Source organism: Stenella coeruleoalba, assembly GCF_951394435.1.
Source record: "Stenella coeruleoalba genome assembly, chromosome: 4".
Taxonomy (NCBI): Eukaryota; Metazoa; Chordata; class Mammalia; order Artiodactyla; family Delphinidae; genus Stenella; species Stenella coeruleoalba.
The window spans coordinates 3,043,917-3,183,139 of record NC_137149.1 but is presented as its reverse complement, the minus strand read 5'-3'; the positions used below and the strand labels follow the sequence as shown (position 1 = coordinate 3,183,139).

The window sequence follows — 139,223 nt, the reverse complement described above, 5'->3', positions numbered from 1 at the left end:
AGGAAGGCTGTGGAAGCGGCAGGCCAGGACATGGCCGGCCACTGGAGATGCTGAGTGTGGCCAGCTGGTGCGTGGGCCTGGGCTTGGGCAGAGGGTGAGCTGGAAGCAGGGCGCTGAGAGTAGAGCCTCAGACTTGACCAGGGCCAGGCATCCGAGAGGGATCTAGGGTCCGAGATCAAGGGGATCCATTCGGTTCCTGGCGGGAGCGGCTTCCCAGCTGGCGAGGCTGCTGCTCTCTGCACACACACGGGGCGGGGGCTGCCCACAGGGCCGGCAATCCCACCACGGAGTCCTCACCCTCACCGAGCCCTGCTCAGCCCCAAGGCCCCAACTCTACCTCCCATCACGCTGCGGGTAGGGCTTCAGCGTATGAATCTGGGGGACGCAATCCAGCCCTTAGCACAGCAGCGGGGGTGGGGAAGGGAGAGAAGCCGACGGAGGCCTGCGGTGTTGAGCTGGTGGGCTCGGGCGACGGGGCGGACCCGGCCGAGACCCTCCGAAGAGCTGTGCAAAATGGAAAGCGGGGTGGTCGTCCACAGACCCCACCCTCCCTCGTTCCAGGGGGCTATGCCCAAGGGGAGCCCCCAGGCCAAAGGCGGAGGGACGCAGGCCCTGGAGGTAACGCTGACAGCGAGCCCAGAACTGCCCCTCGCAGCTGCAGGTGACCTCAGAGGTGGGGCAACGTGGGGGAAACCGACAGCCCCTCCTGCCTGAGACTTTGAGAGACAGACGTCGGGCGTGCCCAGCACTTGCCCAGTAGATCCAGTCGGATAACACGCTTGCAGTGCCCCAGACGGGTCGCCGGCCCCCTCTGGGCATTTCATGGAGCCGTCTTCCCCTGAGGTGTGGAGCTGGGGTGGACTGGGCTCCCCGGGCGTGGCGTCTGCAGGCAGCAACGGTGACCAATTCATCAGCAACCCTCCTTCTCCACCGCCACCCAGAGACCCTCGGGTTCGGAGGGGAGGGAGGAAGGGGGCAGACGTGGGACGCAGCCCCGCTGCCCAGAGAGGGCGGGGTGAGACCCATCTGTCCCTAGAGCGGCTTTGCTGCAGGAAGCGCTGGATTAATTGTCACGTAGGGCAGACTCGGCGCGTTCCCTTAGGTGGCCTGGTTCAGTCCCTGACCCGGGAACTGAGATCCTGCAAGCGGCGTGGCACCGCCGAAAACAACTGTCACACGGGAGGCTCCTGACGCACGGTCTGGCCCCAAAGTGCCCAAAATGTCACTTCACATCCGCTTGCTCCCCGCCACCGGCTCCCTGGGTGACAGGGCTCCCCTCCCTCCGTGACCTCAGCTTGTCCACGTGTGAAACGGGAGGCAGGAGGTGGGGCTCGCAGCGCAGGCGTCAGCTGGGCCTGGGCCGTGGGCTCGGCTCAGCCCCTCCCTGGCTGACCTCTGTCAGGGCCCTTGACTCCACGCTCCTGCATGCAGGGAGGCCTGTGGATGCCACCTCCAGGAGGAGGGACACGTCGCCTGACGCTGGGCACTGCCTGCTCGCCCACCCCAGCTGGCCCTGCGGCGGTGGGCTCTGCGGCAGTCAAGGCCTCTGCCTTCCGCCAGCCGCTCAGCCCTGACCGCCCCCGCTGGGCACAGCTGGCCTCTCCGCGGCTGCTCCAGCTGCCCCTGGAGAAGTACAGCTTTCTCAGAGCCCGCCAGCTGCCGCCCAAGCCGTGTGCAAGCCCCAGGCTCCTGACGCAACCCCTGGTGGCTGAGCTCACAGCCCACCCCCTGCTCTGCGTCCCAGGAGCTGTAAACAAGATGCTGAGAAGGTCAGAGCCCCGTGGGAAGGGCGACCCCCACTTCCAGCCTCGGGGCCCCTCCCTAAACACCTGGAGTTCTAGAAGGATGGGACCGGAAGGGGCATCACAGCTTACCAAACAACCCATCGCACAGAGGCTGAAACTCAGGCCCAGAGAGGCAAAGGACCTGGGGTCACACGTGAGCTGGGGGCTGGCCTGCAGGGGACAGGGCTGGGCCGGAGCAGACAGCTGTGGCCACAGCTGCAGCAGGACAGACATCCATGTGCCCGAGCACGTGGGACCGGGCCAGGAGCTCCCAGAGCCAGCGTTCCGGGGTAGGAGCTCTGTGAGCAACAGACCTGCAGGTCATGACATCTTCCTCCCAGAGTTCCTCCGTGGGCCCCTCCGGGATTAGTGGGTCCAGAACACAGTGCCAAGGACGGAAATTCTGGAAGGGGTCACAGGTGCGAGGGAAACAGCAGAGGACCGGGCACTGATACCCCCGCCTTGAGCCGTGCCTGGGGGCGACCCGGCTGGGGCCCACCTGCCAACACTGCCCAGCTCTGTGTCTCCGTAGGGTGGGTCCCGCCTCCAGTCACCCCCTGCCCTCCACCACAGGTGTGGACCCCGCCTCCCCGCCTCCCCGCAGCCCCCATGGCTGCCCCGCTGTTCCTGCATGTTTATCAGGCCTTTCGGGATCTGGCTCTGCTCTCATCTCCCTCCGTTCACTTTCCCCCGTCCTGCCTCTGTGCGAGCCGCTCGCTCTCCCTGGACGCTCTCCCAGGCTGCCCTGTGCCTGCTTCTTTCTACTGACCATCCCCTCCATGGTAGGCTGAAAAATGGTCCCACAGGTGTCCACGTCATACCCCCCGGGACCCGTCATGTCACCTCGCGTGGCCAGAGGGACCCTGCAGCTGTGATCAGGTGCAGATCCTGAGATGGGAGGTCACCCTGGATTCTCCGGCGGGGATTCACATGACCACAGCGTCCTTATAGAGTGAGGCAGGAGGGGCAGACAATGGATGCGAGGTTGGGGTGACATGAAGGAGCTGAAGACTGTGGGAGCCTCTGGACGCTGGAAAAGATGGGGAAATGGGTTCTCCCCGGAGCCCCCAGAGGAACTAGCCCTGCCCACAACTGGAATTCAGCAGTGACACTGACCCGGAGAACTGTGACAGTAAGTTCCATGGTTTGAAGTCGCTGCATTTATGGTGATTCGTGACAGCAGGAACCTGAACCCTCTCTAAAGCCCATTCATCCTCTCTCTCCAGGAAGCCTGGCCACACCAGGCTCCCAGGGAAGTCCCTGCTTCCCGCATCCAGTCTGTCCCACTGTTCAGTTGTGTACTGACCGCTTCCTTTCCCAGAAGGCCGGCTCCAGGAGTTTGTGAATTTCTCTGAAGTCCCAGCCACGTCCCCAGAGCCAGCCCGGGGTCCGCAGCAGAGCAGGTGCTCAGGGAAAACACTCCACTCAGGTGGGGCTCGTGAAACCGAGGTCCTTTGAGCTCTAAGAGTCGGGGGCCCGTGCCTGCCACGTCGTTGCAAGCCAGGTCCCCAGGTTCCATATCAGGGAAGGCCAGGTACCCAGGGGCGTGGGGACTTGGGGAGGGGAGGGGAAGGGCGATGGGGGGGCAGAGAATGGCCCCAATTTCCTCATGGCCACGGATTTCTCTGAGCCCCGGAAACAAGCCTCCCCACACCCGCAGGTGTCCACTCTGATGGAGCCGACCACGTGCTGTCCCTTTACACACCCGGAGTCACCAATCTCCACCCGGGACCCGCTCCAGGCTCTGGGGACACCTCCGGCCAGGAGAGCCTCCCGGGGAAATGGACCGTCCTCCTCAATTTGGCCTCCATCCTGTTCCCTCGCCTCACTTCAAAGGAGACCCCCGCACTCTGGGGCCACCCCTCCAGGGCTCCTCAGAGGTGGTGAGCCGCTCACCTCACCCCTCACCCCTCACCCACTGAGAGGGGCCCTCCTCCCTCCGGCTGCCCAAGTCCTCTCTGACGTCCGTCATCTCTACACACGGTGGTCACAAGCCACATGCTGTCCCACAAACGGCTGCCCTCTGTCTTCTCAGGTCCAGAGGCGAGGGCAGAGTCTGGCCCTGATCCACCTCTGCAGACACTCCCAGACTCACAGCCCCGGCCCCTCCAAACCCAGGTAAACAGAACAAGATGTGACAGCACACGCGCGCACACTGCACACGTGACTATGCACACGGCCACATGTAAATATACACACGCAGGCACGTGTGCACACACACAGCACACATGAGTGTGCACAGGGCACACACGTGAATATACACACAGACATGTGCGTGCACACACGCACGCGATCGCCCCGCTCCCATCGCACCTCTGTCCGTGTGCCGTGTCCTTGTGCACATCTCTTTTCATTCCACATGTCAGGATACCCACTTTTCTTGAATTCCATGTCGTCTTCTTCTATCAATGTCTTTTTCGTTTTGGTTGAAATGTTTCCTCAAGTAAATGTTTTCTAAAAACGGCGCAGTGGGTAAATGGAGAGAGGACGTGCTTGAAACATTTTTATTTTTTCAGAGTCATTTTTCCTGTGAAGTGTGACACATAGAGAAAAGGGCCCTCGCCTACAGTGGAGTGTATCGTCTGAAAACAAACACACACCACCACCACCGCCTGTCAAGAGCAGCAGCCTGACAGCCCCCACAGCACCTGCAGTCCCTCCCACGACGCCGCCTCCTTTCCTCACTTTAGGGTCATCATTTTCTCCCTTTACTTTAAAGTTTTATCACCTACGCCTGCATTGCTAAACACAAGTTGAGTTTCACGTGCATCTTTCACTATTACAAATGGGATCCGGGGCTTCCCTGGTGGCGCAGTGGTTGAGAATCTGCCTGCTAATGCAGGGGACACAGGTTCGAGCCCCAGTCCGGGAGGATCCCACATGCCGCGGAGCAACTAGGCCCGTGAGCCATGGCCGCTGAGCCTGCGCATCTGGAGCCTGTGCTCCGCAACGGAAGAGGCCGCGATAGTGAGAAGCCCGCGCACCGCGATGAAGAGTGGCCCCCGCTCGCCGAAGCTAGAGAAAGCCCTCGCACAGAAACGAAGACCCAACACAGCAAAAATAAATAAACTCCTACCCTCAACATCTTCTTAAAAAAAAAAAAAGGGATCCCACGATGTGTCCTCATTCGTGTGTTTTACCAAATATGCTGCTTGTCTCATCCACAGTGATGTGTGGCTTTAGTCACTGATGCTCATCGTCACTGGAGAGCATCCGGTCCACGAGTACCTGTCTCCTGGTGACAGACACCTGGGCTGTTTCCAGCTCGGGGCTGTGCCCCATCTCCAAGCAGCCGTGAGCATGCGTGTATGTCTCCAGCGACCGGGCAAGCATTTCTGCTGGGTGCCTTTCTAGGAGCGAGATGGCTGGGTCATTGGGTGCATGTATATCCCATTTGTATATGTATATCCCATATCCCATTTGGGTAGAAATATAAGCTTTTCAAAGTGTTTTACTGGGCTTCCCTGGTGGCGCAGTGGTTGAGAGTCCGCCTGCCGATGCAGGGGACGCGGGTTCGTGCCCCGGTCCGGGAGGATCCCACATGCCGCGGAGCGGCTGGGCCCGTGAGCCATGGCCGCTGAGCCTGCGCGTCCGGAGCCTGTGCTCCGCAACGGGAGAGGCCACAACGGTGAGAGGGCCGCGTACCGCAAAAACAAAAACAAAAACGAAAAAAAGTGGTTTTACTAACGTGCACCCCCCCGCCCCCCGCGTGGACGAGACTTCTCAGTGCTCCGTACCCTCGCCAGTGCCGGACGCAGCCACAGCCTCGAATGTGAGCCATTCTGTGGCCACGGAGCAGTCACTCTGGATTTCAGTTTGCAAATCTGTGAGCCCTGGGAGCCTGGGCAGCTTTGCAAACACTTGCCGGTCATTTAGATGTGCTCTCTGGTGCAGGACGTTTCACGTCTTGCCCGTTACTCTCTAGAACAGCCTGTTTCTTATCGCTTGGTGGTTCTTTTATACACTGTAGAAATGAGCTCTTTTCAGGATTTGTGTGCTGAAAATACCTCCTCTGTCTCTGTAGCTTGCCTTGCCGCTCTCCAAACGGTATCCTTTGATGAGGTTTGTTTCAATAGCCCAATTTACCCATCTTTTCCTTCCTAGCCAATGTTTTTTTATATCTGGCTTAGAAAGTATCTTCCTACCTCAGGATCCCTACCTTCCTGATAGCTTCCTGAAGCTTTCTTATTTTACATTTTACACTTAGATCCATAATCCAGCTGGAACTGACTTTTATGTGTGGTGCAAAGGAGAGGTCAAGTCCCATCCTTTTCCATCTGGACATGTGGAGATATCATTGTCCCATAAAATGCAATTATTTCTCCCTTTGTCAGAGCCCAAGCCCCCATATATGCCTGGTCTGTTTTTGGACTCTTCTGTCCTATGGCTCTTCCCCTCTATCCTTGTCCCAACACCCTCCAGTCAAAATCACTTTAGTTTTAGGATATATTTTATTAGCGAGTACAGTACAAGCATCCACATTGTTCTTTTCCTTCAAGGGTGCTTAGCTGACCTTGACTCTTTGCTTTTCTGCACATATTCTAGAATAAGTTTGTCAAGTTCCACCTCTTGTGAATTTCATCAGTATGGCACTGGATCTACGGATCAGCTTTGAGAGAGGTGACGTTTATAACATCCAGGCTTCTTCTACATGAACATGGCTATTCCTCCATTTATTTCAATTTCCATTAATTTCTCCAAAAATGTCATATAGTTTTCTGTGTAGATAGCTTACATTTGATGTTGTAAATAGTATCCTTCAAAAATTTTCTGACTATTGCTGATATATAGCCTTGTTTTTATGGTTTTTTTCTTATTTTTCAATAATTTTGTATACTGCTCTTATATCCAGCAACCTTGTCAATTCTAACAATATATATAGAGAGAGCATTTTTCTACATACTCAATAACATCATCTATAAATAATGAGTTTTGTTTCTTCCTTTTCAATCTTAATACATTTTACTTGTTTTTCTTGCCTTGTTGCACTGGCTAAAACCGCTAGTTCAATGTTATGTAGAAAAACTGATAATGGACATCTTAATCTTGTTTCTGATCTCAAAAGAAGAGATTTCCACACTTCACCATTAAAAATAATGTTTCCTATAAGTTTTTTATACTAATCTTTATCAGCTTAAGAAAGTTTCCTTTTATTGCTAGTTTGCAATAATAATAAAAACTATGAATATTGAATTTTAACAAAAGCCTTTTCTGCTTCTACTAAAATGATTAAATGATTTCCTCCTTTGCTCTGTTACTGTACTGAAATACCTTGATTTTAAAATGCTATACCAACCTTGCACTACTGGACAAAATCTTATTATGGTGTAATATCCTTTTTTAATATTTTGCTGGATTTTGTTTGAGTTTTCTGTGTTCATTTGTAGTTGGTCTATAATTTTCCTTTTTCCGGGTGTTCACTTTGGAGTTTTCTATCACGATTATTCTGACCTCATAAAATGACTTGGGCAGTGTTTAATCTTTTTCTGTTCTCTACAAAAATTTGTATAAGATTGACATTATTTCTCTCTTAAATGGTGATAGAATTTTCTGGTCATGACATCTATTCTTGGAGTTTTCTCCAAGAACCTTCTTGGGAAAGTCTGAACTATGGATTCAACCTCTTTAGTGTATTAGGGACAATTCGAGTTTTCCATTTCTTCTTATGTCAGTTTAGGCAAGTTGTGTTTCTCTGGGAATGTGTTTATTTCATCTAAATTTTGCAAGTATTGACCAAATTGTTCATAATTTCCTCTTTTTATTTCTTTAATGGCCTCTGTTTCTCCCATTATGTCCCATTTTCATTCTTGACATCACCATTTGTGCTTTCCCTCTTTTTATCCTGATTAGTCTTATCGGGGGGTAATACATTTTATTACTCTTTAAAGAAGATTTGACTTTGTCGACCCTTTCCATTGTATAATTGTCTTCTATTTCATTGATGCACAGACGTGTCTCAGTGTTCAGCCCAGAGTGGACACCCAGACCTGCTGTGCCCCAAATCCTTGTTCAGAAGATGAACCACTTCCAAACAGACCCAGCTCTGTTCTCAACTCCCCTTGGCTCACAGCTTTCCCAGGGCTCCTGCCCCAAAGCTGGCATGCCTTTGGGCTGGGATGGATATGTCTGAGTCTCTGGGGGTCAAGCTTAGGCGCAGCTGTTTCCCCGCCACCTGCAACCTGCTCACACACGTGGACAGCGTGTTATCCCGCCCTCCTGTCTGCCACCCAGGCCCCCCTCTCCATCAGCCAGGGCTGAGCTTTGAGCAAATCTCCTGACAAAAGACTGTGCCTGTGAAGAGCTCAGGGACCCAGGGCCGCACCAGCCAGGGGCCAACAAGGCCCTCTGTATAAGCTTACGTTCACTGAAATAAAACTATGAAGGCCACCAATCTGTTAGATGATCTGTCATGACCCAGATCACAGTGTACTGAGAGGCAGGGAGTCTGCAAAGCAGTGTACTGAGAGGCAGGGAGTCCTGGGCGCCTGCTTTCCCTCCAGTCCAGACCTGCTCTGCTGGTCCCACAGAGAGCAAGAAGCATCCCTCTCTGTGTTCACTCCTCCCGACCTCCTGACCCAGCATCCTCACTCCTGTCTTCAGGCCCACCTGCATTCCTGAGACACTGAGCAACTCCACTGCCTGACATGCTGAGGGTTAATCCTTCCCACGGTCACCCAGGGGTGCGGCATCCCCGCTGGGCTGTGCTGCTTCCTGCATCCGTTCCTCCTCCTGCACCTGGTTCCCTTCCATGGTTCCAAGTCCAGGCTCACCTGCGTGTTCTCAGCCTCTTTGAGGCCCCAGGACTTCTTTGCAAACCCTCTACTCTTCCCAGCCATCGTCTCTACCTTTATCTTCTATCCCCACCTGCTTCTTCTAAATAGTAATGGCAGACTTGTCAGATAACAGAAGTCATTGTCGCTGAGGGACAGGTGTGCAGGAAAAAACACCATATCCAGGAATTCTCTGAAAAGGAGAGTTGGCAGGAGGTGAGGGTTGGAGGCACACCAAGGTCGAAGCATTTACACGCGAGGTGTCTGAGGCCAGGTCCCCCAGATGTTGACCCTGAGCCACGGATTCAGGCGTAGGTGACCCCCGGAAGCACTGCAGGGAGTGGGGAGTTGGGACAGGGAGGGAAAGGAAGCCAAGAAGCTGGTGACTTCAGAGGCACCTGGGGCGTGATCCTGCTGGGGGAGAAGGGGGAGGGCTCAGAGGCTCCTGTCTGAGCCTCCATTTTCTCATTTATGAAATGGGATAGCAATGTATCCAACTTGTGGGGTCGTTATGTGGCTTGAGAGAGAATTCAGGTGAAGTATTAGCACAGCACCAGCCCGTAGTGAGAATGCAATGAAAAATTAGGGGCTATTACGATTTCTGCGTTCCTGAGATTGTCCAAAACTCCCAGGTCCCACATCCGGTGGCTTTCTACCTCAGGGAGGCCATGATAATGATAAACTACATCGAGCACACTCCTTTAGCAAGTAGGACCCACTGTCTCCCCGAGGTCTGCCTGTTCCCACATGCCTGACACGGAGGTCTGCCCCAGGAAGAATGCCTTTTTATGAGGTTAACTGCCACATGCTTCTGCAAAGCATTTTTATACTGTATTTGGGCAGGAAGCATCGATGTGTCCGGGTCATCCAAGGGCGGGGCTGTCTGGATCTGTCCGCTGAAGGCGAAGCCTTGGCCAGCAGGCCATGACATCCACAGATAGAGCCGTTTTCTATTTTGGTGTCGCAGAGTGGGCTGCTTGTGGACAGGATCCAAGTTGGCCACTATCTTGACAATGTGTTTGCGTTTAGAGCTGAAATGGGTCTAAGAGTAGGTCTGGGAGAGATGGCTGCTGAGGCTGGCATTCTGAGTGCCCAGTGGCAGGTTTGGGGGCTCAGGATGGAGCCCCGGCTGAGAATGTGAGCAGAGCAAATACAAGACCCTGCCTGCTGGCCTCCCCAAGCCACCATCTGAGCATGCCTCCCCTTCTCTCCAGGGCCAAAGGCCACCTCCTCCAGGAAGCCTTCCCGACCCCTTCTTGTTCCTCCCCTGTGGTCAGTTTACCTGCCTGTCTCCTCCATGAGACTGTGAGCTCCTTGAGGCAGGGCTGCTTCTTCTTTGCCTTTCTATCACTTGGCCTAGATGCTTAGTGAAAGCTCTGAGTCAAGCCCACATGAATTTTCATCTTGCCTCTGAGTCCCCAGCTCTGTGACCTTAGGCACAGGCTCTCCCTCTCTGGGCCTCGGTTTCTGCACCTAGGAGGCAGAACAGCAATCCCTCCTCACAGGGGTGGTTGTGAGGCTCAGAATATCCAGGCACCCCCTTCCTTGGTGCCCTTGGACTCTTACGCCTGCAGGAGCAGCTCTTTCACCTGGAGCAATGGGAACATGCAACTCATGCTGGGCACGATAATGGTGTACACTTAGAGACAGTTCATTAGGAATAAACGGGGTAAATCAGGTAAAATAAAATTAAAACTGTGCCTGAGGGCTTTCCTCGTGGTGCAGTGGTTGGGAGTCCGCCTGCCAATGCAGGGGACATGGGTTCGTGCCCTGGTCCGGGAGGATCCCACATGTCGCGGAGCAACTGAGCCCGTGAGCCATGGCCGCTGAGCCTGTGCTCTGGACCTGTGAGCCTCACAACTACTGAGTAGCCTCACAACTACTGAGCCCATGTGCCACAACTAAAAAAAAAAAAAAACTGTGCCTGAGGCTTGGTAGGTGTCCCCAAGTATTAGGAGCCATCATCACAATCACCATCATCACCATCATCACCATCATCATCATCACCATCATAATCATCATCATCACCATCACCATCATCACCATCATCACCATCATCACCATCATCACCATCATCACCATCATCATCACCATCATCACCATCATCATCATCACCATCATCACCATCATCACCATCATCACCATCACCATCATCATCACCATCATCACCATCATCATCCCATCACCATCATCACCATCATCACCATCACCATCATCACCATCATCACCATCACCATCATCACCATCATCACCATCATCATCCCATCACCATCATCACCATCATCACCATCATCATCACCATCATCACCATCATCACCATCATCACCATCATCATCCCATCACCATCATCACCATCATCACCATCATCATCACCATCATCACCATCATCACCATCACCATCATCACCATCATCACCATCATCACCATCACCATCATCACCATCATCACCATCACCATCATCACCATCATCATCACCATCACCATCAGCAGCAGCAGCAGCAGCACTATTGTGATCACCATCTTCTTCAGTATTTCTCAAGAAGAATCCTCTTGCAAACTATATGAGAGAAATATTGACTACTGAAGATTTCATGGGGAACAAGGGAGGGAAGGTACATCACAGCCTAACAGCAAACAACTTAAAAATGCCTGCAAACTACTATAGGGTTGCTTCCCCTGGAACCCCAGTCCTCACTGAAGGACCGCCTTCCACTCTGACCCCGCTCCACCTGCTCTCTGCACGCTCCCCCTTCCCCTCCCGGGTCTCCCCAAGGAGCAGCAAGTCCCCTGCCCTGGTTTGCAGAGTAGCCTCCCAGCAGGCAGGCTCGCCACGAGGCATTCCCTGACTCAAGCACATGCATGGTGGCTTCCACACACTCGTTCCATGGTGTTAGTGAACATGCACCCAGCCCCGTGCTAAGTATTCAGGGCACAGCATCTCATCCCGTCTTTCCGGAAGAAACTACAGCTCAGAGATGCCAGAGGACGCACACTCAGGGCACAGCTGTAGGTGGCGGTTCCCACAGGAGCACTGCCCAGCAGGGTCAGCTGTTATGTCATCTGTGCCATTAGTTCAGTGGAACTAATGTGGGGCCCGGAACTGGCTGAGTGGGCCTCAGTTTCCTCACCTGTAAAATGGGGATAATAATACCTGTCCTTGTGGTTTTGGAAGGACGGACACAGGCAGGTGGAGAAGGCAACCACGAGGCTCCTCTGAGGAAAGCGGGCCCAGCAAGTTTTTCTGTGAAACTCCAAGGGTGGTCACGGCTGGTCTCGGTCACACAGTGCAGTGGGCAGGCCCAGAAGTGTCCGAGACAAACTCTGCCCATTGGGGGAGCTGCCCACATACAGAGAGGGATGCCTGATGCAGGCAGAGCCCCTCGTTTGGGGGGACAAATGCTCTGGCCCCAGAGGAGCCCACCTGTGGATTAAGATGCCGCCTGCCCAGCTGCTTCTCTGATCCCCCTTGAAGCAGAAACAGCTGGGCCCGGGAGGCTGCGGCAGGGAAAGCCTTCCTGGGTTGTCCCCACCAGACTGGACTGTGTGCCCCTCCCACCTCCAGTGCTCACCAGCATCATGTTGGTGGCTCAAAATCAGCCACTGTGGGAGAACTTACACGTGACGAGTGGCAGAGCCCACAAAGCAGGGCTATGTCTTTGTTTTACCCACAGAGCCAATGGTTAAACAGGTACCAGCACCTGGCCCTCCCTCTGCACCTACCTCCTGCATTTACACGGGATCCAAGTGTGCCTCTTCCCAGCCACCCTGGGGAGTCAGCCGGATGACCCCAGCCCCCCCCAAAGCCTCAGTTTCCCCATCTGTGAAATGAGGCATCTGGGCTCAGACTTTTGGAGTCTAGAAAATGAAGTCTTTCTAAACCTGGGACAGTTTTTCTGCCTCAGTTCTCCTAGTGCTGTTCTTAAATAATTACCGTAGACTCCAGGCGCCTGAGTTACCTTCCACCCTCCTGCCTGCGGGCTTCTGACCCTCTGGGAAGCCAACCACCCAGGTACTGGGCTGGTCTGTCTCATCCTCAGCATCGGTCCCGCAGGCTGAGGCCCTGGCTCCCTGCTCCTGGGGACAAGGTCTCCGCCACCAGAGCCCCTGTGAGTGCCAGCACAGCCCCAGAGAGGGGACGTGTCCCCTGCCTGCTTGCACAAGGACAGGGCCAGGCACATCACACAGAGGACAAAAGAATGTCAGCAAGCACAGGGGAAGGGGCCAGTGTCACCAAGAATGGGGGACGGAAAGTGACAGCCACCACGAGATGCCATCCTACCATCACCAGCGGAGCTTGGAGGCGCTTAGGTCCATCCGGGGCCAGGTGCGGAGACAGGCCACACACCCACTGCGGGCAGGAGACCTTCCTGCAAGGCAGTTTGGCCCATGTGTCTATTAGAGGGTTAAATGCTCATCGCTCCAACCCAGAAATCCATACCAGAAAAATACACGTCTGTGCAAAAGTATGTGCACTCCTGGCTGGGCCACTTATTCCACGGCTAACGAGAGCCTCGCAGGGCTGCCCTCGGGAAAACTGTGGTCACTTCCCTGGCTCCTGCTTCCCACAGGCCACCCCATCCCGCTGCTCTCCCTGGGGCCACTTGCCCTGACAGGAGGACTCCCGGGCAGGCCACTCTGGAACGTGGCTTCAACCCCTCCGCTCTGCAAGGGCTGCTGCTCCCGCCGTCTCCCTGCTCGCCTGGTACCCTCGGATTTTCCACGGCCGCGCCCAGCTCTGTGCGGCTCGGAGAGACATCTTTCTGCCGGCAAGTGGTTCTCTCCAAGCCCTGCACCCGGCTTGGGGCCTGCAAGTGCCTCTCCTCTCACCTGGGGATGGAGACGCACGGCTCCTGGGCAGCTCGCCCCAAACATCCTCCCTCAGGTCCCTCCCAATCACGATCACCAGAAGCGAGTGACGGCTCAGGTCGGTACGCCCAGCACCCCTTAGTCACCCCCTAGTCACCTTTTCAGAGAGGTTCTGCCTCCTTCTTTAGAAAGGGTGGGCATTAGCCCGCTTTGCTCTCAGAAACAAATTCTGGGTGGGGAGAGCCCCATCTCACGGCCCGTTACCATTGTGACGCTGTGCAGCCACTCACCAGGTGGAAGGCTGTGCTCTGAGCACTTGATGTCTGGGTGGCATGGAATCCTCTGATGACCCTGTAACTGAGTTTGTTTCCCACTTTTGCAGATGAGAGACGTGATCAGAGAGGTTAAGGGTGTGCCCAGGCCACACAGCACAAAGCGGGTGGAGCTGGAATGGGATTCCCAAGTCAAGCCGCGAGCTCCGCGCACACTGCCTGCAGGGCCAGCACCCCTCCCGGGCCCGAGCCTGTTTCACAGGCACCAAGGGTCCTGCTTTGACTCAGAGTCTTGGAGCTGCTACCAGCCCCTGTGACAGCCTCAGGTTCAGGCCCTGGCAGATCTGGGGCTGCTGATAAATATTTGTTGGATGAATGAAAGCTGGTCGCCTCCCCGGGCTGGGTCAGAGCTGGCACGGACTCTCCCAGCTGTGCTTTCTTCTTCAAGCCTCCGGATACCTGCTCTGGGCCCAAGGAGAGAGGGGCTCGGGGAAGTGGCAGGTGGCCTACCTGGGGCCTCAGCCTGCCTTGCATCAAATGTCGCTCTGGGCTAGCATGGGGGGCACAGCCTCTGGGGTCCCGTGGTCGCCCCAGGACACGGGAGGAGGCGCGGTGATGCCCCATCCCCACCCCTAGGCCAGCCCACCTGCTGACGGTCCCGTCACTCCAGCCAAAGGCTGCCTCTGTCTGCCATTTCAGGCCAAAGGACCAGCCTGCGAATGTGCCAGCAGGTGCCCAGGCAGGACGGACATCCTGGGAGGCTATGCCCAGGAGTGGCCCGCAGCCAGTGAGGGATGGCCGCCTGCAGGTGATGCCAGCTTCCTCATGCCTGGGTGGGACCACTCGAGGTGTGCTCCACAGTCTCCCAGGGGGCCGCACTGGGATTGAGCCCCAGGAGCCTGCAGCCATGATTCATGATGCACCCTCCGTCCCCCACTCACTTCCTCACTCCCCTGTCAGGGGTCACTGGGGTCAGCCTCATCCCCTTCCCTAGTTTCCTCCACAAGGAGAAAAAGCTCAGTGACCCAAGACAGGGCAGGTCAAGCACACTAGGATACCAGGCAAAGGGGTGAGCACTGTGGGCCCAGGAAACCAGAGGGGGCTTCCTGGAGGAGGTGGCACCGGAGAAAGGCCTTAAAGCCACAGCAGAGTCCAAGGAGCAATGCCCTCACAGTCCTTGGGCCTCCTTGGGGCCTTTCCGCTGCAGGCTCTGTGAACAGGGGACTTGACCGTGAGGAATTGCAGTTGGGCTTTTCGACAGTATCTGTTCCATCATCTATTTCAAAAGCCTTTTAAGAGAAAGGACCCCAGCTGGAGAAATAATCCCCTCTCGGCCCATCCAGACCATAGAAAATGGATGCTTCCCAGGTGTTCCATCTCCGCAGATGTAAAATGCAGAGAGGCCCAGACCCCAGGCCAGTCTGAGTTGAATTTCACTGTGGGACTATCTCTCCAGCAAAGCCCTTGGATGGGGCAGGCTGGGGGCGGGGTGCCCAGACACCGGGAAGGAGACGTATGACAGCTGGCCCCAGTGACACTCCTGGGTCCCGTCCAGCCAACTCCAAAAGGCTCTGCTGCTAAACTCCTCTGCCCGGCCCCTCTCTGCTTACTTTCTTTCTTTCTGCATTTATTTCTTTTAAAAAATATATAACTTCATTGCTCTTTTCTAATGTTAAAAGCAGCATATGCTCATGGCAGAAAAATCAGAAAAGCACAAGTAAAAAAATTAAATCACTCGTAATGTCAGGGTGCAGCGGCAGTATCTGCCGACTTTGGTGTGTCCTTCTAAGTCTTTTATCGACGTCCACGAAAGAACAGGCTGAGATTTTAACTGGCTCGCTATGAATCTATAGATCAAGTCGGGAAACTGACATCTTGACAATATAGAGGCTTCTTGTCCACGAACGTGAAATATCTCTCCGTTTATTCTCTGATGTTCGTCTTTTTCCTATGTCCGCATCTTGTTGCATTGAGATCACCCTGTAGGTAAATTTCAGTCCTGCTTTCCCACTTCATATTATGTAACGTTAAGCCTTTCTTCAAGCACAGATGCTAATTCCTGCCTAATTTTCCGATATGTGGAGACACCAGAATGCACCAATCATCCCCCATTGTTGTACCTCTAGGTTGTTTCCAGACTTGTTTTGAACTATAATAACAATAACGAAGAAATGCTTGTCTTCTGTTCACTGAAAACAGCTCACGCACGCTCAGTCAGCTGTCCTTCTCACCATGCAACCTGCACCCACCCTGTGTGATCACTGAGACCTGCTGTGAGCAGGGGCACTGAGCACAGAAAAGTCCTGAAAGCATGGGGTCAGGACAGGAGACCCCTTCACGATGCTCGACCAGCCTGAGGGCACGGGACTCAACCCCCCCTGGGCATAGATCTTTCTGTTTCCAAAGCACCTCAGATTGATTCCCTTGGGGGCTCTTTGAGACCCTACACACCGTGGGCATCCTCAGAGCTCGCTGTTGACGAAGACCCTGAAACGTTACGACACGTCCTTCATCCTACTTTCCTGTGATTCCTTTGTTAATGAACCTTTTCCCGGCTATAACGTACATACAGAGAAGCTCTAATCATAAGGGGACAGCTGGTGACTTTTCACGAGGTGACCATGCCATGCACCCAGCCCCGGATCTGAAACAGAACAGTACCAGGAATGCCTAGGGGTAACCTCTAGTCCAGGGGCTCTCGGCTGGAGCAGTGTGGACCCCGGGGCACGTCTGGCAAGGAATGCAGACGCTTTTTTTTTTTTTTGCGGTACGCGGGCCTCTCACTGCTGTGGCCTCTCCCGTCGCGGAGCACAGGCTCCGGACGCGCAGGCTCAGCAGTTGTGGCTCACGGGCCCAGCCGCTCCGTGGCATGTGGGATCCTCCCGGACCGGGGCACGAACCTGTGTCCCCTGCACTGGCAGGCGGACTCTCAACCACTGCGCCACCAGGGAAGCCCCATGCAGACGCTTTTGATTGTCACAACTGAGAAGGCGCTGCTGGCATCGAGTGGGCAGGGGCCAGGGACGCTGCTCAAAACTCTGTCCTGCACAGGTTGGTCCCCAAATGGAGGACTTTTCAGCCCCAGGTGTCCACAACCCTGAGTTTGGGAAACGCTGCTCTCGTCTATGCTGACTTCTAACTGCATAGACTAGCTCTGTCTGTCACTTAATTCAACAACCAAACCTGGTTCAATGTGGTCTTTCCAGAATCAGTTCACAGTTATCCATTCCTTCCCATCCTCCCCGACCTCTGAGTCCAGACTCTCCTGCCTGAGTGAGGGTCAAGTCTCCCCAGCCCAGACTCAGAGTGGTGCCTGACTTAGAGGTCAGGAGCGCGCGAATGGAGGAACGATGCCGGTCCCATCAAGCGAACAATCCCCAGGGCTGGGACAGGTCACCAGGGTCCCACCTCTGAGCAGGACCCCAGCGCCAGGCAGGTCCCCAAGTCGGGTTCTAGAGAAACCCCAGGCCCCTGGGAGGAACAGCGATACCCCAAGGGAGGAGGGGTGGTCAGGGACTCTCCCACGCTGGGCACCCAGAGATGGACCCAGGAGGCCCGTGCCCCCCAGGAGCCCCTGCGCCGAGCCCGACCAGGAAGCAGTCAGGAGACCTGCAAGATAGTGACTCTGGCCAGTGGCTGGGGAGCAGCAGAGGCAGATGGAGAAGCGGGAGGAGTGTCAACCTGGGAGGAGGCCAGAACTGGGGAGACCAGGAGAGATGGGGTGCCGTGAGGTCTCGGGAAAGCAGGAGGCTAGATGACGGTCCTGGGGGAGGGGACAAGCCAGGCCCAGGATCTGGACGCTGGGAACAGGGGGCGGGCAGGCACACGGGGTGTGGGGGACAAGGGAGCCTGGAGGCTGCCAGAGCCCAGGTGCAGCTGAGCAGCCGGACCCCCCCCTCATCAGGCTGCACCTATGATGCCCATATCACCCCTCTGCACTTGCACATCCCCGAGAGCGGGCATCCTGTTAACCTGGGCCCTGGGCACCCACCCTAGTCCAGCCCTGCGTGAGCCACTGGGAACAAGGGTAGGGCCTCCCCCTTCACCTCCTGAGCGCCAGACCCAGGAGGACGGCACCCTGCACGGAGCCGGCACGTGAGGGAGCCGTGTGGTGGAGACACCCAGGACCTTCCGGGGTGTCAGCGTCTCCCCAGAAGCCGGCAGGGAGCGGAACGTGGGGGTGAGGGTTTGGAGGAGGGCAGGTTTCAGGCCCCTGTCCCCGTCAGCCGGGCTGCTGTGCAGACCGCAGGCTGCTTCTCAGGGCACTGGAGGTGGCACGTTTGATGAGACTATGTTATTCTTCAAACCAGAAAGAAACAAACTGTATCTAAACAAAAGTTAAAGTCTGAGAGTGATTTAGCACCACAGCCCTCTGGGGAGAATTGCTCCTGGAACCAGAGATCAGACTCCCCAGCGCGAGACTAGACCAACTCCAGAACATCAAAGCCTGGAGTCCTGGGCGCCTCGGCTGGCCCTCGCATTCTTTTTATTTTTTGGCCACGCCGCGCGGCACGTGGGATCTTAGTTCCCCGACCAGGGATCGAACCCGCGCCCCCTGCACTGGAAGCGCGGAGTCTTAACCACCGGACCACCAGGGGAGTCCCCTGCCCTCGCATTCTAAACAGGTCCTTGCTGCCCAAACCATGCCTCCCAGCCCCCAGCCCACCCCCTACCTGGGGGGGACCAGCAAGGAAAGCGAGGAGCCCAGAGCAGCCCTGGAGGAGGTGCCGCTCGCAGGCCGACACCCAAGAGAGAGAGAGCCCGGCCTCCTTAAATGTTGCCTCTGGTGCCTCTCTCCCCTCGCCTGCCCCACCCTGGGCTCAGGCCTCAACCTTGACTTCGGGACCACAGAAGACAGCGACCTGTCACCTCCTCACCAAGTGAAAGGCTCCAGCAGGCTCCACACTCAGCCTGAGGCCCGTTGGTGGCATTTCAGGAGGTCACTAGGCCTGCCGTCATCAGAAGGCAGGGAAGCGCATCCCGGCCCCTCCACCCACGGCTCTGAGACCCTGAATTGGTCAGTTTACTTCTCAGACCTCAGTTTTCTCGTCTGTTAAATGGGTACGGGCTCTGCCCCACAGGGTCACTATGAAGAGTCTCCGAGAGCACCCATGGGCGAGCCCCCCCCATCCTCGTGACGTGAGCAGCAGGGTGAGTCTGAGGCATGAACCACACACACACCCACCCCACCCAGATCCCACACCCAGCTCGAAGCAGACTCAGGAACTTCTGTCCCCTCTCTTAGGCTGGCCGTGGTCAGCGTGGCAGTGGTCCTGCGGCTGGCAGCCCTGGGCGGGTGAGGTAGCGTCTGTGCCGGGCCCGGCTCTGGTGCCCGCACGATGAGGGTGCAGGAGTGGGGGGCTGGCGGTGCAGAGCGCAGGCCTTTGGGGAGACTCGGGGCACAGCAAGCTGGCTCCCCCAGGCAGGGGCCCAGGTGGAGGGCACTGGGCCACCCCCCAGCCCCTTCCCCTCGTGGGACCACCCCCCTCCCCTCGTGGGACCACCCCCCACCTGTGCGGCAGGGGAGAGAACTGAGCTGGCCTCCTGCCCGGGGGACTGAGGGAGGTGGGCAGAAAGATGAGGTCACAGGGACAGAGGGCGTCACTTGTTTACAGTCAAACACCCATAGCCAGAGACACCACGCGGACACACACGCAGTCCTGTGGACAGACAGCCCTGCACGGAGAGGGTTGGGCAGGTGGGGCCTCCGTCGTCAGCCGGCTGGCATGTCTGGACAGCAAGGAAGTGACACGTGCAAGCAGCGGGCTGTCAGGGCTTCAGCCACGTGGCCCAGTAGGCGCCGTGCACAAGGCTCCCTGCTGGGCTCCGCCCGGGGCCCAGGCACGGCCAGGAGACTTGCACAGGGAAGGGGCCCAAGGGCGAACCTGGGTGGCCTCGGACCCACACACAGAGAGACCCCGAAGGCCTCAGAGGGACCACAGGCCTCGGTCTCCCTAGGGCACCTAGGGGACCAGATCACAGCGGTATCAACCACTCCTGGTTTTTTTTGTTTTGTTGTTTTGTTTTTTGTTGTTGTTGTTTTTGGTTTTGGGTTTGTTTTGGCCACACCACGCAGCTCGTAGGATCTTAGCTCCCCGGCCAGGGACTGAACCTGTGCCCCAGCAGTGGAAGCGCAGAGTCCTAAGCGCTGGACGCCAGGGAACTCCCAACCCCTCCTGCTTTAAAGCAGGAGCCACTAAGGCGCGTTAAACGGGAGTGAGGGGCGACCAGGAGTGTGCCAGGTGGCCTGGCCTCCCCTGCAGCCCTGGGAGAGGGGGAGGCGGGCAGGTCTGGGGGCTGCAGCGGTGGGCAGCCAGGAGGTCACCAGCCAGCAAGTACACACACCCCTACTGAACTCACATTCACACTAGGCGGACTCACAGGTTCCCACCCACTGAACTCACGCTCACACACACGCACACCCCGTGCAGTCCAAGCCCCAGGAAGACATGGGCGGCCCTCCTCTCAGCTCACCAGCAGGCACCGTATCCCCCACGCAACATCTGAGCCTCCGCCGCCCAGAGGAAGGGAGTGAGGACACCACGTCCACTTCAGCCTGGCGTCGGGACCTGTCCTCACCGCTCAGGACACGCACAGCCACCTCCCACCCAGAAGCTGCCGGAACCAAGGAGGTTGCCCTCAGACGACCCCTTGCCTGTGGTTGGCAGGAGGAGGTAGAAGGAAGGGAGCAGGTTGGCCCGCCCACAGGTCAGATCAACGCATTGCAGCCCCTGAAGCACTGCTTGAGCGCCATTTATGCACCAGGCCCAGCGCCTGTCCCACGAGACAGAACTATGACTCACTGCTAACCAGGGGCTCCCAGGGCTGGTCTCCACCACTGGGGCAGCCGAGCTGGCACTGTGGGACTGCTGAGAGAAAAGAGAGCCCGTCTGAGAGGCACCGCGAGGCCTGGGCCCTGACAACACTGTCTGAGTCCTGGATCCAGCAGTGCCTGAATCCTGACCTGCACCTAGACGTATCAGTCACTGAGTCAATCAGTCACCCTGTGGCTGAAGCTGGTTTGAGCTGTGTTTCTGCACCTTGTGACCAAGAGGGTCCAGATGAACCCAGTAAATGTCTTCTGAAGCGGAAAGTCATCATTTGAAGACCTGTGTCCTGAGGAAGCACAGGGGTGCACCCCACGTGCACCCCACTTAGCCCACGTGCCTAGGGCTGTATGACGACCTCAGTACTTTTGCTTTCGTGGCTTCCTTCCTTCATTAAAAAAATTAACATTATGTTTTACAACTGTGTTGGTACAAGTATGAATGTGACCCAGGCCAGATTCATTATTATGTATTTATTATTATTTTCACTTCTTATTCTATTTTTAAAAAAATTAAAATTGACCATTTCCAGGGGCCCCTAGGAGCCTGTCAGGCCCTCAGGTATGTGGGCGCTATGTCCGCTGGAGAAGTCGGCCCTGACCTAGCCCAGCAGAGACTGGGGGCTTTGCCCACCCAGCCGCGCACCCCAAATGGGGGGCGAAGCTGACGCAGAGGAAAACCGCCCTCCTGGCAAACTGTGTTCACGGAGGGGGCAGGAGGCGGCAGAAACGCTGCTCAAAACTCCTGCAAAGGCACCAGTACACGAGGACCCCGCTGGCTTGGACCCGTGGAGAACCAGGGAGGGGAAAATCCCGAGGACGGAGACCCGAGAGGCGTGACCCAGGAGACCCAGGCAGGCCTTGGGGACACAGAGCACCTGGCCAGGTACCCAGTGACCTCCTGGATCCCTCCCCCCATCAGCCCCACCTGCCCCATCCCAGTCACAGAAATCATTCTGGACACCACCCGTTCCCTCAACCCCACGTCCAGGAAATGCATACTGTCCGGCGGCCCCTGGGGTCCCCAGGGTAAGGGCCCGCTCCTTATTCCAGGGTTCCAGCCTCTGCCCATCTCTGCTTCGGGCCCATCCTCTGTAGCCACGCTGACCTGCCTGCAAGAGAGGCTTCCGACGTGATCCTCACCCACGTCTGGAAGGCCCACGGGCCCCCCGGTTCAGCGCCCGTGGCTCAGCCCAGGCCGGCTCACAGACCCCGAGTCCACGCCAGGCCCTCCTCCATCTCCTTTCTGGGAGGTGCAGGTCCCCCGGCTTGACCCTGGTGAGCTGATGGAACTTGGGCTGGGACGGTCCCAAGGGGACTGTAAGCCGTGACGCTGCCCAACAGGGAGGGTAAGGGAGGTGACAAGTCCTAGTGAAACTCAGAGGGAGCGGGTGGCCCAGCCGTTCCCGGCGGGAGTCCCCCGCCTCCCAGAATGCCGCAGCTCCGGGTCGGGGACAAGGGGGCCGCGGTCTGCATCAGGCTCCAGCTCCCTGGGGACAAGCCCGGCCCCTCTCTAGGTGGAGCCTCAAGGGCGTGTATCCCACGTGTTAGGCCCACCAGGGACCCCTGGCTCCTTGGCAGGCAGTCCGACGGTGAGCGCGAGGACCCCCTTGTGCCACCAAGTGCTCATCAAAGCATGCCTCGTCATCGCTTTAATTTTCAGAAGAGCTCTCCTCTCCCCATTTCATAGGCGTGCAAACTGAGGCCCAAGGCATCAAGCCCCTAACCTTGGTGTGCATGGCTGTGAGGGTGGCCCTGTGATTTTCACCTTCTAACCCGTGCTCTAACCCAGCCCAGCATGATCCCACTCAGACCCAAGGCAGACGGGAGGAGGGGACAGAGTCTGCCTCCCTCCGAGTGTCGCCTGCAGCATCGGGGGCCTCATGTGCTCCCCACTCCACCCTGAGATGCACACAGTCAGCTACCTGAAGGGCCGTGGGGACCCGGGAGGGGGCCGATGCAGAGGCGGCTGGGCCAGGTGGGCGCTCCTGCGGGTGGATGGGGGGAGGACGCAGGTGCCCTGCTGCAGGGGACGATGGCGCTGGACGCTCCCCCTGCCAAGGGCCACTGCGTGCCGGGCACTCCACGCAGCATCCGCGGCCAGATCTACAGCACACAGCCCCACAGGAGTAAGATTCGTGACAATTAGGTTCACCCCCCTCACATCACAGTACCCACTGGCTCCACACTAGATAGCACCTAAAGCCAAGGTTTACTCCTGCCAGCTCCCCCGGACACACCTGAAACCAAGACTTGCTTTTGCCTGTTTGAAAGATGCAGGCGTGAGGGCCCAATGAGAGCATTCACAATTATTTTTTTTAATCACTTTAATTTTTGAATAATAGAAGAGCAAAAGGTCCCACATGAAGTATTAGGGATACGGATGGCTTTGAACTTGACAGCGGTTATACCATAGCAACTAGAAGATGATGGAGAAGTTCCTGCAAAATTGGCCTCTGCCCACCCTTTGCTGTAGGAAAATGATTTTCAAATTAGAATTTTATACCCAGTGCGATAGACTGAATATTTGTGTCCTTCACCCCCAAATTCACAGGTTGAAATCCTAAGCCCCAATGCGATGGTGTCGGGAGGTGGGGTCTCTGTGAGGTGATTGGGCCACGAGGGTGGAGCCCTCATGAGTGGGATTAGTGGTCTTATAAAAGAGACCCCAGAGAGCTCACACACCCCTTCCTCCACATGAGGACACAGCAAAAAGATGGCATCTACGAACTGGGAAGCTGGTCTCGCTGGACACCGAGCCTGTTGTTTCTAAGCTGCCCAGTCAATGGCATTCTGCTGTAGCAGCACGGATGCCCTGGGACAGCCAGCCCAACTGTCGATCGAGTGTAGGATGGCACGGACCTTTCCAGACAGTTGAACTCTCCCCTGCACTCTTGTTGGAAAGCCAGCAGACTACAGGCTCCCAAGACAAGGGACTAAATCCAGACCAAGGAAGGTGCAGGACACCCAATGTGTCTGCGGTCTAGAGATGTAGACAAGAGGCAGAGGGTCTGAAGCTGGATTAAAATAAGCACATAAAGAAAAAAAAAAACACAGATAAAACGACATAGCGATTGATAACTATGGGGAAAAAGGTAAGGCAGGAAAAGGAATGATAGTATATTACCTGGCTCTGCCGTAGGCTCCGTTTACGTGATCGTGTGAAGGTAACTGAAACCACATTCTCTGCATTGCAGGGCTGGTGCTGGGAAGGAGGTGGTAGGGGTAGGGGCAGCGGATGAGGGAAAATTTATGCCTCTTCTCCATAGGGGAAGTCAGTAGATCCTGATTCAGCTGACAAAACAAGAAGGAGCCATACAAGAATGTTATTTAGGAATACAGGCAGAAATACCAAAAGAATTACTTTTTTAGAAAAGAGGAAGTGGCCGTCTCTGGGGAAGAATAACTGGGGTGGGTGGGGTGGGAGGTAGGGGTTGTTGTTGTTTTATAAGAAGCCCTGGGAATTATTTAACTCCTTAGATTATACGCACGTACAACTGTGATTTTAAAAGACTTAAGAAAAGGTTTTCCTGTGAGCCGTGGATAAGCGAGAGCTCAGACTGCAGCTGGAGGGAAGTTGGCCCGGGGAGGCGGATGGAGACCCTGCCTTGCCTGAGAGGCACGGGGGAGGGAAGACGAGTGAGAGGCAAGGGCCCTGGGTTCCCTGGTGGAGATGGGGATCTCAGAGACCACCAGGCAGTGTGGCGGGTACCCGCTCCATGGGGCACGTCCACCTCCCGTTGCAGGTCCGGAGGAAGAGCCTTGGCAGCAGGGCCCCGAGACGCTCGGGCAAGTCACAGCGGCCAGGCCGTGCGGGGTGGGACCCAGGGCTTCCCCACCTGGTCTTGCCTCCCCTTAGATCCTATCTGGAGACCCTTAGGGGAGGGGACACAGGCCTGGGCGACACGGGTGCCCCGAACTGAGCTGACTTGGCCGCCCTCAGGCCATCCCGGGGACTCTGTCCTCCCGTTTCCAGATGCAAAACGAACACTGGATTTTTGCCATTTGGAGGACGCGGGAGCGAGGGCCGAGATTGCTTTGTGCTCTGAGAAAAATACAACATCTGGCCCCTCTGCCCCCAGCGTGGGAACAAGCAGCGCTCAGAGCGTGTGGGCGTGCGTGCGTGCGTGCGTGCGTGTGTGCAGAGTCATGCTTCTAGGTCCATCTGTCCTTTGGGCTTTAGGATCGTTTCCTCCATGTTGCTGGCAAATTCTGCAGTTCTGACAACAGCTGTGAATACTCCGCTTAGCCTCTGTGAGCCCCGTGGCCACACAAAGGGTTCAGTCTGCCAGTCCCTAAACCTGCCCCCAGCAGTGACATGGGGGGTGAGGGGCCAGCTCAGGGGCCTCGATGTGCTGGGCCCGTGTCCTTGCTGCTCAGAGTGTGACCGCAGTTGGGCAGCTGGGTGTCACTTGAGAGCTTGTTGGACAGGGGGCTCGCCAGCGGCACCCCCAGATCTACCCACTCAGGACCCGCGCTCAAGCAGATACCTGGGAAGTTAAAGTTCACGGCTACCTGGTTTATAGGACTTAATGCACACCCCAATCACGTAAGGTTGGGGTGTCACCTGCGGGTGAGAAGAGTGAGGTTCAGTGAAGCTGGGTGACTGACCCCCCTCACCCAGCCATGAGTAAACGCACTGGCCTCGACCCCAGGGCCGGGCCAGCTGGGTTCAGAAGGGCTGCCGGCTGGTCTGGACGTGGCCTCTGGTGACATGCAAGGGACACCAGCTGTCTGGGGCTGTTTCCTCAGCTGGAAGGTGGGGAGGGTCGGATCTAAGGGCACCCGCATCTCTCACACGGTCATGAACCCGCGCTCCGCTGTGGGCCAGGCAGGCCTGGCCAGAGCCTCCGAGGGGTCAGACACACTCACAGGGGAGACAGGCGGTGGGCGGGCCTATCTGCCTCCTGACTCTGCTCCCGGCCGGCTGTGTGACACTAGGCAAGCGACCTGCCCTCTCTGTGCTTCAGGTTTCCTCCTCTGTGAATGGAGAGTAACTGGAGGTGAAATACTTTACTACCTGTAGGGTGCTTCCAACGGAGCCTGGCCAGACGAGCACTCTAGACTTGTTTCTTAAACAGATATTAAAGAGAAAGCACTAGGCCAAGTTCAGCTCAGGGGCAAGGGGAGGGGCGTGAGGGGGTGGTACCTGACAGCCAGAAGGGAGGTGGGATCAGGGGAGGCTTCTGGGAGGAGGAGACCCCCAGGCTGAGATCACCTGGGACAGAAGGAGCAGGGGTGAGGGTCTGGTGGAGAGAAAGACCAGGGGCCCCTCGGGGACGGGATGCACCCGGGAGCTGGCTGGTCCCAGCGGGGTGGGAACAGGCTCCAGGGCAGGTGGGGAGAGATGAGGGAAGGTAGGCCTGCCGGACCCAGTGCCCACCTGGGGGATGAGATACCAGGTCCTCAAAGTCAGAAACGATGCCCGACCCCTACGTGAGGTGTTTCCAAAGAGCTTCCTTTGTCTTGTAGAAAGAGCTGAATGAAGGACGTTGCTGGAGTGAACGCTGGGCTCGGGTCTGGACTGCTGACGGCTGCAGCCCAGGGCACAGCTCACGGGAAGGATCCCAGGCCACTGTGTACACAGAACCACACTCCATTACGGGCACCCCCTCTTTGGGCGCCCCTCCCAGCGTCTCTTCCTTCCCAGGTGGGGCAGGTATGGACCGGGAGATGCCCAGGTGAAGGGCGCCGAGGCCCAGGGACACGAGCTCCGGACTGGGCAGCGGCAGGGAGTTCTGCAGGAGCGAGCTGGGCCACGCTGGTGGAGCTGGGGGACCAGAGTGACCCCTGGGAGCCCCAGGAAGCGGTGCCCGGGGATGCGGCAGACGACCAGGCTTCAGGGGAACGGCACCAAGCACGGACCTGCAGGTGGAAGGCTTCCCGCGCAGGGGATGCGCCCAGACCTGTCCAGCGGCATGTGTGTCTCCTGAACTGTCAGGAAGCGGACTCAGGACTCGTCACCTGTCCCAGGTCACAAGGTGACAAACGGCTGGGCTCAGGCCCATCCGAGTCTGCCTCCTGGCCCCCCTCAAAGTCAATCTATCCCTTCAGGGGCTACCTCCTGGAGACTGTCACTGACCGGCTGTCACCCCTCTGTCTACCACCATCTGAAGCATCTGAACACCCGCAGACCTCGAACTTTCCCACCACCTCGCTCGGAGCCACCATCAGCTGGTGGGTCCCTGTGGGACCCTCTGCCTGTCTCCCTGCTTCCGCCCTTGCTGCCCGAGGCCTAGCCCTGCCCCGCCTTTACTTTCCCCAGAGCACACGGCACGCTCTGTTTACTGTTTACACTCTAATCTAATTCTCCCCATGGGGATGTCAGCGCCGTAGGAGCAGTGCTCTCTGATTTCTCCCTTAGTGCCCCCATCCTACAACAGCATCAGAGAGGGGGCAGGCACAGGCAGGGAGGCCAGCCGGGGGGCTGGGGCTCTGATGGAGAGAGTAGGGGTGCTGACCCAGGGGCCCAGGAGGGCTCCCTGGAGGAGGTGTGGCTCAGTCGAGTGGGCTTGCCTGTGCACCCTCAGTGACTTACATCAGCAGAGCCTCAGGAAGGATGCCTCGCCTCCCTGGTAATCAGGACGCCGCTTCAAAGGAGCATCTGCAGAGGCCGGGCCCTGGCCACTCAGCTTTGCGCCTCAGGAGTTATCAGGTACCCAATGCGGTAGCGCTCCGTCCTGCAAGTGTTAAACGGACACTGTCATTCACACGCGAGCCTAGAGGAACCTGGAGGGGAACCACAAAGCCGACTTCCGCGAGAGAGCGCGTCTTCTACAAGAGCGCGTTTCCGCGAGAGAGCCGTCTGTGGAACGCAGGCGGGCCACCTGGGCCACGGATATGGGGAGGCAGAGCGAGGGTCGGTCTGGGAAGAGGAGCTGCTGGGAGGACGACGAAGGGAATGGTGTGGGAGGCAGAGGGAACAGTCTGTGCAAAGGCTCTGAGCAGGAGACCCCAGCTGCCCCTCTGTCCTCCCAGGGACCTGGCGGGATTGTGGGAGGACAGCCCTGGGCCCGCCACACAGCAGTTGCAGCTGGAGGGGTGGGTGCAGGGCCCTGTCAGGTGGACTTTCTCCAACGCAGCTGTTGGCTCTGCTCACGTGTCCGCCAGCGGCCTGGCAAACGTGCCGCTGAAACCCCACTCGGTTGTTCTGGTTTGGGTTTGGGTTTTTCTTTTTAAGGAAAAACAGCTGCAAGGCCAGGAGAGAATGGCCGTTTTGGAGAAACTTCCGATGCCACGGGCCCGGCTTATACACTCAGGGCCAGGCCCCAGAGCCACCCCCTCCCGCAGGCCTGGGGGAGGCCGTGCTGCCCCGCCCAGCAGGATGCCCACCCTGCCCTCTCAGGCCTCGGGCTCAGGCCGGCATGACATCGAGCTCCCTTCAGCCTTCTCAGACGAGGGCCTCCCGCCGGGCCCAGACCAGCCACTCAGTGTGCTCTGTGGAGCCCAGCTCGCCAGGCCGGGCTGAGCCCAGGGCCCGTGCACAGCTGCCCCAGCTGGGGCTCCACCCTGAGCATCTGCCAGGCCTGGGGCCACCCCCCATGCCCCCAGAGCCCCAGACGGCACCGTCCCCCCCGCTGTGACCCTGCACAGCAGCAGCTGGTCACCACCTGCTAGACGTCTCACAGGAGCCCGGCCCACTATCTCCTCAAACCCTCCCAGGAGCCCTGCCATGTAGGCGGGGCCGCCCCATTTTACAGGTGTGGAAACTGAGGCACCAGCGGTTCGTGTCGCTTGCCTGATCCCGGGAGTGGGGGTCGGGACCCCTGATGTCAACACACTCTCCCCTCCGGGTATCTGGGTCCAGCCTTTCTAGAAAAGGGGCGAGAAGCAGCGGGATTGGGGAAGAGGTACGGGCCCGGAAATACGGGCCTGGGATTGCAGGCTGGGCTCTGACATCACTGCCGCCCGGAGAGGCTGGGGATGGAGTCCCCGCCTCCCTCACCCTCCACCTCTGCTGTCCCATGACCAGTGCCGGAAAGAGGGTCCCCACATGCCTCTGAGATGAAGCGGAGAGGGAGGGGCTCTGGTGGGTGCCCTGGGGGGCGGAGGCAGGGGAAGGTCTCAGAGAGGGTCCAAGCCGAGGCTGGCCAAGGGCTTGGTGAGCGGCCAGAGGTGACTGGGCTGCAGGGGCAAGAAGGGGAGAAGGGAGGCGGGCCGTGGAGGCTGCCATGAAGGACCCTGAATGCAGTCCAAGGAGCTCCCCCGTGGCCCCCAGGGGCGGGGAGCGCGGGGAGTCCTCTCCATCAGGCCCAGGTGATGGGCGCTGGCTCAGAGAGGTGCATGGGTGGGCATGGAGAGGAGGGGCTTCTGAGGGAGGGGGCACCCCGGGGCCTCGTCAGGACCAGGTCACTAGGGGCCAGCGGTGACCCCAGGGTGTCTGGCTGGGGCTCCCACAGCTGTGCCCTTCCCTGGGGCGGGACCTGGGGAGCGGAGGGGTAAGCTGACCATAGCCACCGGGGTGGGTGAGATGGGACACAGGGGCTCCCGGCCCGCCCAGCGCTCTCCACGTCCACCCTGCCTCCCTCTAGTCCTGGCCCACCTATTAAATTTAAATGTCCTGCAGCAGCAGTGCCTGCACTGGGAGGGTAAGCTGACAGCCGCACCCCCAAGCCTCACTGCTGACTTGACAAATCGGGGTTTAACAAGTGTGAAAAGCAAACGTGTATGAGCCGGTAAACATCAAAAACGTGCATGGACCTCGACCCAGGAGTCCCACTCCGGGAGGGCACCGTATAATCCCAAATACACAGGGGAGGACACGCACATGACCTTGTCCACCCCTCGCTGGGCCATTTGTCATGGGGGGAATCAGAAAACAGCCTTCACATCCGACCACGGGGAACTGGCTACAGCAACCGTGGCCCTGCGTGCTGGATGGAATATCACGCAGCCACTTGGAAAGATGGGTGTGAGCGCTGCACGGTGCCGTGGAGAACACTTAGAATCGAATCTTAACAGAGGAAACAAGAAAAACCACGTGAGCCCCGGAGTGTAACGACGTCCAGAAAACCCACCGCAGGTGCAGGTGCGGGATAGAACGCCCCACGATGAAGGATTTGCCGTTTGGAGACGTGTGGCTCAGGCCGTGGGGGGTTCTCTTGCTTGAGCTGAGAATTTTATAGGATGTGTTTATATTGTTTTTCTGATTTTAAAAAGAACCCTTAACAGAGAGAGATGATGTCAGCTGGAAGGCTCAGGGTAGAGCTTTGAGTTCACACTCGCTCCTTTGGTAGACGGGGAAGCTGGGGTGCAGAGGGGAGGTGAGGTCCGCTCAGCCCCGTGGTGCCGCTCCAGCACGGGGGGCCTCCCTCTCGCCCTCGCCCTCCGCCCTCCGCTGGGCCGGGAGCTGTGGCGGCCCCCAGGGGGCCTGACCTGGAGGCAGGGATGTGGTGGGGGAGGGATTAGGAGACGCCCCAGGGAGGGGGAGAGTTCAGCACTCCCGGGAACCCGCTCTCCTCAACCCGGAACCACCTGCTTCCCCGACGCTGACAGGCAGGCAGGTGGGCTAGGCAGAGGGGCTTCCCAGAGCCTATCCCTCTCTTAGAACCTCCCCCAGAAACCCCACCCCCAAACTTCTGATTACACCTCACCGCCAGACCCACCAGGCACGGTGTGCTGGTAACCCAGAACCAGACTGAAGTTTATTTCCTCACAGTCCTGGAGGCTGGAAGTCCGAGATCAAGGTGTGGGCAGGGTTGTTCCTTCTGAGGCCTCTCTCCCTGGCTTGAAGACGGCCACCTTCTCCCTGTGTCCCCACAGGCTCACCCCTCTGTCCCTGTCTGTGTCCTAATCTCTTCTTACAAGGACACCAGTCATACTGGACTAAAGGCCTACCCTCTGGACCTCATTTTCCCTTAATTACCTCTTTAAAGGCCCTAACTCCAAATGCAGTCACTCTGAGGTATTGGGGCTGGGGCTTCAACATGTGGATTTGGGGACAGAATTCAGCCCGAAACACACAGCCGTCTCCAGCTGCAAGGGAGGCTGGGAAGGCAGGCCTGTCAGGCCCGGCCGCAGAGAGGAGATGACAGCTGTAAATCGCGCACACGTGGGTCCGCGAACCAGCCCCGAGTCTGGTGAGAGGCACGCGAGAATCAGGAAGGCGGCCGCGGCCCCGCGTGTCTGTGTGACCCTTCACGCCCAAGGCTCACTATTGATCCATTTAGGCTAAGATTTCTGTTACAACGCCGTGGTTTCAGCTGGACTGTGTTCATGGGCTCTGCCGCGGTGGGAAGTTTGCACAAAGGTAGCAAGTCGTGAAATTCCATCAGCTTCCTTCACAGCCAGAGCTTCTGAAACTCCGCTGCTGTTGACAGAGCCCCTAGCTTGTGGCCGGCACGGCAGAGCGCTGGGAGCACAGAGGAGGGTCCCCGAGAGTGGCTTTCGCGAGGGTCCAGGGTAAGCCTGTGCAAACAGTCTGCGGAGGGGCTGGAAGGGGCGTTGGCCTGAGGGCAGGGGGAGCCCGGGGGAGGCAGGAGTCGGGCTAGGTGGGGGTGCAGAGTGGAGGCGTGAGGCTGGGACAGAGGGACACTGGGCAAGAGCCATGAGCGGCTGCCGTGAGAAGGGAGGCGGGGCGGGTTCGCCCGGACGTCTGGTGCGAGTCGATGCATGGTCATCGTGGCTTAGTGAAATTTTTAAAAATTGCTTTAAGAGGCCCCATGGTGCCAGCGCTGCAGGGCAATGGCGCTCCCTGCAGGTCCCCGTCCTGCTGCGTGGGGCCCTCTGTCTGCCTCTGCAGGCTCTCGGGGTGGAGGCACGCCTGCCCACTCACCACAGTCCTCCATCCTCCCGGCGCTGGCAGGGAGGGAGACCCAGGCTGCCCGGCCCCGCCCACCCCGTCCTGATGCTGGCTCTGGGGACCCGAGGCAACAGGCCTTGTCACGTGCCCCGGGGTGAGCCTCGTGGCCTCGCTGAGCACACCTGCTGAAATCTGGGGCAGTGGGGGATTCAAGCGGTCGCTTAGCTCAGGGGCCTGGCGCAGCCTCGGCGCACCAGGTGGCAGACCGTCTGCTGCAGCTCAGCTCTGGACCGGAGCTCGCTGGCCCCTGAGTGGTTAATGTACTGCCTGGCAGGACGCTGGGAATTCGCCAAAGGAGTTGTCAGAGTTTACCAGGGGGCCTCTCTTCCCTCGTTCGCCCTGGGGGCCTGGGCCGTCTTAGAAGCCCCCCCACTGCAGGCACCCCTGCCCGCCTCCCAGGGTTGGACCTGACCCACAGTCGGGCCAATTAACTGGACAGCTGTGACCTCACAGGGCGGCTCCCACAGTGCCCAGGGCTCGGTGCTAAGGGTCGGACAGGGTCCCGCATCTGGGATGGATCAGCCGCCCTGGACAGGCCGCGGGCCCCGGGTCAGGCCGTGCAGAGACCGCCTGGGCTGGAGAGCGGATGCCGCAGTGCAGGAGCGCGGCACAGCCGAGGGGAGCCGTGCGCGGAGGAGTAGCCCCCCCTGGCCGCCCTGGGTCAAGGGCTGTGTGCGGCTCTGCTAGATTTGCAAGTGCCAGGCGACCGTGCCGGTGGCAGATGTGCTGCGTCTCCTCCACGCCCACTGCCTGGGTGCACACTGTGTCCCGGACGTTGCCCCCACAGCACCCAAGAGCCCGTCAGCGGAGACGTGGAGCCGCAGCAAAGGGCACCACAGCGGCCAGCCCCCTGCTGGGCAGTTCCGAGCACGGCGACCGCGGAGCACCTCCACTTACTCACCTGCTCAGAGACCAGCGCACAGCAAAAGCTTAGCGGTGTTTGTTCAATAAATGGTGAATGTTGGGGAGGGGCTGGATGGAGGTGGGGGCGGGGCTAAGGGAGGTGGGGGAGGGCCTGGGTGGAGGTTGGGGAGGGGTGGAGCTGGCTGGCGGGGAGGGTGCCCGTGGCTGTTGGCTGCCCCAGTCCCGCTCATGGCTCTCCGAGCCCATCACCCTGGAGTTTTCAAGGTTGCTTCAGGGAAGCGTGGGACCTGGTCCAAGGCTGAGATCTGTTGAGACCACTGTGGTCCTGGAGCAGAGCAAGGAAACCTCTCCCTGGTGACCGGACCGCGGGGGTGCTTCTCCAGCCTGGCTGTAGGAGGACGTCGTGCAAACACAGACCAGACACCGTCTGAGGCCTACAGCTGGGCAGGATGCCCGCACTTTCTTCCCTCCCGTCCCCACAAAGGGCTCTTGTGTCCCCCTGGCTGGGCCGGTGTCACCGCTTTCTGAGCAGTGCTGTCTCTGCTGCCTCTGGCCCCTGTGGGCCAGCCAGGCAGGGGTGGGGGGAAGGGGGTAGGGGTGGGGCGGGTACCATCGGCAGAGCTGTCACCGTCATTGTGGCTGCAGACGGAGAGGTGAGGGTCCTGCAGAGGTGCCACCAGGCCCCCAGGCCTCCCGCCTCCCCGAGGGCATCCCTGGGAGCAGGGCGTCTTCCTGGAAATGCCCACCCTCTCTGGGAGGATGTCTGCCTGGCCCCAGACCTGCGCTCCTCACGTGCAGCTCTCCCGACCTCAGGCTGTGAGCACGCCCTGGGGACCGGCCAGATGCCCGTGGTTCCTCACCATCCTGGGGAGGATCAATCATCCCAGATCACTCTGCTTTCCACTCCTAACACGGTCACTAGTGTGACTCTGAACACCCGCCCACCCAGCGTGCCAGAGAGAACCAGCACACTGGTCCTGAGGCCCCTGCTATGGACGAAGGAACCTTCTGGAAGGACGATTTCACCACAGACCACCTGGACAGAACGCAAGGCAGCCGGTCTCCTCTTCCACCCTCTTAGCGCACGACGGTTCTGCTGCCACCTTTGGACTCACAAAGTTAGCCCTGGAGGGGCTGCAGCCCCCAGCCCGGGAGCCCCTCCCCGAGGGACGGTGGAAGCACTTGGGACTGCAGGCTGGCCACCTGAGCTCTCGAGCAGCAGTGTCCTCGCCTGGAAAATGGGGACGATCCCTACCTCTGGAATCAGATGTACACGGCCTGCAGTTTCTCCCCAGTGGCAGGCCAGTGCGCTCTGGAGCCGGGGAACCTGAGTCTGCTTCCCAGCCCCTGACTGTGGGCTGCCTGACCCGAGAGCCCACTTCCTCACTGTGGCCACCATCCCCGGGGCTGGTGGAAGAGAAAGGCAGGCAGGGGAACGCCGGCTGTGAGTCAGGTGCCACCTGGACACCGGTCCCCAGGCCAGCCCTGCACACGTCTCCTCCTGGCTTCCCTTTCAATGTCCCACGCCAGCCAGCGCCCACATGCCCACGATTTCCCCGGAAACACACACACAGTCCCTGTCCCCTTGGCCTTTTCCCTCTGCGCAGCGGAAACACAGGCTGCAATCTGCACACTCTGGGCGCAGAGTGCCCGCTGCCAGAGGAACCCTGGACCAGCCACCAAGCCACCGGCTGAAACAGGTGGAATCATTTGGCCCGTCTGGGCTCACAGAGATCATACGGGAATGGGTCCTGTGCGCTTCCTTGCTTGGGCTTCCAAACCACAGAAAGTGATTTCCTCACAGCCCTGCAGGCTGGAAGTCCGAGATCAAGGCGTGGGCAGGGTTGATTTCTTCTGAGGCCTCTCTCATTGGCTTGCGGACGGCCGTCTTCTCCCTGGGTCCTCACGTGGTTACCCCTCTGTGCGTGTCTGCGTGCTGACCCCTGCTTCTCACAAGGACACCAGTCTTACTGGATCAGGACCCACGTGTATGACCTCATTTTACCTTAATCACCTCTTTAAAGGCCCATCTTCAAGTACAGTCACATTCTGAGGTGCTGGGGGGAGGACTTTGGCATATGGATTTGGGGGGACACAATTCGGCCATAACATCTTGTGTGGCCATAACTTTGGGGAAGAGGGACATCAAATCCAAGGTGCAGTAGCAGTGTGGTCACAAGGGAAACCCCCGGACTCCAAGTCCTCCCTGCTGAGCTCCGCCCATTCAGAAGGTGCCGAGGACGCCCCTTCCCGGGGCTGCTCTTCCCACCCGGCCCTCCCTTCTGCATTTACCTTCCTGTACGTTCTCGTGGACGGTCAGCATCTCCTTGCTGAATGACCGAGGCTGAGCGTGACCACTGCTGCTTCCCTGGCCAAGTCGCGTTTGTGTTCACAAAGCCTTTATCCAGCGTTCTGTCATCTGATACATGATTTTCTACATAGGAGTAGAAACACACTCCTTAAAAAAACACTTGGTTACTGAGACGGGCAAGTGAGTAGCTCTGGAAATAGCATTTGCTCATTTAATAGGGCTGGAGGGGAGCAGTGGCTTTGGCTTTTTTTTTTTCCTTGGGATGATTTTTAAAGAATTTCAACTGCAGTGATACTGCAAGATGAAAAATGGATTTTTCAGTGGCTGGTGGGCTCCGTCTGGTCACGCTGTACTCCAGCATTATTTCCACAGCGGTCCACACATCCTGTCTGCTGTAGATGGGATGTCATTGGTCTTCAGTGTGAAGGACGTGCCCACCCCTCTGCTCACCTCTCCCTCCACGGAGCACCTCACTGGTGGCGCCCTGTGAGGGGCAGAGCTAGGAGACCATCCCTGGTCCCAGAGATCCAGAGGGGAGGCAGCCCCACCCAGGGTAGAGAGCCCTGGCTACTGCCTTGGAATGGGGCTGACCAGGAGCTGCAGCCGGTACCGGAGCTGGAAAGGTGGGCGGGGGTCAGCATGGGCTCAAAGCAGCAGCACAAGCCAGGGTGGAGACAGGAAGGCCCGAACCTCACACGAGAAGGCGAGCAGCCCCACTCGGTGGAGTGACTGGGACCACAGCCGCACCTGCCATCGCTGGGCACTGGGGCCAAGATGGTCCTCCCGCCTTCAGCAGCCTCTAAATCCACCCCGATCATTCTTTTACTCGTTCATTCATTCGCTTCTTCACTCATTCATTCATCCATCCACCCACTGATCCCCCCATCCCCCCATCCCCCCATCCACGCCCCCCTCCAGCACTTGCCAAGCACTTCCCGTGTGTGGCCTCGGGCTGGGAATTGGAAACAGGCGATTCAGACCTGGTCCCTGACCTCAAAGAGCTTCCAGACCAATGGGAAGACCGACTACAAGCCAGTCAGTGCTGTGCTGTCCAGGGAACTGGGCTATGCACGTGGCAAAGGCAGCATGTCACATAATTCCTTCCGGCAGACGACTGACAGTTCAGCAGGGCAAGGGACAGGCCCCCCGGCTCAGATACCAGGTGGGAAGGGAGTCCGCTGCCAACCCCACATCCGTGTCCACACAGAGGCCGTTGGTCGGTCAGGGAAGAGGGACACGCCAAGGAAGGGCGGAGGGAGCCGGGGCTGGGATGCCACGTAGGCAGCCCTGGGACAGAGCAGATCGTCCGTGCGGCCCCTGGCCCTCGACGGCCAGGTGTTGAGGGCGCTCACAGACAAAGACCACGTGACGAGGGCTCCCCCGGGGGACAGGCTTCTGTGCAGCCCAGTATTTGCAGAGAAGGGTCGGCCTGGAGCCACGTGAAGCTCCTTCTGAGGCCCCGCTGGCCTCTGGTCCTCAGACAAGACCCTCCGCCCAGGCAAGAGGACTGGAGGCCGAAGGCAGAGCCAGTCCCGGGCACACACAGGAGGTGAGGGGGCCGCACCTGGTCAGCCTCCATCCTCCATCTCAGCCTCTTCGTGAGGCCACAGGACGGCCCCTCCCCTGCCCCCGAGGCCAGGGGCAACGGAGACGGGGTGTCGAGTGAGAACCCACCCACCAGCCATCGTCCTGACCTGGGACACTCGAGTGACAGGTGGAGACACCCATCGACCCCCTCCATCTGTCTCCCCCAGCCACCCCATCAGGGCGCCCAGGACCCGGAGCACACGCCCCCCCACCCCCACCCGCGGAGCCAGGCAGCAGTGGGTGTTCCAGTGCCTGTAGGAACAAACCACTTCACGTAACAAAGTGACAAAGTACACAGCTGGGAGGTCGGAACTTAAGGACGACCAGACGTTCAAACCATTATGCATTTTTTTTTTCCTTTGGAAACATTTCTTTGATGGAAGCTTCCAGTTCTACACAACAAAGTAATCAAACTGATTTTCTTTTCCTGCAAAATCTTCAACTATGTCATTCGGGTGGTCCCTGGTGCAAATGAATAAGGTTAGAATTTAATTACATGAGAAAGTCAAACCAGAGTGAACGAAGAATCAGACTGGCATCGTACAGGGCGTAGTGAAGAACAGCCTTGTAAGAAATCTCAGATGAAGGTAGAATATTGCCCGACCCGAATCACCAACGACCAGTTTCACAATCAGCATATGAAAATAGAACGTACAAAGCTCTAATTATCAAAAAGCGCTCAGTCCGTCAGGAAGAAATGATCTTACAGGTTTTCTTTTCACCCAGCGAATCAGCCCTGCCCTTCAGGCGTTACCCGTCCTGCTGGGACTCGGGGTGGGGGGCAGGCCAGGATGAGCCAGTCCCGCCTTGGGCTCCACGGGACGAGCAGCCGGGCAAGGGCAGAGCTGTGGGTTCGGAGAGCGGCAGCCGTCTCTGGGGCCTCCTGAACTTGAACTCGAGGTCCACGTCTTCACGGCTTCATCATGGTTAGCCAGTGCGACTACAGCTTGGATTTCAAGCTTCCTATGACGGGCTTGTTGGCAGAGAATTCCGACCACCACGACGCCCTCTCTAGCACCTTGCTTTGCTGAAGCACAGCGCTCCAGAGGTTCTTATAGAGCTGCAGAAGATACAGAACACACGTGTATGTAACGAGAAAGACTTTGAGTGTGCCAGTGCAACTGTGAACACCCAGGAAGTTCTCTCCTGTCACTCATGGAAACATTTTAAGATGATTTAAATTTAATTTATGTAAATCAGTCTTTGCCAGTAGAGAACACTTGTGAAAATGCAACTATGAAGGCCAATAATGTACACTTAATGATGAAGACATCCCGCTCGCCCTTTGCTTTGGAAATTCTCCTGGAAGGTAGATTCTGCAAGTCGACGTTTCTCTCGCACCCACGCGGCTGCTGGCTGGTAGGCGGCGGGGCAGCCCAGCAGCAGCGTGACGGCTTGTCCCCTGGGCCACAGGGCCTGGGCACGCACTGTCCCCTCTCTGCCTGCCCCGTCACACTGTGCAGACCGGGCCAGCTAGCCGTCGCCTCAGGGCCCCCCAGGCGGAACTGCTCTCGGTTGTTATGTTCGAGGAAGGTCCTGAGCGTGGCAGGCAGCCGCCTGACGCCTCCCTGCTCCCAGCACGGCCAGCGTCCAGGCTGAGGTCCGTGGAGACAGGGAAGGGGCCGGTTTCGTATCTGGCTGATGCTGGCAAATGTTGCTCTTAAGAAGCCACCCTCCCCTGCACCTGCTAAGCACACTCAGCAGTTCTGCCCACGCTCTGCTATTCCTGGCTCCCAGGGAGACACAAGGACAGGCTCTGTCTCCACAGGTCATCAACCCGAGGCGACACTGCACAGCCTGGAGCGTTACGCTTCACTTACTGATGATCTCAATCTCCTACAGCTGTGCTTGCTCATCTAAAATGAATTTCTGGGACTTGCCTGGTGGCGCAGCAGTTAGGAATCGGCCTGCCAATGCAGCGGACATGGGTTCGAGCCCTGGTCCGGGACGATCCCACACGCCGCGGAGCAACTAGGCCCGTGAGCCACAACGACTAAGCCTGCGCTCTAGAGTCCGTGTGCCGCAACTACTGAGCCTGTGCGCCACAACTACTGAAGCCTGCGTGTCAAAACTACTGAGCCCGCGCTCTAGAGCCTGCAAGCCACAACTACTGAACCCGCGCACCACAACTACTGAAGCCCGTGTGCTACAACTGAGCCTGCGCTCTACAGCCTGTGAGCCACAACTACTGAGCCCACGTGCCACAACTACTGAGCCTGCGCTCTACAGCCCGTGCGCCACAACTTCTGAAGCCCGCGCACCACAACTACTGAAGCCCGTGCACCTAGGGCCCGTGGTCCACAACAAGAGGAGCCACCGCAGTGAGAGGCCCGCGTGCCGCAACGAAGAGTGGCCCCCGCTCGCCGCAACTAGAGAAAGCCCGCGCACAGCAATGGAGACCCAACGCAGCCAAAAATAAGTAAATAAATAAATTTATAAAAAGTAATGCCTGACATTAAAAATAAAATAAAATGAATTTCTCACCTAGGAGCACCTAGTTCAAACCTCAGCCCTTAACACTAGGAGGAATGCACACTGCGTCAGGCACTCTGTTGGGTGAAGCCTCGGGCTGGCTCTGGTGTCAGCGTGGAACCCGGGGCCCCTGTATCGGGACAGGACGGGATGGGGCGGCCCTCCCCTACTCCGCCGCCGCCCGCCCGCGAGCCAGGGCCGTGTTCTGCAGAGCTGCTCGGCGCCGCCTGTCGGGGCTAACGCTCCCGTGCACCTGTGTCGCAGAGGCCAGCCCCCCTCCCGCGGGCTTGTCAGAACGTCGTCCTCATGCTCCCGCGGGGGCCCTAGCCAAGAGCAGCGTTCACTCTCTCCTGCCTTCCCTCCAGACGGTCCATCTCGGCCCCAATCCTGGCTCCGCTACAACCCGCCCGGCCCCTCCGGAGGCTGGGTTTCTCCCTGGCGAAGTGGACGTGGTAACACACACCGTGAGCGGGGACGCCCCGCCCAGCTGTGCAGCCAGAGGACGGCAGGCCCTCCACAGATGTACGGTCCCCACCATCCTGATTCGATGGGGGACTTGTCCGAACTGCCCACCCCAGTGCCTGGTACTCCTGTCCCAGCCCCAGGTGTGGCTTGGGCTGGTCAGAGGTCCAGGCGCCTGCCCCCCCAGACTGATTGCAGTGTCCCTTGGGGACAGACGGAGGGTTCCTAGCACTCTACGTTCAGTCTCCTGGGTCAGCAGAAGTCTCAGCAGAAAGAACACGACAGCCCTGGAACCTCAGCACGTGACTTCAACACTGTGAAATGCCACGTCTCCATGGAAACACAGGGACAACCACCCACAGGTAGTGGGAGGCACTGAGCAGACCCGTGGGCGTCGTCCAGCACGGGCGTCTCCACGTGGTGGAGGAGGTCAGGTAGGGACACCCGTGGGCACCGTGAGGGTCCCACAGCAGGACAAAGTGGGGCCACTCTTGGGGGTGCCCCTTCAGCTGGAGGCCGGAGAAGACCTCTCTGAAGAGGTGCTTAGAATGAACACAAGTGCTCCGGCAACAGGAACACAGGTGCAAAGGCCCTGGGGTGGGAAAGCGCCCAGTACGACGGAGAAACAGGAGGACAGTGAGACTTTAGTCCAGAGGGTGGGAGGGTTGCGGTGTGAAATGACCTTGGAGAACGGGGCAGAGGTCAGGCCGCGTGGGCTGGGGACGCAGGAAGGGATTTGGGTGCCATTTCAGGTGCAGGGCTCCATCAGAGCAGCTGTCTGACAAGGTCTGCTTTTAAGCCACCGTTGTGGAGCGTGGGGAGGAGGGGCGAGAGAGGAGCTCGGGAAGCCACGTGCGGGCTGCCGGCGAAGCACAGGCAGAGGGTGAGGGGTTACGAGCTAGTGCCGTGAGACGGTCAGAAGACCCGGGGGTGGAGAGGCTCCCAGGAGAGCGTGAAAAGAGCCAGACAGCTGCAGGGCCCCGAGCGTGGCACAGGCTCGGGCTGACCTCGGCATCACGGCCCAAGCGGGCGGCAATGCCGTCCCCTTTCTCGGAGGAGGGCAGGCTGGGGGACGGCTAACCCGCCCGTGACCACCCCCACGTCTCCCAGCCACTCCCTCCCCGCTGCCCACGTGTGACCAGAGACTCCCGGGCCACGGCATCATCTCAGGCTCTGCAACGACTACCATCAGGCCCCAGAGAGCCCCCGGCTCACGGTCCTGAGTGCAGCGGCCCCAGCCGCCACGGGAGGAGGCTCTGCTCTTTACCTCGCCGTCAGCTCTGCCGATCGGTGAGTTCAGGATGGAGTCAGGAGGGGCGATCACATCAACCAGGGCAACAGCATCGTCTTTCAGCTGTTGGAAAACAAAGTCCATACACTTGGCAACTCCCGGCATCTCCATGGCGACCACCGAGCAACAGAGCCTACAGCCCACTAGCAACGGTAACTCCGGCGGGCAGGCGCATGTGGCTCAGTTACTAAAGTGCTATCTTTTCACTGGCCTGGATCTTAGGTTCCCTGAGTGTGTGTCTGAATATTTTCACCATGTTGCTATCCACTCAAGACTTCCAACATTTTATTTTTTTTCAACAAGGTACGGACCGCTCGTAAAACTGACGATTCCGTGGCTCATTAATTGGCAACTGTCTTCAGAGGTTTGTCTCTGAACCCTGACTTATCTGGGCAATTACTGTTCCAACAGAGGAAAATATGTCCGGAAAAAAATGTAAGAGAAGAAGCATTTATGAGCACCTGGAAAAGCCATCATTCCAACGCGCTTCGGTTCCCAGTAGTTTTATTACTCTCCCGTCCCATTATACAAATTATTCTTCAATATGACAAGTGGAATTTATATGAGAAGACTCCCAAGCATTTTCTTGAAATGCAAAAAACAATTTTCTTAAAATGACTGTGAAATGCCGTGGCTGAACTCAAGAGAACGCTGGAACGGGGGCGACTTGAACAACGTATGAAAGCAACCGTTGAGCAAAGAGTCACAAGAACAGGGAAGTGCAGCCCGCTCTGTGGTTCAGAGGCTGCTCCACGGCTCCGCACACCCCCGGCACCGCGGTGGGTGAGGGGAGACGAGCCTGGACCGGGGTCGGCCAACGTTTAACGTAGGGGGCCCACAGGAAAGAGCCCGGCTTTGTGGGCCGCAGGGTCTCTGTCTCACGTTCCCCTCTGCTGTGACGGTGAGGACAGCCCCACAGACGATGCCCAAGGGAATGGCTGGACCAGGGAAGGAGCTGGCGCCCTCCACCCGGCCGACCCTGGCCTCCCCGAGTCAGGACGAGCCTGGATCTGCCAGGTGGCTCGGGCTGCATTATGGCCCAGGACCACCAGCCACCAGCTCCGTGGTGTAAGTGTCACGTTTGAGAGCAAGGAAAACAATGGTTGTATTTTTTTTTTTTTTTTTTTTGCGGTACGCGGGCCTCTCACTGTTGTGGCCTCCCCCATTGCGGAGCACAGGCTCCGGACGCGCAGGCTCAGCGGCCATGGCTCACGGGCCCAGCCGCTCCGCGGCATGTGGGATCTTCCCGGACCAGGACATGAACCCGTGTCCCCTGCATCGGCAGGCAGGCTCTCAACCACTGCGCCACCAGGGAAGCCCCAATGGTTGTATTTTTAATAATGGCAACTCACCACCTGTGGAACACACGAAGGAAGACCCCCTCCTGTTTAAGTAAATGTGGTCTGTGTACACAGCACGATCACAGAGACACCCTTACCCAGAGCCCACGTGGGGAGAGATGGGCGCTTAGGAAACAAACCCGGGGAGAGCCTTAATGTCAACCACAGAGGCATCACCTAGAACTACATCAACTTGAAAGCCCTGAAAGGGGAGAAACGGAGCGGCCTGTCGCCCATCGTGTGAGACGCTGGGCAAAATGCTGGGGACTGTGGTTCACGTCTTACCATCAAAAGTGGAGAAATGCCTCTAACTGCACCCCCCGATACGGCAGCCACAACACACGTGACTGTTTCATTAAAATTAAAGAAAACTGGACTTTCCTGGTGGTGCAGTGGTTAAGAATCTGCCTGCCAATGCAGGGATCATGGGTTCGGTCCCTGGTCCGGGAAGATCCCACATGCTGCAGAGCAACTAAGCCCGTGCACCGCAACTACCGAGCCTGTGCTCTAGAGCCCACGAGCCTCAACCGCTGAGCCCATGTGCCGCAGCTACTGAAGCCCGCATGCCTAGAGCCCGTGCTCCGCAATGAGAGAAGCCACTGCAATGAGAAGCCCCCACACCGCAACGAAGGGTAGCCCCCGCTCTCCGTAACTAGAGAAAGCCCGTGCGCAGCAACAAAGACCCAAGGCAGCCAAAAATAAATAAATAAAATATAAATAAATTGGTTTAAAAAAAATTAAAGAAAACTAAAAATCCTTGGTCACACTGGCCGCCATTCTAACAGCCCCGGGTGGCCAGTGGTGATGGTATGGGACAGTGCCGTCCCAGAACACGTCCACCCCCACACAAAGCTCCAGTGGACAGAGTGCCCTCAGAACGTGACGTGGCGCTGGGGCCATCTGACTTTTCTGGGCGACAAAGGTAGAAGGATGCAATAAAAAAGGAAAATACCGTGAAACGAACTAAAATTGGAGGCTAACATGAAATGCTGGAGAGAATTATCGATATCGCTGTAAAAAATTATTAGAGCGAGCTGAATGTGTACAGATTCTACGACAGTCTCTGAAAGTGACGCTTCCTGAAATTTCTGACATAAGCACATTCTGTAAGTTTCCCGGCTGTGCTAACAGTTGCCCGCACACAAACGAGTGGGAAGCTAAGGTCAGTGAGCGTTAATATACGGGTGATCGCGTGTAATGTGGAAATCGTATAAGGATATAAGGGGATTTCAACTCACCTGGGCACACAGGGCCAGGATGGCGTTCTCTACCGTTTTACCTGCCTGTTCACCAGAAAAGTAGCCACCTGTAAGCAGAGCGCTGGTTACTCTGGGTTCTGCTACCCTAACTCCCAAATTACCCACAAATTGCAAACATGCTGAAACCGCTTTCCAAAAGAGCCCATTCTGTGTGAAAATGCCTCGCTACTGCTGCCCGAGCCCCGCTGCGACCCGTTCACAGAAAGGCACCGGCCAGGGCTGGGCTCCTGTGTCCCCCTTCCCGCCAGCTCACTGAGCTTGTGCTGGGGGTCAGAGCCGGGAGCTGGGGAGGCTGAAGCCCAGGAAGGTGGCCTCGGGGGGCTGGGGGGAGACCCGTGGGGCAGGGCCGGCGGCAGGCAGAGCACGGCGCGGGCGGTGGCAGGAGGCTGTGCTGGGGGCCGACAGGGGCTGCGGGCACACAGCTGCACCTGCGGGCATGTGGGCGTCTGTAGCCACCAGGGGCTGGGCACGAGACCCAGCCCCTCAGCCTCACCTCCTACAATGCGGCGGGCTGTGCCGTGCCGTCCAACAGGCCTAAAGAGGAGGCCCCGACTTTGCTGCGGGACTGATTTTGTCTGACTTTTGCCGCAGAGAACGGCGCCCGCTCACTCGGAGTGGGTGGGCGCCTCGCCCCACACCCCGCTGCTCCCTCTACCCGGGAGCCCTCGGGCACCACCTCCCAGGGGCAACACCAGCCCCAAGAGGGAAAACATGGGTTCCTGGCAAGGGGGAGGGGAAAAGTGTACTCCTCACACAGCCCAGATGTACGCACAGAACGTGAACAGATACACAGAATAGCTGTAGTGTTAACACGTCATGGGGGTGGTTAGGAAAAGACGTCTAAAAGGGCTCCTTGGGGGATAATAATGAAAATGAAGTTTGAGAAACTCAGGTTTACCCCCTTCCCACCAATCTTCCAGGAATCAGGCCATTCATCACCGCCTCCAGGAAGCCCTCCCGGATCCCCAGTCTGGGCATTCCTGGGGGTGCTGCCCCAGCAACCCGGGCTCGGTCCTGTGGGCGTCACCCTTCTGCTGTGCTTTTCTTCTTGTGGCCTCTGGGCTCCTCACTCAACGTGTGATGAGTGCTCAGAAAATGGCACGGAAGGAGCACCACATGGGGAAAGCAGAGTCTCCTGGGTAAAGCGGAGGGCGCCCAGCTCCTGGGCAGGGGGCTCACCTCGGTAGAGCAGGGCCGTGTGCTGGTTCAGGGACCACAGGGCGTAGAGAGCGCTGAGCCGCCCAAGCACAGCCCGCAGCGGGGGTGGCACGTCGGGCTGGTGCACGTGCTCGTGGAACCTCCGCACGACCGTGAGCTCCAGGAATGCCAGGGCCAAGGGGCGGCAGCAGTACACCTGCAACAGAACACAGCACACGGCGTTCGGGAACACACAGCAAGGTCTGCGTGCCAGCAGCATTAGTGCAGCAGGGGACGGACGGGGCCGGGCAGTGCCTCTGGGGGGAAGCACCACGGAAAGGCCTGCAGGAACACAAGCCCAGCTGCAGCGGCTCTGGACCTCAGGCCCGGCGACCTCTCTCAGCTCAGTCCCATCTGGGACGCGGGGTGACCCCACAGCCAACACACAGGCACGGCGGGCTTGTCCAGCGCGGCCAGTGGCGTCTCCAGGAGGTGGGCTCCCTGAGAGCACAAGGTCAATTCTCTTGTACCCGGGGCCACGGACAAGGCTACTCCGGGGACTCACCTGAGAGTGACGTCAGCTCCTCCAAGGGCGTGGCCACGCCCCTGCCTCCCAAGTTTCTAAAGATCAGCCTTTCTCGCCCACTCTCCTATCACGTGCAGGAATAAGGCAACCACTGAACAGGGGCCAAGACGTGCAGCCGTTCCCGGCCGAGTTTGACTTGCGTGTGAGTTCCGATGCTGGCTTTGTGTGTGGAAGCAGGAAGTCACCACGGATCTTTCGGTCCCAGCTTTTGCTTCTCTAACCAATATCCAAAACATCTGCTGCTAATCATCAGCCTTGCTCGCCAGCTTTTCTCTCCCCGTCTCTAATTGATCGGTTTACTGCTTTTTTATTAGGACAATTATAGATGCGTTCCTGATTTATTATAATGAGCATGTGTTGCTTGTGTAATTAAAAAAATAGTCCAGCAAGGAGGTGGCCGGGGACGGGGCAGGGTGAAGACCTTTATTCAGTGTCTGCCTACTTTGCCCCCGACCGTCAACCAGAATCAACAGACTGTGGTCCAGAGTGCGGTCCGGGGCGGGGGAAGGGGGGAAGGGGGTGCAGGCACCAAGGGGCAGGGGCTATGATTTCAAGGCCGGCTCTCGACTTTCAGAGCAAACACTGGGTCGCCCCTTGGTCACTTCCGAGGCCGAGGCTCTCCCAGGGCCTGCCCGAGACTAGGCGCCCTCAGCAGAAAATTCAAGGGGAGGACGCTTCCCCGGCCTCGTGCCAGTCTGCCTCGTCCGACCCCAACACCCCGCTGGGCTTCTGAAGCCACAAGGGCACACATCCTGCGTCCCGTGTCCGGCCTGGAGGGCCAGCCCGGGGCCTTCAGAGCGGCTCTGTCCCCTTCCCTCTCGCACACGCTGTGGTGTGTGCGCCCTTGGCTTTGGAGGGTGAGCGCTGGGGGAGGCTGGGGGAGGAGACCTCACAGGAGGGAAGCTGACGACGGAGGTGCGCAGGGAGTACCCCACCCTCACCCCAGGCCAGGCACTAAGCCCACAAGAGCCAGCAGTTTATCACCTTGATCCTCCCCGGACCCCACGGATGAAACAAGGTCACGCAACGGGCAAGAGGTGGAGACATAGCTGAACCCAGGCAGGCTGGCCCCAGTGTCCACCCCTTCACTACGTCGCTCGAGCGTGTCATTACAGTAACCACCCGCACCCCTAAACGTGCTCACGCGCTGTGGGCTCCGCTCTGCGTGAGGGTCCTTGCGAATCCCAGAGGCCGGGCTCAGAACTGAATCCAAACTCTCCGTGCTCTCCACTTCACTCTCTCCTTTTCAACCACGTGGATTTTCTAGTATGAAATCACACTGCGTTCATCTCATTTCCCCGTGCAAGCGGCGTACGTCCATTTCAGCTATGGCATCGGCTGGTGCAGGCCTGGAAAGGCAGCGCCACCTCTGACCTCGCCACCCGGAAAACGCATCCTGAGCCCCGCTGAGCTCTGAGTCACTGACGCAGAAGTGATTCAGGGTCGAGGGGACCAGCTTCCAAATCCACTCGGCTTTTCCAGATGTGCACGTGTGGACAGGCGGTTTCCGCCCCAAGCCCAAGCTTCTTGGTCTGAGAAGAGGGGACGTCAGGGTGCAGCCTCCAGCGCTGCCAGGAGGGGCATCAGACAGCATCTCACGTGTCCGGCACCTGCTCGGGGTCCTAGAAGCTGCTGTGATGGTGGCTGCTCTTCTACTCTGTCTCGATCCCAGGACTCGGACACGCATGAAGCTGCTACGTGTGCTTCTGGAAATGTTCAGATGAGGCCATCGGCCGCCTGGGGGACCTGGGCTTTGGGGGTCCGCCCCACCGCGACCTCCGTGCCCAGGACGCCCGACGCAGCAGCGGGCTCAGGAGCCCACGTCTACTTCCCCACCCCGCTGACTGGGCGCCAGGGGCTGGCTGGCTGGCTCTCCTGGCCGCTCGTCAGGCCACCTGCCCTGCTGCCTGAGAACCTGCATTAATAGCCGTGGAGAGCACAGTGCACGGGCAGCATATGTGCTGGGCCTGGGCGGTCCCGTGGATGCAGGGTGACGGCCACGCCAGGCCGTGGGCAGGCAGGAGGCGTCTGAAGGGAGACACGGCAGAGGCGAGATTCCACGAGCCACAGAGAACGGATCTGCTTCCGCTTCCCATCAGCTCCCCGCTCCAGACGGGAGGTTCCACTGACTCAGGGGTCCTTGACTGGGGCCGGTTTGCGCCCCGGGGCATCTGGCACCGTCAGGAGACAGTTTGGTTGTCATGACTCGGGGGTGTTGTTGGCATCTTAGTGGGTACAGGCCTGGCGTACTGCTGGACACCCCACAATGCACGGACAGGTCCCCCAAAATCACACAGCCCGAACATGCGTAGGGGTGAGGGCCTCACTCCAGCTCCCATGCCCTCCACTTCCCGCCCAAATCCTTACACGCAGTACCCGTCCTTGGCTTCTCCCGGACAGCCTGTCCTTGCCGTCAGCAGATCTGACCACGCTATTAACAGACATGGGCCAGTGCCCACAAAGGGTCCTTATGGTGTCCACTCTGGGGCCGTGGCGGGGACAGAAACACTCAGGGGTGGTCCTACCCGCCATGGCACAAGCTGGTCCACACTCAATGTTTCTGCCGCTCTGTAACCACGAAAAGCTCCAGAGAGAGGCCAGCAGTCCGACGTGTGAGGCCAGGAAGGTCCGTTCCCCTCTCCCTGCACTGGTCCCAGTGCCACGGTCCTCCCTCCCATGCATCCCCACCCCCACTAAACCTACAGCCCCAGGGAAAAAATTCGGATCCAGGTATCAGTTTCTGGTGTGCTCTGATTTCTGAGTATATTTGCATTTTACCAAGTAATAAATATTTTAGGCAAAAAACAAACTCTGAACTATTCAAGCGTGGACATCAGCCGTGCAGTGTGGGGGAAAGAGCTGGGCTCAGGGGTCACAGCTGGCTTGGGTTCAATGCTTGGGAGTTCTTACTAGCAGGAGCAGATAAAGAAAAGTTTATCAACTTCCCCCCCTACCCCCCGGTGAGTCAAAGAGTGAACACACTTTATATTTTCACAAAAGCAGCCAGTGACCTCCCCCAAAGGGCACAGTAGTTCACAGCCTCGACTGACAGCGCAGGGAGTGGCCCTCGTCCATCAGACACTGTCCTCGGACCCGCGCATCCCTGGCCCTGGTTCATGGTCAGCGACTGCTGTGGCTGCCACCTGGGGCCAGCGGCTGGTTTCCAGGCCAGGCTGACCCTCAACCTGTAGGAACTCTTTGCTACCGTCCGTTACGTACGTCTCATGCTTCCCCAGCCTGGAATCTGTCTTCTGACTTTGCTTGCAGTATCCTTTGCTATTTAGAAAGGGGGGACGTATGTGTAGTCAGAGCTGCCAGCTTTCTCTTCTTTCACAGCCTCTGAGTTTCCTGTCATACTTGAGCAGCTCGTCCCGCCGAGGGCACGTAAACATTCGCTGAAGTTTCCCTCTCGTGCTCTACTGCTGCTCCCATCACCATGCGGGCGGGGACCACATCTCCACAGGACCCTGAACGTCTGTCCCAGGGCTGTGAGGCGCTCTCAGCTGTCAGGATGACCCAGCGCTCACGCTTAATGCTCCGTGATCCAGACCAGGTCTGGAGAACGCAGCCCCCCTCTCGGGTCACCCTCCCCTCCAAGCCCCGCGGCCGCCTTCCAGTACACACCACGGCCACTCCGTCTGGCCACACCTCAGCTCCGAGGCTCTCCCCAGGGACACCCGTCTTGGCTGGACCCAGGCTGGGTACGCTGCCCCTCCTGTCCTCTGCCACGAGGCTCACTGAGGTGCTGTTGCCAAGTTCTCAGTCGAAGGTCTATGTGAATTCCTTCTCAAACGACCACGCCACACACTCGGGTTCTGCTGTCTGAGTGTGCAGGTGCCGGGCACAGGCCGGCGGGCATGACGGTGTCGCAGATCGGCTCGGACGAGACCTGTGGTGACCTTCTGGGCAGCTCTGCGGGATTCCGATGTGCTGGGAAGGGGCGACCTCTGTGTCCTCCATCTCTTCGGGGTCTTGGGCTACAATGCAGAGAAAGGAGGAACTCCGCAGCCGTCAGTGTCCGAGTGACCGAGGGTGCCGTGGCCCCAGCCCACGTGGAAGGATCGTGTTCACACCTCCTCTCTCGGGTTCCTGGACTGAACTAGGGTTTCACCCACCTTGACGTCTGCTGAATTCATTGAAGACACAGGTTTGATCCTGGTTTATTCGCCCTCGGTCGGAGCCTTTCCAGCGAAGCCCCATCCTGGTGTGCTCCTCCCCCTTCCTGGGGCAGACACGCCCGGCAGGTCCCCGGATGCCTGCTCTGCTCTGACTGCACCTGCTCAAGGGGGTGAAGCTGTCCCTCGCAGCACAGGGGGCGGGGCCCTCGGAGGTGATGGGCAGACGTGGCCCCAGGCTATTGGGGGAGGCTCCATCGCCCAGTGTCCAAGGTGAAGGGACGACACCAGTTTTGGAAGCTTCCTGAGCTACGTTTTTCCCGAATGACACCCGTCACTGTGGATGCACGGGGCCCACGGACCACAGCAGGACCAGATCCCGCGTAAACAGGTGTTTAGAGCGGCTGTTTTCGTGCTGCGGATTCCACACACGAGAGGCAGCCCTGTCCCAGAGTGAGAACCAGAGCTGCCCGTGGGCCAATCTCACCGAGCCTCCTTGGAGAGAAGCACAATGACTACGGAAGCAAATGCAGACAGAGCGCGGGTGGGACCTCACAGGAGTCACCGAGCCGTCACTCTGCTGGTCGGGAGGGACCCTGGTGGCTGACGGGCTCCCACAGCCCCGGGTCCCCCCTCCAACCAGCACAGCTCTGGCCGACGGGCCACACACTTGTCAGGGGCCTTCGATATGACGCCCACAACCTCTTCCACACGGGGCAGGGGCGGCGCCACCGTCCCAACAGCAAACCAAGGTGCGGAGAGGTCAGGCCAAGCGCCCGAGGTCACAGGGGCTGAGCAACGGGGCCTGCCATCACCAGGACATGCAGCTCACCAAGGACACGACGGGGCGGGAATTAGGAGCGAATCATTAGAAAAGCAACTTTTAAAACAAACACGTACCTGACAGTTGTTTCTTGCTTCAAAGTCGTTGCTTCCCGATTGTTTCTCTTGATTTAATTTCTGATAACTCTCGCGGAGCAGGTAACAGACCAACCACTCGTATGCCGCCAGCGGGACTTCAAAACGAGAAACGGAGAAAACTGTAACCGATGTCACCGTAGGGCGTCTCACCCTTGTCGAGAACTCAGCTCTCCAGTTTACAGGTGCGGAAACTGAGGGACTGCCCACGGCACAGCCCGGGTGGTGGCCGGGCTGGGACAGGCGCAGGTGAGGGTGTTTCCTGGCTCTGCTGTGAGGCCAGCCCGCGTTCTCCATGGTTCCGGAGCCACGGAGCCCACAGGGTCACGGAGGCACTTTGGGGGAAGCACCTCATTTACGATGAGGATACACAGTCTGGAAGAAACTCGGATCCGCACGGACGTCAGGACGACTTTCCAGCAGGCGGTAGGAGGAGGGGCGCCCTGTCCGCCTGGCCAGCCCGGCCCTGGGGCCCTGGACCTCACACCGGCTCCCCTGACGCCTCGCCCCCCTCACCCGAGAGCCCTGAAGTGCAGAGAGGAAGCACACGGCAGGGGTGTAGACAGACAGGGACGGGCTGGAAGGGGCTGGAGGAAGACCTCCATCCTCCTCCCCAGGCCCCAGCGCCGCGCCCGCATCTGTGGGTCCTTCTCGCCACATCTCCGCTAGTTCCGAGGACTCGGCGGCCTCAGAACAGCCTGCCCGGCAGGACGGCTACCGCCTCTTCCGTTAAGGACACAGGGCATGAGGACGAGCCCAGGCACACGGCGAGTGAGCGGGGTAGGGGTGTGGAGTGTGACCTGGCCACGTGGCCCTGCATCCACGCTTTCCCGCCCGACCCAGGCAGAGGGCCCAGAGCCAGGGCGCCCAGGCCCGCGGGGCCTGCAGCTGCTCCCGGCTCCAGACTCCCAGGTGGGATCTGGCCGAACTGGGTCTGGGCACAAAGGCGGGACACGGGGCACCTGGGATTTCCTTCGATGTCACACAGCCCGTTCCCTGGGAAGATGACGCATGGTACCCACCGCTACGGGTCCTGCTACGGACCCCCGACCGTTTCACGCTGTCGCATCCGTCACCTCACAGCACAGCTGAGAACTTGATTAAAGAGCAGACGATCCATGTCACTGGGCTGAGGAATCGGCTCAAAGGCCGCAAGCTGCCCGAGCTCACACAGCTGTTCTCAGGGAGCCCAGGAGGCGGGGGTGGGGACCCGGGACCCGCACCCCTCCCAGAGGCCTGCCGGGTGGGGTGGCCGGAACGGGGCATGTCCTAACCCCCTGAAACCTGTGAACGTGCCCTTACTTGGGCACAGGGTCTTTGCAGATGGAATGACGGGACAACACGGGGTCATCCTAGATCAGGGTGGCCCTGAATCCAACGAGAAAAAGGAGAAGCGCACACACAGAAGAGAGGCCGTGCGAAGGCAGAGGCAGAGATGGGGGACGCGGCCACAAGCCCAGGGATGCCTGCAGCCCCCACGAACTGCGGAGATGAGGAGGGAGCCTCCCCGGAGCCTCCGGAGGGAGTGCGGCCCCGCCCACACCGGGGCAGTGAGCTTCGGTCCAGGACACATTCCTGCTGTTTTCACACCCAGTCCTGTGCCACGGGACACCCGCAAACCAGCGGCCCAGGGCGCTGCCCTTCAGGACATCCCTGAAAAGCCAGGTGGACACTGGAAACCAGCTCTGATGCCGACGGGGCCCGCTCTGACGCATGTGTGTCCCAGGGTCTTTGTGGCTAAACTCTTCCTGCCGGATGGACCGTCACCAAGACGGTAACAGGTGGGCGCCACGGGGACTCAGATTTTCCATGATCTATTTACATGGCAACAAAACCCAGGAAGTCGCCAAGGCCAGCAGCCGCTCAGGCTAATTCCTGACCCCAGCCAGGGGCCCCACCATCCCACGACGCAGCAATCGCGGCTCCTCTGGACTCTTCCCTGACGCTGCCCGGGCAGGCGACCCCCTGCAGAAGCGACCCGGCTCCCCGAAGGTCCCGCACCACGTGGAGCCCCCGTGCTGACGTCAGCAACCAGTTCACGGTTTGCTCTGTGCTCCGAGTGAGAAGCAAGCTCGATACGTGAGCTGCTGGAACGTTTTTCCTAGAAATTCCACTTTCAGCCTTTAGTGTTTCAGAGAGAAGCGGGTCACACTGCTCCGTGTTCACACGGAAGGGCGGAGCCCCCAGCGAGCACACAAAAGGTAACATCGCAGCCCGCGGCGTGCGGGCCGCTCGCAGAGTTCGTCTGGGCGTGAGGAGTCATCGGGAGCAAACTGGGGGAAACCGGCACAGGTGGGCGGCAACGCTCTTGCTTGGGGGCTGCTGACGGCCCAAGACAAATGCTGCTTCAACTTCAGTCCCCAAGTCCCTCCCAGGTTCCTGGGTCACAAATGGCCTCCTCGGGGCTCCCCTGGCCGCTCCCCTGCACCCCTCGAAGGCCCTGAGCACTGCCTGTCTCCCCACACCAGCTCCCCCCACCCAGGTGTGCTCCCAGGGCGGCCGCTGTCACTACGGTCAATCACTCCAAGGTCTGCCCACCTGCCTGGCCTCTCAGTGTCGGGGCTCCCCGACACGCCCACCGGGCACTCAACATGGGACCCCTGAACTCCCAGTTTCACCAGCACCCACCCCCCGGGGGGTCTCTCACCTGGCCCTCCATCGAACGTACCACCTGACCATCCCCCCAACCGTCCCCCGTGCCCTCACCCAGCTCCTGTCACTCTCTCCTGTGCTGCCCCTGCCCAGGTTCTGGTCTTCTGGCTGCTCTCCCGAGTCCAGCCTTGCTCTGCGTCGGCACCAGAGCACGCCTTCCAAAGTGGGGTCTGGCCCAGGTGCGCCCCAGAAAGCAAGGCTTGGCCACCTGCCCCAGATCCTCGGCTGGCACACAGCCCCAGGTGTGGGAGTCACCTGCTCTCCCACCATGCCCACCCCACGGCTCCTGTGTGGCTGACTGCTCCCCAAACACACCGCTCTGAACCTCCAAGACCCACCTTGCAAGCCGCCTTCCTGGGAAACAGCTAACTCACGCTACAGGGGTCACTCTGCACCCACCATTCCCAAGGGAGGGCCCCAGCTCATGGCGGTGAGCCGCCCACGAGGGCGGGGGGTACCGCATTCCCTCTTGATACCTTACAGGGGAAACTGAGGCTCAGAGAGGTTAAGCATCTAGCTCGAGGTTACACAGCTGACTCCAGACCCTGAGCTTCCAACCTCTGGGCGGTGTGCTGACCGCACCATGTACCCCTCTGAACACGTGATGCTACACAACCCTACTGTCCTGCGTGTATACACAATGGTCAGAGCAGCCAACACGCTGAACTCCAATTATTTAATATTTTTGCAAATAAGCCAACTAAAGGAAAAAACTGGGCCTCAGTTATTAAGCGACGTGCAGCTCCTCAACACTCAGGACCATTTGTTAAACCCATCCTCAGCACACACGCATCCTCAGCACATAAATCAGAGGAAGCAGACAGAGAGCTGCCCCACCCGGCCCCTCCCTCTCCAAAGAAACCTTTTAATCCCTGGAGGAAAAATCTCCTGACCTTGCAGACAGCCCTCGCTCAATACTGGAAAGGTCTTGAGTGTCCAGCCCTACAGAGCCCCAGGGTCATATGTCATTTATGGACTTTTTACCCAAGATGCAGCTGAGACAAAGGCCGGCCCCGAGGTGTGGGATTTCATGATCGAATGCCCTGGAGACGAACGGCTGGCTGTGGGCTCCCAACCGTCAGTGTTGGATGCCAAGCCCCTTTTGTCAAATGAATTTTGTTTGCGTTCTTTGCTCCAGAAAATGTTTTCACTTTGTTGGAACGAGCAGAAATTAGAGCACCCACAGGAAAAACAGATGACGCCGCCCTGGCGTGCTTCCTGATGGCCGGCGCGCAACACAGCTCCTGCGTCCACAGCTCCAGCGAGCGGGGAAGGGGCACAGCGGGCACAGCGGACACCTCCTGAAGCTGGCAGACCACGTGCTTACGTTCTGATTCTACAGTGGGGGACAGTATTAGGGGAAAACATTCCGGTGGGGTTGATGTTATTAGAATGATTAGGTCATTTCCGGGGGCTTCCTGGAGCAACATTTGGGGAGCTCTGTAAGCATCAGAAAGAGATCTTCAAGTGTGTCCCTGTGTCCTCTTAGCACTTTAAAAAGGGAGATAAAGGACGTGCGTTATTGTCAGAAAAGCTGTAACGAAGTGTGGTGAGGGAGACGAAGCAGTTACTAGCAGCAGTGTTTCTGGATGATGATGGTGATGAAGAAGGTGGAGGAGAGACAGCCGGCAAGTCAGCCCAGCCCGGGTCTGACGCCTGCTCCGGCCGCTGACATGCACTGGGGTGCACTGGGGTGGACTGGGCAGCCGTGGTCTCCTCTCCTGGAGACGTGAGCCGCGGTGCAGCCCGGCGGGGTCCCCCAGAGATGGCACGCCCAGTGCCCGCAGCTGCTGATGCTGCAATGTGTCACATGCTCTCCATCCTCCGAGTAAGGGAGGGGGCGGCTCCTTCACCCGGAGGACCCAGCGACCTGCCCCCGGGGGGACACAAACACTCTGTAAAGCCAGGTGCCCTCCTGCCATGCCAAAGGCTCTCCGCTAACAGCGTTCCGTGGAACACACAGCATCTTGACAGCGGTTTTTGCGATTAAAATCACAACTGTTAACACGGTGGGGGGCCAGGAGCAGAGCCAGCACCCCTTGCTCTCTGGCAGATGGGCTGCCATTCCAGCTTCTGCCAGGCACAGTGCACCCTGGAGACACGGAGGGAGTGTACTTACCTGAGGAGTCCAAGCAGTCCTCAGGGCTGGAAGCCTCGAACCCGTGGCCAAGGAGGTTGGGATAGGCTTCCAGAAAGTCCACGGTCTTCAGCGGGCTCTCAATGCGGGCACCGTCTAGGAGCACAGCCAGTGACTCGGGAGAGCCAGGCACCCCAACCCCCACCCCAGGGGATGTCTGGCGATAGGACCCCACCTGCCCCAGCCCATCACTTCAGAAGCTGGTCCATCCCCATTTGATCACACATTTCCTTCCTGCAAACCCAGAGTCCATCCTGACAGAAGAGCTAATTCAAGGGGGCCTGGGAACCTCACCCTCCCGCCCCCAACTGGGCTGCAGGGGCGCCGGCCTCCTCACCTTGGTCCCGGCGCACCAGCAGCCCAAGCAGGTAGTTGCTGGTCTGCTGCAGCAAGACGTTGTTGTCGCCTTCGTATGTGCAGTTCGGGTCGTTGTCATCTCTGAGGTCTCCCAGACGGTTCACTGCAAGGAGGCCCCAGCATTCTCGTCACTGGGGGTGCACATGTGGGAAGTGCCCCCCAAACCCCAGCTGCCACCTGGGACTCTGAGGTCCCAGGCCCGGCTTGACCGGATGAAGCACTTCCCGCCCTGCTCCCAGTGCCAGCTCCACCCCCGACCCGCGGTGTGCCGTCTCCTTCCGGCTGCTCCCTCTTTAAGGACATATTGGTGACACCTGCGAGGTCCCCGGGAAGAGAGGCGGGTGGCTCCCCGGGAAGCCCCAGGGCCGCGCTCAAGAAGCATCTGCTGGCATCAGCATCCCTGTCCCTACCACGAGCCTCTCAGGTCACCTGGCAAAGCGCCCTCCAGTGGGGTCACTGACGGAGCTGACTACCTGAGCGGCGGGAGGGTGCCCTTCTTCCTCTTCCAACTGAAGGAACCCTTCTTTGGACACGAGACATTTCAAATATCTGAAGACAACTCTCATTTTTCTCTTGTCTTTCCTACCAGCGAAATAACCCAATTCCTTTGCAGATTTGATAAAGTATGCTTCCCAGATCTTCACCACCTAGGTTTCCATCCTCTGACGGAGAATGTTCTCCAAACGTGAGGCTGAGATGGGAGAAAGGGTAGGACCCTAACTTCTCACACTCACGTATTGCTATGAACAGCCCAAGAGGGTGTAAGATGTTCAGCAGCAGACACGAGGCTTGTGGTCACCTATGACACCCTGATCATCTTCCTCTGAATTGCTGCCCATGCCACAGTTAGACCACTGAACCTGAAGGGCTAAGAGTGCCCTTAGAGAAATGACTTGCAATTGATATTTAAATCTAGATAAACGGCTTTACGTTTATCCCTGCTGAGTTGGGCCTCACTGGCTTCAGCCCTGTTTGTATTATGTGATGACACTTCCTTTAGTCATTTTTGTTGTCTGAAGGGCTGCGTGATTCAAGTTCCTCCTTCTAAACTATTTATAGCGTCTCTATACGAGCTATAACAACAAACAAATACTACAAAGAGCACTGCACAGAGGACAAAACACATAGATGAGTAACGTCTGCAGCCCCATGATTACCCACACGTCAGTAAACGTGGAGTGTGGGGAGGGGAGGGGCCCCCCTGCCTGCCGCCCCCGCACGAGGAGTAACTGGGACACGTCCCGGTTACTGAAAGCTCCTAAAAGGCTTCCGGAGGAATAAACTGTCAAGGAAGTCTCTGCCAGCTCTGTTGTTGCCTTGAGTAACCAGACTTTAACCAATCAGTTATTGAAGAGACTAGCACACGGGGAGTTAGGCAGGTAAGCTGCAGTAATGATGACGACCACGATAATAACAATAATAATAACAGACCAAAATGACGGGGCACACGCCCTATGCCGACACTGTGCTCGACCCTTCATGTGGGGTAGTTCACTTACCCGTTGCAAAGCCCCCCGTTGTGCTATCCTATCGTTAGTCCCATTCTACGGAGAAGAAAGCTGAGGGGCAGTGAGGGTGGGCAGCTTGCCTGCGGCTACGAAGCCCGTGACCGGCAGAGCCGGGATCTGGCCCCGGGCTGTTGGTCTCCCCCTCCCTCCACCATCCACCAGCTGACCGACTGCCAGTGTCAATAAAAGCAAACTCTCTTTTTCTAAGTTTCAGAATTTTTCTTCGGAACAAAACTTGCTGCCAGTTTACTGCCAAAGCCATTAACTAAAAAGTTCCAATTCAGATGAACAGATAAGCTCCTTCCTCTTCTGGTTTTCGGTCTCCACGCATCGTGACACCCGGATTTCGACCGAGGAGCATCAGGTGGCGGCGAGCCGAGGGACTGGACTAGGGCAGGGGTTGGCAAACCCGCTCTGGAAAGTTCCAGCCAGTCAATGTTTTAGGCTTTGCTGAGACGGCTCTGCTGGGCGGGTGGAGTGGGAACACAGCCACAGGAAGTGTGTAAACAAATGGGTGTGACCTGGGGGCCAACAAATCTTTATTCACAAAAACCTTTACCCACAGAGACGGCCTTTGGCCCGCAAACGACGGCTGTCGTTTGCCGACCCCTGGCCGTGAGCCACATGGTGCGGGAGAGGACAGGAGACCAGCCCACGTGTCCCCAAAACCTACTGGCCAGATAGCCGTGTCCTCCGCACGCCTCCCGGCACTCCTGGATTCCGCGCTGGGCCGTCCACGAGGCCAGGGGCTTGCCGGCCGACGCCAAGGCGTGGATCTCGCGTCCCAGCTCTGCCTTGGGAGAGAGAAGCCAACGAGAACAGGTGAAAAGAGGCTCCGACCCCAGAGGTCAGGGGTCAGTTCAAGCACAGCCTCAGAGGCTCATGTCCCCTCCAGTCTAATCCGAGGTACCCGACAACTACAAAGGAAAGAAACCCAGTTTTAGTTTAAAAAACAGGATTCAGGTAAACAGGGATACCCTGCAGTACAGTCACACAACTCCACGACAGTGAAAATAAACGACCACGGCTCTGCCCAGCCGGTGAACACGGGGTGGGAGCGCGGGGGAGCGGGAAGGCTGATGGCAGAAGAGCATAACGTTATGACTCCGTTTACTCGAAGTCTGCAGCGGAGACTAAGAAGAAACCCAAGGGGTGGGAGGCGGTGCCGAGACGCTGCCCCCAGGGGAGAGGGTGGCAGGCGGCCCCAGAGGACTGCACAGACATGGCCACTCGGTCCACACTGCGCGGAGGCCCAGCCAGCATCCCCAGCCTTAACACGTCTAGTAAATACTCTTTCGCCTCGACTCGATATTCAACGCAGTTACAAGAGAGACACACACACACACCCGCTAAATAACGTGATGTGTTTGACCAGCGTTTTCAACTTCGAAGAAGGGCTACTTTATAACCTGTGCCTGGGTTGAAGCACTGAGTTTCAGAAAGAACAGAGCTCGACGACACGTCAAAACATTTTTAACAGGACAACTCCATTGTCCGCTGGCAAAAGGTTCAATGACTCACGCTGGGGAGAAAAAACACGCGTAACCCTGCACTCCTGATGAAACGGTCTTCAGGGTCACGGTTGTCACGGTCGGCCTGACTGCTCAGCCGTGCACACTGCCGGCAAGCCCCCGCCCCCCCCGCGTCCCCCTCCCCACCTCTGGACCCCTGGATGTTTACGCTGAATATTCCAAAACGTGCTAATTTGATACAGGCTTTTCAGGGCGTGGTACGTAACCCCGATCTGCAGCATTCCTAATCAGTTTTCAGACGCCCTTGGTGTGATTCCCATTTCACCGCTGCCCAGGAGGCAGCGTAAGGGGGGAAAAGAAACAACACATGAACCGTCCACACAGAAATTAGCGGAGGACCCCTTTCTACGAAGGGGCCGACCTCAGTGGGTTTGCACGCTCATTTCTGGAGCAAAGCCCCGCCTGTCAAGTCAAATCCGGTCAGCTGGATTCAGACCTTTGTCAGGTTGTTTACAAAGGGATCAGAACCGTGAAATCGACTGAGGGGCCGGTAATGCGGATTTTGCAAAACCATCATGTTCTCAAGAGGAGAACAGCAGCTGAACTCACAGACGGGAACCGGGAGACGTGTCAGCACATCCTTGAGAATCGGGAATGTGGACACGTGCCTGACACGTTCCCATCGCAGCGAGGGCTCCGAGAGGACACAGCCCACGGGTCAGGTCGGACGGAGCCTCCGTCCCCGCGAATCCACGCACCGAGGCTGTTCTGAAAGAAAGGCTGAATCTGTGCTGCCCAACCCGTGAGATTTAAAGGATGACAAACGCTGTGGAGAAAAGCGGAGACCCTCACCTGCCTGGCGCTCCGGTCTTTCCCCAGAAGGCCTTGCTGAAGCTCCACCAGATCCAGGAAGAGAGATTTGGAAAAGTGGTCCAAGGCATAGGCCGCGGCCAGGTACGGGAGTAAACGCCATTGCTGAAACAGACAAGTCCCTGCCTGGAGGCCTCCAAGTGCCCCCAGGGCCCGCCTGCCTTCCGGGGCTGGAGCGCCAGGAACCCGCTGCCCACCGTCCCCACTCGTTGCAGAAGGTCCCGCACGTCTCCCGGACCCACCCCCGTGACGCCTGCCCCCCGACGCTCTTCCGGTGCGGCCGGGTCTCCCGCACCACCCTGACGACCCCACTCAAGGAGAAACTGTGCCGCGTGCACCACCCTGCACGGCCCCCTCACCGCTCTCCCATCCACGTGGCCCCTGAGCCCGAGCAAACGCTGATCTACAAGAGAACTAAGAAAGCCAGGCGGCCGTGCCTGCGCGCGGGGCCCACCTGGCGATGCCTGGGCTTTGGGAGCCTACGGGGAATGAAGCGACCCCCCCAGAGCCAGACGGGGAAACAGGCTCACGGAGAGCCGAGGGAGGGTGTCTCTTTCACCAGCGCACATCCGCTGTTGCGTGGATGGAGGGGGCGGAGCCTGAAAGGACCTGGGAGACAGGTGCCGCCGTCGGCAGCACCGTGGTGACCTGCCGTTTCCTGGGTGTGGTCACGGTGCCAACTGCTTCTCATGCACTAACGTATTTAATCCTTACAGCCACTCGCAGAGAGGTATTGTCAGCAGTCCCAACTTACAAAGGAGAAAACTAGAGCACAGAGAGGTTCAGTGGCTTGCCCAAGGACACACAGCAGGGAGGGGGCGGACCGGGGGTCAGGAGTCCAAGCATGTGGCTCAGGTGGGCTCTCGTGACCGCTGAGCCAGGCCTGATGCCCAGACAGTCGGACGTGCCGTGACCTCACCAAGGCCACGGGGTTGGTGGTGTGGTGGACACTGTGTGCCAGCCCGGCATGAGCCAGGCACTGGGCTTTTCCTTACTTGTTTATTTGGTATTAAAACAGGTTCACGGCCATAGTAAAAGAAGTCTTAAAAGAAACAACTTCGATTCAGTTACAATTTCCTGAAACTTGCGCTCAGATACACCTTTGCTCAGGCCTAACTGGCCAAGACCTGGGTCCGATTTAGCTGCTGACTCTGGCAGGAGCCACTGACTCGAGCCTCGGGGACCCACCTGGATCCCCAGCCCACCTGGTGTGCAGGGCAGCTGCCCGGTGTGCACAGAAGGGCTGGGGCCGCAGGGGCACCGGGGGGGGGGCTCGCTGTGATAAAATGCGTCCCCCGCCCCGCCCCGGCGTCCAGGTGATGCCCAGCCTGAGTTGCACCTTTGCCATCGAGGGCTGCCGCATCTCGGAGGACCCGGAAGGCGAGCGTCCCCCCTGCTAGAGGACGTCACCACGAACAGTGCTGCCCCCTCAGCCGCTGTGTCCCGGGGTCACTTCCCAGGGATGGGACGAGCGCGTTGGAGTGTGGCCTGGACGTCAGGGTCCCGCAGGTGGGATGAGCGTGCGCACCTGCTCCCTCGGCCTCACCAGAGCGCGTCCTGCTGGTCGCACACACTCCTGTTCAACTAAAGACCATTTATCGAGACCGCGTGTGGCCCCAGACGCCGCACTCCTTCCCTGTGTCTGTCACTCCCTCTGTTAACTCCTGAAGAGGCCTGACCAGCAACCAGCAACCCAGGTGCAGCGACCTAAGAGAGGAGGTATGTCTGCACGCGGAGCAGAACGAAGTGAACTCACGCCTGCGGAAGCTGTACCTGCATCGGATACTCCAGCACCGGTACTTCCTCCTCGTCTGTTGGTCCAAACTGACGCCTGGTGGCTGAGAAACGCAGAGCTATGGACACGGCCAGCTTTAGGTTCACGACGGACATGCCCGCGATGGCGACCCGGCCGGAGGACAGGCTGCCCAGGGACTCGCTGAAGTGCTGCCTGGCGTCCTGCAGGAGGAAGGCAGGTGAGGGTGGACCTGGGACCCGCAGGCTGTCTTGGGGACGGGCACAGACGTGGAGGGGCGCTCCTTTATTCACTCAACACTTCCAGGCCCTGCCCCCAGGGCGCCCCAGGCACAGGCCCCTGGGCCCAGGAGGCCAAGCTGCATGGGGGCCGGCGTCCCCATCACGGGATGCTGTGGGGAGGCACAGAGGATGCCTAGTGACAGGAGGACGGGGCCCCGGGCAGATGTACCATCTGCAGAGACCTGCAAACGGCCACCGGGAAGTACGAAGCCCCGCTCCCAATCCCACCGAGGACCGGACAGTTGTGCCGAGAGCGACGCAGGAGCCGAAGCAGAGGGCATGGCTGGCACCGACATTTCGTTTATAAACCAGGCTCCTTCCCCCACCCCCTCACCCCCCACCTGGGATTCCTCCCGGTCCGTCAAACCACCATTCTAAGCGGTGTGATGGTCAGCTGCTGTCCTTTGTGATCTCTGAAACCGGGTAATTGCCCGTGTGCGTCTATTTTTGACGTGTTGTAAATCGCAACGCGCTTATCGCTGTTTCCAACAGCGGCTCGTGCTTTAAGGGCCGTCGGCGGCGTTTGGGTACCTCTGCCCGTGAGGCTCACCCAGTTATCCGATCACGCGCACCTCCCTTACCCCCTGCTGCTCCTCCTGGGTTCACTTATTTTACTATTCGGACTTTTCTTCCAAAATCATGTCCACGCTGGTATTTGTGTGGCAACACGTCAAGCCTCTGGCCGACAATATTGATTCTGTTCTCACGCACGAATGACAGTCCAGCTGGATTTAGAAGAAGTGTGTTTACAGTTGTTTGCCCTCAATGGTTTGAAGCGTCATCTCACTGACTTCTCGCGTTCGGCGTCGTGCCGGAGAACTCTGAGACTAAAGGGGCTTCTATTCCGTGGGAGTTGGCCCAGCATCCCGTCTCTGGAAGCCCTCAGCATCTTCTCTACGAGGTTCTGACACTTCTCCGCAGTGAGTGTGGGATGGGAGACCCTGACTCCCCCTCTATGGGCCCCTCTGTCAAGGTTTTCTTCCTTCTTTACTTTAGAGACATTTATCTTCATCGTTTCTGCAAAACGTTGTCCCCGTGGTTCTCTCCATCCTTTCCAGCCGCCTCCTTCACTCTGATTTCCAACCGCTAATTCACTCTCCCGCTGTAGGTGCCCCATCTGTTGGGTTCTCTCGATGACTTACTTTCGTACTTTTCATTCACTTTTTATAGCGCTGTTTCCATTCTTGAACGGCTTCCCGTGTCACCTCTAGCTTCTCTCGTCATCTGAAGGTACCCGTCACACTCGTTGAAGCCCTGTTCTCTCGGCTCCAAGCAGCCGAAGCTCAACGTCAGGCGAGGTTCTCACACGCACACGTGCTGCCGGGACGCGTCATCCCGGCTGTGGGTTCAGGCCTGGGAGGGCTCAGCTACCCCGACTTGGCCACGTCTGGAAAGCGCCCGGGGCCGTGCCACTGCATGTCTACACTCAATGAACTTAGGGGCGTGGTCAGACACCAGAGGACACTGTCACCCCCGTTGGTGCACAGCCCACAAGGCGACCCTTCACTCTTAAGCCCCTGGTGGGAATCAGCACCGGCGGGGGCAACCTCCCTGACTGAAATGCCGGGGGGCTGGCAGGGGCGGGGTGGGGGGAGGTCATCGTGCTCGGGGCCCTGGGGGTGTGGCCGACCCAAGCACTCCCGTCCCTGTTGGCGGCACTGGGACCTGATCCTAGACAGGTTTGCACGGGCCACGGGCTCCTGTGGTGACTCTCCCCCTCTGAGCACAGGGGGTGGGTGTCCTGTGGGCCTGGAGGCAGCTGTACCTTAACATGGGTGACGTAGGTGCCCTCGGGGGTGATATCTCCTGAGCGGTTCAGCAGGTCCTGGCGAGGAATCCTGACCTTCTGGAACATGGCAAATCTGTGTGGAGACACAGCACTTCTGGTTAAACTGGGGTCGGCCCCCGGGGTTTATCTCCTCTCCCTCCTGAAACTCAGTCAAATAAAAGCAAAGGACAGGGCTTCCCTGGTGGTGCAGTGGTTGAGAGTACGCCTGCTGATGCAGGGGACAGGGGTTCGTGCCCTGGTCCGGGAAGATCCCATATGCCACGGAGCAGCTGGGCCCGTAAGCCATGGCCGCTGAGCCTGCGCGTCCGGAGCCTGTGCTCCACAACGGAAGAGGCCACAACAGGGAGAGGCCTGCGTACCGCAAAAAAAAAAAAAAAAAGAAAAAAAAAGGCAAAGCACAGCTCAAAAGGTGACATAATCCCCAAAAGACCAAGAAAAACAAACCCAACAAAACACAACAAAACAAAAACGCAGGAGAGAGAAGGCACCAGTAGACAAGACATTTCAACTAATTTTTTAATCCAAAAAAGTAGGCGTAAGCAAAAGGTGGTGTGAGTGATGGGCTCTGCGTGAGCTAAAGCGGCCGTCTGTTGGTAATGATGGAGGCGAGCCCCCCCACCCCCACTACCGCCGGCGCTCGGGCCTCAGGGCTGCACGCGGGCTCCCGCTACACTACATGCTGGGAGGAAACGTCCTCGCTCGCTGCGGCCAGAACACCTGGGACCGGTCATTCAGCAGAAAAGGCGGGACCGTTTTCATAAAGATGAGAATCTCCGGTTCTCACACTTGACTCCCACACCAGAGTCCACACACGGAGTGACAAAGTCAGCAAACTGAGGTTTTAAACGTCCCGAGTCAAACAGGGGTACTGCACCATCCCATTAGGGCTCCAGGGCAGGCGAGTCAGCTTCCCTGAGCAGCTGAGAACACGCGTGCACACGCATCCCTGGGGAACACGCGTGTGTCAGTAATCGAAGGTGTTTTCTGTGGTTGTCAGGAAGGAAGATCTATCTCACGACAGCGCAGGAACAAGGTTATGCGAAGTAACGGGTGGTACGGACACTGTGCAGAAAAACCCAAACCATCTTAAAATATCAACAGTTCCGACAGCGCCTTATCTGACTTCTAAGCAGTTTCGATGTCACACGGAACATTCTTTTACTGAACCAGAGGAAGCAGCTCTGGGGAGAAGGGGGGCAGCTCCGCGTACCACCCCCCAGCTCCTCCTTGGATCCCAGGCTGTGTGGCTCCCCAGCCACCGTCCGAGCCACGGTGCTTACCCCCACCCCGAGCTGTGTCCTGATGGTCTGTGCCTCTTCTTGTCCCATTTCCTGCAACAGTCTCCCCCTTGGCTCTCTCCAGACCCCACCTCGTCCCCCTGTCCCGCACACGGGAGCAGAGGCCTGTCTAAACCTCGGCTCGGAATGGTCACACCCGGCACGAGAATCTTGGGTCCCTGGGACCAACAGAATCTAAACCCGTAGGGAAACGTGGTGAGCCCTCCGGCGGGACCCCTGTCAGCTGCTGCCTCCTTGTAGCCCGCAGCCTGTAGCTGGGTCACATCTGCCTGTCACCGTCAAGCCGGCCAGGCCCTCTCCTGGCCTCGGGGCCGACGGCCCTCAGAGCGCTGCCACCTCCTCCAAGATGCCTGCCACGATTCCCACGCCTGCCCCGAGGTGAGCACCCAGGGGTCCCACAGCACCATTAGATGGCGGTCCTGGCCATGTTGCCCACTGAGCCACTTGCCTTTCGGTGGCCGTTAGGGACCCTGTTATAAGGGGGCCACATGCCTGGCACCCAGCAGACACGTCCTAAGTGCCAGGGATGAATCAACAGCGGCGAGACATTGTCCTTAGGGCGCTGGTGCACCTCCACAGAACCCCGAGTCCCGGGGCAGCCTTGAGGGTGACACAGCCAGTGCACCTGGGGAAGAGCTGAGAGCCGGGGCTGGGCGTGGGGCGGCCCCTCCCAAACTCCTTTGGAAGCGACTAGGATTTCTGCACGTGAGGCCACCAGGGCCCCAGCAGCATCCAGGCCAGGGTCTCCCTCCGGCGTGTGAAACGCAGGCCTGGCCCGAGCACCCGAAGGCCCTGCCTGGAGGGAGCCACCCATCGGGGCCTTTGTGGGGCGGCTCTGACTGGCCCCGGGACCCACGTCTCTAGGACGCCCGGCCTCAGTGCCGACGTCCCTGGTCTGGTCCAGCTCACCACTTGAAAGGCGAGGAATGCTTTCACAAGTCTGATGCTGTCAACTGAGGGCGCCCTTTTTAAGGAGTGGAAACTCTTCACCCTCCCTGCCACGCAGGGATGGAACAAGGCGGAATGTATTTACGGGCGCAAAACTATTCGCTGGAGCTTAACTGAAATCGAAATTTTACACATTCTCTTTTGAGCACTGCCATGTGGCAAAGGCTGTTCCAGGAACAGTCGATTCTGGCCAGCCTGGTCACAATCCCCAGTGTCCCCCGAGGGCAGGGGGCGGGGGGCCGCACAGGTTGTATCTGACGCGGGGTGTGCGTGTGACACGATGGCGTGAGCATACGGCAGGGCTGGGGGGCTTGCGGGCGGCAGACCCTGCCCCAGGCCCCGCACCCCCTTCCTCCTGGGCCACCCGTTCCACGTCCCGGTGGCCTCCTTGCTCCTGGGGCCTCTCACTGCTGCCCCAGCCCCACCTGGGCCCCAGAGCCTCATGGGACGTCCTCCCAGCCGCTCTGGAGACGCTTCCCCGCCTCACCTGCGGGTGGATGCCCGCAGCCCACCTTGAAGGTGAGGCCCAACCGTTCACTGGAGGGATCTCTCCTGATTTGCTTTTAGAGTTATTTGGCTAAAAGTAATCCGTGCAATTTACGTCTGCCCCTGATTTCTACACAGTCTTCCCACAGACTCACGAATCCTTGTGACCTACCTATGAACTGTTGACCACTTTTTCAAAATGAAAGATCTCAATCCCGACCCTGCTCTGCAAGCGGCCTGCAAACAAGGAAAGCCAGGGATTCAGACCCGCGCGCCCTCTGCTGGGCGTGCGCCCCGAAGCTGGCAGGGACAGCTGCGTTTCTGGCGGGGCGGGCACTGCCTGCGTCACCGCCCCTGGCCCACATCCCAGCCCCAGCCCAGCGGCCGAGGGACCCCAGGCACCACTGAACCTTCAAAGGCGCAGGGTACGGCTGCTTCCACGTCCTGTCTGCCGGCCTCCAAGTGGCCCCATGGGAACGGCGACTCTGGTTTGGGGGGGCCGCTCTGAGCCGGCTTCAGGGTAGTCGCCATGCTGCCCCCTGGCGGCACCGGGCTGGCACTGCTGAGTCTCAGAAGAGCTTTGCCCCTCGGACGCGACATGTTTATTTAGGAGGGCCTTTGCTACGTTGGTGTGACTCCCTGGGACCATCGCAATAAGAAACAAATACTCAGTCTCTAAAACGGGACTAACAGTTTCTGAAACGAAACTAACACACCATTGTAAAGCAGTTATACTCCAATAAAGATGTTAAAAAATAAAATAAATAAAAATAAATAAAACGGGACTTGATTTGGAGGACCAAGGGCAGAGTTTTTCACGGATGTCCCAAAACAGTGTTAAAGGTTCTAACTTGTAAAAGCAAATGAATGGGGACTGGAGATCTGTGACCTCACCCAAGGCCTTCCTTGGACAGCAGTGACCCAGCAGCACTTGTTCACAGCTGGAGGGTCATTTCCCACCGCCAGGCGCCTGGAGACACACCTGCCCGGCCTTACGTGTGAGCACAGACCCTTCCACAGATGGAGTCACCGTACACGCATTTTCCGGGTCCCACAATGGGACGCGTGGATCTAATAAAGGACGCTCGTGCTCAGGGCCCAGAGCAAGACGGGGCCTTCCACCTCCACCTCCCGCATGGTCCTCCTTGACGCTGACTCACCTCGGCCAGATCGGGTCCATCTTCTCAAACACTCCAAGCCGCGTGGCGGCCTCGCCCTGAGGGCTGCAGAGCTTCCCCTGCCCCAAGGACCACAGGCCACATGACCCATCCCTGCCGGGGGGGCCCCATGCACCCACACAGAGCAGTGATGGAAGGGAACTGACACCCTCCTCCCCCCACCCCAGGCTCCAGCATTAATTAACAGGCTCTTTTCACAGGCCAGCGAGAGAGGCACTTAAAGCTCTAGACAGGTATAGGTTAGAAGGGCTGTGTGTGTGTGTTTCTGGTTTCACGTTTTAGCAACATCCTTCCGTTTTCTCCTCCAGCTACACAGAGTGAAAATCGATGGTTCTCCCGCCCTCTCTGGTACAGGCTGGGGCCCCACCTGTTCTGAGGGTCCAAGCAGAGGTTTGAGACACTCTCCGTGCCCCCAGCTCCCCTACCTCTGGGGAGGGGGGACAGCTGAAAGGAGGTTTCTCCACGCTTAGGGTGGTGGGAGACCACCTGGCCCAGCTTCTGTCTCGGAGATGAGCTGCTGCTCCTGACTTACACTCAGAATGACCGGGGTCAGGATAAGCAGCGGGCTCCAACTACAGCGAGGCGGGCTCCTCTGTTCTCTGCCCCCCGACAAAGCGGCAGGTATGCAAACGTTCCCGAGACGCAGCGTGAGGTGCACGACTAAGGAACCCCCGGCTGTGCTTCCCCCCCAGGTAGAAAGCGTCTCAGGAGAACAGAGGGGCGCAGCCAGGCTTTCCGGGAGACGGCACGTGAGTCCCGCCCGCAGGCGCAGGTGATGAGAGCACTGACAAGTAGCAAAGGCCCCCAGGCAGGGCTACGAGAGGGCCCGGCTTGGGGACATCATGCCCACCTTACAGAGGAGGAGAGGGCCAAGAAAGCTGGTCAAGATAACACAAAGAGGCAGAGGTGGACCCAGGATTTGAACCCAGATCTGCTTCCAAAACTCATGCCATGAATGAGCCCGGGAATCCCTCAGGGAGACTCCAAGGCCCTTCCTGACGTGGCTCCCCTGCCCACCCGCCCCCCTCCAGCTCCCCAAGCCCAGGTCTCATCTCAGGCCACTCTGCCCCCACTACCCGGCACCCGGCTCTGTCCCCAGAACCAGCGTGGACACCTGTTGGGTGCCTGAGCTCCAGGATGGGGAGCAGGGCCCGGGTCACAGGCCGAGGCCCCCACGGGATACGGGTGTCCAGCCTGAGCCTGGCCTGACAGCTGGAGTGGCCCCCTGCCGGGGAGAAGCCTGTGTGCTCTGCACTTGGGGCCACTTATGTCTCCTGAGGTTGGAGTACAAACGGGACCCGGCCCTTCCCAACATGATCTCAAGTGCAGAGGTAAGGCACATCCCGCAGGAGCCTGGGAGGGCACGGGGACAGCACTGAGGGAGCCGGTGGGCTCACAGCGGGGACGTACTGAGCAGGCAGCCTTGAGGAACGACCCCTGGAGGAGCGACCGTCAAGTACAAGGTGCGCGCTCACCCGTTGTCCAGACCGTTCTGTCCAAGCTTCCTTCCGATGTCGCCAACCATCACCCCTGGCATGGGAAGAAGGGTCTTCGGGTCCCGAATCTGCAAACCACAGATGGGAACTCTTATGACCACACGAGAATCAAGATGAAAATGTTCGAAACCCCCAGGGACCGAGCCACAGGCTCCCTCTGTGTAGCTGCCGTGGGTTGAAGTGTCCTCCAAACATGTGACCTTGTTGGGAGACAGGGTCCTTGCAGATATCATTAAGGATCTGGAGGTGAGGTCACTGTGGGTTACCTGGGTGGGCCCTGAATCCAATGACCGCTGTCCTCCAAGAGTCAGAGGAGGAGAGGGCATGGAGAGAGGGGGGCCACGTGCAGATGGAAGCAGAGACGGGATGGAAGCGACCACAGCCCGAGAACTCGGGGGTCACCAGAAGCTGGAAGAGATAGGAAGGACCCTCCCATGGAGCCTCCGGGGGGAGTGTGGCCTTTCTGACACCTTGATTTCAGACCTCTGGCCTCCAGACTGTGGAGAGTAAATTTCTGTGGTTTCAGGCCCCCAGCGTGTGGTGCTCTGTTTGGTTATGGTGGCCCCAGGACACTGACGGAGGAGCTGATTAGGACGTGCTGCCTGGAGGAGGCCAGGTATCTCCCAGGCACGTTTTCGATGGAGGACTTTCCACTGGCTTTTCATGAAATGACAAAACGGCTGTGCACATACTTGCTGTGGATTACTTTTGTAAATCTCTGCTCCCCCAGATGAGCTTCCAGTAGATATACTTCCTAACACACACAGAGACAGCTGGCTCCCTGGTCCTCGCCTCGTGCGGTCTAAGCGGACAGTATGGAGTTTCGTTCTCAAAGACCTTTAGTGATTCCTACCAGGCGTGACTGCGCCACCCTCCCCTCCCAGGGTCATCTGCCGATGGCTGTTGATATTTTGGGTCGTCATAAGTGGCGGGTACTATAGGCATCCAGTGGGCAGAGGCCAGCGATGTCACTAAACATCCTACAGGGCACAGGGTGGTCCCGCAGCACGGAATTATCCAGCCCCGAACGTCGACGGCACGGAGGCTGAAGAAAAACTCCGTGTTAAAGAACTACTGAATTTGTACTATTAGAAATTTAGCTATTTGTATGAATTGCTAGTTTTTCTTTCTTTCAGTGGAACAGTTAGCTAATTTAGTTGAACTTTATAATACGGATAAAATAAAATTGAAAGCTAGCGACAAACAATAAGGTTCAGTGAAGATTCAGATAAAAACTCTTATGAAATAGAAAAAAATCGTTTTTAAAAAAAGATGGAGGGCTTCCCTGGTGGCGCAGTGGTTGAGAGTCCGCCTGATGATGCAGGGGACTCAGGTTCATGCCCTGGTCCGGGAAGATCCCACATGCCGCGGAGCGGCTGGGCCCGTGAGCTATGGCCACTGAGGCTGCGCATCGGAGCCTGTGCTCTGCAGCGGGAGAGGCCACAACAGTGAGGCCCGTGTACCGCAAAAAAAAAACAAACAAAAACAAAACAAAAAAGATGGAGAGGAGAAGAGACATGAAAAACAGTTAGTGATTTTCAAGTAATCAGACAGAAAAACACTGCTAATGCCAGTTTTCAGTTCATCTAGAAAGAAATGATAACATCGTCCTTACAAACTTCACGTTAACCTGTCAAATCAAGGAAAGGACGCTCACTAAAGTCAAAACCAGAATTAAGTTAATGGTCTCCTCTTCTCAAAAGTATTAAATTGTATCAATTTACGTATAACATTTCCCATAATATTTGGAGACTGGCCACCTGATGTGATATAACAAAACTGCAATGAATTACGCCCTCTGGTAGATACACACTGCTACGTGTAAAGTAAATAAGCTACAAGGACACGTGGTACAGCACAGGGAATGTGGCCAATATTTAATAATAACTTTAAATGGAGTAAAAACTATAAAAATTTTGAATCACTGTATCGTACACCTGAAACTAAAATAACGTTGTAAATCAAGTATACCTCAATAAAAAGAAACCACAAAAATTTTTTAATTAAAGGAAAAGAAGTATTGGTACCTAAATAGCGGTAGCCACTACACTGGATTAAACTAATCGTGTTGAATTTTCCAATAAAAAAAATTATACCCCTCCACTCATCAGCTAATGACCTGTGGCACATAGCACATTCTAATTAAATAGTTTTGTGATGACTTATTTCAACCTCTCTTTCTGAGTAGACGGTAAACTCCACGAGGGCAGGATTCATGCCGCCCTCGAGCCTGCCCTGGATGTGCGCTAAGTACACAGAGAGGATATGTCAGATGGAGGCCTGCAACATCCTACTGAGTGTTTAAAGCACAACGTGTAACAGAATCCAGAACACCATGGCTCTACAATCTAAGAGCCGGAGACACGGAAAGACGTTGCATTCAAGTCCGATTTCCGTAAGAAGTTCACTTCGGGTACAAATCTGTACTCCAGAAACAGTGTATGGTTGCCTTAGGTATCAAAAACTACACCTGGTCTGCAGGGGTTCATTGCAAATTGAAAAATAAGGACATGAGCACCAAAGGGAAATGGGTCAACTGGACGTCGTCAAAATTCGAGCCCTTGTGCACAGAGGACGTTATCGAGAAAGTGAAGACAATTTTAGAACAGGAGGAAATATTCGCCCACCAGCCATCTGATAAGGCTTAGTATGCAGAATATAAAAAGAACCCTTGCGACTCACCAAAAATCACAAACAATCCGATTAAGACATGAACTGAGGGTCTGAACATACTACAACTGGACGATGACCAGACCACGTGCGAAAGCAGGGCTCTGACCCTCGGGCTGTAGCCGCCAGCCCCGGGAGCCAGTCTGCTGGGAGTCGGACCTGCAGGAGGGCAGACTGCTGTCTCTAGTGACAAGCCAGGAGGCCAAACAGCCACCGCTGGACAATCGGCCAGGACTCGATCAATACTGACGGCCTCCCTAATCGTCGTCCTGCCTCCGACTCGGGACCAACCCCAGAAGGCCCCGCCTGCCCCCTGACCAGTCACCCGGGATGCCCCCCCTTCTAGACCCTCCCAGCCCCCAGCCCCGTCAGGCACCCTGAGTCCCCTTTTCTCCACTGGGAAGCTCGCCCACGCCTCTGCCTGCCTCTGGGTCTCTGCCAATAACACTGACGAAGGCTGACCCCCGGCTCAGCCAGCTCTGAGCAAACAGCCTTTGCTTTCTCAGTCCCTGCTTGGTTCCACAGGGCAAAGGATTTGAATAGACATTTTGACAAAGATAGGCAAATGGCACAGGAGAATATGTTCCACATTGTTGGTTATTAAGAAAATGCAAATCAAAATCACAACCAGATACTACTTCGTACCCACTAGGGTGGTTATGGGGGAAAAAAGGAAAATAACAAGTGTTGGTAAGGATGTGAAGAAACTGGAGCCCTCGGCATTGCAGGTGGGGATGTAAAATGGTGGAAACTAGTACGGGATTCTACAAAAAATTGAACACAGAATGACCATACGACCCAGCAATTCCACGCCTAGGTACGTACCCCGAAGAACTGAAGACTGGTGTGCAAACAGGCACTGCTCATGAATGTTGACAGTGACATTACTCCCAACAGCCAAAAGGTGAAACCACCCAACATCCATCAACGGACGAATGCATACACAGACTGTGGACCGTCCACATAATGGACCATTCAGGCTCGAAAAGGAAGGGGGTTCTGGGACAGGCTGCAACGTGGAGGAACTTCAAAAACACGTGAAGAGAAGTCAGACACAAAAGGTCACACAGCGCGTGATGCGTTTTATATGAAACATCCCGGAGAGGGAGATGCATAGAGACAGAAAGCAGACCACTGGCTGCCAGAGCCGGGGAGGGGGGCAGGGAGGCGGTGCTGAATGAGCGCGGGGTTTCTTCTAGAAAGGAAACGCTCTGAAACTAGAGAGATACAACATCGTGAATTCCCTAAATGCCACTAAATTGCTCACTTTAAAATGGTTAATTTTGGTAATTCCCTGGTGGTCCAGTGGTTCAGACTCTGCGTTTTCACTGCCGTGGGCCGGGGTTCAATCCCTGGTCGGGGAACTAAGATCCCGCAAGCCACACAGCGAGGCCAAGAAAATAAATTAATTTAATTTAAAAATAAATAAAATGGTTAATTGCATGTTACATGAATTTCAGCTCAATTTTTAAAAAAATGATGATTTTCTTCTCTCATGAGAGCACCGCCCCCGTCAGAAAAGTCTCTGAGAAGAAAAAATGTCAGAATGGGTCTGGGGGTGGGGGAAGCAGGGTGTCATTCAGTATCCAGTCAGCCCAGAGAGAAAGGTCCTGGAGAACCTCCCAGAGCTCCAAGTCCAGGGACACTGTAGCCGCCCTTGGCAGCGGGAAACAGGCCGGCCATCCCAGGCACCCCCAATGGCCAAAGCTCCGTTTGTGACCCAGGAAGGGGCTACATGAAAGCCCCCAAGTCAGACTTCACGTCGGGACTCCTGGAGCCCCTGAGACCAGCTACCAGAGCCTGGGGGGTGGGGACAGGCGTCCCACCATGCCAGTGTGGCCCCCAGGAGGATGGAGATCCTCCCCCAGCTGATCCTGGGCTCAGGGCTTCTCAGCGGCAGCATGCTGACATTTGGGGCGGGTCGGGCTTCTGGCGGGGGCTGGCAGCAGGGCTGTCGTGTGTACTACAGCGTATTTAAGGCACCCTTGGTCTGGACCCCAGATGCCAGAAGCACCCCGTCCCCAGCTGTGAGGAAAATGTCTCCAGACTGGCCAGACACCCCCTGGGTAACACCTGCCCTTACCTGCACGACGAAGGGGTGCAGCCCGTGGCACTGGCCCCCCGGCGTGTACAGCTGAGCAAACACCACCGCGTGCGTAGCCGTCTTGCCCAGATTGCCAACCCAGAACTTGGCGGCTTCGAAATCCGGGGAGTGTATGATGAGCTCCTGCATGAGGGAAAAAAATGAAAGTTACAGCTGGAGACTGGGGAATACATGGAATTTCTTTCTGTCTTTGACACACTCGATTTTCTCTGTTCAAAACCTCTTGAGGCAGGAGTAAGAAGAGGCTGCAGGTCGTCTCCTGCGTGGCACAGGTCGCCCTGCTTTTAAACAGAGCACGTCCTGGGTCTTACGACTTAAAGAAGCACCTTCCTATGGAAAACGATGACCAGTATGTCGAACAATAAAATATAAGCAAAATACCTTGGAAGCTGCCAACGCCCGACAGCGTTTACCTTCCCAGCAAGCCCCCCCGAACACGGCCTTTGGGAGGAGGCACGGGTCCCCTCCTCTGCCTCACGCCTGCCTGACCCCTCATCCACCTCTGATTCACGACGTTCTGTCCCTCTGCTCGCCCTGTCTCTCCCACCTAAAGGCTGGGAGAGATGACGGGGGGATGACACCCCACGAGCCCAGGAGCACGAGGCAGACAAGCACAGGAATTAAAGAAGGAGCAGACAGGAGGGGACAGGTCCTCCGAGGACACAGCCGGGGCCTTGGGGAGGCAGGACAGAACACGAGAGCAAGAGGAAAGCAGGGCTGGGGGCTGCCCCCAGGAGGCGCCCCAATGGAGGGCCCGGGAAACACTCCAAGGAGAGGGCGTCCTGGTCACTGGATGGACCGCGCCTGCGGGCAGCGGAGAGCGTGTCACCTCCCGCATAAATTCCCGAGGCCCCTGGAGGCCGGTTCCAGTTCAGCTTCTCTTGTTCTTGCAGGGCTCACAGGGAGAATTCCCTTCTGTAACCGGCGGTGTGTATGATTTTATAAACTGTGCGTGTGCTACTGCATGAGATAATATACAGACACCTTCCCCGCACCCTCCACACTCTCTCCTCACCCCCGCCCCCGCGTCTCCACAGCCCTGGCACACCCAGCTTCTCCACGCCGGTGACCGTCGGCGTCTCCTCTCCAGCATAAGAGTCCCACCGGCCTGCTCGCCGCTGTGAGTCCAGGCCCTCACCGCAGCTTCTAGCGCACAGTAGGTGCTCAACAAATACCCGTTGTCTAGACCAACACAACCCGCGGCCCGTGGGAGGCTCGGGGATCCTAATCTTGACCGATCTGCACTTAAGGAAAAACGCCAAGAGGAACGGGGTCAAAAACAACTGCTTGTCCACGTTCCACCCAGGCCACCAGGCCACCAGGCACTGACCTCTCTGCGCCAGAGCTGGAAGCCCCCCGCCCCCCCTACACCGAGAGCCCAGGGGCACGGGAGCCAAGGAAAGAGAAGGCCGAGAGCCAGAAAGACCTGGGTGCAGACAAAGGTATGTCGTGGCTTAAATGACGGGTGAGAACCCAAGAGGTCACGCGGCCTGCTCTCAGCCCCGAAAGCGTGGCTGACCCTCGGCTCTGCTCCCAGGCACCGTCCGGCAGCCTGCGGGGCGCCCACTGTGACCCCCGTCCACTGCTCTACTGTCCCTGCTCTGCCGGGGGCTCCTCGGGTTCATCCTCGAGCCCCCAGCCTGCAGCACGGCAGGCACACAGCCCACACTCGGCCGGCGCTGTCCCATGAATGATGGCCGCGTGCTGAGCAGACGCACGGGACACGGCTTCACTCTGCTGCACAGGGCTCTGTCGAACCACACGACCAACTGGGCGGGTGGAGGCCAAAGGGTCCCAGGATCCCAGCACCATGAGAAAGTGGCAGAAGGATGCGGGCCGCTGGGAGACATGGGGGCAAAGGGGCCACGGGATGCGAGCAGCAGAGGTCACAGATCCCCCGCACGCCCCGTCCTCTCCACCTCCCTCACTGCCGTCCGCCCCACACACCACGACCCCATCTGTTCACAGGCTCGCCTCCTCTAGAGCACGCGCCCTCTGACAGCAAGGACGGCCAGGGTCGCCCGGACATGTGCCACGAGAATCCACGAATGCAGGAGGAGCGCCAGGACCGGAGGGGCCGGGCCACTGCCCGAAAGAGCCTGGCCACAGGCAGGGGATGCAGACAGACAGCTAGAGAGGGACAAGGGTCACAGGGAATCTTCTTTACTGCTTGTTCTACAAAGCAGGAGCAGACTGAACGGTTTACAAATCAAACACCAAACCTGGTAAACAAAGAAATAAATTGTACCCAATGGTAGCTCGTGCTTTCACCACATTCAAATGCCACCCAAATGCAAACCAGGACAGATTTCCGGGTGGGACTGGGTTTCACATCTCACAGCCTTTATCTCCTAAGCTCCAGTGTTCTGCGTGACAGATCTCAGTGTGCACTCACGTAAAAAGACGGGTTTCCTGGTCTTATTACAGGACAACACCACGTTTCATGTGCTCGAAGCCCAGAGACAGACGGGCGGGTATCACCTACCTCAGTGGTGGGGTCGTAGTGTGCGGTCGTCCGCATGGCCTTGGTGTTACTCCCGTGACTCACTTCAGTCAGAGCAAAACATCCAAAAATCTAATGTGGAAACAGAAAATGATGTAAGGCGAGGGTCCCCTTCGTGGAGGGGCCCTGCCAACACCCTTTCCCTTATGGCCTAAACCCCCCATCAAAGCCCCGAATCTCCATTTCCTATCTAACAACCAGTGACCTTACTGAGCCGTCCTGCCGTGCCGGCCGCCGGCCGCAGCTCCCGCCTGTGAGAACAGCAGGTTGGAAGAGCTGACGGCGGCCTCGCTAAGTCAGCACGGCGGCAAGAACGGCTCCCGGGCAGCAGAAGAGAACGGAAGGCTTTACCTCGATAACGAAAACCTAAATTCCTATAATGCTGGGGATGTGGCACACCCCAGTTTGGCAAACAACAGCCTTAGCTGTTTGGTGAAAAACCTAGAAACATCATGAGATAAGAGGAGCATCCCTACCCCCTGCTGCAAGCTGCCCTTTCCACAAACCTCTAAGGGGAACAGGGAACAAGACGTGAACTCACGACTCACCACGACCCTCAACTGACCTCCATATTGAAGATCTTTGGAAGATATTTGAAATGCCTTTCAGAACCAGAGCTGTAGATCGCTGATCCAAAGGTCTGAAAACAGAACACCATGACGTGAAAAGGTGGAAGCTAATGAGTGCCGCCGCCCTGGGACTTCACACCCACCCTACCGTGGTCCCTCAGCACCACAGCATCCCATAGCGAGGTCATCAGGTCCCCAGAGGTAAGGGCACTGGCGTCCAAGGTCCAGGGTCCCCTGAGACACAGCCTTGAGCTCGTGGAGTGGCGAGACCTGGGTCCTTGTCCCAAGCAGTTTACGTGAGTTACACTGAACTGTGAGGGTCCATGAACAGCAAGGAGATGGGGCTTGGATGAGGGATGAGGGTGCAGGAAGGGCAGAGTGAGCCCACCTTTCCTTCACGCAGCACGTGGATGAGGCCGCCTTCTCAAGTTCAGCTCTACCCACGTATTTGAGGCAGAAACACAGGCTTCACCTTTGACCTACTTTCTCTCCCCCCCCCCCCCTTTCTTTCTCTCTCTCTCTCCCTCCCTTTCTTTCTTTTTTGGTATAAAGCAAAATTCCCAACGCTCCTGTTCCTATGGGGCTGTAACTTCACAGCACTGCACTTTATCCAAGGACTTAACGCGTAAATATTTGCATAAATGGCTGAAAAAACACTGGCCTTCTCACTAAAAGTCACAAGATCTGCCCCCACATTCTCATCTCTGCTTTTGCTTCCTACCTTATTTTCTAGAAATCTCTTTAAATGAATATTTCCCCAACGCACAGATCTCCCAAAACTTTAGAAGCAGGCAAACGCTGACAACCACGAACCCACAAAGGCACCTGTCTCCCTCTCACAGGCTGAGTGAGTTTTAGGTCCACGTGGACAGAGAGTCGTCGTGGCCCCGGGGCGCAGGGTGAGAGCGGGGATCCCTCTCCTCTCCTCTCCCGGGGCCGACTCACCAGCGTGTGCAGGAAGAACTTGGTGGCCAGGGACCAGTCGTACATGCCCAGGCACTGGATCAGCGCCAGGACCCTCAGCGGGTTCCCCAGCAAGTCCTCCACGCGGAGGAAGTCGTATTCGAAGACCCGCTTGCAGCGCAGGAAGTTCAGCTCCCGGTACTTCTCCAGCGAGAGACTGCCGGGGGGATGGGCGAAGAGGGGGTCGTTCTCCAGCGCCGAGAAGATGTTTTTCTGGAAACGCAGGGGGCGCGGAATGGCTGATTTGGAGGTAAAGTATGGAATGTCGCTATGCTCTGGCTTATGTGGACTTCTCGTGGCCACGTCTCATGGCCTCAGACGTGCAGTGTAACCCAGAAATGCAGGGACAGAGACGAGAGTCCTTCCCAGGGGAGAGCGGAGGGCCCCAGGCCTCTGTGTTCATGCATTCCCGGCTCCCTATGATTCCCCGAGGGCCCGCCCCACCTTTCTGCCGAGGACCCAGCCACCCAGCAGACCCTGCCCGACCGCGAGGGTCCCCCGGCGCCGCCCAGCCCAGCCTCACCTTGAAGCGCAGCATGTCCGGCCCTTCCCAGAACAGCGCCAGTTCCTTCCAGGGGAAGGAGGCGCGGGCGCGGGCCGCATGCAGGGGCCCCCGGGGCAGGTCTGGCAGCACGGGGTCATCGCTCCCTTCCCCAAGGGGCGCCATCGCTCCCGCCACCTGCACAGACACATGAACCAAGTCAGCTCGCGTCCTACTCACACCATCACCAACAACGGCACGTGTGCAGCAGGCTGTGAAGGGCAAACGAGCTCTGACTGTGAAGGGACAGCCGGCGGGGGCCACAGAGCTGACGGCCATCCTCCCGGAGAGGAGGTGAGCGCTCCGCGTTTCTATTCCTGAACCAAGGTGATGAGGCGTTGGACGGGGGCAAAGGGCAGCCCAGGGCCGGCGCTGTGAAGCACCAGGGTCCAGGGCTCTGCGTGCTACAGCCCGGCCTGAAGACACCTCGCCCCCGCCGGGCCATCTAGACCGGTGGCCCAGGAAGCCTCGCCCTGGAGTCCAGCCGGCGCTGGCCAGTGCACTCTGGCCACACCCTTAGGGTCCCCTTGAGCCCGCCTGGACGGGGGATGCCCGCCCAGAGCCTGGACGGGGGATGCCTGCCCAGAGCCTGGATGGGGGATGTCTGGCTTCTACTAACAGAGCAACCCAGCTCTCTTGACCAAAGGTTCGATCTGGAATTTTCTGAGCAGACTGGCTCCTCTTCCACAGTGCCTGGGCCAATGAAGCCAGGGATGGGAGACGCTTGTGAACACAGACCTAGAGGGCCACCAGGAGAGCAGAGTCCCCAGCTCAACTCTCTAAGGCCCAAGGGAACCTTTAAGTCCTTCTAGTTAAACATTAGAATAGTCTAGGATGTCGGACTCTGAGTATGACGGTCAAGGTTGCTGATACACAATGGGAAAGTGGTCTCTACCGGTGAAGCACCTCTGTCTCCTGTGTGTGTGACAGAGGAAAAGATGGGAAGGGGCACATCTGCCCACCCACTTGTGTGTCAGGGATGATGTCTCCACAGACTGCAGCTTACATTGCCCCCGCAAACTGTGAGCCAAGTACTACTGGCCCTCTCGAAAGATGCAGGAACCCCAGCTCAGGGAGGCCTGCTGTCTTTTGGGAACCCCCACCGCTGAGAAGTGGTAGAGAAGGGACCTGAACCCAGAGTCTGAGCCCAAGGCAAGCTCTTCAGGCACCGCTTTAAGATGCTGGGGAAAACCACAGACTAAACCTAGAGCAAGCAGAAAGGAAGAAGATAAAAGATTAGAGCCCAAAGGATGGAATAGAAAAGAGAAGATCAACAAAAACAGAAGTTGGTTCTCTGAACAGACTGACAAAATGGACAAACTTTTAGCTTGATTGACCCAGTTAAAAAAGAGGGAAAACACAAATTACTCACTTCAGGAACCCAGGAGGGGCTATGACTACCGACCTTAAAGAAATAAAAAGGATTCTAAGGGAATCCTATGAACCACTGAATGCCAACAAGTCCGATACACTCCATAAAATGGCCCAATTCCTCAAGAGACACAATCTACCCAAACTGACTCATGAAGAAACAGAAAATGTGAATAGACCTATAACAAGTAAAGAGATTGAATTAGGAATCCATAAACGACACACAAAGAAAAGCCAGAGGCTTTCGGGTGTGAATTCTACCAAACATTTGAAGAAGAATACCAGTAATCTACAAACCCTTCCCCCCATTCCCCCCCCCCCGCAAAAAAAAGAGTAAGGAACATGTCTGTAAAGTGTTCCATTAAGCCAGTATTCCCTTGAAACCAAAACCAAAGACATCACAAGAAAACTACAGACCAACACCCCTCGTGAATATAGCAGAAGTCCTCAATACATCTTGCAAACTAAATCCAGCAACATACAGAAAAGATTATACACCACGACCAAGTGAAATTTATACTAGGAATGTAAGGCTGATTCAACATTTGAAAATCAATTCATGTAATACACCCTATCCACAGAATAGAGGACAAAACACATGGTCATATCAACAGCTGCAGAAAAAGCATTTGACAAAATTGAACACCCTTTCATGACAAAAACTCAATAAACTAGAAACAGTTTGATAAAAGCTATTTAATCTGATAAAAGGCATCTACGAAAACCCCATAGCTATCATTGTACTTAAATATGAAAGACTGAATGCCTTTCCCCTAAGATCAGGAACGAGACAAGGATGTCCACTAACTCTTCTAGTCAACACTATACTGGACGTGCTAGTCGATGTAATTAGGCAAGCAATGAAATTAAAGGCATCCAGATTAGAAACCTATCTCTATCTGCAGATGACATGACTCTGTATACAGAAATTCCAAAAAATGGTTAGAATTAATCATATCAGTTCAGCCAGTTTGCAGGGTACAAGGTCAGTAAGCAAAAGTCAACTGGTTTCGGGACTTTCCTGGTGGTCCAGTGGGTAAGATTCCATGCTCCCAATGCTGAGGGCCTGAGTTTGATCCCTGGTCGGGGAACTAGATCCCGCATGCATGCCGTAACTAAGAAACCCACATGCAGCAACTAAAGAGCCTGTGTGCTGCAACTGAGACCTGGCGCAGCCTAAATAAATAATAAATAAATATTAAAAAAAAAAAGTCAACTGGTTTCTATATACTAGCAACGAACAACTCAAAAATGAAATTAAGAAAACAATTCCATCAACAACAGCATTAAATATGATAAAATACTTGGAAATAAATTCAACAAAAGAAGTGCAAAACTTGTACTCTGAAAACTATAAAACATTTTTGAAAGAAATCTAAGACCTAAATACGACTGCCCTGGTGGCGGAAGTCTTGTACCCCTTGTTAACGGATCAGAAGACTTAATATTGTGAAAATACCAATATTCCCCAACTCATCTACAGATTCAGTGTCATCCCAGTCAAAATTCTAGCTGGCTTGTTTTGCAAGAATTAAAAAGCTGACCCTAAAATTCATATGGAAGTGTAAGGAACTCAGAATAGACAAAAACACCTTGAAAAACAAAGTTGGAAGGTTCACACTTCTTCTTGATTTCAAAATTTGCTACAAAGTGACGATAATGAAGACACTGTGGTACCGGCATAAAGATAGACATATTTATCAATGGAATAGGATTGAGAGTCCAGCAATAAACCTTAACATGTAGGGTCAATTGCTTTTTGAGAAGGGTGCCAAGACAATTCAATGGAGAAAAACAGTCTTTTCTCAAATGGGGCTGGGGCAGCTGAGTAACCACATGCAAGGGAATGAAGTTGAACTCTTGCCACACACATACACAAAAATTAACTCAGAATGGATCACAGATCTAAATGTAAAAGCTACAGCTATAAACTCAGAAATATATATAAGAGTAAATCTTTATAATTTCAAGATAGGCAAAGCCTTCTTAAAGATGATACCAAAAGCACAGGCAACATAAGAAAAAATATACATATTGGACTTCATCAAAATGAAAATGTTTTGCTGCAAAGGACACCATCAAGAAAGTGGCAAATCAAAACTACAATGAGGTGTCACCTCACACCGGTCAGAACGGCCGTCATCAAAACATCTACAAACAATAAATGCTGGAGAGGGTGTGGAGAAAAGGGACCCCTCCTGAGCTGTGGGTAGGAATGTAAACTGATACAACTGAGACAGGCCTGGGACCTGGGACCCTTTGCTGCAGCGCTTGCACATGGACACACCTCTCCTTGAGCAACAAAAGACAAAGAAACTATACGGGACTAAAAATAACTGCGTGCATGGGCAGTTGGGGCAAATTCTGGACAAAATATACAAAAGACCAAAAAACTCAAATGCCACTTCTGAAGAGCCGGGAGCAAAAGCAGGGTCCTGAGCATGCCCCCTGCACTCAACCCCCCCTAAGGGATGGGCAAACCTCCTAAGCCACCCCTCCGGCTCGACCGCTGTACACACCCCTACCCTCACCCCATATAAGGAAGCAGCTCGCACCCCCTCAGGGAGCGAGCCAGCAAGGCTACCTGTTTTTTGCTCCCCTCTGCTGCAGCAGGGGTCCCAATAAAGCCTTGTTTGAATTTCTTGTCTGGCCTCTGATTACTTTCTATTGGTTGGGGAAGGCCAAGAACCCTGGTCACTATCACAGCCACTATGGAAAACAGTATGGAGGTTCCTTAGAAAACGAATAGAGTTGCCGTATGATCCAGGAATCCCACTGCTGGGCATATACCCGGAGAAAACCATAATTCAAAAAGATACACGCACCCCAATGTTCATTGCAGCACTATTTACAATAGCCAGGACATGAAAGCAACCTAAATGTCCATCAACAGAAGAACAGATAAAGAAGATGTGGCACATATACACAATGGAATATTACTCAGCCATAAAAAAGAACAAAATAATGCCATTTGCAGCAACATGGAAGGACCTAGAGATTGTCATACTGAGTGAAGTCAGTCAGACACAGAAAGACAAATATCATATGATATTGCTTATACGTGGAATCTAAAAAAAAAGGGTACCAATGAACTTATTTACAAAACAGAAGTAGAGCCACGGATGTAGAAAACAAACTTATGTTACTGGGGGCAAGGGGGAGGGAGGGATAAACTGGAAGACTGGGACTGACACATACACACTACTATATATAAAATAGATAACTAATAAGAACCTGCTGTATAGCACAGGGAACTCTACTCAATACTCTGTAATGGCCTATATGGGAAAAGTATCTTAAAAAAAAAAAGGAGTGGCTATATATACAACTGATTCACTTTGCTGTACACCTGAAGCTAACACAACATTGCAAATCAACTATACTCCAATAAAAAATTTTTTTAAAGTGAAATGACAACCCAGAGAATGGGGGAAGAGATCTGAAAATCATATATTGATAAGGGACTTGTACCCAGGCTACACGAAGAATCTTAAAACTTAATAATAAAGCCAAATAACCCAATTTAAACGGCTCAGATAGACATTTCTCCAAAGATATACGAATGGCCAACAAGTTCACGAAAAGACTCTCAACCGCATTAGCCATCAGGGAAATGCAAATCGAAACCAAAATAAGATACCACTTTGCATACCCTAGGATGGCCATGGATCAGAAAGATAGATAATAACAAGTGTTGATGAGGATGCGGAGAAACCGGAACCCTTATACATTGCTGGTGGGAATGTAAAATGGTGCAGTGACTTTGGAAAATTTGGTAAGCGTTCAAAAGCTTAAGTATACTGTTACCACATGACCCGGCAATTCCGCTTCTAGGAATATAGTCAAGAGAAATGAAAATAAATATCCAAAGAATATTCATAGCAGCATGTATAATAACCCCAAAGTAGAAACAACCCATATGTTCATCAATAAAATGTAGTCTCTCTGTACAATGAAATGTGATTTGCCACAAAAAGGAAGGCAGTACTGGCATATGCCACAATGTAGACGAACCTTGAAAACATGATGCTGAGTGAAAGAAGTGAGACTTGAAAGATAACAGACCGAATGATCCCATTTGAGTGAAATGATCAGATAGGGTAAAAAGAGAGAGACAGAGAGTAGGTTAGCAGCTGCCAGGAGCTGGGGAGGTGGGAAGATAAGGATTGTGACAACTAACGTGTCCAAGGTTTCTTTTGGACTGATGAACACGTCCTGGAATTAAACAGCGGGGTTGGTTGCACAACTCTGTGAATACAGGATAGGGAAAACCACTGATCTGTACACTTTAGGTGGGTGAATTGTACAATGAGTTATAGCTCAATAAACAGGTTAAATTTAAAATAAAATAAAATAAAAAGTAAGGCACGGCTCTTGGCAGAGACCAAGTGCCCCCAAATACAAGCTACAAAGTCCAAGGGAACTTTGTATCTTTCTGGACTTCCCTGCACGTGGCCCCATCCCTTGGTTGGTCCAGAACACCACACTTCTCCTGCCTCTGCAGCTCCTCTTCTGTCTCCTTGCAGACTGGGCCTCAGCCACTCTCGCCCTGCATCATCTCATCCGTTTACACTGACTTAATTCACCAAGGGCTCCCAACTCCACACCTCCAGCCCCATGTGCTCACTGGCAGCTTCCTGGACACCCCTCTCCTCTCACGTTCCAGAGGTCCTCAAACTCTGAATGTTCGGCATGGAACTCACCCTCAGCCCCCGGCTCTACCTGTCCCCCTGCAGGGCCAGTTCTTTGCTGCCAGTGGCCCAAGGGTTAGTTGATCTATAAACCCAAGTGTCATCCTGGAATTCCCTTCTCCTTTGTGCCCCATAATCCAATTAGTTTCCAAGCCTTCCTCCCCCCCCCCCGCCACCCCCCATTGCACCTCTTTAATGCCAACCGAACCCTTTCGTTTCTCGTTGCTCCTATTACATCTATCATAATAACCTCCAATTATTGAGCAAACATTGCGTGTGGGTGGGTGTGTTAATCTCACACGTTGCTAACAGAGACTGAATAGTTGATCTCCACGGTGCTGGCAACCCCAGTATAATCAGTACTCTCACTTTACACATGAGGAAACCGCAGCTTGTCAGAGTGGAGTAAATTGCCCAAGGTCTTAACGCTGTCATCAGGCACATCCCACCCCAAATGCCAGGATTCTAAGCAGCAAAATGCCGCCTGAGGTCACCAACAGTACTGCATGATGGTTCAGCTGTTACATACGAGGATCTGAAGCCAGACGCCTGGTGTCAGATCCCAACTGTAGAGCTTACGCGTCGGGCGAATTTGGCAAAGTCACGTCACCTCTCGGGGGTGATGACAACACGGTAAGGCTAGTCCTGTATCTAGTCTGCAGGCTGTTGCCATTCACGGGGGCACTTGGAGCAGTTCCCGGCATGGAATGTCCATACCATTATTGTGGCAACAGCCGCTCGCAGACAATTTCAGAGATGGCCTTACCATGCGGATCCGATCATTCTCCCTTTAGGTGACCTCAGGGGACAATGTCGTAACTCCTCAAAACGTCTCGCGCAGTTACCCGCCCGGCCGCCGGCCCTTGCAGCCTCTGCGCCCAGCAATCCCGCGCGGGACACACGTTTGCTCCCGGACCTTTGCACGTGCCGCCCCCACGCTCCCGGGCTAAGGTGGGCTGGACCTTCGGAATGCGCCAGGCCCTCCGGCTCGCGAGTCCTCGCACCGCCCAGCGCACACAGAAGGCGCTCACCGCTCGTCCCCGGGACAGAGACCGAAGTCCCAGACGAAGAAGAGCGCGCGCAGCCGCAGACAGGCCCTGCCTTCCGCACCGCCCCGGTTCTCCTCCCCCGCCCCCTGACGTCATCTCACCGCGCCGCCCGCCCCGTCGCCCGGGAAACGCAGGACGCGTCCGCGCGCGGAGGCCGCTGAGGCTGCGCGCAAACGGGGCACTTTCCTCCGACGGTCCCTGGCGATCTTCCCAGTGGACCTTCCTGCAGAAGAATCCCGGGGATTCTGTTCCCTCTCTGGTTTTAGGACACTGCTTGACGTGCATTTGACAGGGAACGTGCTTTGGACATCTCTAGGTAGAATTGGGTGGACATAATGACTTTTTGGGCAGTGGCAAGGTGGGGAGAGAAGGGTTCACACACTACTCAGGGTTGTTTTGCTGGGTAGGTAGAGATGCCATGGAGACCGACATAGGAGGAGCCACCTGGGGGAAGAGAAAGGGAGTTCTGTCTTGCATATGTTTTCTTAGCTACTTCCTGGTAAAGCTGCCAGGAGCTGGTGTGAGCAGTAGGGCAGGGTGCAAGCTCTTTCGGTAACTCAGCTGACGATGATCTGGCTGTCCTCTGCTGGGGCTCTGCCGTCACTCCCCATCCGCCCACTCTTGTCCTTTTGACATCTGTCCCACTCCACCCTGTTAGGCACACCCATTCCCTGCTCATTTTGAGTCATTTGCTCTGTTGGCCATTGTTGGTAACTGCAATTATTTGAACACATTGTTAACACTAAAGTCTCCTCCAAAACTCTGGCCACTTGTCTCTCCTTATCCCCTTCCTCCTTTCTCTCCCACAACCACCACCTCCCTTACCAGTTCAGGATCCAGAGAAGAGTGGTTGGAAAGGAGTCACCAGCTCACTGGGTTGGGATGGGCCGTGATGATTTGGTACCAAGTATGGTCCTGTCACAGCTCTGCCAGGACCACAAGCACCAACCTCCTTCCCCGTAGTAAATCTACATCAAGTAGTAGGCAGCTGAGAACGGTATTGGGAAAGAGTTATGCAATTCAATATGGTTTTGCATGAGATGCACACAGAAAGCGCCGAAGCTTTGATCTTCGTGGCAAATGTTACAGGCATGAGTCAATGAAACAATTTATTTTTGGAAATCATAAACCCAACAATTCAATCCAAAGGGTTTAAATACTGAAGGAGGCTTGGCGTCAGGGGAGTGTCTGGCTGAGAACTTAGAAAGTAATGGGGAGGATGGGCTCCTACTGAAGTGGCGTGAAGCCCATGTTCAGTCAGCACGATAGGGCTGGCACTCAGGACACTCAGAGCCTAGAGGGCCTTCCCACTGAAGCCTCAGCCGCTGCTTTCCCTGAGCTCCACCGGCGTCCGGCACTTAGATGTTGAGGACCCAGCCTGGAGGGTGTTTGGGAGTCCCACCTGGGTATCTCTAGAGTCACACTGTCCAGTACAGTAGCCACTAGCCTCATGCGCCTATTTTAATTCAAATGTGCATTAGTTAAATACATTTCACATTAAGTTCCGCAGTTGCGTTAGCTACAGTTCACATGCTCCGTAGCCACATGTGGCTACTGTTTCAGACGATGCAGACATAGAACATTTCCAACCTCACTGGAAGTTCTCTAGGCTATCAGTATCCTGAGACCACTCCCAACCCCAGGCCACGGCTTGCAACCTTGACCTAAGCCTGGCTCTGACACACTGCCTTCCCTCACGGACATTTTCACTCAGAAATTATCACTGGGTGTGTCCAGTGTGCCAAAAACTAAGCTAGGGCTATGGTGGCAAACAAGCCAGATAGAGTTCCTGACCTAAGGACGCTTGTGTTCCAGAGGAAGGAAACAAAACACACTACAACGCTTGGATAATTATAAGAAAACAAAACAGGGCAATAAGATATGAGGTGTCTGGAGGGCTCTTTTTTTGGTGGGGCGGGGGTCGTTCGGGAAGCCCTGTCTGAGGAGAGGACATTTAATCTGAGCTCTTAATTGGGAGAAGATAGGGAACGAGCATTCCAGGCAGAGGGAACAGAGTGGGAGAGAGGGGAATGAGCTTCCAAGTTCCAAGGACGAGAAGCACCCCGTGCAGGACTTAGCAGGTGAGGGAAGGGAAATGAGGTGGCAAGGGAGGCAGGAACCAGCCTGTGTGGGACGTCAGAGGCAGGAGGCCAAGAGGCAAGAGCCCAAGAGGCAGGATACGTGCAATTTTGATTCAATGTGTGGGCTTCTGGCAGGGAACTGGCATGAGCTTATGCAGGGATACCGCCCCCATCGAACTGGAATTTTCCACCTCCCCCTAAACATTGGTCTCTGGATTTATGACCTCTCATTGCTGCACTCAGGTCCAACTGCTTGCCACTTGAAAGCTGATACTTGAGAGGCAGGTGTTGGTGTAAAGGAAAGGTTGCTTTATTCACGAGTCAGCAACCAGGGGAGAAGGTGGACTCCTGTCCAAAGGCCAACTACCCACTGCCGATCAGCAGGCAAGGGCTTTTATTTTTACTTTTTATTTAATTAATTTACTTTTGGCCGCGTTGGGTCTTTGTTGCCGCGCGCAGACTTTCTCTAGTTGCAGGGAGCGGGGGCTACTCTTCGTTGAGGTGCATGGGCTTCTCATTGTGGTGGCTTCTCTTGTTGCAGAGCATGGGCTCTAGGTGTGCGGGCTTCAGTAGCTGTGGCTCACAGGCTTAGTTGTTCTGTGGCATGTGGGATCATCCCTGATCAGGGATCGAACCCATGTCCCCTGCATTGGCAGGCGGATTTCCTGCACCACCAGGAAAGTCCCAGAGGAGCCTTATAGTGTAAAAAAAACTTCCCTCCTTCTGCAGCCTCTGCACCCCTCTTGACTGTTGACAGCCTCTTGACTGGTGCACTTTTCATATTCCTTGATCATTGTCTTACCTGTCTGCCTCCTCTGTCGGCCTGAAGGTTCCTCAAGGGCAGGATCTTCCTTCGCCCGGCATCCTCAATACTTAGCCCAGGTCCCTCCACATGTTAGCAACTAATAAGGTTTGTAATTATTAATCTTTTGGCTATCCCACCTGGCTAAACATCTTTGCATAGCGGCGGAGGTTGAATTATGTCTCCCCCCAAAGACATGCCAAAGTCCTAACCCACCGTACCTGTGACCTTATTAGGAAATAGGGTCTTTGCAGGAGAAGAGACGCAGAGAAACACAAGAAGGCCACATGACCATAGAGGCAGCGATTAGAGTTAGTGACCACAAGCCCAGGAACACTTAAAATTGCTGGCGACCCCCAGAAGTTGAGAGGCAAGGAATAGATTCCCCCTCCGAGCTTTCAGATCTGTGAGAGAATAAATTTCCGTTGTTTTAAACCATCCATTTTGTGGTAATTTTTTATGGCAGCCCTGGGAAAGCAATACAGACAGCATGAAAATCAACTCCATGGTCAAAGACTATGAGGTTTAGCATTCATTTATCTTTTACGTAATTCAACAGACATTGCTCTTCTCTCTGGTAAATCACATGATCTGAGTTAGTTTTCACTCCTTGATTCTGACAGAGACCCTTTAGGGAAAATCCCAACTGAGGGACTATAATGTACAAAAAGAATGAAGAATCTTTGAGGTTTTCGGGATATCACTAGATTCTGCAGACTGTGCAGTTGACGTTGGCCTAAACCCGCAGTACCCGCCCTTCTCTGCTCCTCCTGGGAACACGCAGGTGACAGGTGACGTTCACCTGTCCTGACAGACACCCCAGGGCAGCGGTCAGACGCAGGAACGCAGCAGCTGCAACTCTCCCACACGAGAAAGCACGCCAGAGTAAAAACGGAGACGCGCGAGCTTTCATTAGAAGACAACCCTGAACATTCACAAACGCAGGCTCCATGACTTTGATCGGTAACAATACGGAAACAATCAGACGTCGGATGCAGGATTGACCTTTATGATTCCATAAATACACCACCTCCAGAATTCTCCAAAACTCAGCTCTGGTCATGTTACTATCCGGCGCCGACACCCTTGGATGTTTCCCTGGAGAATAAAGCAAAAGTTAAATTCCTCAGCCCCCAGAGTGAAGGAAGTCAGAAAGAGAAAAACAAATAGCGTATATTAACGCATATATGTGGAACCTAGAAAAATGGTACAGATGAACCGGTTTGCAGGGCAGAAATAGAGACACAGATGTAGAGAACAAACGTATGGACACCAAGGGGAGAAAGCGGCGGGGCGTGGAGCTGGTGGTGTGATGAATTGGGAGATTGGGATTGACATGTACACACTAATATGTAAAAAATGGATAACTAATAAGAACCTGCTGTATAAAACAAAACAAAATTTAAAAAAAAATTCCTCAGCCCCGAACTCCCCAGCCGAATAACGATAAAGAACCCAAAGCAGGAAAGGAAGTGGGTCCGTCTTCTTCCCTTTCACTTCCGGCCGCGGCGTCCCGCCCCCATGACGCAAACACGCCGCGCCGTAACGTGCGTCATCCCGGCGCGCCTCCGAGGCTCTCGGCGGAGACAGAACATGGCGGAGCTGGGAAGGGTTGCAGTTCGCGATCCGGATTCGCTGCTCCCTGGGGGCTTCTGGGCGGCGGTGGCCGTGTGGGTGGAGAGGCCGCAGGTGGCCAACAAGCGGCTGTGTGGCGTTCGCCTAGAGGCCCGGCGGAGCGCCTGCTTGCCCCGGGTCGAGCATTCCGGCCCCCGGCCGAGCTCAGGCCCCGAGCCGGAGGAGCGTGCCCCGGCGGGATGCGGGCCCAAGGAGGGGCCGGGACACGGCCAGTGTTTCCCCGAGGGGGGGCCGGGCCCTCGGCCGGGCGCAGTCCCTGAGCAGGGCCCCCAGGAGAACCAGGGCCGGCGCCAGCAAGGGGAGGACCAGCGGGAAGCAGCCAAAGCGCCTCTGCTCTCTGGGGCCCGTGGGCAGCCCGGCAAGGCTGGAGCCGGGGAGGGCGACTTCCCCGCCCCGGACCTGGATTCTCTCTGGGACGATTTCTCCCGGAGCCTCGCCAGCGGCAATCGAGAGATGCTAGCCTTCTTCACCCGCTCCGGGGCGGAATCACAGCTAGAGGCTCAGCACGAGCTCGACGTGATTCTCAGAACCGTCATCCCAAAAATGAACGCGCATTCTTGTGCTCCGAAGAGAGAAATAGTCGTGCAAGGTAAGAGTATTTCTGATAGTGGCAGGTGTCAAAGATACATAGAGCCGGACACTAGTGAAAGTGGCAAGGATAGGTTTTAATTGGTAATGCACTATCACAGTAGGGGGAAGAGTCCAGCGTGAACTGAACTCCACTGCGATTTGTGCAGAGGTGACTGGGCTTTTTACAGGGAGAATGAAGGAAGAGGATGGAGCGGTAGAGCCCGGGAGGTGAAAAATTAACCAGAAGCAGGAAAGGTGGGGATCAGTCCCTGTGACACCATCTGGGTTTGCTAACTGGTGCCTGTGGATGTTAGGACCTCCCCTCCCACAGAGGCGGTCCCAGGGGCTCTTGCTCAGGTGTGGGCTGGAACAGTCTATTCTTCTCTCAACCTTGAGTTTTTTCAGGTGGGCACTTTAAGGGGGCCTAGGGTCATGCTAGGGATGTGGCCTTGAGCTGTGACAATGTTTGTTCAGGTCTTCATAGGCCAAGGTTGAACCCTAATTGAGACAGGCCTCAGAGGAGCCTGCCTAGAGTTTGGTCCCGGGGAGAATCTCTCGCAGAGGCTGCAGTTAGATTAAAAACCAGCCAGTAAGTGAAAAGGCACTAAAGGCACTTAGTCTGCCAGTTTCCTTGCCATGCCCCAGGGAGGTTGTAGATTTTTCATTGTTTTTGGAGGGGGCACGTAGAAATGTGACTCCTTAGTACAGAGGGTGGGGTTGTGGATTGGGGTGGTGTCTGGAAGGCTTGGGGAAGATGGTGAAGGAGCGCTGGACCATGAGTGGTAAAGGGATGAGGGAAAAGGCCAGCTCCTGGGGCAGCTCGTGGAGGCCTCCCTACATCTCAGAGCCGCACCCGTGCCGAATTTGACTCACGCTCAGAGCCTCATTGACTTCCCCTGCTGCTGCATCTTTTCTGCCTCTAGCTGGAGACGGTTCTCAGCTTTTCGGGGCTCACATGGCTAGACGGGGCCCACCTGTGTAGTCCAGGATACTCCCTCTCTCTTCCGAGGTCCATAACCCTCTTCACATCTGTAGAGTCCCTTTTTGCCATGAAACAACTCCGTGTGGTCACAGGTTCTGGGTATCAGGGTGTGGGTGTCTCTGGAGGCTGTTCTGTCCACCACAAGCAGCGCTGCTGAATTACTACTGGTGGCTGCATACCCCCTCCCCGCCCCCCAGTACTGCGGGCCTCTGTGGCCCTGTAAGACTCTTCGCGGGTGTTCCCTCCTCCAGGAGGCCCTCGCTGGCCCTGCTGCCCAGACTAGTTCAGGAGCCCTTCCAGCTTTTACCACCTTTGAAACTTCACCTCTCCTGGCCTGAGGAGATGAGCGCATCAGTGCCCACGAGGCCTTCAAACGTGGATGTCTGCATTCTCACATGGGCTTCGCAGAAGAGCAGGGCGGGCTAAGCCTGTCCTCTTCCTCTTGGTGAGCACCGCTCCTCCACGGGGGGGCCCTTTCAGGACTACGCTCAGCTCGGCGCGGTGCAGGCTTGGGGATGGGCCGTGGCCAGGACGTTCGCTGATGTAAATCGAGTGGGGAAAAGCCCTGGGGGTTGAAGGCACGGTGGATTCAGTACTGTTTTTTTAAGACCGCTTTTGATGAGACTCTGAACTAAGCACTTTAATCGATTATCCCTATCTTTTTCCCCCCAGATGTCCTCAATGGAACCGTAATTTTTTTACCTTTGGAGGAAGACAGTGAAGGGAATTTAAAGGTTAAGACGAGCAACGTGTATCAAATTCAGCTCAGTCAGAGCGAAGGAGAATGGTAAGGACCGAACAACTTATTCTTCTCTCAGTGATTGATGCTTTAAATCAATGATGTTTTTAAATTAATGAATTAATTATTTTGGGGGGGCTGCGTTGGGTCTTGGTTGCTGTGCGCGGGCTTTCTCTAGTTGCGGCGAGCGGGGGCTGCTCTTCGTTGCGGTGCACAGGCTTCTCATTGCGGTGGCATCTTTTATCGCAGAGCACGGGCTCTAGGCGCACGGGCTTCAGTAGCTGTGGCTCGCGGGCTCTAGAGCGCTGGCTCACTAGTTGTGGCGCCTGGGCTTAGTTGCTCCACGGCATGTGGGATCTTCTGGACCAGGGCTCGAATCTGTGTCCCCTGCATTGGCAGGCAGATTCTTAACCACTGCGCCCCCAGGGAAGTCCCCAGTCAGTGATTTCTTTAGGCAGCTGTAAGATTCCGGTCACCAAGGAGCAGCAGGGACTCCCTCTTAGGCGGTTCGGGTTTGTGGGAGCGTGCTTTCTGGTTGGCATTTCCCTGACGCGCCCTTGTTCCTGTTGGCACTGGGTGCTCACAGCCTGGCTGGAGGGCCCGTGCATTCTGTGCAGCCTCGATGGCTAGTAGCACCTGGTTCTAGCACCGGATCCAAATAAACACAGTGCATTCGTTGTTCTGTTATTTCTTACCCCTTGGTAACGGGTGGTAAGTGGAACCTTCTTTTTCGTTGTCCACTGAGGCTCACGGGGTCTTAGACGTAGCGGGTGTTCTGTGATGTTTATCATAAAAGCAGCAGTTTCACCCGTTCCCTTAATTCCACGTGGTGTTTGGGCCTGTCTGGACAGTGTGAAATTTGACTTACTTCCATTTGGTATTTTTTAAATGAAAAAGTCAGAGGAAGGTTAAATCGCTTGCTGTTCTTCTGCTGGTGTTTTCCTGAGAGCCACATGCGTCTATTCTTTCCAGACAGCCTTGGGGATGGGCTTTGCACGTGGTTTCCTAGGGAGCTGAGGGCTGCATTGGGAATAGCTTGGTTTTGGAGTCACGTAGACCTGCGTTTCCCCACCAGCATTGAGCTTGGGTACGTTGCCTCTGTGGCCCTCAGTCTTCTCATCTCTGAAACGGGTTTAATCATCTTTGAGCCCCCCAGGAGGGGCCTGGGCCGGGCTTCCCAGGGACCTGTTGTAGGCTTACACGCTGGGTGGGGTACTCAGGGTCGGCCGGGGTGAAGCCTCTTGCCGGTTGTTAAATGCTCCCCAAGGGGCCTTGCCCCGAGGCCCTTTCCTCTCCCCTGGAGAGTGAGGGCAGACCCCGTGGGAAAGCCGGGTGTGCCCGTGTGGGTCACCCAGGGGGTGCCGATGGCGGAGCTGCGGGGTGAGCGCTGGAGGCTGCTGTCCCCTCGCCTGGTTGGGGAAGCCCGGCCCGAGTCCGGCCGCGGCAGGCGCTCAGTGTGGTCGATGCGGTGGAATCCCAGCCCCTGTTCTCCATGAGCTTCTGAGTGCCTGGGTGGCTACTCCCCATCTTTCCCGGCTGACATCTCCTGTCGTTGCCCTGCCGGGCAGCTGTCACCTGCATTGCGTTGGGAGCTGGCCACACTGTGGGGCCAGGTATGGGGCCTTCTCAGCAGAACACGAGTTAAATGGACGTCTGGTGGTTGCCACCGTGGGATGCAGCACTCCTGGTCCGTGCTTGGCTTCAGCAGGACTTCGGTGTGCCCACCGTGTGCTTGTGCTGGGCAGCTGGGGGTCAGCAAGGCCCGGGAGAGACAGGTGAATGCTCTAATGCCAGGTGGTGCTGAGTGCCGGGCAGAGAAGTGAGAGGTGGCTCAGGCCTCTATTCCCGGTCCCTTCATTGGCAAGGGCAGTGCTGTGCCCATCGTACCAGGGTGGGCGGGAGAGGCCCCTGAGGCCTGAGCGGGTGAGGGGGTAGCCGTGATGACCCCGGTGATACCTGGGAAATAGCGTGGGGCCCAGGAAGAGCAGAGGAAAGGCCCGAGGCCATCAGCCCCAGCAGGATAGCTTCCGAAGGGAAGGGACGGGAAAGGTGAGCGTCTTGGGGCGTGTTTCTCAGCGGACACTTGGCACCTGTTACTTATGGGAGTGAGCTGTGTCCCTTTGATGCGCCTGGTGGCAAAAGCCTGACAGTCGTAACTCTCACCAGACCGGCGACCCCTTGCCCCTGCCCCTGGCCCGCGCCTGCCTCCAGCTCTGCCCCGTCACCCAGCCGCCTGTGCTTCTGGACGCCACCTCCTTTTCTGTGCGCCAGCAAACTTGATGCCTCTCCCCTTCATCGCACTGCCTGGGCCGCAGCCTCGGTGGATGTGTTGTCGTGACCTAGGCCCGCGGGTTGCGCGTTTACTCGGCGCCCAGACAGCGAGCGCCCGCCGTGATCAGGCACTGCTGGGGCCGGGGTCGAGCGGCGAACAGAACAGACAGGGCCGCAGCCTCTGCATTTTGGTGGCAGAGGACACACGGTGACCTAGAAGGACTGTGAGCCACAGGGACTGTGTGTGTGTCCTCAGCTTGGTGACCGAGCGCTCAGCTTCCTGGATGGGAAGTACTCGGTGGACCAGCGTTCTACATCTGGGTAGCACATGTGAAATGTGTAAACCCTAGGACAGTTAGAGCGATCCGTAAACGTTTGAGCCTCTAGCTGATCGGTGCATGAAGCGGGAGGCGAGAGGGACTTTGTCGTTGGGCTGATGGGCGGGAGGCGAGAGGAACTTTGTCGTTGGGCTGATGGGCGTCGTAAGATGTGTAAATGCATTTTAACAACGTTTGCAAGAGAGGAGGAACTCTTTCTGCTTTTTAAATGTGTTTTTCTCTGTAGGATGAAAATTCTGTAACTAGTTCCAGATTGTCTTGGGTTTGGGGTACCATATTTTGTCATCGTAGCTGTCTTAATTCCTCTCTTCTTTTGGCAAAGAAATGTGTAATTTGAAAATAAGAATTGAAACCAGCTGTACTTACTCATATCTCTCTTATTTTCAAAGGTTCATATCTGTTTTAATTTTCTGTCCAGAAAGATGGCATTCAGATGGCATTGTGTATCCCAAACCCACCTGGCTTGGGGAAGAGCTGCTGGCCAGATTGGCCAGGTGGTGTGTGGAGAGCAGGCAGAGTGGGTTCAAAAGCACCCTGTCCCTCATTTCCATCATGAAGTACAGCAGGGTTCACCAGGCGCTTAAAGAGAAGTATAAAGACATGACCAAGGTAATTCTGGGCAGAGACGTCTGTGACTTCCCCCACCCCCATTGAAACGAGGTGATGTACCAAGCTGCTCCAGGTGACGTCGTTTCGCCTGTGAGGTACGAATGCAGACATTAAGTCAAAACATACCCACCCAGGGCCCCACATCGCAGCCTGGACTTTGACATAGTTAGGGATGCAGACCATGAAAACATTGGCAGTTACGCTGTGGAGAAGGATTTGGTTTTTGTGTCTTGCTTTGTTTTGGCACGTTACTATTTTTTTTCAAGAGAACAAAAGGAGAATAATTTAATTTAAAATAATGGAATATTTAAATACTAAGTTACCATAATTCTTTAGTATAAACATAAAGGTATTTGAAGAAAATATATGAAAAATTAAAGTACAAAAGCACATACTTCCAAAAAGGAGACCAATTTTGTAAAAGGTCCTTAACTTGAAGATGTAAAAACAAGGTAACCACAAACATCTGTGTATTCACACCCAGCTTAAGAAATAAAGTATCACAAGCATGTCTCCATTTATTGTGCTTTGCAGATATTGTAGCTTTTACGAATTGAAGGTTTGTAACGGCCCTGCACGGAGTAGGTCTATTGGCGCCGTTTTCCAACAGCGTTTGCTCACTTCGTATCTCTGTGTCACATTTTGGTAATTTGCACAATATTTCAGACTTTTGCATTATTATTGTGTTTGTCGCGGTGCCCTGTGATCAGTGGCCTTCGATGTCACTGCCGTAACTCACTGCAGACCCAGGTGATGGTTGGCATTTTTAGCGATCAAGTATTTTAGTTTTTGGCTGCCCCAGGCGGCTTATGGGATCTTAAGTCCCCAGCCAGGGATTGAACCCACGCTTTCTGCTGTGAAAGTGCTGAGTCTTAACCACTGGACTGCCAGGGAATTCCCAGCAATAAAATATTTTTTAATTAAAGTACATCCATTGTTTTCTTAGACGCAGCGCTATTGCACACTTAATAGACTACTCTGTAGTGTAAACGGAACTTTTATATGCACTGGAAAACCAAAAAATCTGCGTGACTCGCCTTACTGCAATATTTACTTTGTTGGGGTGTCTGGAACTGAACCCGCAATATCTCCGAGGCGCCTGTGCTAACAGAGTTGAACCTACTTTGTACTCTTCCTGTTCGTATCTCCCTCCCTTCTCCTAGAAGTAACCACGGTTCATCGTTGCCACGTGTTTTTGTGTCAGTCCCCTCTTGCTGTGTAGCAGAGCATCCCCCAGCGTCTCAGGCATTCCTGCTGGGGCTGGCTGGCCTCGGCTGGCCTCGCCTTCTCTCCCAGGTCCTGGCCTAGCGCTTCTTCATTATCTTACTGTTTAGTACCTTTAAGAAGGGACTTCTTTATTCTTCCAGCTTTTAAAATTGTCCTTGGCGAGATGGTTCGTCCAAACTCTCTAATCCACTAGACTGGAAACAGAAATCTGAACGTTTAGTATTGGCCATCGGTTTTTTTCTCATCTGCCAAACTCGCGTTCTGCACGTTACTGATGTTAGTAACGAGGCCTCACACGTGCACAGCCAGTATTTTCTAGTTTCACAGTACCTGCTGGTCATCCTGCGTGGTAATTAAGGCAGAGTCAATCCCCGCGTTACAGATCGGGAGACGGGGACAACAGCTGAGTGACACTCCTGACAAGTGACGGCAACTCACTGACAGGCCAGAGGGTGCAGCACTGACCTCCTGACCCCTGCGCCTTTGCTTCCTCGACCCCCCCCCCCGCCCCTCATTTCCTTGTCTGTCGTACTTGTCTAGATAAGTGACGAGGGTAGCATAGCTCAGCATTTTCCTCTGATGCCCAGCGGCCCCACCTAAATGTCTTACAGACAATGTCTTTACTCCACAGTCTTGCTTCAGACTCCACACACAGATGCGGTGAAAACTTACACATGCCCTTGCAAATGTTGTAGGTGTGGCCTGAAGTAACTGACCCTGAGAAGTTCGTGCATGAAGACGTGGCTCTTGCTGCCTACCTGCTGGTAAGGCTGAGCGGGCTGAGTTTAGGTGGAAGGGCGGGAGGTTGCTCCGGGTAGCTCAGGACTTCTACAGTTCTGTTGGCCAGGGTTGGTTACACAAGGGATTTTTTTTTTTTAACTTTGCATGGTGCTCTTGCATGAATGTAGAACGAGTCTGAATTGTGAAATGTAACGTCAGGAATTGAACTGAAGCAGTGCCTTCCTGATTAGTAGTCAGCGCAGAACACGGAGATGCTGGCTGCGTCTGGGAGCTGCCGTCGGGGCCCATCTGATACGCACATGCCTACCTAGCAGTCCTTGCGTTCAGTGTTTCCAGTTCTAGACCTTCTCGGCTGCCTTGCTGACCACCTGGATCTGGGCAGGCCTTTAACTTTGTAGTCTTGATTTTCTCATCTATGAGATGTTTAGAGGAGATACCTTGCAATTGCCTTTCAGCCGTAATTCTCTTAATCTTCGAAATAACATTGCTTCTCAAAGTATACAACACTTGAAGAATTGAGAGAATGCCTGAAGGAACTGACAGTAATGTGTACAGCTCTTGCCCAGAGATGACCACGTGAACGTGGACTCTGGGTGGAAGAAGAAGGCTTTGATGCCCGCGCAGCATCCGGCCAGGGCCGTGGGCAGATCCCGCCTCGCTCTGCTCACCCGGGCATCACATGCGCGGACGCCCGGGGCCTCGGAGGAGGCCGCTCCTCCTGTTGTGGGAGAGGATCTGCAGTTCCAGGTGGGGTTGTGTCTGAATTACTCTGGGGTGAAGTGAATCACAAACTGACTTTGGTTTTTTTTTTTCTGTTTGCTTAGATTCTATGGGAAGAAGAGAGAGCTGAGCGGGGAGAGACAGCCAGGCAGTGCTTTGTCGACCTCGGTTGTGGGAACGGCCTCCTGGTCCACATCCTGAGCAGAGAAGGGGTAAAGCATGCTTGGGGCCGTTTCTCGTACCTTCGCTAGAGCGTCTTCAGGCCCAGCACAGGGTCTTTCTCTGCTGGTCCGATCGGGATTCAGAGGTGGCCTGGCTGTCGGCATAGTGGCTGGTTGCAAACTCTGTGGGGTGGGCAGCTTGTAAACAGGACCAAAGACAGCGGTCTCGTGAGACTAGAAGAGGGTTCTCAGACACTCGGCCTGCGGAACAGCACGCTTTCAGCAGCTCTGATGTTTTTGTTGTCAGTATTTTCTTTGGAAAACCCACCATTTCAAGGCACAGAGAGGGGAATAAAGGATAAGGTGGGTTCTGCCCTAGAGAAGTTTAGATTCTAGCTCAGAGGACAGTCAGGCACCCGTGTATTGTATTGATACACATACACATGTAAAACTGTGATAGTCAGTCTTGCACCCATTTTCTGGATTGTGAAGTAGAGGCATTGAGAGCTGAGAACAGCCCCGGCCCTGGGAGCAGTTCAGGACTCGCAGGCGTCAGCTTTCCCCCGGCGTCTCGTGGCGTCTGGCGAGGCCAGTGCACTGGGTGCAGCAGCGCCGTCACCTGGCCCAGTGAGCTTCGTGCTTGAGAGTGACAGTGGGGATTGAAGCCCAGTCGTGGTGACCCGAAGGCTGGTTTTCTTGTGACCGTAGCATCCTGCCTTATGGACAGACACATTTGTCCTCACCTGTGGGACTTTGGAATGGGGTTGTTAGACGGGGCTTTCTGAGGTGCTTTGTAAAAGAGTGAGGCTGCAGTTGTGACCCCTGTGAACAGGTTGTCTGTGGGGTGTTAGCGCATCTGGTGGTGACTAGGAGCCAGTGGGTGGAGACATGGGGGTGGGGCCCCGGGAGAGCTGCGTGTGGTCAGGGTGCGCTGGATGAGAACGACCCTGAGGACGAGGCTCGTCTGGGGGCTGGAAGAGAAGGTGAGCCCGAGAGCTGAACTTGACCAGCTCAGAGGAGCTGGCTCCCTTTCCGGGCAGGCGTATTTCCCAGGGCTGCGTGTGGCCGTGGAGGTGTTTGCACGCCTTGGCTCTGTTCCCCTTCCCGAAGCCTCGGCAGCACAGGTTCTGTCTGTGCCCCGCAGGACGCAAGTGTCTGTTCTCAGCAGCCGAGGAGCTGAGGGTCTCCTGCACTTAACGCAGGGGGTGATACCTGCAGAGTTTGATCTGTTCTTGCTAATTTATTGTGGTGTACTGACCTGGACCTTTGATTCCTGAAATTCCTCGTTTCAGCATCCAGGCAGAGGGATTGATGTCCGAAGACGAAAAGTTTGGGACATGTACGGACCAGAGACGCACTTAGAGGTACTGGCGCTGTCCCTGCCCTTGACCTCAGCGCGGTTATTTGAAGGGGTGTCTCTGTGTACGGGCCAGTCAGAGATGCTCATAACCACAGCAGTCCACATTCGTCTCAGTGCCCTGAGACTGTAGGAGCGGATGAAGCTTTAGACCTCCACAGCCTTCTGGTTAAACCGAAGGAGGGATGCCGGAGCCGGAGGCGTGTCTCCTCCCCCGGGTCTGCCGCAGGCCCTTTGCATCTCCTGTGGGTGCCCGAGGGGGCTATTGGCTGCCTGGGTGGCGGGGGCGGAGGACGACCCCTCCTCTGCATCTCCTCTGGTGCCTGGGACAGGCCGCATGTTCAGACTTCCGCTAGGCAGTGGGTGCCCACCCTGCCAGGACCGGGCCGGGGCAGGGGCACCATGGGCGGTCCCACTCTGTGAGCAGCGTGGCCAGGAGTGGCCTCCAGCAAGACGGCGAGCCGGCGAGGAGTCGGAGGAGGGGAGCGCAGTGGAGTGGCCGGACCGGGCTGCACACGTGCAGCCGTCCAGCGGGGACGGACAGCACACCTCGCCTCAGTCGTGACCGCGGGGCTGCAGGGAGCCCCGTCCACCCCGCCGTGGTCCAGAGCAGCTCCGAGCCATCAGAGAGGGGTGTCTCCTCCGCAGCACCCTGTGGCAGGTCAGGGCTGTAGCGTTTCCCGGCGTTGGTCTCTAAGAGCCCAGGCCTCCAAGCCGGCGGGGGAGCGTGGCGGTGGGGCTGCACCCTTGGCCCCGGGGCGCCATGGGGCCTCTGCTGTGCAGCTGCCCGCATCGCCTCTAGACCCTTTCCCCGAGCGAAGACGCGCGGGGGTGACCGGGACGCGACGTCTCATCCGCCCGAGGGCAGGATGCCGACTGGAGAAATGAAAAGGGCATTCGCTTTTCGTGGTGGAGAACGTCAGGAATATACCGGAGTGGAGAGACGCCCGCGTGCCAAGCCCCAGCAACTCATCGGCCGCCTCAGCGATTCTTTCGTCTCATCCCTCCCCCTCCCCGACCACAGCATCAGCCCAGCCGTGGTTTCCAAGCAGATCTCGGGTATATCATTTCATCTGTGAAAAGAAAACGAAAGTTTCAAGACTTATTTGGATATTTTCTCTTTGCCTTTCTATTGAAGTTGAGAATATTATTGCAAAATATAAAAACATGGGAGGAAGGGAGGTTCATTGCAGCTGCCCGACAGCTTTTTATTTGCTCAGTTTCTCATTATATATTTATACTTTGTTCTATGCTATAAGAGTTTACATTTGCTTGTATATTCATACATTACAATAAATTAGAACATTTAAAAAAAATCTCAGGTTTGAGGAATGGTGGTAAACCAGATGCAGGACCAGGGGAGGCTCTGCAGCCACATGCACAGACCACGTGTCCTCACACAGGTAATAGAATTGGGCTCTGAATTTCGATGAGGCTGATGATCAAAGCTAAGGGAATAACGTGGTTGATTCCCAAATCCCCTGTGTCCCGGGAGAAACAGCAAAATGATTTCTTTGGGTAAAAAGTTCACACAGCAGTTGAATAGGCTCTGTTTAAATCATGACCCCAAGGAAGAGCTGGCTGGCACAACGTGCCCCTTGGAGAACAGGTGGAAGATTCTGGTTCTTTATTCGAGGTTCCCTGTGGAGTGGGGGAAACCCCACCCATCACTCAGTGAAGGCCTGCTAGTAGGAGTGCTGTGTCTCACCTCTTCTGCATTTTTTTCTCGTTACACCTGGACCTCTGGTCGCCGAGCTGGAGGAAGAGTCCTGCATCTTCCCGTGTTAAATGTGAGGGTGGAGGCTGGCAGGTAGACAGGTAGAGCTTTCTCGTCTAGCATGTTGTTGGAAAGAAAACTGTAAACGTGGTAATTACTAAGCGTAATTCGTTTTTGTAAATATAGACCATTTAAAGGGGCAGGCAAATTTAAATGTAGAATGGGTGGGAAGAAAGAATAAATAGTATTAATATATGTGAAAATAGAAGCACATATGCTTATTCAAGAGCCAAAAAGATGAATTTAAATTCCATTTTTATATCCGTCAGCTTTGCAAAACACTCCTGTGGCCTTCAAAGTGAGGGTTAACATCGTGTCTTCCCCATTTGTTCTGACCGAGAACTAACACGTCTGCTTACTTGCCGTGGGGGTTCATTCTTCAATTCTAAAATTAGTGGATTTTGAGTGGTTATATAGTCTCTCTTTCCAGTTTTTTTTTTAACCCTTTGTTTTACATTGAAGTATAGTTAATTTGCAGTGTTGTGTTAGTTTCCGCTTACAGTCTCCAGTTCTCACTGACATCTTCACCATTGAGACTGTTGACTTTGATAATTAATGACGGCCTGCTGATTAGCAGAAAGGATAAGGTGTTCACTTAAAGTTCTTAAATCCTCAAAGCAAGCTGTTCCCAGCTTAACTACAGAAACGATCACAGTGGTGAACATGCCTGTTCAGTGGGTGAAAACTTGCTGTCTGAGAGTTCACAAAAGGTAATAATAGTGTGATAGCAAAGGCTGGTGCACACTTCTGCAAATTCTTCCTATATTTTCTCTTTTCATAGATGCGCTCATTCCGCGGGTTGTGTAAGTGCATCAGGGTCTATGTCAAGTCAGCCTCAGACCTCCCAGCTTTCCGCTCACTCCTCTGCAGGCCGCTTCTTGCCCCTCCTCCTGTCAAAAGTAAAGTGGTTCACATGTCCCCTGTCTCCTTTAGGTGTCTTATATTTATGTAAAAAGGCTATTTTTAATATCAAAAGAAGATGAGCGTCCAGAAGTGTTGTTGGCTCATCGGCGCAGCGATGATGCTAAAAGTTGTCAGGAGCCGTGCCCTCGGGCAGGCCGGGCTGGGCACACACTTCCTCACTCCTGGCCCAGCTTCCGCCTTTTGCAAATGAAGACCTGCAGCCCAGAGGGGCTGAGACCGGGCCGGGAACAGCTGCGGTTCTGCAGGGGTGGTTGCGTTTGTTGTTTCCCTCCGTGCTCTGATTCTATTTACTACACGTTCAGTCTTGTTCTGTGTCTTTCTTGTAGGAAAGTGCAATCACGCCAAATGATAAGACCCTCTTCCCGGACGTCGATTGGTTAATCGGAAACCATTCCGATGAACTAACGCCATGGATACCTGTGATTGCGGCCAGGTGAGTAGGTGGAGGTGTTAGCACAGTGGTGGCTGGGGATGTTTTGTTGCCTAAACCTCGCTGTCCAGAACCGTAGCCACTGGCTGCTTGGGGCTAACGCGTACTTGAAGTGTGGCTGGTCCAGATTGATGAGACGATAATCTGTTGGATATATTGGGTTAAATTTAAAATAAATTCCACCTGTTTTATTTTGCTATTGGAGATACGGATACTAGAAAATATAAAATTATGTATGTGGTTCACATGTTCACATTATATTTTCGTTGTGATTACTTCCACAGTGTTTATATCCAGTGTTGAAAGGTGTGTTTTTCCTGATAGCAGGAGGGTTTGTCTTTCAGAGTAGAGACCTCTGCTGAAATGTTTTGTCTCAGTTTTGGGCGCTCTGCCTCGGGCAGACTTCTTTAAGATGCGCGTTACCTTGCTGCCCTTTCACGTTTCATTGCCGGGTCTCTTTTATCCAAGGTTCTTTTGGACTGTTCTATTTATTTATTTTTTTAATGCCCTCCCCACCCCTTTTCTTTTAGGTACAGTTGATTTACAATATTATATAGTTTCAGGAGTACAACGTAGCGATTAAAAATTTTTTGGTCATGCTCTATTGGTAGTTATCATAAAATACTTCCTGTGTTCCCTGTGCTGTACAGCATATCCCTGGGGCTTATCTGTGTTATACGTAGTAGGCTGTGCCTCTTACTCCTCTACCCCTGCCTCGCCCCTCCCCGCTTCCCTCTCCCCGCTGGTGACCACGAAGTCGTTCTCTGTATCTGTGAGTCTGTTTCGTTTCGGTTATTTTCATTCGTTTTGTTTTGTAGATTCAGCAGACAAGTGATAACGTACAGTATGTGTCTTTTTCTGTCTGACTTCATTGCACTAAGCATAACACCTTCCAGGGCCATCCTTTTGGACTGTTTTAGAATAATATAGGTCAAGGAGCAAATCATCATCTTTTTTTGCTTACCTCTGAAATTTCCTGTCCAACAGCTGAAATCTCCAAGTACTTGAGAAAGTTTTAGATTACAGTTGATGATCATAATTGCAATAGAAAAAATATTTTTAATAGAAGTAATTAGATTCATATTTTATTGAAAAGGTGCTATGCTGCATTGTTTCTAGAAATTAAATTGGGGAAGGCTATATGCTTCTTTTTATATAAAAAACAAAATGAGCCAGTAGCACCTCGTTTGCGTTTTCCCCGGGCACACCGTTGCTGCGTGGCTTTCTGAGGACTTTTCTTTATTGAATCTCTTTAAGACTGTGGGTTTCCATGTCGCTGATTGTCTTTGAAGGTCCTCCTACAACTGCCGCTTCTTCGTCCTGCCCTGCTGCTTCTTTGACTTCGTTGGGAAGTATCAGCGGAGGCAGAGCAAGAAGACCCAGTACCGAGGGTACCTGGATTTCATCACCGAGGTGGGGACGACCTGTGGCTTCCACGTAGAGGAGGATTGTCTTAGGATTCCTTCCACCAAGAGGGTGCGTCCTGGTCACCTGGGCTGTCCTCGGCGGGCGACACCGAGGTGTTTAGATGGAGAGCTTGGGGCCGTCCTTGTCACAGAACCGTAGACGGCACTGGGATGGTTGCAGGTGTGACTGTCCCAGAGGTGCCGTTGCTGATCCCAGCATCCCCGTCCATCACTGGCGGGTCCAGAGGCTTGTTCTGTGCCTGCAGATCCCTGCTTTGCAGGCGCTCTGGTACTTCCTTCTCCCGCCCTGTGGCAGCTCTGCAGGAACCCTCAGCAGGTCTTCATCCCTTTTCCAGAAACTGTGACTGCCCCTCGGGGACCCTCGCAGAGTGGGTGTCAGCTTGGCTTCGCTACAGGTTTCTGGCCGTAGTGCTGCCTGGGGCTGAACGCTCTAACTTCGGACTTAGGGTCCCAAATTACAGGCTGAAATGGCTTCAGAAGCTCAAAAGGATTTCCCATGTCCTCATCAAAAGGCTTATTAGTTCAGATTTGCTTGAAATGAACTTTTCCAGGTAGAAATTGACCCTTGCACTGCCTGTGACCCTGCCAGGTGGTCGGGGCCGACCTGCTTACCACGCAGGGGGCTTGAACTACTGAGAGAGTCAGGGGAACCATTGACATTGGTTTCATTAATCTCTGTTAACTTTCTTTCATGAGACTCTGTGGACCTCAGTGCTTTTTGTGAAAAACTAAACACGACAACCTGTCACCCGATCTCAGCTTGATTGCGTGACGGTGGTGAAAAGGATCGAAGGTTTGAGCTTGACTCTCGACTTGCCACTTCCTGGCAGTGCGTTCGGGGGCACATCACAGACACTCCCTGCCTGTGTCCTCACTGCCAACTAGGGAGCAGCAGCTCGCCGGCCGGTGCCGGGCCCTCGCTCGGGCTCAGCTGCCTGCGCTGGGCCCCTCTGTCGGCTTCAGGTACACTGCTGTCGCTGCTCAAGGTCGTTTGGGAAGTGTCCTTCAGGGCTCACCTTCAGAGCCTTCACGTCGTGCTCTTGCATGTCCTCTCTTTTGGCAAGTCAGTCTTCTGAGGTTGGATGGAATTTTGCTGGAGTTCGGGTCACGTAGGTACGAGGATCCTACCGTTTTGATGTTTGCATTTGCTATTCCGTTACTGGTTGCTGGAGACCACGGAGCATTGCTTAATCTCTCCGAACCTCAGGTTTCCTATAACTGGAAGGTTCGGGGGTCAGGTGCAAGTGCGGTGTCCACACACAGCAGCTGTTAATTGAGGACTGATTACGTGCCACGCCTTATTCCACGCGCACAGAAGTTGTCACCTGCCCGAGATCACACATCTAGCAGGTGGCACAGCTGGAGGGCAGTGAGGGATGGCTCTGACGCAACCAGATTCGCCTTCATCGGGTTCAGGCCCGGAGAGGACGTCCAGAGACGCTGCACCCACTGCAGCGTTGCCAGACGGGGCCTGGCTCTCCCCGGGGCTCCTGAGGGCAGCCTTCGTCTGGACGTGCGAACGGGGAAGGGGACAGCGTGAACTGGACATCCCCGCCGTGCCAGGTGCTCTGCTAGGTGCACACGTGCTCTCCTCACTCTGGCAGCGCTGCCCCTTGAGAGCCCTGCAGGGTTACCGTCAGGGTCTGTGTGTGGGGCGGAAGAGGGGTGCAGTGGGGTGCGGCTGGTTGGCTCAGTAAAGGTGACCTTGGTCTGCCGTGTTTGTTAGGCGCTGTGGAAGTCAGGAATGAAGCTTCTTGTGGGCTTTTGCTGATAGTATATTAAGTCATTGGTTGGTATGACTTTTTAAAATAAGGATTCCTTTCATGATAGGTGTCGAAGACTTTCGTGGAATTTATTCTCCAGAACAAGAGAGTTCCCTGGAGAACGCTGAGATACTGTTGGAACCTGCTGAAGTACTTCCTGTGCTCTTTTCACGTGTAGGTGTGTCTCATTGGGAAATCCAGAACATACCCGCCCGCTGGAGAAGATTCTGTGGACGAGCGGAGAACCCGCTACATTAACAGCAGGCAGGGCGGTCCTGTGAGCCCACCTGGCCAGGTCCCTGCCCCTCGTCCACCCGGGGCCGCCGGTGGTGCCGATGGCCCCGAGGGGCATGGAGCCCTGGACGCCGGGGCCGGGCACACACTGGAGTCCCCCGCCGAAGGACTCTGGCTGTCTGGATTTCGCCCCAGAGAAAAAGCCAAGCGCGTGAAGAACTGTGCCGCCCTCCCTCGAGATTTTATTGGCCGAGTGGTTTTGCAAGTGGCGAATCTGTTGTTGGGCAGAAAGCAGTCAAACGTGACAAGCTTTCAGAGCAGCAGCGCGACGGCCTGGAGTCGGGGAGGTAACGGGCACCCTGGGTCAGAGCAGGAGCGCGACGGCCTGGAGTCGGGGAGGTAACGGGTGCCCTGGGTCAGAGCAGGAGCGCGATGGCCTGGAGTCGGGGAGGTAACGGGCACCCTGGGTCAGAGCAGGAGCGCGAAGGCCTGGAGTCGGGGAGGTAACGGGCGCCCTGGGCACTGGCTGGGCTCCAGGCAGGGGCTCTTCTCTTCTCAGAGCCAACTTCAAACTGCGGTACGCGGGCCTCTCACCACTGTGGCCTCTCCCGCTGTGGAGCACAGGCTCCGGACGTGCGTGCAAGCTCAGCGGCCGTGGCTCACGGGCCCAGCCGCTCTGTGGCACGCGGGACCCTCCCGAACTGGGGCACGAACCCGTGTCCCCTGCATCGGCAGGCGGACTCTCAACCACTGCGCCGCCAGGGAAGCCCCCTTTAGTCATTTTTTAAATATTTATTTGGCCGCACCGGATCTTAGTTGCCCGCCTGCGGGATCTTCCTTGCGGCGTGCGGGATCTTTAGTTGCAGCAAGTGGGCTCTTAGTTGCGGCAAGCATGTGGATCTAGTTCCCTGACCGGGGATCAAACCTGGGCGCCCTGCACTGGGAGCGTGGAGCCTTAACCACTGGACCACCAGGCACGTCCCTGTGTGGTCATTTTTAATTAAATGTCAGGAGGAGTCTTCATCATTTTTGTCACGTCGTTAGGAGTGTGCACATGGGCTGAGGGAAGGAGCTTGTTGGTGGGCTGCTGCCCGAGGGTGCTGTAGGGCTTCCTGAGCAGCCAGGCGCTCGCCCTCTGAGTTTTGGGGTCACTGGAGGAGATGGAGGCCCCACCCTCAGCCTGTTGGGGATGCTGCCCGCTGGCCCCGTGGGTGGGCCGGCCCAGGGAGCGGTGAGCAGTGGGTCCTTCTCCCCCCACAGCGTGGATGGTGCTCTGCTGAGTCTCTCTTCATCCTCACGCCCCTCCCATCCCTTGTGTACGTGTGATGCGGCAATGCCCTCGAGCTTGACCCCCTCCAGGGGTCACCTGACCCTGGGAGCAGCTGGTTGGGAGAGCCTCTCTGGGGACCCGGTGGCGGCCGTAGCCAGTGCCGCCCTGGTGGAGGGGGCTGACTGTCCGCATAACTGCGGACAAGGCCCAGCTGCCTGGGGAGTTCTGTGGGTCGGCACCCCTTCCTCGGTGCGCCCTGCAGAGGCGGGCCAAGGTGGAGAGGGAGGATGCTGCCTTGGGGCTCGGAGCGGGGCCTCGAAGGGCTCAGGGTCCTCGGACCTGCGGGCGGCTCCGAAAACATGGACTCTGACCTTTAATTCCCAGGATGGTCCTTTCCTCTGTGGGGTGCTTTGGGAATGACTGCGCCCAGGAAACGCTGGCCTGTGCCTGGGGTGGGACGCCCTGATAGTGAGCAAAGATGGGGTCTCTACCTGGGCTCAGTTTGGGTGGGTAGCGGTGGCTCCGATGATGATGGGGTCTCAGGCCTGCCCGCCCGTTGGAAACGTCGGAGAGCCGGGGTGCCGTCCTCCCCGGGTGGGTCTCCAACAGCCGGGCTGGTCTGAGGTACTCCCACTGCCCCGCCCGGCGTGAGAAGCCTATCCCGGCAGGGGCGGGGGGTACCCTCAGCCTCGCAGCTACACGCTCCGCCCTTGGTCACTGGACTTAGTGACCCCTGCCCCAGCGTCAGGCTCGGGACCCCCAGTGTGTTTGAGCCCTGAGCGACGTCAGTGAGCGGGTCTGTCCCCAGGACCTCACTCATCCCAGGCTGGGGTCTACCCTCTGCCAGGCATGGCGGAGGGGACGCCGGGTGGGAGGTGGCAGGCTCGGGACACGCGCACGTGGAAGGGTGAGAGGCAGCGGTGCGGAGCTGCACGTGCGAGCCCGCGTCGTGGGGCTCTAGGCTAGGGGGTGGGGGAGGAGGGCAGGCTTCTGGGCCAGGATTTAATTTTCCCCCGGACTTCCCGTCTCCTCTCAGAAGGGGTTCCAGGTGGCTGCGAGGCGGGCTTGGCACGTGGAATGGCAGTCCCCGCCCCGAGCAGCGGCTGGGCCACGCGGCAGGGCTGACTTGCTGTGTCTGGGAGGCTCGGGGGTCAGACACGGCGCGCGCGGCCTGACATCTCAGGTGCGATGGCTCTGCCTGCGGAGTTCCGGCAAAGCTGTGGATTCCGTTTAACTCAAGTTCTCACGTGGGGGAAACCCTGTCTTCAACAGGGAGCCTGTCCTTGGCGGAAGTGGCCGGGGAGCTGGACAGGGAGACGCTGCAGAAGCTGAAGCGGGAGTGCGGGGGCCTGCAGACGCTGCTGAGGAACAGCTCGCAGGTGTTCCAAGGTGAGGGGTGGGCCGGGCCTCCCTCGGTTCTCAGCGCCCGAGGACGGGCTCCACGCTTCCCGAGGCAACGAGAAGCTGCTCTCGTGCAGATTCTACCCCCGCCCTCTCCTGCCTTTCCCCCCCTTTTTTTTTAATGAAATAAACCTTATTTGAGAGGAGTTTCAGAGCTAGAGGATAGATCCCCTCACGTGCATCTCAAGTCGCGCAGGATGTGGGTTGCCCCTCTGCTTCTCTGATGCTGCCAGCCTCTGCCCGGCACCCCCGGGCCCAGCCCCGCCGCGTCTAGGACGCGCCCCCTCCTCCCACGCTGGCAGGGCCTCCCGTCGCTGGGGAGCTTTTCCGGGTGGAGCTTCAGTACTTGCTGTGCTTTGGCCTCTGGCTGAGCTCCCAGCCAGGCCCTGGGCCTAGAGGAGGGAGGCCTCCCTACCCCGGCCCGTGTGCCTGCACTCCCCCTCCCCACACACACTGGCGCCCCGGGATCCAGGTGGGCGGAGGGAGGAGGGCCCGGGGCCTGCGTGCTCTTCCACGCAGGCTGCAGAGCGCTGCAGAGCGGGGCGCCGCCGCCCCTGCCCTCCTGGAGTTTGCAGCCTGACAGGGAGGGGAGACGTCGCAGATGTTGACATGGGCACCTGGGGTTCAAGAAGTTCTGTGTACACATCCGCCAGAGGGTCCATAAGTCGTCGTGTTTGCTTCTTAAAGCTTTTTCCCCTTTGTCTTTGTGGAAGTATTTTAAAGTACATCCCATCTGACATGCTAGTCACCCCTAAGTACTTCTGTGCGTGGCTTTAAAAATAGTGGGTGTCTTCTTGCATCACCCTAGTGTCGTAGGTGACATTCTCGCCCAGGGAGGCCTGGCCTCACCTCAGACAGGCATCAGGAAGGCTTCGCTTAGGAAATGACATCTGAGCTGGGACTTGGTGAAGTGAACAAGGAAAACACTTCAGGCAGAGGGAGCAGCGTGTGCGAAGTAGCAGGATGGGGCCTTGCTGAACGGGGTGGGGGCGGGGTAGGTACGGCTGGCGGGCTGCAGCCCCCTGTGGCCGTGAGGGGGACCTGGGCCTCTGTGACGGGCAGCGGCGCGCTGACTCGCTGTGGTGGTGGGAGGAGCAGGCCCAGCTGCCCCGTGAGCTCGTGCAGGCGGCCCGAGGGGCGCCCGGAGAGCAGAGCCTCGGGCTCAGCAGCTGCGTGGATGCAGAGCGGGGCGTCCGGCAAGGAGGCCGTGCCTGCCTGACCCCCCGGTCCGTGCTGGCGGCTGCACGCCCAGATGACAGCCTCCCTGTCCCCACCCGTCCCCAGCGCCCGGCGGGTGGGTGGGCACTCCCTTGGGACAGGTGCCTTGGGGGTCTGTGTGGGGAGGGGTTACGGGCCCTGCTGGGCCTGAAGGCCTCGTCCCGCGCCCCCGGGATGTGGGCCAGTCCCTCCCCCCGCACCTTTGTACTCCTGCCGCCAGGATGGTTGCCCCGTGACGGGGGGCGTGGGCGGAGGGACCGCGCACGGAGATGCAGAAGCACATCTGCCCACTCCTCGGCCTGTGCACCTCCTCGGGAGGCGAGTGCTGCCGCCTTGCGGCCCCACCTCCTCGTGTGCACCTGAGAGCTCCGTGCGCGCCGCCCGTGTGTGCACCACCCCGAGGCACACACACCTGTACCACCTGCCCCTTGTGTGTGCACCTGAGAGCTCGCGTGTTCACGCCCGCAGCACCGTCGGGGGCCTTCCAGAGCTAACGTTGGTTTTCATTTCCGCTTGACCTCAGTCGGCTAGATGCTGCTGTTGCTATGGCAGTGAGCCCCGCAGTGGAGCTGGCGGGTCCAGGGTTGGGGGCTGTGGAGGGCAGCCCACTGGCGGGCGGAGAGGCAGGGGGCGGGTGGGCCTTGCGGCTGGGAGTCCCTGCCCAGCTGGGCTGCACCGCGTGGAGCTTTCGTGACTGACATTCGCTGTGCCCAGGGGGCTGCTCTGCTTCCTACTGTTCCCAGCACGGTTTTCTGTTTGGTTTCATGAAAGAGTGTTCTTTTCTCCCCCATCGTAAATATGCATGTGTGCGATTGGTTTTCTGTGTGGTTTGCATCGCTAAGCGCGTTTATTTTTGGAAACGCTTCTGAGTACGAGGCTTGGGGGTTGAACTCCAGTAAACATTCTACACCCAGTCACGCAAAAAATAAGCACCAAAGCTGGGTCTTATCTCGTAGGAGATTTTTTTTAAAACTAACATGGTTAGTTTTACACGAGTGAGGAGGTGAAAAGAGTTTCAGATGCTTCAGTTCCACCTGCCCTGAGCACCTTGTGGGCTGGGCACGCGCCCGCGCTCAGCCTTGAGGACACGGACGCAGCTCAGCGAGGTCGGTCCCTGGCCCAGGGTCTCCGGCGAGCTTGGGGGCTGGGCCGGCCCCCCGGGTCGAGAGGGACCCTGAACTGGTGCTGCTGAGCGCGCCGCGCTGTCCCGGTAAATTTACCTCCCTAGTGGGATTCTGGAAGAATCCTCAGCCGCTTCCTCAGGACACTGTGGCTCAGGTGACGTCTGTGGTCAGAGACAGCGGGGGAGCCCGAACAGCAGGTCCACCGAGTCTGAGGGACTCACGCTTTGGGGAGGAAGTGGGCGCACAAATGTCGGGTGAGAAGTGAGTTCCGTAGAGCACATTTTGTGCCTGTGATTCACTTAAAATCGGGAAGTCTGCTGGTCTGGCCTGCCAGCCGGCTGGAGGGGCGCAGGCAGAGGGCACGGGCCTGCCCAGACTGGGGGCGGGGGCCTGTCAGCCGGCCTGGCCCCCCCCGCAGGGCCACCCCTCATCACCAGTGCCTGCTCCACAGGCCCTACGAATCCTGCCTGGGTCCCCTTCCCCCGACCCTGCAGGGATTGCTCCGGAAACGTGGTACGGCCGGTGGAGGGCCCGCTGCGAGACAGCCCGCCCTGAGGGAGCGTGGACGGGCCAGCCTCTGTGGAGGGTGAGGGTCTGCACTTGGCTTTGGCCCCAGTGAGCCCCTCACCCTCTCGCCCGGACTTCTCTTGAGCCTGTCCAGGCCGTCAGGGGCTCCTCGTCTTTCTGGGGCACCCACGGCGGGAGTCTGGGGGAGTCTCACCTCCCAGGCTCCTTTGCACACGGCTGGGGTGTGTTGTTCCTGGCTGCGCCAGGAGGGGCTGCTGTGGGAGCGCCTGTGGAAGGCGGTGGCTGCTTGCCCAGCTCCCGGGCCAGGGCAGCCGAGCTCTCAGTGTCTGCCTCGTGGGAAGCAGGGCCGGCCTGGCCCTTCCTCGGTGCTTCTCGGCCGCCCCCTGAGGGTGAATCCCTGCGTTGTGTCCCTCGTGCGGAGAGGCACCTCTGCGGTTCCTTCCTCTGGTTTCAGGGGACAGTTTTCAATAAGCATCAGTCTGCAGAGACAGACAGTCTCGTGTTGCTGCAACACGAGGCAATTTGAAAGCGAAATCCAAGCGTGAATGCACACTTCCAAGTTTTCCTTAGAAGCTGGAGAGCCAGGTTTGTTCAGCAAGCTTCCTTTATTTCTGCCGAGCCTTTCCGTCTCCAGGCGGCTGTACAGCTTCCAGGGAAAAGCAGGACGGGTTTGGTTGCTCTGGCCCCGTCCCACGTGGGGGTGTTGGCGTCTCGGGAGGAAGCGGCCAAGCGGAAGCTCCCAGCGCGGCTTCAGCCGAGTTGGGGCGACTGGTTCAGGAGGCGTTTGGGCGGCCCCGGGCTCTCCCCGTGCACCGCCCTGGGGTCCTCCAGCCGCCCAGCTCTGCGGCCACCCCGCCCACACAGGTCCCCCCGCCTCATCTCAGCCCCCTGCTGCTCTGTGAGGGCCTCCCGCCCTGCCCCTGCCGACAGGGCTGCCGTGCCCCTACCCCCTACTTCCCGTTTACGTCTGGGGGCTCTGCCTGTGACCCTGCTGGCCCCCGCAGCCTGCCCCTCGTCTCCACCTGCCTGGACAGGGCCTCTCCCCCGCTCGCTCCGCTCCCTCCTTATGATGCGGACGCGTGCCCTCGAGGGCCAGTGCCGCCACGCGGACGTCCTGCCCGCGTCGGGACCACGCTCGTGGTCGGTGTTGGCCTTGTTCCACGAGCCGGTGCCCACGAGTGGCCACGCCCGGGTCCCGTCACCAGCAGGACCTCAGGCACCAGCTCTTTGCCGTCCACCTGGCGTGCGGCAGCCCCTCCTGATGGCTCCCAGCCCCAGGCGCCTGCACCTGGTCCTTGCTCCCCTCGGCCCCTCCCTCGTGCCACGGCCCGGGATCCCCGCGCCTCTCCCCCTCCCGCCGCCGGGCCTGCGGGGGCTGCGTCTCCTGTGGCCGCACCCCGGCCCTGGACAGCTGTCCCCACAGAGCCCTGCCGCCTGCCCAGCTCGCAGTTCACGCCTCGGCTGTGTCTTTTCTCTTTGTTCCCAACCCCAGTTGTGAACGGGCGAGTTCGCATCCGCGACTGGAGGGAAGAGAGGCCTCGGAAGGAAAAGGAACCAGAAGCAAAACGGAGGCAGTTTTCGGAAACGTTCAAAACCCGCATCTGTTGGTTTTTCGCTCATCACCCTGACGGTTGTGTTCTGCCTTCCGACCGCTGCCCGTTTGCCCACGGGCCTGGGGAGCTGCGGCCAGCCACCACCAAGAAGAGCGAGCAGCCTCTGTGAGCTGCTCCGCCTGCGGGAGGCCTGGGGCGGGGAGGCCGAGCCCGAGGGCAGCTCCCAGCTCCCCCGCGCTGCGCTTCTGCCCTGGTGGCGTTCAAGGTCGTTTTCCTTCCTCCTCGCTCCAGCTTCTCACAGGGGACGTGCTCACGCCCCACTGAAGCTACAATCACTCACACCTGCCCCCGCCCCGTCCCAGTGCTGGGTTGGTTTTAAATGTGGTCGCCCTTAAATGTGTTTAGCATCTTTACATTGGGGAGAGAGAGTGACAGTCTCGTGGTGTCTCGTGGCTCAGGAGGTGCGGGAAGTGCTTGAACTGGCCCTTCTCCAGCAGGGTGGCCGTCCCCGCCAACCACTAGCCGCTCCGGGGTTGGCCGCCTCCTCCTGCCGTAGGTCTTCTCCCCACAGATACCGTTAATTCTCATTCCGGGAAAACAAAAATAATCCCCAGATCCTGATGTGCTTCTATTTAAAATTGTGTTTGTAGTTTTACACAAAAGGCCGTGTCGGTGACACTGTTCTGCCCCTTGATTTTCCGTGGAACGTAGCCGGCGGCCTTTTCCTTGTGGACTGTTCCTCCTGCGGGATTCTCCGTTCATTTGTGAGAGATGAGAAGGAACCCACTCCCTTCCGCTCTGTGCAGCATGGCTGGGACGGGGGCTGCCGCGGGGCACAGGGCCCTGCGCTCGGGAAGCCCTGGTCAGCTGGGAGCCCCCGGTGCCAGGTCGAGGTCAAGGACAGGCCAGCAGGCGCCTGGCCAGCCTCCAGGAATGGGCAGAGTTGGCCGGGTGGGCACATGGGCTGTGCCTGACTACCAGCCGCCCAGCCTCTCCCTTGCGTGAGGCCCCGCGAGGACCTCCTGGAGGGCCTGAGTGGCTGCAGTGACACCGCTCCGGCCGTGGTTGGCTTGGCCTGTGCAGATGGAGCCGTTCTTTTTTTTTTTGCCGCACTGCGCAGCATGCGGGCTCTTAGATCAGGGATGGAACCTGCACCCCCTGCAGTGGGAGCTCGGAGTCAACCACTGCACCGCCAGGGAACTCCCAGATGGGGCCATTCTGACCAGTGAGGTGGGTGGGGGACCACTGGGGCTCCCGGGGGCGGTTTCCTGCCTGTGGAGACCCCTCCTGGTGTAGCAAGTCAAGGGGGCAGAGCCAAGCTGGGAGGAGCCCAGGTTCGCAGAGCCTCTGAGCTGTTACTCCCAGAGCCGAGAGGCCTGCATTCTCGAGGCCGCTGAGCTGAGGCTGCTATCGCTTGCTGCCCGGGACGGGCCCCCTGGCCTCCCTGCGTTGGCATCCTCCCCCCTTCTCCTCTTGGAAGGGGAGCATCCCTGCGGGGTGAGCCCTGGGGCTGCCCCAGGCCCGCCCCACGTGCAGGGTGTGCCCCCCAGGCAGCCCGTCTGCCCGAGCCGGCGAGACCCCGCTCTCATTTTCCAGTACGAGGGTGATGCACTGCGGCCACCGTAGCCTGGGTCTGCAGGATCTGGACTCAAAACCCCGTCCAGAGCTGCCTGTCCTGGGGCAGGCAGGGTGGCCCTCAGGAAAATGAGCTGCACCCCTGCCCCCAGGTCCCGGGACAGGCATCTTGTCCTGAAAAGCCCCAAGGGTACGTTCTCAGCCCCGCGTCCTGTTTGGGGTCAGGGAGATGACCTCAGCCCTCCCTGTTGCCCCGGGGACACCTGCCCCAGCTGGCGGCGTGCTCTCTGCCTGTCCCAATGGGGGCTGCCCGGCTGAGAGCTGCGCTGAGCGGGGCGCCACGCCTGCAGTTTGCCACCCAGCGTTGCCGAAATGGCTGCGCTGGGCCGTGTCACCCAGATCCAACCTCTGGGTTCCGGGAGCCATTTCTTACCAGCCCCCAGGACTGCCGTGCCCTCTGCCCAGAGGTCACCGTGGCGTTGGGCGTCACACACGCTATAGCTTCGCAGCAGTGTGCCACACGTCTGTGGGTGCACAGGCCAGGCGATGGCTGAGCACGGTGGCCTGGCTGCGGCCTGCCCCGAGGACACGCCAGGTGATGGCGCTGAGCCTGAGCGTCTTGTGGGAAGTGGGCTCTCGTGAGCTCCCACAGGTGGCTGTGAGGTGGACTAAACCAGGCCCACGCGGTCTAGCCGCAGGCCGGGCGGCGTCAGGGTCCACAAGCGGCCTGTGTCCAGGTGGCCCGGCCTGAAGTCCCATTTCCTACGAGGACCCAGGGAGCCCTGTGGGCTCATAGGTGCGTGGCCCTGCAGCTCTCGCCCGTCCCCAGAGCCTGGCTCACCCCCGTCTGCCTCGGAGGAGGTGCACCAAGGGGAACAGAGTGGTTACCATAGTGACTGGCCTGCCACCAGCCGGGGCTGGTCGGGGTTAGCAGGGCAGGAGGTGACCTCCCAGTATCCCGAGGGCTGGGTGGCTGTTAGCCTGGTGGCTGGTGCGTTTAGAGGCCGTGGGCTGAGTTTGTGCTGGTGGTGGAGTGAGACCCAGAGGGGAGGGTCCTGGGGGGTCCTGCGGGCAGGGGAGTGACCTCAGGTCACGTGGCACATCTTCCAGGTGCTGTCCAGCCTCTCTCCGTCCTCCACCCTGTTCTGTGTCCCTGGCCGGTGGGGGGTGTGCTCCCCTAGGCAGCCACCTTCCTGTCCCACCCAGAGGTGACCCCCACCCCCGTCTCCCCATTAAAGACCGCTGTCACCTCGAAGGGGATCGGGAGCTGAGGCTGTGCTTCGTCCCTCTGGGCTCTGCTTCTGGGATGACTGCCCACCAAGGGTCACCATGGAGGCCCAGGGCTGCTGCAGGGAGAGCCCCGGCACGGAGAGGTGAGAGCACCCTTTAACCTTCTCCTCGCCTGTTTCCGGCTGGCCCCTTCCTGGGGTCGTTTTTCTTGGGGGCTCTGTGGTTAGGGGAAGAGGCAGCTCACAGGAAAGTGCATTAGAAGTGGGTGAACAGGGGGCCTCCACGCAGGAAACGGTTACCATAGCTGCTTGGAGCCACCCGACTCATCCCGGATGGAGCCCTCGGTCCAGTGGGGTGGCAGGACTTTTCGGAAGTCCTGGACCCGGCGAGGCTGGGCTGCCTGCAAAGAGATTGCTCTCGTCCAGACAGGAGGCGGACAGGACAGCCACGCCGTCCCCCGAGTCCTGTTGCACTTGACGGTTTATATCTGTTATCATAGTTAAACCTCACCACCCATAGGCTGTCAGTGACCTGGTGCCACAGAAAGCAAATTGAGGCTCAGAGAGGCTGGGTGACTTGCCCCAAATCACACAGCAGCTGCCAGAGTCGAGATTCAAACCTGGGAGCCCCCCTCCCAGGTGGCTCTTTCCTGGGGGGGCCCTTGAGCCGAGGGGCCGAGCAGAGGTTTAATCTGGGTGTGTGTTTATTTCTCACCATTTAGGGCAGGTGGTGCTGGTCTCCCATGGTCAGTGGTGAAGTGTGTTTTCAAAATGAATCCGTTTTAGTGAAAAGCAAGTCAATATATAATACAAAATGTTAAGTAGATGATTTAGTTGGTTCGGGGATGGGGCCAGCTTCACAGAAGTGGTATGGACGCGAATGGTCCCAGCGTGGAAATCGCTACCCTCTAACTTCCTCCAGAACCAAGATGGGGCAGCGTCCACGTCTCGCTGTTTCGGAGGCAGAAACCGCTGATCTCCTTGTCCCCGCCCCACCCTGAGCCGCAGTGGCAGTGGCTGTTTCCTTGTCTATCAGGCTTCAGGATGCAACTAAGGGGGGAGGAGTGGATGGGTTTTCGGGGTCGCCGGCCGGGCCCCAGGCAGGAGCTTGGCTGGGTGGTTGGTATGGTGTCAGTTGCTGCAGTGGGTCGGACTCCAGGAAGGCCCGATGGCTCAGGACCGGCTGGGAGGTTAACTGAAAGCGCATGAATCCACTTGGCCTTCACAACCAGTAGGTTTCCGCCTTGGGTGACTAGCAGTCCAGTGATTCTTAGTCTGCAGAGGCCGACGCAGGCCTTTGTAGTAGCCCCCGCAGCCCCCCCATTCAGGTGGTTTATCCAGGTGACGGCTGCCAGGCGTTTGCCCACTGGGGCTTTTCTGCTTTTTACCCCACACCAGGCATCGTGGGCTGGATGCACTGTTCCGGTAGAGAGTCAGTGGGGACGGGAGCGGGGCAGGAAGAGACACCCAAGCCGGTTTTCTCCGCCAAGCTGAGAAAACAATAAAACCAGCCCAAACAGACCTGGGTTTGAATGTGGGCTGCGCCTCTTAGCTGTGTGACCTCAGGCAGGTTAGGGAGCCTCGATTTCCCATCTGTAAAATGGGAACGTGAACACCGGCTGTGAGAGGGGCTCACATGGTCCACCCAGTGCAGACCCAGCCTCTCCACGCCTGGTGAAGGTACATGTGATATGTTTCTTACTATAAATCACAATATCACACCTGCCCACCCACAGCTGATGGGACCAGGCCAGAGGACCAGACCCCAGGGAACCAGCCGGAAGCAACAGACTCAGTCATGTGGGAATGTGAACCCGAGAGGTGCGGGGTGTGGGCTCAGGTGGAGGGTCCCGAGCAGAAAGGCAGCAGGGCCACGTGCCGACTGGCGAGGGCAGGGGACTCTCCTGCCCAGTAAGATGTAGGTCGTGGGTGGATGTCCCGGGTGGGGGGTTAGCTGGCAGTGCTGCAGCCTCGGCTTGTGAGACTTGGGGTGGCTAGAGACCCCCCATGGCCTCCTCTGTGGCCCTGGAGAGGCAGCAGGGTGGGTGGGCTGGGGTCACGGGGTGAGGCGGAGCTGACGCAGGGGAGGTGCAGGAAGCTGGCTGCTCATCCTCAACCTCCAGAGAAGGGTGTCCTCATCGTCCCTCTCTGTACTGATGAGAAGTCAGAGACAACAGAGAGGTTGAGACACTTGCTTAATGCCACACAGTCGATGGCAACACCAGAGCTGGAACCCAGGGCTGTCTGGCAGGAGTGCACGCGGGACGTGAACGGAGAGAGGGCTCCCTACTCTAGTGGGTACTATACGAGGAGATGGCGCTCAGAGGGACGTCCAGGAGCCGAAGGAGGGTGTCACACAGCTCCAGACGGGGCAGTCCCCCGACTTTCAACAGCAGGGGGTGAAGCGAAAGGAATTTCTCCTAAACCCTCAGCGCCCCAGGAAACGACTTTGCTGGGATTCCGCGTTTCTTAAACTGCCTTTTAACCATGAGAACTTGAAGCCACTAAAAGCAAAGCAGAGCCTCTCAGCTGGGCCTCGGCCAGGGACCCACAGCGCCCAGCGCCCGCTTAGCCTGATTTAACCTCGGGCTCTGCGGCCCCTGCCTGGCTCGGGCAGTTCCCTCCCTCGGCCGGGGGTCCCTGCAAGCAGCGGAGCGAGGGCTCTGCCCGGGGAAGCAGGCCAAGTGCTGCATTGCTCTTCCCCTTGGCGCCACCCCTCCCCAGCACCCACCCGTCCGAGGCTCCAGCAGAGGCCCAGCTGGGAGTGCTGGGAGCTGTTTCCTGGCACAAGTGAACACCCCAACTCAAGCTCCCTCTGGCCCCAAATGAAAACTGTGGCTTGGTTAGCAGGGCAGCCCATGCCCCTGTCCCGGCTTCCTGAAGGCCTGGCTGCAGCCGGGAAGCTGGGGGCCTCGGTTAGATGGGCTGACGGAGCTGCCCTCGAAGCCCCCCGGTGCCCGGTCCAGGGGTCAGCCCACGGCCTGGCAGGACTGAAAGGCCTGTGACCATGCCAGCCTCCCCTGCCCGGCCTGGGGCCAGCGAACCCCTCTAAGCACTCCACCACCAGCACTGAACTCGCCGCAGAGCCGGACTGGGCTGGGAGAGGAGGAAGGTGACATTCCAGGCACTTAGGCTGTTAGTAGCCAGTGGCTAGGGGCCACGAGGGCGGGTGAGGGCTGCCGGCCCTGCCTGTGGCTGTAGGCTACTGTTGGGCTGGTGAGGGCGGCAGGAGCCCCAGAACCCCCTCCCCAGCTACTCCCCAGCCAGAGGGACGCCTGATGCACCCAAAGGCCGCTGCATGTCACCTGTTTGTGCAGGCGGACGCTCGGAGGCCCCAGGGGGGCTGGGTGGAAGGGAAGCCTGTCTCAGTCCCTCAGGGCCTTGGGGTCCGCCAGCCCTGACTGTGGCCATGTGGTTTTGGTGACCCAGACAGTGGCTGTAACGTAAAGTGCTGGCTGTGAGCCTCAGACGATGTGCCCACAACACGGTCATGTTTGCCAGGGTCCTGAGACTGGTCTGTGGGGTCTGGGGCAAGTCCCTTCCCCTCCCCGAGCCTCAGCCTGCTCACCTGCCTGTAAAGTGGGGGAGGAGCCCCTCTCCAAGCCAGCAGCTGCTTCTGAGACCTCGGGCTGCCCGTCTCCTCTGGGCCCTTCCCTTTCCCAGATCAGGCGCTGGCTGGCCAGCCCCACACCCCAACCCGTGAGGCCATGAAGGGCTGGCAGCTGGCGGCTGGGAGGGTGCCCAGTCGGGCACTCCTCTCCTGAGCACATGCCAGGTAACGTTTGGGGTTTCCGTGGAAACTGGGAAGCAGAGTACAGGTAAGCCTGAGATTGTGATTGTACCTCTCCTAGAGTAACCAGAGAAGCACAAGCGATCGTAAATCGAACTGGTGCCTCCGTGAAAGGGGAGCCCGAGGAGGCAGGGAGGGAGGGAGGGAGGGAGGGGCGCCGTGTCCCTCGGTGGATGCCCACCGGCACTTCCCGACGGGCAGGACAGCTGAGGGCCGCAGCCGCTGACCGCTGGGCCACCCTGCACAAGTGACGCTCGGGAAACACCAGGCGGGCGGTGGCTACCTCTGCACCCCCCTGTGCGAAGCAGGGGGCGAGGTCCCCCAGAAGCGGAGCCCGAGACAGGGACCCCGGAACGTCAGGACCAGGTAGGGCAAGGAGTTAGGCAAGAGAGTAGTCTCGCTGGAGTCGTGCTGGGTCCCTCGGGAGCTGTGTGTGAGCAGTGCCGTCCGGCAGGCCCAGCTGGCAGCGAGGGCCCTTTTGTACCTTCTGTGCTCTGGGCTGGGCGGGGAAGCAACACCCCAGGGGTGGCTGTGCTGAGGGCGATTTCCGTGGAAAGAGGCAGAGCCAGGCCTTCCCTGCCCGCTGCACTGCTCTCGTGAGCAGGAACCCGTCTCAGCCTGGAAACCGCAGCCCGGGCGGTTGGGCCCTGCGAGGAGGGTCTCACCGGCGAACCGGAGCAGAGGCGTTTGACACGTGCCCCCCCGCGTCAAAGCCCACCTCGGTTGGCTTCCAGTCATGGTGTTTGACCCAGTGTCCGTCACTCGGGATGCAAAAGCGGTGGCACGGAGGGTGGGTGGTGAATTCATACTTGGATGTGCTGAGTTTGGGGTGACATCCCCGTGGAGACACTGGGGGCAGTTGGGTTCATGTGTCTGGACTCGAGCGGGATCTGGGCTGGAGCTGTCCTTTGGACCACCCAGGTAGAGATGGAGATGTTAGTTAGCTTCCTTTTGCTGCTGTAACAAACTAGCACAGAAATGGCGGCTTATCCGACCCCAATTATCATCGGGTCTCACGGGCTAAAGTCAGGTGTGGTCAGGGCCGCACCCCGTCTGGAGGCTCCAGGGCGAATCCACTTCTCACCTTTTCTAGCTCCTAGGGGCGCCCGCACTCCTTGGCTTGCGGTCCCTCCTCATCTGCAGAGCCAGCCCTGTCACATCCCCTGCCCCATTTCCGCAGTCACGTCCTTGCTGGTGACCCTTCCTCATCCACACTGAGGGACCCTCTGATGCCATCGGGCCCGCCCGACAGCCCAGGACCATCGCCAATCTCAAGGTCAGCTGGTGAGCAGCTTCCTGCCGTCTGCACCCTTCGCTCCCCCTTGCAGCGTGACCTGACCTCACGGCTTACAGGGATTCCCGCAGGGACGTCTTGGGTGGAGGGGACACTATGCTGCGGACCCCAGATGGTACCTGGGGTAGTGGGAGGGGATGAAACCAGCAGGGAGTGTGTGCAGAGGGTGGAGCACGGGGGCCATCAGAGGGGTATAGACGTGGATCTGAGGTGGGACTGCAGTGTGGAGCCGGCCGGGCCAGCGAGGGGGCTGAATGGGGGTCCCTGGGGCTCTGGGACACGGAAGCCGAGAAGGGAGCCATGGGGCTGAGGGGCGCAGGCCCCCAGGGTCCCGGGTCTGCTTCAGAGTCTGTGCTGCTCCCCGGTCTCCGTGCTCTGCCTGGCCACCTCCGCCTGCGACCGTGACCGTCGGCTACCCGAAGAGGACAAGCTGGCCGCGGCCAGAGGCTGCTGGGGAGTGAGCTCAGCCCAGGGTCTTGATGAGGAAGGGTGAGCGTGGAGAGGGAACCAGAGGATGCTCCCTGCGGTCTATGTAACCAACTGTGGGAACCGCCTGAGCGTCCCACCGGGGAAAGAGGCCGCAGCTGCTGCTTGTGTCCGATGGGCGGGGTTCGGGGGGGCGGTGTCCTCGCAGCCATACAGGGCCCTGTGCTGAGTGTCACTGAAATGCCCCGGACGCCCTGAGCTTTCACAATAGCGAGTCACAGAGAGCGTGGGTCCCTTCCTGAAACCACGCGCGCTCAGAGAAGATCAGGAAGGACACATGGGAAAATGCTGAGTGATGATTTCCAGGGGACTGATGCCAGGGGCTGCTTGCTTTCTCGCCGGTGGTGGTCTGTGATGACGGCCCCCCAAAGATGTCCCCCACCGTGGGGACCCGAAGCCAGCCGCCCTCCTCGCTCCCCGTGTGGGTGGCCCCCAAAGAGCACGGGTGTGTCCATCGGCCAGGCGGCTCTGCACCTGCCCCTGACAGAGGGACAGACCCAGGTACGTGGGCACGTGAGCCGCCCAGTGATCTCAGAGGTTCGAGTGCTAAGTCGATGGGAACCTCCAAGGAACCGCTTCAGGGGGCATGATGGCAGGTGACAGTGCGGCAGAGACAGGAGCGGGTGAGGGAAGGGGTGCGGGGCCGTGACCTGGGAGAGGGGGCAGCAGGGCCGAGCCCCGGGGGAGGGGGCTCGTGCCACTTCGGCAGCACAGAGCAGGGGCCTCCGGGAGCCCCGGGCCTGTGAGCGGAGTCGAGGCCCACGGCGGCTCCTGCGGGTGACATCGTCCCTGTCTTGGCCCTGCTCAGAAGCCTGGGGTCCGCCCGGTGTCTCCTCCCCGACCCCAGGGCCGGTCAGCAGCCTAGCCCTGTCAGCGTCGCCACCACTCCTCTCTCAAGCCGCATCCCGCACCCCGCCCTACCGGCCTGTCCCCACCCTCACGTGACTTTGGGTGCTGGGGTCAGCCTCGCAGCACGAAGCTTGAAGGACCTTGCTGGCGGGGTCCGCTGCTGTGTGCTCAGCATGAGGACCGGGCGGGACAGAGTGGACACAGCAAACATCGTGGACGAGGGAGCGGGTGCTCCCGGCCTGCATCTGCCGCGGCGCAGCCCAGGCTCCCTCCGCCGGGCCCTCGGCTGTGCTCACGGTTGCTGACGGCCTCTGTCTGCGCAGGCCCCTGTCTGTGTCCTGGCCCCGCTCCCGGCTGGCACAGAGGGAAGGAGGCACTGCGGCCTGTGCTGGGTGCATCTCAGGGGCCAGATCCCTGGGGGAGGCTGCCGTGTGCCTCCCGTGGCCAGCAGGACCTGGGGGCTGGGAGAGCAGAGCTGGGCGGGCGTCTGGCTCAGCACCTTCCTCCAGCCCTGCAGTGGCTCCCTGCCCCCAGCGACACGCCTCCCGTCGCCTGCCCGGAGGACACCTGTTGGGACCTGGATTGGGGTGGTAGGGACGGGTTGGGGGAGTCACTGGTGGGGTCGCAGATGAGGGAGCCAGGCGGACCCGCCCGGGGTCTCAGCTCAGCCACTGAGAATGCGTTCGGGAAACTCCCTCACCAGCCTGCACCTCAGCCTCTTCATCTGTAAAATGGGGCACTGGCCTCCCCCGTGGGATCTCGGGAGGGCGGGATGAGAGGCTGGTGGGATGCCGGTACCTGCTTGCTAAACGTGCGCATTCTGGGTGCACCTGGGGCTCACGATGACCCACCGTTTGAGCTCCCGACGGGGAGCCTTCCCTTGGCGTCATTTCCCGCAGGGATCCACCTACACCAGTTTAGTCTGACTTGGGCGCAGAGAATTGCCTGAATTGGAAGAGCAGCCCCGGGCGGCTTTAGGCGCCCCGGAAGCCGGTTTGTGCCGAGTCAGCTCCGCGGCAGGTGAGCAGTACAGCCCGAGGGCCGTCTCCCTGGGTCTTGGCTGTCCAACCTGTGCGGCGCTGTCCCCTTCCTCGACACGAGTGATGGAAACCGGGAGAAACGGGAGCGACCTCTGTGAAGAGCTGAAGGAAAATAACTGCCAATAAAACCCCAGTGGTTCCTTCTTTGGGAAAAATCGACGGAGGATGTCAAAGGTGCACGGAAGTGTGAAGAACCGAGAACAGTCATGGCGATCTTGCAAAAGCAGAGCTACGCTGGAGGGACTCACTGACAGGGTTCATCCCCGTGATAAAGGGGCGTAATCGAGCCGGGGAGGTGTTGGCACCCAGACAGGCAGCCAGACCGAGAGGGCGGGACATCCAGTGCAGACCCCAAGTCCCTGCGCTGATGGGGGAGGAAGGCGCCTCTGCAGGGGAAGCGTGCACTTTCCCGTTCAGGTGCGTGTCTTTGGGAAAGTGAGCCTCGCCCCCGGCTCTCCGCACACCCCAGCTCAGTCTATGATGGACCGCAGATCCGAACGTGGAGATCAGAACAGGAAGCCTTTTGGAAGACAACGTAGAACACCATCTTCAGGGCTCGGGTGGGCGGGGTGGAAGGCAAAGGTTTCTGCACCGGGACACGTACGTGAGTCCTACTCATAAAGACAGCATTGTAAGTTGGGCTGTAGTAGAATTAAGGATGTCAGCCCGTCAAAAGCTACCGGTAAGAAAAGGAACCAGCGAGCTGAAAACGGAGGTGTTCGCAGTACGTACGATGGACAAAAATATCTGAATCTACAATAAAGAACAACTGCAAACCATTAAGAAAAAGGCAGATAAAACATACAAACGGGGAAAAGGCTTTAAAGAGACACCTCAGGAAAGAGGATATTCAAAGGATCGGGAAACCTGAAGAGGTGCTCAGCTTTCTCAGTCCGCGGGGAAATGCAGATTGAACCACACGCAGGGTCATTCAGCACCCAGCAGAATGAAGTCCTGAAATACACCAGACGTTCCAAGTGCTGCGGCAGCCGGAGCTCGTGGGGCGCCGCTGCCGCTGGGGCAAGCGGGTTCTGGCGCTTTGAGCCAAAGTTTGGGTCACACCGTCTGGCAGCATCTGCTGGCCGGCGACTCAGCACTCCCACTCCCGGGTGGACACCCAGCAAAAACGCGCATGTCGGGCACCCACTGGAAACCACTTAGGTGTCTCCAACAGCGAGTGGCCGACCTGAGTGCGAGGGAGAACCGCACAGCAGTGACACGGCCTCGCATGGCACACAGCGTGGGTGGGTCCTGGGCGCGGGACTGCTGCGCGGGGCAGCCGGACAGAGGAGATGTGTCGTGTGTGCCGCCTTTGAGAAGGTCCCGCCCAGGCAAGGCCATCTGCGCCTGCGGGAGAAGGATGTGCTGCTTTCAGGAGGGATGTGGTGCTTGCGGGGGGCGGGCAGAGGCCTCAGAGCGCAGGTGCTGGTCTGTGTTTTCTGATCTGGGCAGCGACTGCACGGCTGTGGCCGCTTCATGAAACTTCGTCCAGCTGCCCAGTGAGTGTACTTTCTCTAGCTACTTAAGAAATTTACCAAATACTCCCCCCAACTAAGGGCTGCGCAGTGAGACAATTCACAAGACTCCCCGGCACACAGGCGTGTTGGGAGAACCACGTGAGATGCCCGTCCACACGCACCGGGACTTCGAGTTCATTTATTTAACAAATACTCTCAGAACTCCTGCTCTGGGCTGGGTCCTGTTCTAGGCTCGGAGGAAGCGATCTCGAGGAATCCAAACTGAGCCCCGCCAAGCTGACCGCTAGGAGCTCACCATCCAGTGAAGGGTGCCCGGTGACTCGCACCCTGGGTTCTCACTCTGTGCCAGGCTCTGAAGTCGTGCTGCAGACACAGCCCCTGTCCCCACGCTGCTCCTGGGCTGACGAGGACTCAAAGGTGACAAGTGTCACCAGCGGCAGAACCAGGGCCGTGGGAGCCCAGAGGAGTGTCGGACCCAGGCTGGGGAGGGGTGAATCTGGGAAGGCTTCCACGGGGAGGTGACCCTGGGATGAGCCTGAAGAACGTGTAGGAGGCTGGGGCTGGACTGGGGGTTGGTGTTGCCTCTGGGCCAGGGAGCAGGGTGTCCCGCTGCCTGCAGTATTCTTTCACCAAAATACTCATGCAGCTCACTCACTGCTCCCTCTCAGGCTTGGCTCAAATATCCTCCCTTGGGCCAGATCTGAGGCGGTTCACTTTTGCTTCTAGAAACAGGACTTTGTGTTCTGCCTGGCTGGACCCCAGGAGTCCGGCCCAGGGCCTGGTATGTCCTAGCAGCTCAAGAAATATTTGTCTAGCTGATGCTTGGTCAGCTGGCTGACGTAGCAGCCAGGACCTCCGTGCTCTGGGCCGGCTTTTCTGTGCTTGTGAGATGGGCCTTTTGGCTAAAAATATGCCAGATTTTGCTGCTGGTGCTCGAGGTCCCAGTCTCAGCACTAACACTTAAATGTTCTGTGATTTTGGTCAGAACGTGTCTCTTCTCTGAGTCCTGGTTTCCCTTGTGTTTCAAGGGAGCTACACGTGTACCCTACGCTTGGTCAGAGCCCGGCATACAGCAGGTGCTCAGCGGCTGCAGAAGACACTGTTATTTTGTACGAGGCCATTTATTGGAAGGATTGGGCTGCCTGAGTCTTGGCCAGTCAGGGCCATGGCCACCGGCTTCAACATGAGCACCCCTAGAGGCCGACACGTTGACCGGCACAGCCGGCGAGACCCTTCTGTGCCGCTTGTCTGGGCTCGGATCTCGTGACCCGGAATACACCGCAGGCTGCCTGTGACTACCCCCGCCTGCTACCTACCACCCCCAATCCCCCGCTCCGCCCGGAGGCCGCCAGCTGCACCAACATTGTCTTCTATTTGTAAACTGTTTGCTTTCCTTCTGCTGAAGACAAGAGAGACGCAAGTGGTGGGGGCCCGGCCCAGACTCTCTGCAGACGGGACAGACCCCTCCTGGCCTCTGTCCCTGACAGCCTGGCCTTCGTGCTCCTCTGGCTTCCCTGGGGCCTCTTACGCAGCCATCAGGAAGGTTCCCTGCGGGTGCCGAGGCTGAGGGGATCAACTGCTAAGAGGGAGTCTCGAATAAGTTGGTTTCTATTCCCAGGAGGTCCCTGAGCTGGGGAGTTTAGGGGTGGGGGAGAGGAATGGGCCGACAGAAAGGAGCCTGGTTCTGTGTGAGGATGAGACACCCTGAGTCCCCGCGTGGCGGTGCGGGGCTGCGGCGGCAAGGCCCTCAGGAAGATAGACCCTCTTTTTTCTTACGCGTTCAGATCTGCACTTCTCAAATGATCTATGGGGAAGAACAGTTTCAAAAACTTCCCAATCTGTCAGAGCAATACCTTTGGAAAATATAGTAAACTGTTAGAAAATGAAATAAAAAGTCATTCAAAAGACAGGCTCATTTAAAAATCATTGTTTTAAGATTTAACAACAAAGTCGCTTTGTCAAGCTGTCACAAACGTTTCTGTCTACTCTCGATTTCTCTGCCTTTTTCCCCCGACGAGTCACAACGGTTTGCTGATGGCTCTGGGCCAGGGCTAGCTCGGGGTCATGCTGGCCCAGCAGGGTCAGCCTCAGGAAGCTGAGAGGCCTGAGGGCCCTGGGGGTTGGGCATCCTGTGGAGCTGCAGGCCCAGGTCCACCTGGGGCCACTCAGCGCCTGAGGGGGGTGGCTGGTGCCAAGTCCATTGTGACCCTGAGAGATGATGGGGGTCACGGGCAGAAGTTTGCAGGTGGATGTGCTGCCTCTGAAGACAAGGAAGATGGTTGGGGAAGGAAGGCTTAACTTTGGGGGGGGGTTCCCTTTGGACCGTGTGAAAAGTCAGTCTGATTAGACAGGTTTACATTCTTTCCTTTTTACACTGTCGTGTCTTTTAATTTCTTAACCTTCGGAGGGAATTTCATGATTCTTTACAACTTTGGCAGGAGGACCAAAGAGGGAAACGAGGGGTGGGGAGATAAACGGCAGTGGGGTTTGCTCCTTGCCCCTCTGATAGCCCAGGGCAGCCCGGCAGCATCAACAGCACATCGAGGGGGGTTGGACGGCTGCGGTGGGGCCTGGGCCTTGGACAGAATGTCTGTGAGCTGCCTAGGTAGGTTCACGGGGCCATAGGGAGCACTGGAAAGACCCCTCCTCCAGGAAGGGAGCCGTGGTTCAAGGGACAGGATGGGTCCTATAGGTAAACACCCCTATGTTTGCAGTACTCAAGAGGGAGGATAAAGCTGACAGTTGAGGCACATTCATAGAAGCTACCACTTATTGAGAGCTTTACGTTTTCTCATTCAGTTTCCATAACGGCACTGCAAATGGGGACAGTTACTTCCATTGTATAGGTGAAGAAACAGACCAAGAGAAGTGAACTGACTTGCCCATGTTACACAGCAGGTAAGCAGCAATGCATTGATTTAACCTGATCAGACTCCAGAGTGCAGGCTCCTTCTCATGCACCACACTGCCTTTTATTATGACTGAGCTCACAACAGAAACGCAGACATATCCAGCCAAGGTTGAAGTGCACTGGCTTATGCAAAAGGGGAAACTGCCTTCTGCACTCCTTCTGTGGAAATGGAGCCTGACTTTTTGTTCCCCTTCCAGTTCCAGGCTGTGAACTCCAGGAAGAGAGAGACTGTGTCTTTCTTGATTACCACCGAATCCCCAGTGTCTGGAATGGGTTTGGTGCATAATAGGTGCTCAATAAATGTTTGTGGAATGAATGAATGAATGTACCTGTGGGGATGTAGGATCTATCCTCACAGTTACCCATCTTTCCAGCCATCCATCATCATCCATCCATCCATCCATCCAACCACCCACTCATCCATCTATCCATCCATCCTTTATCTACCCACCATCCACCTGTCTATCCATTCTCTCTCCCTTCCTTTCTTCCTCCTTCCCTCCCTCCTACCCTCCCTGCTTTCTTCCTTCAGTCCAGCAAGATGTTATTGAACCAGGGACATTCCATGCGCTAAGCACTGTGTTATCCCAAGCGGTGTCCCTAGTGACATTTGCAGTAATGTAACCTTGTAACGGTGTAACCCGCGCGACCAAGCAGACAACTTCTTGAGAAGCCTGGCGTCTCTCCTAGCTGATTTCAGACATTGCATGAGGGCTTAGTGTACAGGGGGAGCCTCTTCTTGATGGCGATGCTCTGTCACCCAGTTCATTAGTGTCTGGAAAGAGAACGAACTTGAACAACTGCAGAAGGTGCCTAGTACTGGGTGACTGGTCATAATTACCAGGCAGCCTTCAGTGCAGCTCTAACTGGTTGGGTGGCCCAGTGTTGCAGCCGCATAGCATTTGTTCCAAATGAACGATTAGCAATGAGTTATTTCCAGGATTTAAAAAAGGAGACAGCAGGAAGCCGCTTGACAGGTGAGACGGGGCAGAAGCCTCCAGCAGACACAGGCAGCTTTTGGTTTCCTGCTGCCATGGTTCATCCAGAAATTTATTTTGAAATTCATTTCTATCCAGTGGTAATCAGGGCCAGACCCTGGGGAAGTTCTCTCCCTTAGTGCCAAGGGAGGGAGGAGGGGGAGGGAGCTGAGGGAAGGGGGGCCATTTGAAGGGGAGGGGCACAGTCTCCTGGGTTTGGGAGGCAGTGGCAGGCATGTCCCAGCCCTCTCACCAACCTGCTGTGTGAGGTCGGGGCCCCCACCCTCTCTGGGCCTCCAAGTCCTCGCCTGAGGACAGGTTGGGTGGCTCTCTCGTCCTTCCAGCTCAGGTGTCCTCTGACGTTGACAGTCTCCTGGGTTCCTGCTCCTTCACAGAGTCTGTTTTCAGCCCCAAGAGGTCATGGCCGGGGAGGGCACAGGCTCTGGGGTCCGGAACACCCGGCCTTGGCACGCACTCTGAGTAACCTGGGTCAGACCCTTCTGCCCTTACCTGCACAGGTGCCCAGGCAGCACCTCCTGTCTGCAGGAAGGAGGGAGGGTATGGCGGGGCTGCTGGGGGGGCCAGGGGCTGGGATGGAGGCCCTGCAGGGTCTGTGCACCCCTGGGGCCAAATAACAGAGGGGAGCCCCAGGCGCCTGTTGAGGGGGTCCGCTCCGCTTCGTCTCCAGCCCCCTCACCCAGAAAGCCCCCAAAGACATCCTGGTGGAGGCTCGTCCCTCCGGCCAGGAGGGGCCCAGGCAATTTGGCCCCCTCGTCCTCCTGCTGGTGGCCAGGCTCGAGGCCACGTCAGCTGCAGGCCCACGGCTGGGAGGCGGCCCCCTCCTCTCAGGATTTTCACGAGGTACAAACTCCTGGCAGGACGCGAAGAGGGCGGGCACCTGGGGAGAGAGAAGGAAAAAGTGACTTCCAAGAACTGAGTTGCATTCAGGAATCTCTTTGCTTTGACAGTGCCCTTTCCCTGTGCTGGCCCTCACTGGCCTGGCTCTGCCCGTCCAGGCTTCAGTTGGGTGTTAGGGCAGAAGGGGGGCAGGAAGCCTGCCGAGGTTCTCCTGACTGGGCTGGTGTGGGGTGGACGGCAAAGGGGCTGGGTCAGGGGAGTTAGGGCTCCAGGCGGGACAGCAGAGCAAGGGGTCTAAAATACCTTGGGGCAGTTTAACTTAACTTCCCGTCTGCAAAATGAGGAAGGGCCTTCCCGGTGCAGGGTGGCTGGGAGACGACTGACCGAGGGCAGGGAGTAGCCTTTGCTGCGGACGCGTCTCTGCTCACAGCCCGCCTGCAGCCAGGCCCTGACTCTTATGGCGCTCCAAGGTGCTTCTGGGACCCCCAGGCGGTCCACCTGTGGGCGGGGGACAGAAGACAGCGTAGGGGGGCTGCTGTAGGAGCGTCTAGAACTTTCTCCAGTTCTTTCCAACCCTGGTGATCTGAGTGTAGGGTGGGATTGTGCCCGTGCTCTGGGGTCATTTGCCTGTTTCTGTCCCAGTGCTTCCTCGGCCGAGGACACGGGCAGGGGTGAGCGGTGCCCACCCTCTGGGAGATGGGAGGCGAGTGAGTCGCATTGGGGACTGAAGCACCGTTCTAGGAAGACAAAAGGACCCTCTGCTGAACCCTCATGCTCGGCACCACGTCTGACCCGTGTTGGGGGCTGAGCAGACTTGGGGAGTGGATGAGAGAACCCCGCCTGCCGTGGTCAGCAGGACCACAGCCCCGTTTCTGGAGGGCTCAGAGGCACCTGGCACCTTGGCTGTGAGATGACTCATTCAGCCGCTTTCTGGGTGGTCCTGGATCCTGCAATCAATCTCTTGGAATGTCGTCTTCAGAGAGCCAGACGGATTGTGCCAACTAGAGCTCTGGACGGGAGTAGGGGCTGGCGTGGTCGCCCTTCTGGGGCACCAACTTTGTGAGACCCTGGGTGAGCCCCTTCTCTTGGGCCTGAGTTTCCCCATCTGTAGAGGGTTGGGGAATGAGGACCATCCTCTGAGCCTCTGGTGGGAAGGAGATGCGGCACAGAACTCTGGTGCAGAGTCGTGTTGGGGAAGGAGTGGACTTGGTGAGACCCCAAGAGACGGGCTGAAGGGAAGAGCAGGTGAAGTTGGAGCTGCAGGCATGGCCAGTGAAGTGGAGTGGAGGTACTGGAGTAGAAAATTAGGAATGTTCCTTAAAGGGGGACAGATAGCGGGTGCTCACCCCCTTAACCTCTCCTCTTCCCTTCTTCTTGTCTGGGATGCATATGTGCTAGTCGGAGCTGTAGCAGCCAGATTGTGACTTTGAAGATACCTACCGCACAGTGAGTATGTGGAAGCAGGAAGGGAGCAGGCTCTGGGGTCTCCGCTGACCTCATGTCTCCTGCTGGACTCTTTAAGCCATTTAATTCTGTTTTCTGTTGTGTGCAGCCATACCTGGTCCTACCTTGCTTGGCCATCCTTGGGGCTCAACTGGATATAGGACCAGATGGTACGAGCAGAAGGGAAGGAGGGGAGGAAACGTTAGGGGTTCCAGAAAGAATGTGAAGTAGCTACCGGAGAAGCCAATTCAGCATGTCTTTACTGTTTTGTAGGAAACCCTGTCTGGGCTAAGCCTACCAGTGTTACCAATATCAGGAATGAGAGAGGTGACGTCACTACAGATTTCACAGATATTAAAAGGAAAATAGGGAATAGTACGTACAACTTCATAAAACGCAACAACTTAGCTACAATGGACACATTCCTTGAAAGACATGAACTACCGAAGCTTAAGAAGAAAAAGATTCTCTTTTCAGAGTGTAGCCCTATAGCTATTAGAGAAATTGAATTAGTAATTGAAACCTCCCCAAAGAGAAAATTCAGGCCCAGGTGGTTTCACTGGAAAATGCTACCAAAATCTAAGGAAGAAATAACACCAATTATCCCCAGACTCTTCTGGAAAATAGAAGAGGAAGGAATATTTCTCAACTCCTTCTATGAAGCCAGCCTTATCCTGATACCAAAACCAGACAACAGCATTACAGAAAGTACAGACTAACGTCTCTTATGAACATAAGTGAAAAAAATTTAAACAAATTGAATGCAATAATATATAAATAGAATAATATGTTATGACCAAGCCAGATTTATCCCAGGAATGCAAGGTTGGTTTAACATTTTAAAAGCAATTGATGTAATTTACCACATTAATAAGCTGAAAATGAAAAAACACATGATCATCTCAATAGATGCAAAAAAAGCTTTGATAAAACCCAACATGTATCTCTGATAAAAACTCTCAGCACACTAGGAATAGAAGGGAACTTCCTTCAGCTGATCAAGGACACCTACAAAACACCCCTGTTCATATCGTACTTTGTGGAGGAAGACAGACTGCCTCTGAGAAGAGGGACAGGACAAGGTTATATGCTGCCCCACTCCTGGTCAGCATTGTACTGAAGGCCGGCCAGTGCAAGGAGGCAACAGAAAGAAAGAAAGGGCATGCGTATTGGAAATGAAGAAGTAAAGCTGTCTTTTTCACATACACCATGGTCATCTATGTAGGAAATCTGATGGAATCTACAAAAAAGCTATTAGAACGAATAAGTAAGGTTGCAGGATACAAATTCAATATATAAAGCCATTTTTAATACACTAGCAACGAATGATTGGAAATTGAAATATAAAAGAACCATTTACGAGAACATCAAAAAGTGCGAAATAGGAATAAATCTGACGAAAGAGCTGAAAGGCTGGTGCACTGAAAACCGCAAAATACTGCGGAAAGTAAAGACCTGAAGACACAGAAGAGGTTAAGATGACTCTTCTCCCCAAATTTATCTGTAGATTCGACGTAATCCCGGGCAAGCCCTCAGTGGGCTTTTTAGTAGAAATTGACAAACCGATTCTAAAATTCATATGGAAATGCAAAAGACCCAAAGTGTCCAAAGCAAGTTGAAAAGAACGAAACTGGGAGTTCCCTGGTGGCCCAGCGGTTAGGGCTTGGTGCTTTCACTGCCCAGGATGCTGGTTCAGTCCCTGGTTGGAGAACTAAGGTCCTGCAAGCCACGTGGTACAGCCGAACAAACAAACAAAGTGAAGCTGAAGTATCCACTATTTGAAGGAGGACACACACAACACGGTGTCTCATGGCATCCTTTCCACGAGCCCAAGAGGAAGCAGGTGTAGGGAAGTTGTTGCCTTACCCAGATCCCACAGCTCGTGGGTGCTGGGCTGGAGGCTCAGGTGGGTGGGACCGTGCCCGCTCTGCTCACTTCTGCATCCTCAGCTTCTAGCCTCGTGCCTGGCACATCGCAAGGGCTTAGCAAATAATAGTAGTAAGAATCATAACAGCCAATGGTCAGTGTGCACCTTCTCCACACCTGGCACTGTCTAAGCACTTTATATCAATATCAACCCTGTGTAGACAGAGTGGGAGCGGCAGAAGGCATTTTTCCTCACCTAGTCTCCTTAAGGAGGGATTTTCCTAAACCTGCCTGGAGGAGAGAGCTCTTCCCTGCTGGGGCAGCAGGCCGTGCACAAGCTTCTCCGCTCTCTGTCCCCTCTGAGTTTGCAGCGTGGTCGGACGTGTCCCCTCCAAGTTCGCAGCGTGGTCAGCTCCACCTGGTGGCCGGGTTTCGGGGCAGCCCCGACAGGAGGCCTGCAGGGGTCACTGATGCCTGTGGCCCGACGATAGCCTGACTGTGGTGGGCGGCACTAGGAAGCCGCTGCTGGTACCCATCCCAGGATTGTTCTTCTGAATCCAGCCTTGTTTGCCTGTTTTAAGTAATAAAGCTGATGCTTTATTCCCAATCCCACCTGCCTGATTTCTTTGTCCCCAGTTGGCTCCAGTCTTGGGCAGGACACACGAGCTTGATCAGTGAAGACCTCCTCCCTCCGGGAAGTAATCCACATGCCATCCCTATGGGGCAGGCACTATTTTTTTTTTTTTTTTGGCTGCATTGGGTCTTCTTTGCTGTGTGTGGGCTTTCTCTAGTTGTGGCGAGCAGGGGCTGCTCTTCGTTGCAGTGCATGGGCTCTAGGCACGCGGGCTTCAGTAGCTGTGGAGTGTGGGCTCAGTAGTTGTGACTCGCGGGCTCTAGAGCGCAGGCTTCAGTAGCTGTGGAGTGTGGGCTCAGTAGCTGTGGCTCGCGGGCTATAGAGCGCAGGCTCAGTAGTTGTGGCGCACGGGCTTAGTTGCTCTGTGGCATGTGGGATCTTCCCGGACCAGGGCTCAAACCCGTGTCCCCTGCATTGGCAGGCAGATTCTTAACCACTGTGCCACCAGGGAAGCCTGCGGGCACTATTATTATCCTCATTTTCCAGATGAAGAAATGGAAGCACAGGGCTTCCCTGGTGGCGCAGTGGTTAAGAGTCCGCCTGCCAATGCAGGGGACACGGGTTCGAGCCCTGGTCTGGGAAGATCCCACATGCCGTAGAGCAACTAGGCCCGTGAGCCACAACTACTGAGCCTGCGCGTCTGGAGCCTGTGCTCTGCAACAAGAGAGGCCACGATAGTGAGAGGCCCGCGCACCGCCATGAAGAGTGTCCCCTGCTCGCTGCAACTAGAGAAAGCCCTCGCACAGAAACGAAGACCCAACACAGCCAAAAATAAATAAATAAATAAAAACATTGAAATAAATCACATTTCACTTAAAAAAGAAAGAAAGAAAGAAAGAAATTGAAGCACAGAGAGATGAACAAATGGATGAATGGATGGATGAACAAATGAAAGGCCAGTTTGCCTCCTGGGCTCGGCCATGAACTATCTTGCCTTTGACGTGAAGAGCCGGGTTTGGCCGGAGGGAGGTGGGTGGGTCAGTAGCTGGCTCGGTACAGACCATCTGGGGGCTGGACAGCAGCTGCCTTGGGCCTTTTGCTGTGACTGGCCGGACAGAACCCCCCAGGGCCCGTCAGCTCCTCTCTCGGCGATGGGGTCTCGGCCCGGGACTTGGGTGGGCTCCATCTTCTCTGACCCCCTGCTCCTATCACAGGCTGGACACAGAAAGGGCAAGAAAGTCGTGTTGAAAGGACCGGTGGGTTTTAAACATGTCAACTTTTCCGTTCTGACTTTTAGTGCAGGAGAGGAAGCTGAAGGCCTGGGTCCCTGTGCTGACGCTGCTTGGCTGTGTCCCCAGCGGGCGACGGGAAACAAGGTGGCAATGAGCAGCCCACCCCCCGCGCCGGGCTCCGGGCTGCCGCCTCGGGAAGGGGAGCGCTCTCAGCAGGAATTCAGCCGCGCTGCTCCGGGGCCATCTGGAGAAACCCTCTGCAGGGCCCGCCCGCTAGTGCCTGTACCTCTGGCGGGAGGTTGCCAGGGCTGATTTTCCACTGTGAAAAGAGACGCTCTGGAAGGGATGGGGTGGCCACGCGGACTGGAGCCCCGATTCCAAGCCAAGCCCGGGCTGCTCTTCCTTTTAACTGCCTGCTCCCCGCCGCGATGGCCGAAGCTGTGTCCTCTCGCTGTCCTGGGATGCGGAGTCAGCAAACACAAACACCCCCCGGGGCAGTCCCAGTTCCGGCCCCCAGGAAGCCCTCCATCTACTGGGGGAAACAGACAAGGAAAGAGATGGTCACAACACCCACAGGCAGCACTGCAGCTATAATGATCATTCATGGAGTTTTGTAATATTCTAGGAAGCTTATAAAGATTCCTTATTTAATTCTATTTTTTTAAGGTGTCAATTTATTTATTTTAAAATTTATTTATTTTTGGCTGTGTTGGGTCTTTGTTGCTGCACGCGGGCTTTCTCTAGTTGTGGCGAGCGGGGGCTACTCTTCGTTGCAGTGCGTGGGTTTCTCATTGTCATGGCTTCTCTTGTCGCGGAGCACAGGCTCTAGGCGCGTGGGCTTCAGTAGTTGTGGCACGCAGGCTCAGTAGTTGTGGCTCGTGGGCTCAGTAGCTGTGGCTCGTGGGCTCAGTAGCTGTGGCACGTGGGCTCAGTAGTTGTGGCTTGTGGGCTCTAGAGCGCAGGCTCAGTAGTTGGGGCGCACGGGCTTAGTTGCCCTGCGGCATGTGGGGTCTTCCTGGACCAGGGCTGGAACCCGTGTCCCCTGCACTGGCAGGTGGATTCCTAACCCCTGGGCCACCAGGGAAGCCCCTCCTTATTTAATTCTTACCACAACCTTTAGGGCATACATTATTACCCTTGTTTTATAGACAAGGGAACTGAGCTAATAGAAGTTAAGGAATTTTCTCAAGGTCACACAAGTGAGAGAGAAGGATTTCAACCTTTCACGACCTACCCCAGTTTATCAGACTTCATTTCTGTGTTTTCTGCTGTGGCAGAGGGAAGCAGAGAGGCTGCAGGAGCCCAGAGGAGACACCAAACCCAGGCCTGGCATCAGAGAAGTCTGCCTGGGAGCAGTGAGCACATCGGGTATTGAAGGATGAATAGGAGTTGGTTAAGGGGGAGGAGGGCATTCCGGATTGCAAGTCAGAGAGCCGGTCTTGGCTCCCTTCTGTCATGTAGTGTGGAAAGGGCAGGCACTTTCACAGATGGGGCTGAAATAATTGCTTGTCTGTGTGGGCAGTGAAGACGTAGGGCCCTATCGTACACAAAGCAAATTCTGGACGCATTGAAGACCTACATGGGAAAAACAAAACTCCAAAACGTTGAGAAGAACATCCAGGAGAATGTTCTTGTGATCTCAGGTTAGAGAATGCTTTCTTCACCGGGACAGGAAAGTCCAGACCATAAAAGGAAGTAGCGGTGTACAGCGTGTGCTGCAGGATGCCGACAGCACAGTCGGGGTCGTTCACACGGCACATGCCTGCGAAGGGCAGCCTCCGGTGCTCACCGTGCCCTTCCGGAAGCCGGGTGCCTCCCTCCTCTCGGCCACGGGCCCCTTCTCCTGCTCATTCTTCGCTCACACTCACTCCTTTCTTCCTTCAACGCGGCTTCTGCCCGGAGGCCTCCTGCTGGGACGTGGCGCCCACTCGCTGCTCGGGGGCTCAGCCTGGGATCAGGACACACCACAGCTGAGAGGCCCCGACAGGCGATTCTGCGCAGTTCGCACCATGGGGCTGTCGCAGAATGCTTGTCCCGGGTTCCCGGCAAGCGTTGGGAGGCTTCATCGCAGTTTGCCTGGTAGCAGCACCCAGCACGTGCTCATCAGATGTCATCCTGATGCGGACACGCCAGTTACGTGGCGAATCCACGTGGCCCAGGCTGCACGCTCACGCACGGTAGGACCTGGTGCTCATCAGATGTCATCCTGATGCGGCCACGCCAGTTACGTGGCGAATCCACGTGGCCCAGGCTGCACGCTCACGCACGGTAGGACCTGGTGCTCATCAGATGTCATCCTGATGCGGCCACGCCAGTTACGTGGCGAATCCACGTGGCCCAGGCTGCACGCTCACGCACGGTAGGACCTGTAGGTTTGGATCTGGGATGAGTTGGTTCTTCCCCACGGACGCCTTGCCCACGTGCTGCCCCGGGGTGGGGCTGGCTGTCAGGAGGGCTTCCCGGGGGAGGTGTTTCCCAAGGTGACACAAGGTTCAGAATCCATCTGCACGGAGGCCCATGGGACCCATGGAGGCTGAAAACTCACAGCCCCTCAGTAAGGCCCCCCAGGGAACCCTGCTCAAAAGGACGCAGGTCTTCCTGTGAGCCAGAGAGGTTTCTGGGCCGTGGGAGAGGCAAAGGGCAGCAGAGAAAGCAGGACAGAAGGAAAATGCATTTCAAAAAAGGCTCAAGAATTTGCTGCTCAGGAAATATTTCTGGAAAAGTTCAATGGGGCACTGTGTGGAATCTCAAATATTCCCAGTTTAAGAGGAAGGAAGGATTGTGTTCCCAGGGTGTGAGGGCCGGAGAGGCCTCCGGAGCTGGCCTGGGGAGGGCCGAGGTCGGCAGTGGAGGGGGCTCGGGCAGGGAGGGTGCCTGGGGAGGGCGGATATCAGGCCAGAGCTGAGCTCAGAGCGTGGACACTTGGGGCGACCTTGCTCTGCCACTCACTCACCCGGCTTGTGCAGGGCTGCATGGTCCACGGCCCCGGGCCCGGCTTCCTCCTCCAGTGAAGCCCCCGGCGGCACACGGCCCGTGTCAGCTGCAGGAATGATTGACCAGCACAGCATCCTGACTCGTAGACACGGACCACTGCGAGACGCTCCCCCGTCTACCTGCCGCTAAGAGACAAAACCCGCTGCCCGGAAAGCAGACCTGGCGCTTTCATCTCAGCGCCAGACACCAGCTTTCTGGAGACACGCTTGGTGGCCGTGAACTGGGTCGCGTGCTGAGAGGGGTCTGGGCGACCGCCTGGCTGAGCTCGAGGGGAGGGTGCGGGTGTCCACGGCAAAGTCGGGACAGGCAGTGAGGGTGATGGGCTCATTGCCCGGGTGCTGGAGTCTTCCTGGGCTCCTTGGGGAAGCAGGGCTGGCCGCTCGCTCCATGTGTCCCCGACTTCCTCCTGGACCCGGCGTGGTGCCCACACATCACAGGTCGAGTGTCAGGACTCTCACGTCTGGGGAGCTGGCGTTTCCTCTCCTCCTTGGCCCAGGGGTCCAATCAGCCACCCCAGAGCTGCCCGTGGTCTCCCCCAGCCATAACCCCTGGCCACCAGTGACTTACTTTCCATCACCACGTTCTGTCTTTTCCAGAACATCTTATAGATGAAATAGGACATTGGGATGATCTGAAGAAGGCTTCGAGCAACGACTGTGAAAGAAACCCAGGGGGACAGGGAGGCCTGGAGAACGGCTTCCTTCCTCAGCGAGATGCCCTGGGGACCAGCCCAGGAGTTTCCTGTGTCAGCGGGACCTTCCTTTGTCCACTGGGTGGCTCTCGTTGTACAGATGTAACCTCGTTCGTTTATCTGTTTACCCACTGAAGGACATTTGGGTTGTCTCAAGCTTATGTCTTGCCAAATGTGGGACGTTTTCAGCAACTATTTCTTGAGATTTTTTTTTCTGCACTGTCCCCTTCCTCCTCTCTGTCTGGGACTCTGATGACACAAACATTCGGCCTTACATTATTACTCACAGGCCTGTGAAACTTTATTCAGGTTTTTCCTTTTTAAAAAAAAAATTTTGGCTGTACTGCACGGCATGTGGGATCTTAATTCCCCAACCAGGGATCGAACCCGCACCTCCTGCAGAGGGAGCTCGGAGTCTTAACCATGGAACCGCCAGGGAAGTCCATTTTTTTCCTTTTATTAAATTGCATTTTTTATTGAGATATAATTTATGTAACATAAAAGTCACCGTTTTAACCATTTTAAAGTGCACCACTCAGTGGCGTTAGTATCTTCACAGTGTCGTGCGATCATCACCATGATCTAATTCCACAATATTTCTCTCATCCCAGGAGGAAACCCCACACCTGTCAGTGGTCACTCCCAATTCCCCCTCTCCCTCATCCCCTAATGACCCCTAATCTGCTCTCTGTCTCTATAAGTTTGCCTACTATGAACATTTATAAATGAAATCCACTAACATGTGGCCTCTGTGTCTGTCTTCTTTCAGTCAGCATAGTGTTTTCAAAGATTCATCCATGTTGTTGCTATGTCAGTGCATCACTCCTTTTAATGGTTGGATAATCTTCCATCGTCTGGATGGACCACATTAAAAAAAATCTGGGCTTCCCTGGTGGCACAGTGGTTGAGAGTCCGCCTGCCGATGCAGGGGACACGGGTTCGTGTCCTGGTCTGGGAGGATCCCACATGCCGTGGAGCGGCTGGGCCCGTGAGCCATGGCCGCTGAGCCTGCGCGTCCGGAGCCTGTGCTCCACAACGGGAGAGGCCACAGCAGTGAGAGGCCCACGTACCGCAAAAAAAAAAAAAAAAAACATTCGTTGGTGGACATGTAGGCTGTTTCCACTTTTTGGCTGTTGTGAATAATGCTGCTATGAACATCTATGTGCGGGTTTTTGTGTGGACCTATGTTTTCATTTCTCTTGTTCTCTTCATTTTTCTTATATACTTAGGAGTAGAATTGCTGTGTCACATGAAAATTCCATGTTTAACTTTTGGAGGCACTGAGAACTTTTCCACAGTGGCTGCCCCATTTTACATGCCCATCACCAGTGCACAAGGGTTCCAATTTCTCCACATCCTAACCAGCACCAGCTGTTTCTGTTTTTGGTGACAGCCATCCTAGTGGGTGTGAAGTGATGTCTCATTGTGGTTTTGATTTGCATCTCCCTGATGACTAATGACGTCGAGCATCTTTTCGTGTGCCTGTTGGCCATTTATACGTCTTCTTTGGAGACATGTCTTTGAGATCCTCTGCTCATTTTAAAGTTGGATTATTTGGGTTTTTTATTGTTATATTCTAGACAGCAGATAGTTATCAGATACATGGTTTGCCAGTATTTCTTCCCGTTCTGTGTGTTGCCTTTTCACTTCCTTGAGAATGTCCTTGGCAGAAAGTTATTCATTTTTTAAAATAGATCTTTATTGGAGTATAATTGCTTCACAATACCGTGTTAGTTTCTGTTGTACAACAAAGTGAATCTGCCATGT

At 56.7% G+C, this 139,223-nt stretch overlaps 2 protein-coding genes across 3 annotated transcripts; one reads left to right on the top strand and one right to left on the bottom strand.

Annotated features, from left to right (window-relative positions):
• Positions 1 to 36,351: 36,351 nt before the first annotated feature.
• On the bottom strand, positions 36,352 to 84,378 carry ACOX3 (acyl-CoA oxidase 3, pristanoyl). Of its 2 annotated transcripts, XM_079919899.1 has the most exons (18): positions 84,084 to 84,378; positions 77,159 to 77,314; positions 76,618 to 76,848; positions 75,669 to 75,743; positions 75,086 to 75,175; positions 72,580 to 72,723; positions 67,806 to 67,894; positions 62,397 to 62,493; positions 60,371 to 60,553; positions 58,580 to 58,702; positions 56,929 to 57,049; positions 54,728 to 54,850; positions 54,373 to 54,486; positions 49,584 to 49,699; positions 44,025 to 44,199; positions 42,825 to 42,892; positions 40,223 to 40,309; positions 36,352 to 37,081 (listed from the first exon to the last, which is right to left on the bottom strand). In XM_079919899.1, exons 2-18 carry the CDS (start codon positions 77,300 to 77,302, stop codon positions 36,962 to 36,964), a joined length of 2,100 nt encoding a protein of 699 aa, XP_079776025.1. In that variant the 5' UTR covers positions 77,303 to 77,314; positions 84,084 to 84,378; the 3' UTR covers positions 36,352 to 36,961. The 2 variants fall into 2 exon arrangements, with proteins under 2 accessions (XP_079776025.1, XP_079776026.1); XM_079919900.1 differs by lacking the exons at positions 36,352 to 37,081; positions 40,223 to 40,309; positions 42,825 to 42,892; positions 44,025 to 44,199; positions 49,584 to 49,699 and having other exon boundaries at positions 53,872 to 54,486; positions 84,155 to 84,378.
• Positions 84,379 to 88,130: 3,752 nt separating this feature from the next.
• Positions 88,131 to 113,254, top strand: TRMT44 (tRNA methyltransferase 44 homolog). The gene is made up of 11 exons (XM_079921067.1): positions 88,131 to 89,394; positions 91,030 to 91,144; positions 94,095 to 94,314; positions 96,237 to 96,305; positions 97,107 to 97,214; positions 98,456 to 98,527; positions 101,548 to 101,654; positions 102,944 to 103,127; positions 105,020 to 105,422; positions 107,618 to 107,734; positions 112,109 to 113,254. The coding sequence occupies exons 1-11, from the start codon at positions 88,692 to 88,694 to the stop codon at positions 112,336 to 112,338; spliced, it is 2,328 nt and encodes a 775-aa protein (XP_079777193.1). The 5' UTR covers positions 88,131 to 88,691; the 3' UTR covers positions 112,339 to 113,254.
• The last annotated feature ends 25,969 nt before the right edge of the window (positions 113,255 to 139,223 follow it).

What these genes read in the sequence shown, in the direction of transcription:
- ACOX3 (XM_079919899.1), bottom strand. Translation starts at nt 77,302, where the DNA reads ATGGCGCCCCTTGGGGAAGGGAGCGATGACCCCGTGCTGCCAGACCTG. An exon ending in CGGACATGCTGCGCTTCAAG is followed by an intron (nt 76,849 to 77,158) that starts GTGAGGCTGGGC and finishes CTGCGTTTCCAG; the next exon opens with AAAAACATCTTCTCGGCGCT. An exon ending in CAGAACGGTCTGGACAACGG is followed by an intron (nt 62,494 to 67,805) that starts GTGAGCGCGCAC and finishes GTCTCCACACAG; the next exon opens with ATTTGCCATGTTCCAGAAGG.
- TRMT44 (XM_079921067.1), top strand. Translation starts at nt 88,692, where the DNA reads ATGACGCAAACACGCCGCGCCGTAACGTGCGTCATCCCGGCGCGCCTC. An exon ending in GGATTCCTTCCACCAAGAGG is followed by an intron (nt 103,128 to 105,019) that starts GTGCGTCCTGGT and finishes TTTCACGTGTAG; the next exon opens with GTGTGTCTCATTGGGAAATC. An exon ending in GACGGCCTGGAGTCGGGGAG is followed by an intron (nt 105,423 to 107,617) that starts GTAACGGGCACC and finishes TGTCTTCAACAG; the next exon opens with GGAGCCTGTCCTTGGCGGAA.